Genomic DNA, 144179 nt, shown 5'->3' on the forward strand with positions numbered 1-144179 from the left:
ACCAGACCCTGGGTTCAAGCCCCAATACTACCACTAATAATGACAATAATAATAATAATCTACAAACAAAAGTTAATAACTCCTGCTACTGTCAGCCCTGCCAGCCTGCCTAGCAGGGCAATACCTCTCCAGCCATAGCAGATGCAAAGAACATCCTGTGAGCTAGGTGCTAGTGCTCACATCTGTAATCCTAGCTATTCAGGAGCCTAAGATCTGAGGACCACAGTTCAAAGTCAGCCCAAGTAGGAAAGTCTGTGAGTTTCTTATCTCCAATTAACCACCAGAATACCGGAAGTGGAGTTGTGGCTCAGGTGGTAGCATGTTATCCTTGAGGAAAGAGCTCAGGAACTGAGCCCAGTCCCTGAATTTAAGTCCCATGACTGACAAGAAGAAGAAAAAGAAGAAGGAAAATAAGTGGAGAAAGAGGAGAAGAAAGAGGAGGAGGAGGAGAAGGAGGAGGAGGAGGAGGAGGAAGAGGAGAAGAAAGAGGAGAAGGAGGAGGAGGTGGTGGTGGTGGTGATGATCATCCTGTGAAAACCTGAAGCAGCCATGGCTAGGTACTTCTGCAAGGCACAGAAGAAGTAGGAGGGAAAAAAAACCTTAGCATTGTGAAAATATGAATCATGGGACTTACAGAAAGGATGAATTTCCAAAGCAATAAAGCTTGGGGAGAAGGGGAAAGTCTAAGAGTACCTGATACTTCCATGGGCTTTCAGAAGGTAATGAGACCTGAGCTCTGGCACAGGAGTACATGTGGAGGACTCTGATGAACGGTAATAGTACCAAAAGTGCTATCCATATACCAAGGGCCTCAAACGTCCTCACTCATGCTCCCCTTGGCCTATGTCTTACAAAATCAGCCCAGCAGGGGCAGGCTGCCCATTTGTCAGATGAGCAACTAGAGGCAAAGAGTATCAGTAATGGCATAATTTGAGAATAGGCAAACCAGAGTTCACCCAGGTAGACCCCTCCACAGCCCTTGGTTTGGGACTCTGTGATTGCCAGCTGCCTGCTTTTCAATGATCTGCTCTGTCTGGCCTGAGCTATCTAGCTGCCTTAATCCAGGCTGGGGGTAGCCCAGTGCTGGCCAAGCACCTGCTTGATGAGCCAGGACTCTGGTCTCACACCTGCTTCTCATGATTGCCCAACCACAGGGGACTGCACACACGGGCCGCTCATCCACCAAAAGCGGCCACTGCTCACTTTCTGTTTACTCCCTGCCTCCCATTACCTGAGCCCTGCAACTAGCATACATAGATATGTCTTTTCATGCATAGATATGAACAAGCCTTTCTGCATTCTCAAACACTGAGCCTCTTGCACAAGCATCCCCAAACCTCCAGCCCCACAGCTGCCTCTCAGCCACCCTGACCAAATCCAGAAGCCTGGTTGGCACAGAGCAGCAGCCTCAGAATAGAAAGATGGTGATGTGGAAAAAGGGGCGGGGGGCAGGGGAACTGACTCTGATCTAAACAACCACAGACCTCTTTTCTTTCTTTTGTTGTTGGTTATGGGGCTTGAACTCAGGGCCTAGGCATTGTCTCTGAGCTCTGTTTGTTCATGGCAAGCTCTCTATCACTTTGAGCCCCAGCACCACTTCTAGTCTTCTAGTCGTTAATTGAAGATAAGGGTCTCAGGGACTTTCCTGCCCTGGCTGGCTTTGAACTGTGATCCTCATCCTCCTGAATAACTAAGATTACAGGCATGAGCCATGGGCACCTGGCTCATAAAGCATCTTTTAAGAACATCAGTACTGGGGCTGGGAAGGTGGCTCAGTGGTAGAGTGCTTGCCTTGCATGCATGAGGCCCTGGGTTCAATTCCTCAGCATCACATAAACAGAAAAAGCCAGAAGTGGTGCTATAGCTCAAGTGATAGAGCGCTTGCCTTGAGCAGAAGAGCTAAGGGACAGTGCCCAGGCCCAGAGTTCAAGCCCCATAACCAACAAAAAATAAAATAAAAGAGCATCAGAACTTTAAGATACTCAGCATATTTAACAAGCCCCAAGCCACATACAAATGCTCCATGCTTATCAAGAGCTTTGCACCCACCAAAACAATGCCTAAGAGAAACATTGCCCAAGAAGAAATGTACTCATTACCTGACTTATGTACCTGTAACACCTCTGTACATCATCTTTATAAAAGCCATAGAAAATTTAACATTAAAAATGCCTAGAATTTATAAGATTATTTCTTTATTGCTTTGTATGTCACTCCCCCACAGTATAACCCCTGCTTTCACTGTGTTTGATGTCGGTATAATTTGTGGAGGGGAAAAACAATTCGTTTAAATAGGGATACAGGTGGACCCATTGCAACAATGAGATGTACAAGTCGTTATGTCAAAAACAAACTTTACAACTTTCGTGTGGGGCGGGAAGGGCGTGGAGGACTGGGGGAGGCGGGAGGAGGATGGGAAGGGATGGCAAGGGGAAACAAAGGAGGAGGCTACAATGCTTGATAAGAAATGTACCCATGTAATTGTAACTCCTCTGTATAGTATTTTCACAATATAAATAAATAAATATGCCTAGAACCAAAGACTGTACCCACCCACCCCCAGCCTTGCCCTGGGATCTCCAGTAGGGCACTGTATGGGCACTTCAAACCCCAGAACTCCAATGGGACTGCTCCATGTGTTTGCAGGAGGACAGATACTGTCTCATGGCGTTGGGAGCCCTGCATTTGTGAACCCCCCCCCCGCCTCAGCTAGGGGCAGGGTGCAGTATAAGTGGTCTTGGCTGCGATCTTGTGCCACTGAGCCTACAGTCTTGTCCAGGGCTGGGACTGAAAGGGGCTATGTGATGGCAGGAGGACCACGGGCCTTGAATCTGGGAGATAAGATTAGCTCAGATTCATTTCTTGAGTCCATTCTGGAGAGGAGGGTTGGGGGTCTCTGAGCTGGGAGGGGCCACAGAGTTCCCTCAACATGAGTCCCGGTCTCTAGAGCTCCTGCCTAATTAAGTCCAGACCCCCTCCCCAATAGAGACTCAGAGAAGCAGGGTAGATGTCAAGGTCCCATTGTGTTTCTCTTTCCAGCAGGTAGGTGCTCACTCAGAGGAAGGGCTCAATGAGTAAAGTCTTCTATAAAGAGCTCCCTAGGGTGCTGAGAACAGCAATCTGCCTTGGCAGTAAGGTCTCATCTCCTCATGTTCCTGCCCCAAGACTCAGCTTCTCACCAGTGAAAAAATCTAGACAAGGGTTTCAAGTGCCATACCCCTCCCAGCCAGCTGGAGGCAGTCCTCACCCCTCATTGGCCAGCAGCCCCAGAAGCAGCCTTAGAGAAGGACAGCTTGAGGGAGCCAGCTGCTCTGCCAGGCATCTGCAGGTGTGGGAAGGGCCTGGGAGGCTAGATGGTAGCTCAGAGCTCTTGGGGAGGGGGAGAGACTAGGCTATAGCCTAGAAAACTAGGCCCACTCCTCTTCTTAACCCAGATGAGGCATTCACTTTATTTCAGCAGCTTGGGGAAACGGGAGAGGAGAGGGCAAGATGGGCCGGCAAAGAGTCAGGAACTTGCCCTGGCATCAAACCATTGAACAAATTTCTCCCCGGACAATTTAGCATTGTGGGGGGTGGGCACATGCACAGAGGCAAACTTGAAGCACCTTGTCTGTATCCTGGGGCAGTGTTTCTCACACGCAGCTCCAGGGCTGCAGAGCCCGTATGGGTTAGACAGGGGCTGAGGGGAGCAGCCAAATCAGACACAGCTCCAGGGATTTCAGACTTAGAACAACATCTGACTTCCAGAAGAGCCACACACCGTGATCTCCATCCCATGCATCCAGAATGCCAAGGTGCCCAGCCCACATCAGCTATGCTCAGCCAGCCCAGCTCCACAAATAGCTGCCAGACTGCTGCCCCTCACTCACAGGATGCTGGGTCACCTTGACAGGAACTAACCCATGAGCACTCCTGATGGATTGCTCATTTCCCTGCATTTCCAACATGGCTTAGCTTGCTGGAGAGGTGGAAAACGGCAAGTGTTCAGTGGGGTGGATGAGAGGGAACCACAGAGGGAGAGAGTGAGGGTAGGTGAGGGGCCACGGAGGGAGAGAAGGTGCCTGGGGGCGGGGCTACAGAGGCAGTCAGCCAGACTAGGGGAGGAGACCACAGAGGGACAGAGGCTGGGGGCGGGGCCAGAAGAACAGAGCTTGAAGATGAACCCAGAGAGAGGAACTTTGCCCAGGGTCTGAGAAGGCCTGTGTGCAAGAACTCAGAACACAAAATGAATTGTGCAAATTCCCAAAGGTAGGCCACTGGTCACTGGTTGGCATTATTATGTCTAACACAAAAGATTTGCAGGCACCTTTTTCTTTTTTTTTTCTTTTTTCTTTTTGTTTTTGGTGCTGGTCTGGGGCTTGAACTTAGGGCCTGGCCATTGTCTCTGAGCTTCTTTTGCTCAAGGTTGGTGTTCTACCATTTGAGCCACAGTTCCACTTCCAGCTTTTGGGGGTAGGTTAGATAAGGGTCTCATGGACTTTCTTTCACAGGCTGGCTTCAAATCTTGATCCTCAGATCTCAGCCTCCTGAGCAACCGGTGCACAGCTTATCATTTAAAAGATGAGATTCTTTTTGCTTTTTCCTTTTTTTGTGGGGGGGGGTCCAGTCGCGGGGCCTGAACTCTGGGCCTGGGCGCTGTCCCTCAGCTCTTCAGTTCAAGGCTAGCGCTCTACCACTTAAGCCACAGCGCCACTTCCGGCATTTTTCTTTTTGCTTCTGTGGTGCTGAGGAATCCAACCCAGGGCCTCATACATGCAAGGCAAGTGCTCTACCACTGAGCCACCTTCCCAGCCCTAAAAGATGAGATTCTTATGGACCGACTGATTGGGACCCCAAATTCTAAGTTGAAATTCTCACACCCAAGGGCATGGTGTTAGGTGGAATTTTGGAAAGATCTGGAGCCTGAAGGGTGAGCCCTCCCAATGGGATTTGCCCTTTTGGAGGCAACCTGCCACCAGAGCACTTGCTTGCTCCCCTGTGTGAGACACGGGAGGACTCCATAGGCTCAGCAGAAGCTGAGCTTCAGAGCTCAGCCAGGACTTTCTGGCTTCAGAGCTATGGGAAACAGATGTATGCTTATATTCATGGCCCAGTCTTTTGCATTTTGTTATTGGAGCCCCAAGACAGGAATATTTCAAATAAAAATGCAGATTTCCAGCTTCTAAAAATTCCGAAATCCCCATCTCTATTACTGCCAAGTCCAAACCTGCCTGAGGGACCTTGTACATTGCTCCATGCATTACTATTTCTGATAATAAAGAAATATGCCTTTCACCTACACTTCCCTCAAATACCATGAACAAATAGAGCTCAAGCGCCCCGGGCTTCCAAAACATCAAGCAAGAGTTCAAAGCCATCCCAAGCATGGGCTGATATTCCTTGTGACTCTTGTCTCAAATTAACCACCAAAAATCCAAAGGAGAACTGTGGCTCAAGAAGAAGAGGTCCACTTTGAGCAAAAAAAATTAAGGGGTCCTAAGTTCAAGCCCTCCCAAAAAAGCACAAAATGAAAAAAGAAAGAAAATGAAAATGAAAAAATATTTGTAGAGGGGAAGGAAGTGTATACATTCATTTTTTCTTTTGGTTTGCCTGGCTCTGCAAAGATTCCAGCATGTCGCCAGTCTCAGTAGTCCTGGCCACCTCAAACTTTTCTCCAACCCAACCTGATGACACTCAGGAAGGGTGTCTAATGGGGACACTAACAGGTGGCCCTGGGTCCTGCAGCAAAACAATAAAAGGAAAATCCATTTCCAATGAGGCGAGCAGCCCAGCCAAAGGGGTTTATAGGAGGAGCAGAGGTAAGAAGAGAAGAAGGAGAGTTGCACAGAATCCTGTACTGAGGGTTCCCCCACCAGACTTGGCTTCTATTCTGGCAAGATTATGATTTCCTACAGATATGAGAGGTTCAAGTCCCAATTTTGTCTCCCTCTCACTTCCTGTCCTTGACTTCTCCAGCCCTCGCTGCCCTGAACCTTCTCACCTCTCGCCTTCGGCCACTGCAAGGGCCCACAGGGCCTCATCTGGCTTACAAGAGATGACCCAAGGACCAGAGAGGGGAAGATGTGTGGATCCCCTCTTACTATTTATGAAGCTAGAGGGAGCCAAGCAGAACACACTTATTAAAGGAATGGCTACACTTAGGTCAGCTGCTGGCTCTCACTGGAGTAGACAGCATTGGACAGACAGATGGACAGACAGACAGATGCATGGATGGATGGATGGATATGAGACTGCTTCTTTGTCAAGACCAGATCTTTGGATGATGCTTAGATATGATTGGTAATCTCCTTTCTGGGGCCCTTTTCTCATTAGCTACCAAATCCAATTGTATACGTTGTTTATCTCTTATTTAAATATATCTCTTATTTGAAATGACCAAGAACAGAAATGTTTCAGATTTTCTCAGACTTTGGAGTATTTGCTTATATGTAATAAGATACAATGGGAATAAAAGTCAAGGCTAACTACAAAATTCATTTAGGTTCCATATACATATAGCCTGGAGCTGATTTTATACAATAGTTTTAGTGTATCTAATTTGGGGGAGACAGACAGTATTGGGGCTTGAACTCAGGGTCTTGCACTTGCTGGGCTCCATTCTAGCACTAGAGCCACAGCCCCAGACAGTGCATTGACAGTTTGACTGCATCCTATCACATGAGGTCAAATGTGGGAATATATATATATATATACACACACACACATATATACATATATATACATCGACATATATACGTATATATATATATATATATATATATATATGTACACACACACACATGTATATGCTAGTACTGGAACTCAAACTCAAAGCCTATACTCTCCCCCTTGGCTTTCTCACTCAAGGCTGATTGGTGCACTCCACTTCTGGCTTTTTTGCTGGTTAATTGAAGATAAGTCTCATGGTCTTTTCTGCCAAAGCTGGTTTCAAACCAAAATCCTTAGATCTCAGCCTCCCAAGTAGCTAGGATTACAAGTGTATGCCACCAGTATCTGGCAATTTCAGGGTTTTTTATTTGAAAACTACAAATTGAGCATTTCTTATGTCAAGATGCTGGTGTTCTACATGGTGTCAGCAGCAGCCAGCCCACCCAACACAGCCAGCTGAGCAAAGGGATATACAAGTTGCCTAGATCCAGGCCTGGGAGGTACACCTCTTACAGTGAGACATCCAGACCCAGCACTGGCCATTAGGGCCTTGATGGATTCCTGGGCTCTCTTGGTGGGCACCCAACACATTCTCCATCATCCAGGCAAACATGCGCTCTCTACACTTGGAATGCCCTCTCCACCTTCTTCAGCAGACTTCTCAGAGAGACACAAGGGCTCTTCTTCTGCCTCCATCCACATTTGCATTGCACATTGGGATACTCTGTGGTGTGTGTATGTTTCTAACCCACCCATATTGAAAGGACTGCTACAGGACAAGGAGGCCCCAGGTACTAGCCCATGACAGGCAAAAGACACCCAGGGCAGCCTCTCCCACTGCCTATGTTTTGGGAAAAGCCTACAGCCACACCTTGTTACCTCCCAGACCTCCTGCCACAGACAACAGGAAAGCACTGCCTCTCACTCTCTCTAACCTGGCTGGAGCCCAGCCCTGTTCCTCGCTGGCACAGCCCACTCACTGGACCCACAGGTACATAGCAAGGCATTGAGAGATACTAGATCAGCCCTTACATCCAAGGATAGTACCCTCAAAAATCTTAAGACAGGGCTGGGAAGGTGGCTCAGTGGTAGAGTGCTTGCCTTGCATCCATGAGGCCCTGGGTTCGATTCCTCAGTACCACATAAGCAGAAAAAGACAGACGTGGCACTGTGGCTCAAGTAGTAGAGCACTAGCCTTGAACTGAAGAGCTGAGGGACAGCGCCCAGGCCCAGAGTTCAGGCCCCACAACCGACAAAAATAAAAAATCTTAAGACAGCCTTAGAGTGACTTTCTCTGCTTCTGACAAAACATCCCTAGCCATTTTCATTCTTCCTGTAAGAAAGCCACTGGAAGAAAACAAATCTTAGAGGGATGACACTTAAGGAGGCACTCACTCGTCCACATTCTCAAGTCAGATGGAAATCAAACAGGATAACAAGTCCAGTTCCCTGGCAGGAACTGACAGGAGGAGACTGTTGAGCCAGCCCCAGGGAAAATGAGCAGAGGATAGCCCAAGAATGGACCATCAAGACATCGTTCAAGCCATCTCCACCCTCCCCACAAGCCACACCGCTCACCCAAGGGAAGCTTACCTTTCAGAGAGGCCACATGCGACAAGGCCTGGGCATATGTAGCTGTGTTCAGGAGTGTCCCTGGCAAACAGGAGGGAAAGAAAGGACCTGCAGGACCCACTGTTCGCCCCAGGCTGGCAAAGAAAAAAATTCTGTTGAGTTCTTTTTATGTCTATTGAGCTGCCCAAGACCCCCACACCCCCCTCCCACACACACACACCAGGCCAGAAGCCCAGCTGGCCCTCACCTCTGCTGGGCCTCCAGCACCTCCTTCTTGCCCCGGGCCTGATCCCCGGGAGGTGGAGAGTTGATGTTCCTCACTGGAGGTGGTGTCACCTCTGCCATAGGCTCCTTTGCTCCTGGCTCCTGATCAGAGGCGCCTCTCTCTGTTTTTCTCCACTTGGCTCTTCGATTCTGGAACCAAACCTGAGCACCAATGGGAAACATGCACCCAAAGGAGGCAGAAATTAAACAAGAGGAGGAAGCCAGGACACAGCATCCTGGATGTTCGGCTGGTGCTCATGGCCGACCTCAGACTGTGTTCTCTCAGAATCAGAGTTTCAAACTTTCGGACAGATCAGACTGATCTACATTTATGATAGGCCTCTCTCAATGAATGCTAAAGAACTGACAGTATGCATTGCTCACAGGAAGGGTAAAACTGCTGCCTGTGAAAGATCTCAGTACAAGAATTACACATGAATGTATTTATTTGGTGTGAAATGTTTTTACTACCGGAGATCATTGTCAACACAACTTAGAAAACACCTCCTTTGGACTGGGAATGTGGCTTAGTGGTAGAGTACTTGCCCTGCATATTGGACTCAATTCCTCAGTAACACATAAATAGAAAAAGCCAGAAGTGGCACTGTAGCTCAAGTGATAGAGTGCTAGCCTTGAACAAAAGAAGTTCAGGGACAGTGCCCAGGCCCTGAGTTCAAGCCCCAGGACTGAAGAAGGAGAAGAAGAAGAAGGAGAAGAAGAAGGAGGAGGAAAAGAAGAAGAAAAAGAAGAGGAGGAGGAGGAGGAGGAAACACCTCCCTCAGCTGGGTGCTGGTGGCTCACACCTGTAATCCTAGCTACTCAGGAGGCTGAGATCTGAGGACCACAATTCACAGTCAGCCAGAGCAGGAAAGTCTATGAGACTCTTATCTCCAATTAACCACCAGAAAAGCAGAAGTGGAGCTATGGCTCAAAGTGGGAGAGCACTAGCCTTGAGTAAAAAGGCTGAGGGACAGTGCCTAGGCCCCAAGTTCAAGCCCTACAAAAAAAAAAAAAAAGAAGGAAGAAAGGAAGGAAAGAAGGAAGGGAGGGAGGGAGGGAGGAGGGAGGGAGAGAGGGAGGGAAGGAAGGAGGGAAGGAAAGAAGGGAAGAAGGGAAGAAAGGAAGAAAAGAAAAAGAAAACAACCCTCAGGCTTCCCATCAGAGACACAGTCCTCTTTCAGCAGGCTCACATCCCTGGGCTAATCTTGACTCATTGAAGTACATATCACAAGTTCATGATTAGCAGCCCAGAGTAACCAGGAGAAACCCTGAATCTGGAATCAGCTGTGACTTGGAATTATGGCACCCAGTGAACCTGGTTTCAAGTCCACCCTAACTCTATGCGTGAGCAGTTCTACCATCCCAATTTACAGACAAGGAAATTAAACACAGCAACTCCCCAGGATCAGCCAGGTGGTCAGAGACAGTTTACAATCTCCATCCCAGTGACTTGGCTTAGAAATCCTACCACCCACCACATCCCAGACACAATGTCTGCCTAGCACAGAGCCATGGTCACCCAGAGAATGCTGGCTAGCCTCCTAGCACTGTCACCCTTAGCTCAGTGAGAGCTTGATGACTGACCTTGACCTGAGCACCGTCGTAAATGCTGGTACCCATGGTTTTCAAACTGCATTTGCAAAAGTACAGCCCCTGGAAGCTAGGCTACCAGTTCAAGGTGGTGTCACCAGAGCTCTGTGAGAGTTGCTACTCTACTCTGCCCAGCAAAACCTCTCCTGTCCTCTTTTCTCCTGTCCTGTCCTGTCCTCTCCTGTCCTCTCCCCTCCTTTCCTCCTGCATCTTCTCTCCTTGGAGATAATTCCTGGCCAAAAAAATAAGCAAGCCAGGCTTGGCCAGGGCTCCCCTAGGCTCCCCAGGGATGAAGCCCTGGGCCTCCACTGGCTGCAAACATACTGGCTAGGACCGAGCTTGGGTCCTTAGGCTGAGCCTCCTTGGCAGCCCACTCTATCTCTTAATTTTCATTCTCCTTTAACTGGGTTTCTTTCTTTCTTTCTTTTTTAATTGAGTTGGCTTTTAATTGCACATATCAGCAACCATTGAGTAATGATTTTATCTATATTCTAAATTTAGGGCAGTTAAATGCAAAGCAAAATGCAGACACTTTCTCGCGTCTTAATTGAATGAAGGTCACAGCTATAACAACATTTAATTGAGCTATTTTTCATTATCATATTTTAATGACTTTGCACTGACAGTTCTCCTGCTTCTGAGGAAAGAGCATGATGGAGTCGTTTATTTCCCTATTTAGTTATTGTTTGACAACATCAGCTTCGATTAAGACCCTGCTTTAGAGAACATTAATCATATTTGAATGAGCAAGGGGTATAAATGTAAACACATCTCCATTCCCCGACACCAAAGCCCACGTCCCCACACGGAAGCTCACTAAACAAACGCTCCAAGGCCATTGTCTGCCTGCATAATAGCTAACAACCGCCCGGACAACAGTTCTCAGCCTTAATTGCTACCACCCCTATCTTACCCTTGCACCTTTCAGAAAGAAGTTATGATCCTCTACTTCTGAATGCTTAATAATTGTGTCATTTATCTCAATTTGCAGTTCAGTCTTTAGGCAGCTATTGGCAAGCTGGCATTAAAAAAAAAGAATGAAAAAGAAAGAAAGAAACGATAGACAGTCTCTGGGCCAAAGAAGATTTTCATTTCCAAATAATAATCAGTTTAATTTGCCTGCATATGACCAATGATTCATGTTCAGATTTAATCATCAGGATCACATAATCTGATTATAGGGGAAATAATTTGTTTACAGCCCCCAATTTACTGCTCAGAATTCCATTATCTCTCTTCAGCCATTGGTTTTTAAGATATACTAACACGACCCAGGGGGACTGAAAGCAAACTATTATATTTCCTACAATTAGATCTTTGCATAGTCTTAACCCCAAGCTCCTACATTAAAAAAAAAAGAAGAAGAAGAACAGAAACAGCATGGAAGGAAACTCATAAATAAAATGAATATATAATTGTGCTAAAGAATAGCTCGCCTGGAGAGGCAAAACTGTGAATGTGTTTCTCTCCTGCTTGGGCACATCTGCTGGGCTCTGTGGGTTTGTGCACTTAAAATATAATCACCGTGTAGTTTAAAAAAAAATCCTGCTCAGAGACCAACCATCACATAGCTTGTTCCCATCTCTGTCCAACCCTTTTGCTGCTGCTGCTTAAAGATTTTTAAATTGCACCTGTTCTGTGGATCCACTTCACTGAAAGAGTCTGTGTACAGAAGAAAAGTTGGACATGAGGCAATTTCTGGAAAGCAAATCAGACTTCCCATCTGAAAACGTGGTTCTCTGCAATTGACCGGCCTCACCCCAGAGCGGTCAGAAGAGCTTTGAGAGCAGCATCTCAGCTTTTTTTTTTTTTCCAAAGCAAGGAAATGGATGTGCATTGATGTAATTTAGTACCTTAGAGACGCGGACAAATTAGTGTAGAACATTATCACTAGTTAATTATGAATGACCGATTAATCAACCTAATCTAATATTCCACATTATGTTGATGTTATTAAAGTGTATCATGAAAATGACAGATAGTCTTCATTTGCTTTCTTTGGCCAAATGTGCAATCTGCAGTCGTGATATCAAAAAAAAGTTTGCCAGTTTTAATATTAGAGAGCTAAATAATTCACAAGGTTTACCTGCACTCGAGCTTCTGTGAGGTTGATCTTCATGGCCAGCTCTTCCCGCGTGAAGACATCCGGGTAGTGCGTTTGTGCAAAGACTGCTTCAAGAGCTTCCAACTGGCAAAAGGAAAAAAATGTGTACTGGTAATAGGCTCTGGTTAGGCAAGGAGGAGCGGACGCATAGTCCAAACCTGCAGCATGTGACAAGGAAGGAGGCCTTATCACAGGCTGATGGAGTTAAGGAAGCAGGAGGAGGAAGTTAGCTCTAGGAAAAGATCCCCACAGGGTAGCAATTTCAATCCCGGAGAATTTAGGAGCTGAGATTTATTAACCACCTCAGTGCTTCCTCCCAAGAAAGAGAAACAAGAAGAGAGATGTGACTATTTCTATGTATGTACATGGAAATCTTGCTACAGGAGTTTAAAATGTTATAGGTGAGCTGGGCACCAGTGGCTCACACCTGTTATCCTAGCTACTCAAGATGCTGAGATCTGTGGATCGCAGTTCAAAACCAGCCCAGGCAGGGAAGTCTGTGAGACTCTTGTCTCCAATAAACCAACAAATGGCCAGAAGTAGAGCTTTAGCTAAAAATGGTAGAGTCCTAGCCTTGAGCAAAACAAAGAACAAAAATAAAAAACAAAACTGAGGGATAGCACCCAGATTCTGAGTTCAAGTCCCAGTACCAGCACATGCACGCATGCACGCACGCGTGTGCGCGCACACACACACACACACACATAAATGTTACAGGTAGCCTTAGGAACAGAGTGATCCACAGGGCTCCCACCAAGAGTCTGAAAGAAAGGAGAAAGCCCAGCTCCTGTGGTTCACACCTGTAATCCTAGCTACTTAGGAGGCTGAGATCTAAGGATCACAGTTCCAAGCCAGCCCAGGCAGGGAAGCCTGTGAAACTCTATCCAATTAACCACCTAAACTCTGAAGGTGGAGCTGTGGCTCAAGTGGCAGAGCACCAACCTTAAATGAAAAAGCTAAAGGACAGTGCTCAGGCCCTAAGTTCAAACCCCAGTACTAAGAGGTAGGCAAGGGCTATCAACCTGAAACCATTAGCCTAAGGCAACTGGGAGAGAAATTGTTGCTTCTCTAGTTCACAACCTGTGATTATAGGATTAAAATCTTCTTCCTTCCCCACCCCAGACCGATTCCTTGACAAATAAATTGTTCATGAAAAAGGAATGGTCCGCAATCACTTGACCTTATTTTGTTTTAATTTTTGTGTGTGCCGGGCCTGGGGCTTGAACTCAGGGCCTACACACTGTCCCTGAGCTTTTTCACTAAAGTCTAGGGCTCAACCACTTGAGCCACATCTCCACTTCAGGCTTTTTGGTTGTTAATTGGAGAAAAGAGTCTCATGGATTTTCCTGCCCAGGCTTGCTTTGACACAAGATCCTCAGATCTCAGCCTCCTGATTAGTTAGGATTACAGGCATGAGCCACTGGCCCCCAGCTTAAATTGACCTTTTCTGAAAAGATCAGGGAAGGTTACTCAGCTCTGCCTCAGGAGGAGGTGAGCAGCAGCTCAGCTCGTTCTGGGGAAAAGACTGATGCTCACCTGTTGAAGAGTGAACGTGGTCCGGTTCCGGCGCTGCTTTCTACGCAGGAAGCCATCGTCAAAATCCCCCGAAGAGTGGTTGCCAAAGGGTGCAGTACCTACTGGAAGCAAACTGAATCAGCCTGAGCGTAAGGGACCCTGATTCTCAGGCTCACCTCCTCCTTGAACACCCATTCATGTTCCCTGGAGACATGGAGCCTGTCTGTCCCAAGGCACTTCTTCCTGCCCACCTCCCCCTCATCTTGTGTCAGTACTGGATCTTGAACTCAGGGCCTTGGGCTCTCACTTGACTTTTTTACTCAAGACTGATACTCTATCACTTGAGTCACCACTCCACTTCTGGTGGTTAATTGAAGATAAGAGTCTTGGATTCATCTGTCCAGGCTGGCTTTGAACCACAATTCTCAGATTTCAGTCTCCTAAGAGGCTAAGATTACAGATGTGGGCCACCAGCACCTGCATCTGCATCCACTTCTTTCTCTATCTTTCTTTCTCTCTTTCTCCTTCTTTCTTTCTCTCTCTCTCTACAAAATACCTCAGGTGAATAGAGTGATAGTAAACAATCCCCAAGAGAGTTAGGCCACTCTCCGAAGAGTTCTGGACCGTGTGTCAGTAGCTGGAAGTCACCTGCTGCCTGACTCCTTGTTGCACTTCTGATCCTTTCCCCTTCATTTCTTCAGATACTTTGGCTTCCTCAATAGAGGGCTATGTATCTCCTAGCTGCTCATCCCTTAGTTTATTTCTACAGTTACCAAAGTTTAAAAAGATTGGGGGTAAAGGAGGCAGAAGAGAGGGAAAAGAAAAAGGGAGAAAGGGAGAAGAAAAAAATCAAGAGTTTTTCATCTCACCTTTTCTCCTGGATTTGCAGAACTCGTGGAAGTAAGAAGTTTTAAATGAAACTACATGCTGATGGCTCATGCCTGTAATCCTAGCTACTGAGAAGTCTGGGCTCTGAGGTATAAAAGCCAGCCTGAGCAGGAAGGTCTGCGAGACTCTTATCTCTAGCTAACCACCCAAAGGAAAAAAAATTAGCCAGACTTATAGCTGTGGCTCAAGTGGTAGAGCACTAAAGCAAAAACCCTAAAAGACAGCACTGGGGCCCTGACTTCAAGCTCCAGAACCAACACACACACACACACACACACACACACACACACGTGCACACATACACACAAACGTAAGTTTATAAATGAATATTAATTACCATAGATCACAGCTCATCAGCACCATAGTGAATCTATTACACAGATGTCAGTTAACAAAAGGCCTGTCCCAATAGCAACGGTCTTGAATGCCAAGCAGACTTGGACAAGGCTACTCTCAAAGGACACCCGAGGCTCTGAACAAGGCTTAGAAAGCACCCAGTGCTCCCACTTTCCTAGAAAAGAGAGACTTTGTCCTCCCCAGCAGCCTCCAAAGCTCATGATCAAGCCAGAACAGAGTCTGGCCCCAAATGTGCATTAGGATCATTTTCCAAATGTGCACTATTTACTTGATAGTCCACAATGGCTTCTTAGGAAAACAAATGAGCAAGTTGCCATTAACCAGTGAACACTTTACCTGCCATGGGCTCTGTTCTCGGCATCGCTGTGCATGCAGTCTCAGCTCTAAGCCACAATGCTGACAGTGTGGCTCAAAAGGATCTCGGTCCTCAGAAGCCAAACCCTTTGGGTTTCTTCAAATTATGTTCACTGGGGAAGCACTCCAGGGCCATCTTCCACTGCCACCAATTTCTGCCCCATTTTCTTGTCCAATTGCAGTCATCTCCAAAACCCTAGTCTCAAACATTTATCTCTAGCACAAAGGAAACGTGTGTGTGTGTGTGTGTGTGTGTGTGCATGCGTGTACATGTGCGTGCTTGGGGCTGCAACTCAGGATCTGGGCGCTCTCCCTGAGCTTTTTTGCTCAAGGTTAGCACTCTACCCCCCTTGAGCCACAGCTCCACTTCTAGCTTTTCAGTGGTTAATCAGAGATAAGTCTCACCAGCTTTCCTCTCCTGGCTGGCTTTGAATTAACCATGATCCTCAGCCTCCTGAGTAGCTAGAACTACAGGTGTGAGCCACCAGTGCCCAGCACAGTGGAAACTTTTAAAGGACAGTCTCTCCAAACAGTCTTATTTCTATTACTTTGCAAAAGGCAAAATTGCCTCCTTTGAAGACAAAGCATTTGACTAGTAAGGAAAGCACACAATCTCTAAGTCCTCCCAATCCTCTCACACCCTCACACTGCGCCATGTGAAGTTGTTTAATACAATACCTTTCAGTGGAATGCTCTGTGCCACACAGACTCAAAAAGAAAAAAAAAAAAGATTACTTTCCTCAAAATAAGAAATAAACTAACCAACTCATAGAACAGAAGCAGAGATAAAGACATTTCTCTCATGTAAACACAAATCGAATGGTTGATGATATGAAAATGTGCAGCCTCACAGCTACTTAAACACAACACAACAGAATAATAAAACATTGCTTTGCCATTTGGACCCAAAAATAAATAAATAAATGCCCAGTGCTAATAGGTTGCAATAAATTGTGCATGACCATTCATCATTTATATGAGCATCAATTGGTGCACTTATTAGAATGTCATTTTAAAATAATTATCAAAAATTTAAGTGCACATACACATCTTTTAATCTATGAATACTCTTATAAAGTGCACTAAGTTAGAAAGAGGGAGAAAAGAATATGCCTGAAAACATTGTAATTGAACAATAAAACATGAAAAAGCCAAAGTACCCATCAGCAGACTTTCTGCACAACATATAATGGACTACTACACAGCTGTCTAAAAGAAATAAGAAGCTCCGCGTTGACATGGGAAATTTTCAAACATACAGTATGAAGTAAAAACAAAATACAGAATGATATGACAGTATAATCTCGGTGCCCATAAGATATGACAGTTAGAGAAGAAAACACAGAGAGTAGACATTCTTTTTCTTGAAGAATTCGTAAGGAGCCTGCAGCAATAGTTACCCTTCGGGAAGATAGAGAGGTGGATTTCATTGGTCAGTGTAGAAGTTTCTGTTCTATTTGAACTCTGGAAGATCCATGTCATAGTTTCAATTTATTGTCAGCAAAATATTTATTTGTTTGTTTATTTATTTATTATTTATCTGAGAAGTGAAATTATGAGCCCTGCTTTGTTTTTTCTCCTGTATTCTTTTTGGATTAATAAGGAATTAAAATTAAAGAGCAAATTGTTTGTAATAAGAGGTTAGAGTCCAAAAATAGTCTGGTTCTACTCCAATCCTAAACTAAATTTAACAAACTCCTGAAAAACTCTCACAGACAGCAAGATGGAAGTTTCTTAAAGCTCTGTCTCCTTTGTCTCTGGTCCCATCACTGAGACTTCCTGGGGGGAGGGGGGGGAGAGGTGCTGAGGCTTTCGAGCAGTAAATGGCAGCCCCATGGAGCTGAGCAGAGGGCAGCAAGCAACACTCAGGAAGAGCAGGAACTGGACTGATCTATTTCTACAGCTCGAGCTTTCCACTCAGATCCTCAGGACACCCACTGTCCATTACTGACTCAATGCCCAAGCCTCTGCCTCGAAAGCAGGGCTGCCGGCTGACAGTCAGTCCTGACCCCTAGGGCCCAGAGGCATAGAGAAGGTACCCATCACACTGCTCCTTGGTAGCCTCCTTCAGAAAAATCCTGCTGGATTCTTGAAAGCTTTTTTGGAGGGAAAATAGAAGCAAACTTCCAGAAATTCTGAGGCCAGGGTACTACTTAAAGTAACCTGGAGAGAAGAAAAGTCCCCTCTGCTGTCTAACGGGCTTTTCTCCTGTGCCATATTCCCTGGATTTCTGGCTCCAACATTATTCTACAGCAAGAATAAATCAAAGGACTAGGTTGCTCCCAATGTTACCGAAGTCCTAATATCCTAGCCTTGATTTTCTGGGGAGAGTCTGGCTCAAGCCCAGTGGATTATGTAGAAGAGTAAAGATCCCAGGTGGCTAATAATCAGCCACTCCCTAGGACACTTCAGGCCCTGGGCTGGGGCTCCTGGAGGTACAGGCTTTTTTCTTATCTGGGAGAAAAGAGATCACACCAGGAACCCTGTAGGGAAATTTCTTGTGTGGTTTGGGCCTTCAAAGACAAGACTCTGGCCCTGGAGGGTGGGAGGAGGAAGAGAAGGACTAAGGGGTGATCAGAAACCTAATGGGTCAACCCTGGGCAAGTGGCTCACACCTGGAATCCTAGCTACTTAGGAGGCTGAGATATCTGAGGATCAAGGTTGGAAGCCAGCCTGTGTAGGAAAGTCGGTGAGACTCTTATCTCCAATGAACCAACAAAAAGCCAAAAGCAGAACTGTGACTCAGATGGTAGAGCACTAGTCTTGAGCAAGAAAACTCAGGGACAGCATCCAGGCTTTGAGTTCAAGCCCCAAGACTAGCACAAGAAGGAGGGAAGGAAGGAAGGAAGGAAGGAGAGGGAAGGGAGAAGGAAGAAGAGAGAAAGAAAGGCAGACAGACAGACAGAAAGAATGAATGAATGAAAGAAAGAGAGAGAAAGAAAGAGAAAAGAAAAGAAAAAAAGAGAACCCCGCGAGTGGGCAGAGGCCACGCGGGCCCTGGGGCAGGTGGTGAGCAGGACCCCAGGTCTCTGGGGAAGCTCGGCCAGCAGAGAGACTGGCCCTGAGTTGCCTAGCATTTTGAGTGAGACCGCACCCCCTGGGGTACCCTGGCCAGAGCCCCGATTTAGGGCAGCCCAGCCTTAGGTCCTTCCTGGCTCGTGATGGGGCCCAAGACTCAGCAGGCCAACTTGCTTTAGCTTTCCGAGATGTTCGCCAAACACCGTGAAAGATTGATGCGGGCCCCCTGGGCGGAGGCGCCCCGATTAGAGGCGTGACACCAGCATCTGTGCCTGGAGGCCCCGCGGCCCCGCCGGCCGCCTCGCCGCCCGGGGCCACCCGACCCAGGCGCGGAGTGCGGAGGCAGGTGGCAGCAGCGCGGAGGGATGGAGCAGGGTGTGGGAGGGAGACGAGGGCGCCCCGCTCCTCGCCAAGCGGCTGCTCCCTCCGGGGGCCTGGGACTCCCACTCTCCTCCAGTCCCGACGCCGCCCGGGCCCTTTCGGGCCGGCTCTGGCCTCGCCAAGAAGCCGAGGACCGGACGCTTACTCACCCTCCAGCTGTGGCGGGCAGTGGAAGTAGAACATCGCCGACGGTGGTCGGCGGTGCGGGCTGGACGGCCGGGCCCGAGGGTGGGTGACCACAGGACACACGGGCGCGCGCAGGGCCGGTCTGGCTGCAAAGCAAACACAGTGCTAGAATCCAAGTCTCCTTCCTGCGTCCCAGGCCCGTCCTGGGGCGCACGGGGAGCTCGGCTTCTGGAAAGCCTCCACTCCGCACCCCACCCTCGCCCCAATCCAGCAGCCCACGGTTAGTACCTCCACTCGCGAGCCGGGGCAGCCCTTCCGTAGGTCCGTCTCTCCCACAGCCGTGCCCTAACCCCAAACCCGCACGCTCTGCGCCCCAACTCTCAGGGGCTCCCCGCGCCGCCAGCCCTGCACCTGGCCCCCCGCAGTCAGGTCCGGGAGAGCGTGCGAGACCATCTGCGCTCGCCGCAGCTCTGGCCGGGAAGGCGGTGGAAGCCCCTAGGCCGGGGCGCGCGGAGCCCACCGGGGGAGTGGGTCGGGGACCCCCCCATACCACGTACCTCCTCCGCAGGCAGCGGGCGACGAGGCCGGAGCGCGGCGATCTCCAGTTCCCGCGGGCGGCGGGCGGGGCTCGGCGCTGCTGGCGCCCGCAGGACCGGAGAAGTGACTCGGGAAGTGGCCAGCTGTCTTGTTGTCTGTCTACAGCGCGCGCCGCCGCTCAGCACTCGCCTTTATAATCTCACGCATAATTGGCCTTAATCTGATTATTTCCAGCGCTGTCTACAGCGAGTAACTTGGATAGGTCTATTGGGCCTTACAAATGGCCCACGTGGTGTTAAAAAAAAAAAAACCGTCATTTCTCAGCAAACATCAGGAATGGGTTTTTTTTCCCTCTTTTCTTTTCAAAGAAAATAGAAACAATCGCCACCAAGATATCTCTCTCTCTCTTTCTCTCTCTCTCTCTCTCTCTCACACACACACACACACACACACAAAGAGGGTGATGATCTCAACCCTCAGCCCGCCCCCCCACCCCCACCCCGTGTCCCCTCCAAGAATCAAACCTTCTTTTTAGGGAGAGATTGAATTTGGGTTCGCCCTTGTCAGAGGCCTGGCGACTCCCGGGCTTGGGCTACGAATTGGACAAAGCCAGCGCTGCTAATTGTCGCCGCTGGATGGGTTGTTTTTGGGGGGACTCTTTGCACACGGCTTCCCTTTCCAAGCGATCGTACAAAAGGAAAGTTTGATTTTGTTCTCAGCAAGGGGTCCCTGAATTTATGTTCGCTTCTCCATGCAAATGATATGCGGTGGGACCCTTCGCAATTACTTTTAAAATGCATCCGAGGCAGACACTCAGCGGAGAGAGACCGCCCTTCTCTCTGCCTGGGTGAAAATTAAACTCTAAAGTACCGGCCTGAAATTTTCAAGTCAGGGGCGCGGGATTGGATCAAATCACATAAACTGCAAAAAAAGCAAGTCTAATGGCGCATAATTGGTTCTGTAATAGCATTACACCAGGATAATAGCCCGTTACGGCCCCCTGCACTATTAAGTGCTTCCCTGGCGGAAAGCCTTTATGATATTAAAGGGGGAATATAATGATATTTTGGTTATTAAATGCGTGTAATTAATTTATGCACCACTGAAAATAAAGTTGGTATTATGGCCCACTCAAGATGCATCAGAAGATGCAAGTCAGACAACTGTTGATAAGTTCTGATGTCTATGTTCCGTCTAGACTGCTGATTTTATTTTGGGACGATGGCTTCTTGGACAGACTGCGTAAATTGAATATTTTATAAACATTCTAATGCTGCGTTCGTTCGGGAGCCTTGGCGAGGCGGTGGGGTCGGGTCTCTGCCCGGCCCGGTTTCTAGCTTCGATCTTAAAGACACAACGCATTGGAAAACAAAAGGCCTGGAGGGCCCACGCGTGGACAACCGCCCCAGGCGAGCAACTGGAGGGCTGAGAGTTGGACGCTCCGTGGGGGGAGGGAGAAAAAAACTCCCCGAAGAAAACGAGGCACCGCTCCGGCCCAGGCAAGTTAAGGCTGGTTTCCGTGAAAGGCCCTTCCTGCGCTCAGCCGCCCAAGGGCGCGGGATCGGCCCAGGCCCCAAGCTCCGAAATGGCAGGATGATTCTGAGCCGAGACCCCAGTCATCGGCTCTCCGCCAGGGCCACTGATTGCGCGAGTCCCGCGGCCAGCGCGGGAGAGGAACGCCCGCAGATCCGGGAAGCGGGTTTGGTGGCTGGCCACGGCCAGCGGGGCAGCCCCGAGAGCGGGCCCTATTTCTAGTTGAGGGCTGCAACCTGGGGGGCGGACCCCGGCCAAGAGGCGGGCGGGCGGGCGGGCGCCGTCACTTCTTTCTCTGTCTTGCTCTCGGTTCCAGAGCCCGGAGGTCCCCTTGAGCTCCCGAGTCTACCCTAAGTCCCCTCGGATTCCGTCCTGCCCCAGGCTACAGCTCCCCGCCCGCCCGCCCGGCCCGTGCGCTCCCGAGCCTGGAGTCTGGACAGGGACGTGAGCAGGGTGCGGTGCGGTGCGTGCGGTGCGGTGCGTGCTGGCTCCCACCTCAAGCTCCAGGCACAAACTGGGCATCTCGGTGTGCGGGAACCCCAGGCGCCAGCCGCACGCGGCACTGGGCGCGGCGTTGGCCCCAGAAACCAATGGAGTCCAAGCCTGGGGCTCGAGTCCCCTCACTGCCATCGATCCATGCACAGAGCTTTTTTTCTAGCTCAGGGCCCCAAGATATCTACCCGGGACCCGCCGGGGCTGTCCCGCTCTGCGTCAGCCCTCGTTGTGCGTCCCCGGATCAGGACCCTGGACAGCGGCGCTGGCGTCTCCTCCTCTTCTCTCCTCTCCAATTCCCCCGCCCCCCTCCCCCCCCCCCGCCCAACTACACACACACCCCAGCTCCAGATTGGGGCGGGGAATGAAGCGGGCGCCAGGGCCGGTCTGAGGGTCCCCGCCCGGCCTGATCCCAGGCGTTCGCGGTGGGAGGAAGGGGACGACCCCACTCTTCTCCGGATCCAAATCACTGAAGTTGTTTCGAATGCGAGTTAGTTCAGGCCTGGCGGCCAGAGCCCCAGTCTCCCGCGCGCCGCGGGGCTCCGCGCCGCCCGGCCCCGGCCCTCCCCGCGTCCCCCGACGCCTGCCCGGCCTCCTCCCTGGCTGGCAAGCCCGCCCAGTGCCAGGAAAGCACCCACCTCTCGAAGGGCTCCCAACCAGCCCGGGGCCCCCCCCCCCCACCCCGCCTCGCCTCTCCCGACGTCTACCTCCCAGAGCCGCTCTTCTGCACTCCTTCCTGCTGGCCAAACAGCGAATACACCAACAACCAAACAAACAGCAAACCAAGAGCAAACTTTGATGACGCGAACCCCTTTGCTCCCGATCGTCGCTGATGCCCGGGGGTGGGGGGTGGGGGCTGGAGAAGGTGAGCTAATTGATATTTGCTAAATTCGCCCTCCGCCCCTCCCCCCCAAAGGGCGTTAGAAACGAAACGGTTCTTTTTCCTTAATTCGTGTGCAGTAAAAATATATTTTGCAATTAACCAAATTCGCCGATCTGTCCCGCTTGGACACTCTGATAATTTACAACCTAAAAGTGTACTTTCTTTATCTAAAGACCAAGGTGACTGCTTTTAATTTTCTCTAACCTTTTTACACTCGGTGTTCACCAGACTCATAACGTTAATTGGCTTCATACACGGATCATCAGTTTAATGAAGAAATAAATCCTGTGTTGCTTTATGTTTTAACAGTGATTGCTTTAATGAGGAATGTGACGTGTTCCAAAATCAAAGCTGCAGGAGACATTAGAAGGGGCTCGGGTGAAGACAGAAATGCTTATTTAAAGTTAAAATACACTGAGTCATATTTCATCAGATTCTCCTATGGGGAGGGGGGCTCCCAGCCCCCACTCAGGGGGCTTCGGGCCTCTGCACAGAGACAGTGGTCCTGCAGGCTTCCCCTTTCAGTTACCTAATTCCCAGCAGCTGCAGAGATGCTTTCCTGGTTACTAAATAGAGTGTGCCACCTTACCTCCTGTCCAGCAGGGCAGAGAGGAGCCGGAACAGAAAACTTTCAAGGTGATTGGTGTTTAAAAATAAATAAATAAATAATAACTGAATAGAGTAGCATGTACACTTCAAGACTTGTTTGCAAATGGACTGCAAACGCAGCTCCCTTTTCCCCCAGAAACATCCTTAGTGCTGAAAACTGAAACCCTAATTCTTCAAGGGCAGAAACTCATGCTTAGGCCAAGGGGCTACTCCAGGCCCTGGTCTCTTGCAAATATCTATAGAAGTGCTGAGCTCCCACCCAGGTCATGAGAGCCTTACATCTCTGTATCAATTAATTGCAGAGTAAATCTACTTTCTCTAATGGGTGTTTGATTTTTTTTTCTAATTTTAAGCTGTTCTATGAAGAGAGAAAAGTAAAAGAAACCTGTCCTCACAAAAACGCTGAGAACAGCAATAACACACCGGAAATGGGAACAGTCCATGCAAACCTTCCATTGTTCACAGTTGAATTATGAGTCATTTTAAATTGATTCCTAAAAAGAATCCTAGGTCTGTAGAAAATGTAGGGGTTTAAAACTCTAGACCAAAAGTTCTCACACCACACACAGTATTTTCTTCTTGTTGCTTGCTCTCATTAGGGAATATTGATATTTGCTAAAGGAAAGTATTTTGGAGATACCCAACAGACAGACAGATGATGGTGTATTTTTTAAATTATTTTAAGTAATTGTCCAAAGGGGTTTCAATTCAACACATCAGCTTACAAAAACAATGCATCTTGACCCCCATTTTGCTCTTCCTCTCATCTCTCTCAATTCCACACACCCCCTTAAGTTACCTGGTTGGACCCCAAATGAATATATGTAAGACTTAACAACTCATTTGTACTCAGCAGGGATTTTCCTGACTTCTCTTCAAAAACTTTGCTTAGCAATAGCAATTTCAGTGAACACAGCTCAAATTTATAACAGTGTGGGTAAAGCAGATAAAATTATTCCATTAACGGAGTGAGGGAGCAAAATAAACCACATTGAATTCCTAATTATGTGTTTTGGAAGGGTGCAAACGTTCTATGGGTTTTTTGTTTTGTTTTGTTTTGTTTTGCTGCTGTTTTGATGTTCATTTCTAAATGAGCAGGATTCTCAACTCCAGTTCTTGTGACCACACAACTCTCTTGGGACAGAGCATACACCATGTGCATGTGACATGCTCTCTACTTATTGGCAAATTAGCTAAACATGATGCAATTTTTTTTTGTCGGTTGTGGGCTTGAACTCTGGGCCTGAGTGCTGTCCCTCAGCTCTTTAGCTCAAGGCAAGCGCTCTACCACTTGAGCTACAGTGCCACTTCCAGCATGATGCAATGTTAAAAGACCAAAAATAAAAGTACGGCTTACTGAAATTCCGGGTGACTCAAAAACAAGTATATACAAAGAGATAGATATGCATTTGATTGTTGGTGGTGATGGTGGTGGTGGTGGTGGTGGTAGTGGTGGTGGTGGTGTGTGTGTGTGTCTGTCTGTCTGTCTGTCTGTCTTTCTGTGTGTATCTGTCTGTGTGTCTGTCTGTGTTTCTGTCTGTTTGTCTGTCTGTCTGTCTGTCTGTGTGTCTGTCTGTATGCTGGTCCTCGGGCTTAAACTCAGGGTCTAGGTACTATCCCTGAACTTTTATACTGAAAGCTGGTGCTCTACTACTTGAGCCACCATTCTACTTCTGTCTTGTTAGTGATTGATTGGAGATAAGAGTTTCTCAGGCTTTTCTGCCTGTGCTGGCTTCAAATGGAAATCCTCAGCTCTCAGCCTCCTGCATAGCTAGGGTGACAGGCATGAGCTACAGACGTCTGGTTTGAAATTTATTATGTTGGAATTTCCCTATAATTCACAAGTTTTACTGTTTCATAAAAGTAACCAGCCAACTTCACCTGCAAGCCAAGTTCCAGTAACTTCACTTTGTCATTGTCTGGTAGCCACAGGATAACATGGATTCCATGAGGTTCTCCAGGATCTTGCAGCTCAGCTTGGGCTTTTGGCCTTGTCCTTGCTCAAGCTTATGAGCATCACAAGGAAAGCAAGCAGCATGAAAGGGGATCCACCAGAGCAGGAGCATGGCACTTCCTGTCTCATGTGCTTCCTGAGTCATTTTGAGAGAGAGCCAAAGTCGATTCCTTTATCAAGTGCTAGTGGGAAGATCAAAAGATCTACAATATTCTAGTTGTGCACCAGTAGCTCACACCTGTAATCCTAGCTACTCAGGAAGCTGAGCTTTGGGGGTCCCATTTTGAAGTCAATCTGGGCAAGAAAAGACTATGAAGCTTCTTTCTCCAATTAACCAGCAAAAAGCCAGAAGTGGAGAACCATCTTTGGAGAAAAGGAGGAGGGGGAGGAAAAGGAGGAGGACGAGGAGGAATAAGAGGAGGAAGACGAGGAGGATAAAAGAGACTTTATCCAGACCCCCAGTTCAAGCCTCAGTAGTAGCATAAAAAAATCTACAATATTCTTAGAGCATTCAAACTATTCTGCATGGTACCATAATGTCAGGTATATATCACTTGATGTTTGTGCAAAGAGAGAACTTTAATGTCCACTCTGCAGTCTGAGCAGTAATGATAACACCATGGTAGATTCATCTATCTTAACAAAGATGGCCAGGTAGGGCTGCATATTGATCGTAGAAGGGACTGTGCGTGCATTGATGCTGGGGATGTATGGAAATTCTTTAGTTCCGCGTGATCTTTATTTTTGTATTAAAGTGCTCTAAAAACTAAAGGTTACTAGAAAACAAAGTAAAAACATTTCTAAAAACCAATGCTAAACAAATGTTCAGCCCTGAACGCCATAACATATGATTACATTATTGTTATTATTACTATGATTGTTTTGCTGTTATAGTGCTAGCCACTATTATACTTAGAAACCATCATCTGTGTCTGTTTCCTCTGGGCTTTCTTGGTGAAATGCTACCTGAGCTCCTTTGGTCTCCTGTTGTTGCCAAAGTGGCCACACCCATAGGATAGTTCTCCTCGGGTTCTTCCTACCACCCTTTTGCCTGTCTGGTTATGTTTTCTTTCTTCTCTTTTTCTACTTCTCACACTTAAATGCCTTATTCATTGAGCTTTACTTGACACAATTATTTGGCTTATAAAAAAATACAGAGCAAAGGCCTTTGAGCTGGCTTACAGGTATTGTATTTGCCCAGTAGAAATTTAAATCAATTCCTTTTAACCTGGGCATATGGCTATCACTTGGTCCCCTGGCCTCAGCATTCCCTGTGACTTTCCTCCAGCACAGCTCCTCGTGGGCGCACTGGGCTAAGAAGCAGCACTATGTGCCCTGTCACACATAGGCACACAATCTATGCCAGTTCATCGTAACTCTAGCCGTGTCAAATGTTAGGATGGGAAGGGAGTGTGTTGGGGGAGGGTCAACTGAGGAAGAAGAGTGACACCGATTTTAGTTTGTGACCCCAGAGGCTCTGATGAGGAAAGAAGACAGGGAATCAGGGAGAAAGGTTGCTGGGATCATTGGAGAAGCATCCAGAAGGTGCCAGAGGCCCTGGATGGAGATCCTTCTTCAGAACGTCTGGAAGGGCAGTGTTCAGATGAACCCCACCTCCGATGGAAAGCCCCCAACTTCCTGGACCCCTCTATAATAGCGCCAGATGGAGAAGAGTTCACAAACACCATCTCCCAGTCCCCAAAGTTTGCAGCAGAGCAAAAGAGTTTTTCCAGGACTCAACGCCCACCCTCACTTCCTGCCTTCCTGCTGTGGGCCCAGGGAGACCATCCCAAGCCTGACCACACTGGTCCTGGCTGTGTTCTGCAGGTGCACAGACAGGGGTCAGCTTCTGACATCCCACCCACCAGAGAAGCTCTGATCGCACCGCTGGAGCAGAACCTCTTCCTACGCATCGAGTCGCTGAAGTCTTACTGAGTATTATTAAGACATAATAATGACTTGCTAATAGGAAAACAAAATCAATCCAAGGAAATTTCAAATCCAATGCAGCCAAAAATAGATTTTAAGTCTCTACATCTGAATTATCACGCCAATAATCCACCCCCCACCCACCCCCCCAAAAACCAATAACCTTCAAGGTCAACACCTAGGTGTACAACATTTCCCCAGAACACCTGGAGAAGGGATCTGTAGACTGAACAGCACAATGGCTGGAAGATCTGGTGAGCGACAGAAGCGGAGATGGCACCCACCCTTCCAACGCAAACCCTCTCCTCCTCGCAGCTCCTCTCAGTAACCAGACATGTTTTCCCTGAAACAATCATAGTCGATTGCCCACGCTAAGTGCTCAATAAATGTGCAGGATTTAATTGCAATTACGATTGAATGAATGAAATAAGTTTGCTACATGAATGATTAGTAAACACAATAAAGCCTTCCCGTTGCTAATAGACTTGAGTTATGTAAACAGCCATAGTGGCAAGGCAGAGACTCTCAATCAGGAGGACTTGGGGTCAAATCGAGCTTCTTAAGACTCCTCCATTTCTGTATCCAGCACAGAGATGAATGGGGTATTCTCCCAACTGCATAAACTCCTTCCTCTCCGTCCCCACCCTACCCCACCCCACACCATACACACACATACACACACACACACACACACACACACACACACACACACACAGAGTAGGTGCTTTATAATTGTCATTTTTCTGTAATACTCTCACAACCCTGGAATTTCCAACCTTCCCTCTTCCCACCCAATCAGCCACTTCCACCCAACATACACACACACACACACACACACACACACACACACATACACACACACACACATTAGGAGTTTTAGGACTGTTATCTTTCTGTAATAGTCTTGAAACTCTGGAATTTCCAACCCTCCCTCTCCCCCCGATCAGTCACTCCCACCCATGGTGAGGGTCCCATTTCCAGGACGCGCTCCACTCCTTACCTGGCACCCCCACACTTCTCTGCTCTGCTGCTTCTGTGTGTTCTGTCTTGCTGACATGACTTACATCACCTGCCCCATGGTGACCAGCCCAGTGTAGTCCCAGGGGTGGACTCTGCCCCTCCCCCCTCCCAGCAGCCTCAGCCTCACCCACAGCAGCTTCCCAGATTGCAGTTGGAGCCTCAGAGAAGCATGGATGGAATGAGGTTGACTGGAGCCTAGGCCAGGGATGTCCCACTCTCAGCTCTATCCCAGGGGCCCACAGCCCTGACTGGCTCAACATGGCACCGCCTGAGCATGCTTCACCTCCTGTGCAGACATTCGTTTCACAGACACCTTGGTCTGTGAACAAACAAAACTCAAAGAATCTCAAGAAGCTGGAATGAGCCAGGTGGGCGCTGGTGGCTCACACCTGGAATCCTAGCACTCAGAAGGCTGAGGTATGAATATTGTGCTTCAAAACCAGCCTGGGCAGACAAATCTGAGAGACTCTACTCTCCAAGTAACCAGCAAAAAGGCCAAGTGGAGGTATGGCTCAAGTGGTAGAGCACCAGTCTTGAGTGGAAAAGGCCAAATGAGAGAGTGAGACCCTGAGTTCCAGTTCCAGTACCAGGATGCATATAAATGAAAGAAGTTGGCATATTGGAAGGATTTCCCATGGCCATTATATAGAGCTTGCCGGAGCCAGCCTCTCAGAGATGTCAGTGGGTCCCAGAGTGCACACCAGACCGGATGCCATTTATCTAACGCTGCCCTGCAGCTTGGCATCCAGGTGGTGCCCGCTGCCAGAGGGCGCTTCTAGTATCTTCTTTCTCTGCCTCCCTGAGTGGGAGATCAGGTCCATCCTGGGACCAACCATCATCTTCACCTCTACCCCTCCTTCTTTTAGTAGATGTTTGCTATGAACCACACTGGTCCCGCTGTAGACTGAGGCAAGAGGACAAAACAGTAAGATAATGTGGACATCCTTTACGGCTGAGAATTGGTTAATATTAGTGCCCACTTCGATTGTGCGGTCTGTGAAGGTGAACAGAAGGTCTGCTTGGGCTCATCCATGTACCTGAACACAGTAGGCGCGCAGCAAACATTTGTAGATGCATCAATGAAAATGATATGGTCAGCTAGATTGGTGGTTCATGCCTGTCATCTTAGCTACTCAGGAAGCTGAGATCTGAGGATCAAGGCTCAAAGCCATCCTGGGTGGGCAAAGTCCATGAGGCCCTTATCTCCAATCAAATACCAAAACCAAGCCAGAAGTGGAGCTGTGGCTCAGTGGGTAGAGTGCTAGCCTTGAGAAGAAAAAAAAAAAAGCTCAAGGGCAGCACTCAGGCCCCGAGTTAAAGCTCCAGAATTGGCACCAAAAATAAAATAAAATAAAATAAGGTCTGCAGCCAGAAGTCACAGAAGACAGAGACACCGCAGACAGGGAACAAAGTGTCTGCCTGCCATGCGACCCTGTGTCCTTCACTCTCCAGAACAAAAGTCAGCACTTACATCAGCCAGTGCATTCGAGGGGACAAGCCATTGCCTCTTCCTCCCCGTGTCTCCCCTGTGCCCTGCTGAGCACTTTGCAGGGTTTGCAGAACACGGGGCCACTAGGTCCTTTCTTATAAGAAAGGCATTTCCCCTTATCTGCACCCCACTGTGCCCTCAAACAATTCCAGTTGCTCTCCTGTCCGCATCTGTAGCCAAACTCTTAAGAGAGTCTGCTGCCTCTCTAACCCAGCTGTCACCCTTTGGAGCACCATTCTTCCATCTGCAAAGATGAGAAACTAGTCTCAGGTAGGGAGATGTCCTTTATGAAATGGGAAAACACTTCGAGACCACAATGGCCATAAACAAGTGTCCCCCACTCACAAAACCAGGCAGCTGAGGGTGGTGACCAGGACAGCACTTTACTTCCGCATTTCTGTCCTGTCCTTAGTCTAGAAATGCCCCTTCCTCTGTCCTTTCCCTTCCTTCCTCCCTCACCTCTTCTCTTCCCTCTCCCTCCTGTCTCCTTTTCCCTTTCTCCCTTCTCCTCTTCTCTGCTTCTCTCTCCCTTCCTTTTCCTTTCCCTCTTCTCTTCCCTGCCCTCTCTTCCCTTCTCCGCTCTGCTCCCCTCTCCCTTGTCTCTTCTCTCTGTCTTCTTCCTCTTTCTTCCTCCTCCCCTTCCTCTCTTCCTCTCTTTTTTCACCTCCTCCCCCTCCTCTCCTCTTTTTCTTCCCCTACCTTTCCATTTTTCTTCTAGGCTAGACTCTACCACTTGAGCCACACCTGTTTTTTGCTTTTTGCTGGTTAATTGGGAGTAAGAATTTTCGTGGACTTTGAACCACAATCCTTAGATCTTGGCCTCCTGAGTAGCAAAGCTTACAGGTGTGAGCCATCAGCACCTGGTTCACTCATGATTTTTAAAGGAAAAACTGGGGTGATAACACTGCCTGCTTTTGTAAAATTGTTAAACATAGCAATACATCATAAATCTCTTTCTGTGTTATTAAATGTCCATGCTGTGCACCAGCAGCTCATGCCTGTAACCCCAACTACCCAGGAGGCTGAGATCTAAGGATCATGATTGATTTGAAGTCACTCTGGGCAGGAAAGTCTTGAGATCCCTATCTTCAGCCAACCACCAAAAATCCAGAAGAGTTGTGCCTCAAATGGTAGAGCATTAGCCTTGAGCACAAAGGCTCAAGGACAGTTCCTAGGCCTGAATTCGAGCTCCAGGAATGGCACACAACACACAGCGCAAATATTCTTTCTATGAGTAGGCAGGATGTATTCCTGGTAGCTGTCTGTTTCAAAGACCTACAAAAATAGCTTAAGTAGCATAGTTATTTTCCTCCAAGCTGGGTATGCAGAGTTCTGCCACAAGAGGACCCTATGCCACACTTTAATTTGATTTCTCTACCATCTCTAAGGTGCAGCATCTCCCCCCAACATAGTCCAAGAGTCTCCTCCCTCCACTGACAGACTCCCCCACACCCCCCCTCCCCCATGGAAAGGGGTAGCATAAGGAACACCCATCCTGAAGAACCATGCCCCTCCAGGACCGGAAGCTGCCTGTTGTGGCCTCTGTTGCTGCCCGCAGCTCTGGCCACACCCAGCTGTTAGGGAGGCTTAGAAGCCAATTTTATCTTGGCATTTCCATGTAGGATATATATACAAAGGGACTCCTACTGTGGAAGAAAACAAAATAGATACTGAAGACAGCTGTCAGCTTCTGCCACAATTGTGTTTTATTTTGGAAACGTACAAGGGACATGGATATATCCATTATTACGTTCACAAATTTTCAGTCAAGGAATGATCTGATCAAAGAAGAAGCATGTCTGAGACTCCTCAGAATCACACCACTTCCCACTGATACTGAAAACCTGAAATATCTGGATGAGCTCCATTGTCTTTAGGGTCTCCAAGAGCTACCCCACATGCACATAGGGAGAAGCAACAGTCATTGGACGGCCTACGGGCCATATCAGTCCCCAGACCTAATCGGAGGCTTCATGCAGCCTGCAGCAGTCCATACATCTTTTTATCTCTCTGACTGGATGCCCATGCTGGCACGCACCTCTTGGGCCCAAATCCATGGTTCTTGTACAAGTCTTCCAGAGGCCATGGTGTGATGCCCAGGGGCCCACGTGCACAACTGCTCAAGGCCATGATGATGAGATGTCCAGGGGCCCACACATGGGGCTGCCCAGGCCCATGGTGGTGAGATATCCAGCCACTGGACATCCCAGATGTACCTGGGACTGCTCAGGGCCATGGAGAAAGGTGCATATCCTCTATGGTGGGGGGGGGCCTTTGCCCTGATTGCCCAGCCAGGCTCCTTTACTGCTCTCTTAATCCCTAAGACACCCAGCTGATAGCCACAGCAAGGTAAATATTTTTCTCTTTGGCTTTCCTTCAATATCTTTTCTCTCCTCATTCTCTCTGTGTGTGTATGTATGTATGTGTGAGCATGTGTGTGTGTGTGTGTGTGTGTGTGTGTGTGTGTGTGTGTGTGTGTGTGTGCCAATCCTTGGGCTTGAACTCAGGGCCTTGGAGCTCTCTCTGAGCTTCTTTTGCTCAAGGCTAGTGCTCTATCACTTGAGCCACAGCTTCACTTCTGGCTTTTTGGTGGTTAATTGAAGATAAGAATCTAGGATTACAGGCTTGACCCACTGGCACCTGGCCATATCCCCACTCTTTGAACAGGTGTGCGGCCATGGATTGCTAGCTGGAGGGCATAACCCTGTCCATCCGTCATAGCACAGCATGGGCCAGGAAGGGGCCCAGGGATGGCAGGCAGGTGTCAGATGCTGGTACGAGGAGTGGGCAGCCCAAATGGCAGCCCCAAGCACCCAGTGCTTGAATCGAGAAGCTGTTTGGGGACAGGAGTCAGAAGCAGGAAACTCAAGGTCAAAAGACTCTAGGCTGGGGGTTAGACAAATGTGGAAAGCCAGGTGCAGGTGGCTCATGCATGTAACCCTAGCTACACAGGAGGCCAAGATCTGAAGACCACAATGCAAAACCAGCCCCAGGCAGGAAAGCCCTTGAGACTCTTATTTTCAATTAACCTGCACCCCCCCCCCAAAAAAAAGGATAGGGAAGCAGGCTTGAGGTCAGAGAGAAAGCCAATGTCAAAAGACTCAAGAATCAATGTCAAAAGTCAAAGGTCAAAGTAATCAAGCTCCACACTGACCTCTCCCAGGCAGGGTGCCACACTAGGTCTCCCCAGCACACCCCCAGCCTAAAGGGGCTGTGGCCAGCAGATGAGGTTCTGCCTATAGCGAGATTCTGTAATGTCTTTCTGGATCACTAGATAAACTCCATAGCATGTAAAGTCAGAGCAGCAACTAATATGTCAGAGGGAGGACAGGGGACATAGAGGAAGGCAATAATCCAGACGATCCTGTCCCTGGGAAGTGGAGGTAGTGTGGGGAAAGAGAGGGGTCCCTACACCCCCAGGATTTCCCAGGCCCAACGCCTTTCAAATGGGACTGAGGAAAAAGTACCCAAGGAATCCCCAAACCTCCAATCAGCCCCTTCCACTCCAGCCACTGCCAAGGACTGCCACCAGGTGGCGCCAAACTGCAAAGGGAGTAAACAGCTCGTTTTCCTCAACTGTGGAGGAGAGATGGGAGGCCAGCCGATCTTTAGTCCCTACCCCACTCTCTTGCCCGGCTCCTGGCTCCCTTCTAGGCTCCCAAACAGAGCAAGAACTCAGCAGATGTGCATGGGTCTTCCAGTTGGAGAATATGTGCAGGGAGGATGAGTGGGTGAACTGATGAATGGACAGGTGAATAGGGCTCGCTATATCTCCCAAGAAAGCGTGGCACTCCTTCTTCTGGTTAGTGTAAATGAGGCTAACGATACACCCTTCAAGAGCAGGCTTCAAAGTCTTTATTGCACAAAGACAGGTGCCAGGGCTCTCCTGTGTGCCAGAGGGTGGAGAACAAAGAGGTCATCAAGGTGTCTTCACACTGCATCCGGGTCCCTGGCGCCATTAGAAAGTCCTTTCTGTGTTCAGTTCTAAACCCTACCTTGCCTACTTTGTTTTTGCTGGTTCCTCAGGACCTCACTCTCTTGCTTGGCTATTTGGCTCATGGCTACTGCTCTACCACGTGAGCTACATCCCCCTTCCAGCTTTGTTTCACTATGGTATTTTTATTATCTTGAAGTCATTATACAAAGTGCTCACCATAATAACATCAGTTGATGAGTACAATGCATCTTGCTCAAGGTCGCGCCTTTCATCCTTCTCTAGCTTTCTGCTAGTTTTTTTAGAGACAAGAGTCTCTCAGCTTCATCTGCTTGGGCTGGCTTCAAACCAAGATCCTCAGATCTCTGCCTCCAGAGTAGCGAGGGCTAGAAGCAGGAGCCACTAGCGTCCCACTCCTTGCTGCATGTTTTGCTGGCACATGCTGCGGGTCGCTCTTCCTGCGGGCATGTCAGCTCCACGTACCCCAATGGCTATGACAGGGCCTGGTGTACATGATAACCCCCACTCCTTCCAACTGGTTTTTCCAGTTGCCAGGCAGGTTCTGGGTCTCTCCGCTGCTGCCAGCTGCGTAAATAAGGTGAGAGGACCATGGAGACTGCAAGGCCACAGTGGCGCTCAGCTCGGCAAAGCCCCCACCCTCCACTCACCGTGGACACTGGGGCTGGGCCTGAGCGCATGAAAATTTGGAGGGGCTCGAACAAACAGGGGATTTATAGGGCCCTTGATTTTGGCCAGGGCTTGGGGTGGTTTTTGAATCTCTCTCCCTAGGCCTAAGGGGCCCAGACAAGTCCCCGGGCCTGCCCTGGGCACCTTGGCGGTGAGTGGCTGTGGGATCTCAGGCTGGCTAGGAATCTGTCCTCAGTGTGCACTGCTGCCCACATCAGAGAAGAATTCCTGGCCGCTGCGTGTTCCCTGCAGACTAAGGAGCCTTCCATGGAGTGGAATGGAAGGACACTGGTGGCTTGGAGCTGCGGCACCTGCAGGCCAGAGCCTCGGAGGGCCACTTGGCTTTTCAGACCCCAAGCCTCACAGAAGGTGGGTTTGTCAGCCAAGCTTATGAATCTGTGGAGGGTCAGAGCTAGGGCGAGGACCAGGCTTCCTGCCCCGTCCCCCTTCAACCCCCTCCTCGCCCAATCACCTAAGGAAACACTGAGGCAGGCTGAATCCACTGCAGGCCCCAAAGTTGTGCCCTTGATGGGAGACAGAATGTCCCAGATAGGACATGTGACTGCAGGGAAGGGACAGCCAAGCCAGGGGAGGGGTGGAGCCCACTCCTACTCTATCAGGACCCAAGAGAGCCTGCGCACAGGACCTGCTCACCCCTGCAGCACCATCCTGTCCCCCGATCCTGGCCCATGGAAAAATTCCCACCCAACCTTCTAGATCAGCCAATCATATTGCTGTGTACAGTGTTGGCTTAGCAAGCACAGGCCCTCAGATCACACCCAATACCATCACCACAACTTGTACCTACATAATATGTTCATATTCACATGACTGCATAATGATATAATTGTCACTATATCAACATGTCCATTTATGTAGTCATTAATATTTCAATGACCATATTAACAAATATAGTAATAAAATTAATATAATTATTATAATGAACATAATTCATATAAAATTAGCAATTTATATATAAATATGTATTCTATAAAATACAGAGATTTTTTTAATCTATATTCGATATATGAGTATATATAAACACATGTGATATAGTTAGTAGATTAACTATTCAATAACTAATATATTAATAACTAATATATTAATAAATATGCAATATGAATTATATACTTATAAGACTTAATACATTAATCACATAATTAATACATTAATCACATAATTAATCACATTAAAATATAGCTATATAATATATAGTATATAGTATATATTTACATATATATGTAAAAATTTATGTAGTACATTATATATACTATATATACTTACATATTATATATAACATATAGTATACATCATATATTATACGTTTTATTATATATAATATATATTGTATATAAGCTTATAGTATATATATTTATATAAATCTTTATATATACCATATATAATATAGCATATTTTCATATGCTATATATATGAATAATAAAAGTAATATTCTAATATCGATGCACACATACAGAACTAGTCTTCTGAGTATGATTTCCCACTGAAACAGGAGCCCAGTTGGTGAAGGTTCTATAAACATGGAGTGACTTTAGAAGAAAGGGCGGAGGGTGGAAGGGACACAGTCCCTAGAGAAATGGCTGACTTCAGCACGGGCAGGTAAGCACACCCAGAGCCAGGGCCAGCCATAGTGATGGGTCCAAAGCCTGCAAGAGCCAGCTCACCACAGCCCCAGCCAAAGTTGGGTAATATCTGAACCTCAAAATAAAGGATGATACTAATGGATGATAATCCACCAAATACAACAGCATTTTCCAAGCCCCCTCTGCTATAAATAAATAAACAATAGCGCTGGCTCTTGCTTTTCCCGTGAATGCCAATAATACACCGAGAAGGAAAGATGAAGCCAGAAGACCCTTTGGCAGCTATTGTGGCCATAATGGATTCAGGCAAAAAAGAAGAAAAAATAAAACTTATCAATGAAGGTTAAAAGAGCAAGCAGAAGTCAGAGCCAGAACGAGATGTGTGTGTCATCTCAAATGATTTCCCTAAAAGTCACTAAGTCAGAGGAACACAAGCAGCTGCTGGTGATGGAGTCTGAAGGATAGAGGAGTCTGAAGGACCTGGGGGTGAATGTGGGCTCAGCAGGGCCACAATGGATGGAGATCCCCTGAGGCACCTAGGAAGGACAAAACCAAGGTGGCCAACACACTCAAACCCAACTGCAAGGATATACTAGCCAGCCCCAAACAGAGGTGCTCTGAACACTGCAAACTGAAGGCCCGAAGGCAAAGATGGACCACTGGCCATGGGCCCAGAGCCCAGGCAGTGTGCCGTTCTGCACCAATGGCAAAGGATGGAACTGGTGCTGCTGACACTGGGGTGCAGCAGTGTCTCCAGTGAACTGTGTCAGTGTGAAGTGTTGGAACTTGGTAACAGCCATAGCTAAGAGGTCGTCCTTGTGTCTAAGAAAACCATGCTGAAATATGCACCAACAAAAGGGGGTGGTGTCTACAACGTATTTCCCAAGATTCAGGGGGAAAAGTGTGTGTGTGTGTATGTGTGTGTGTGTGCGTATGTGTGTGTGTGTGTGTGTGTAGACAGAGAGAAAAAGAGGAAAGGGGGAGGGTAAAAGAAAAAACAAGAAGGAAGAAGAAAAAGAGAAAGAGAAAGGGAGAATTGGAGGGCACAGGAGGAGGAAGGAAAGAGCAGAGAGGGCAGGGGGGGAGGAGGGCACAAAAGTACCTAATTAGTCCATTTTGATCAAGGACACCTCTCTGCAATTCTCATAATGTTGCTTAAGTTTAAGGTTCTTTGAAAATGAAGATGACTTTTTAAAAAAAGGGAGGGGGGGCCGCTGGGAATGTGGCTTAGTGGTAGAATGCTTGCCTAGCGTGCATAAAGCCCTGGTTCGATTCCTCAGTACCACATAAACAACAACAAAAAAAAGCTGGAAGTGGAGCTGTGGCTCAAGTGGGAGAGTGCTAGGCTTGAGCCAAAGCAGCTCAGGGACAGTGCTCAAGCCCTGAGTTCAAGCCCCAAGACTTGGGGGAGGGGGCAGTGGCCCTAGAACTGGAACACAGAGCCTGGGTGCTGTCCCTGAGCTTTTTCAATCAAGGTTATCACTCTACCATTTGAGCCACAGATCCACTTTCAGATTTTGGTGTTTAATTGGAGATAAGAGTCTCATGGACTTTCCTCCCGGGACTGGCTTCCATGTAGGATCCTCAGATCTCAGCCTCCTGAGTAGCTAGGATTACAGACATGAGCCACCAGAACCCAGCTTGAAGATAACATTTTTAAATGAGCAGCATTTATATGTACTGGCCCTGATACTTGTTTTGGGCACACCAAGAAGAGTGATAAAAGGTGAGGAGAGACAAGGCCTCTCTTACCTGTGGAGGTATCTGTCCAGCCTGATTGCTCTACCCTGAGGGGAGAGCCAGGTAGGCCAGGCTTTGGCCTGTGGGTAGGAGAAGGCACTGCCCAGGACCACTGTCTGACACTATGGTGTGAACCACACTGCTCTCCCCACCCCAACCCACTCTGGCTGGTGTTTGAGTGACATCAAACACCAGCCAATCATCGGTGGTCAGAGGTGGGTCACTATGCAAGAGAATACTCCTTCTGTATAGAAATTTCAGCATTTTTCCTGCCAGGAAAAGGCTGGAAACTGGTGTTGAGAGAATTTGATCTAGGTGTATATATTATATGATTGTGGCTCATCAGCAAACCATATTCAAACAGTAAAATCTGAGAAATATTCATAGGAAAAAGTCTGAGAGGCAATATGCATGGTAGGTAACGGCAGCCCTCCAGGCATCTTTACCCGTTCTTCAGACCTTCCACAATTTCCCTGGGTTTTATCCTCACTGCCTAGGGGATACAATCCATGCTGAGCCTCCTATGCTTACCCCCAACAGACTGCTGCCACATTCCACCAGGGGCTTTCTTGTTCGCGCTGTTCTCCTTTACAAAGCGCCTTCTCCTGGTAATGTGTGTGTCTCCCCAGACTAGCCCAGCCCGGGCAGAGTGCCCCTCACTGGGTCGACACTGGCCTACAGCAAGGGCCCACACAATGGAAGTGCCATGCAGTCACTATGTCCCTACAATCTTACAATCCTGTCACACCTGCCCCTTCTCTGTCTCAGTCTTTCTCTCATTTCTGTCGCTGTCTCTGTCTCTGTATCTCTTTCTCATTTCTCTGTCTCTGTCTCATGCTTGGCTTTTTCACTCAAGGCTGGTACCCCTTGAGCCACACCTCCATTTCTATCCTTTTTTGGGGGGGCTGGTAAATTGGAGTTGAGAGTCTCATGGATATGTATGCTTAAGCTAGCTTTGAACCTCAATCCTCAGATCTCAACCTCCTGAGTAGCTAGGCATACGCCGCTGGCAACGGCCCATACCATCTTTTGAAGGCCTGTTCAGAGCTGTTTCCTGCACACCCCGCCACAGAGGGGGGTAAGGGGGAGGAAGGGCTTCATTTGATTCACCCTGAGAGATGGATGAGTCATATGTATCATTGACACCAACAAACACAAATGAAAGAAGAGTGGGGACAAGAGGGGAGCAAGCAAAGGACTCAGGCTTGCTAAACCCAGACAACCTGCTTTTTTGCCACTCTTAGGCCCATTTTCAAAAACTCTTGCCACATCACCATGAGGAACTGGCCCCAGAGCTCAAACAGACACCGGTCCTGGCTCTTTTCCCTCAGGCCAAGACCCTTCCCTCAGCCCAGCCTGGAGGCCGGGGAAAGTGAGGCTCGTGCACTGCAGACGCCACAGGGGTAGAGAGCAGGTGGACCCTCACTGCCGGAGGCCAAGATACCCACATCAACCTTTTTGCTAATACTGGTTTTAATTACTTGGTCAAGGAGTAGCTCAATATCTGTATTGTATACTTACAAATTTGCCTTTTTATAATTAATAAGTCATTTGTGGCGGTTACATTGAGACTATATAAATATGCTCCAGACTTAACATCCATTAGTGGTTCTTCCATTTTTACTATGATAGATGCCAAATGGTTTTATTTTTCCCAAACTCCATCATTCTTTCGACATTTATTAGTTGGCATTCTATAGTAGCAAAGAATTTTTCCTTCTCCTTTGTCTATTTATTACCCATCTACCCACTGGAGAGCCACAAAGATTTTTGTTTTATTTAATAATTATAATCCAAGCCAGGTGCCAGTGGCTCACACCTGTAGTCCTAGTTACTCAGGAGGCTGAGATCTGAGGATCACAGTTCAAAGCCAGCCAAGGCAGGAGCATCTGTGAGTCTTATCTCCAACTAACCACCAGAAAACTGGAAGAAGTGGTGCTGTGGCTCAAAGGTAGAGCACTTGCCTTGAGCTGACCAGCTCAGTGCAGGCCCAGAGTTCAAGACCCACAACCGACCAAAAAAATTATAATCCATTACTGCCATTTTTATTTGGATGTCTAGAGTGTCCCAAATTTGGTCAATGAATGACATTTCAAGTTTATACTTGTATTTAGTATGATGTAGCTCTGATAATCTGTTGATGTTACTTTCTATCCCTCCCTCCTTCCTTCTTTCTTTCCCTCACTTCTTTCTTCCCTTCTTTCTACCTCGGGGTATAATTTTTGTGTGCATGCTGGTACTGGGACTTGAACTCAGTTACTCATACTTTTTCTTGACTTGTTTGCTGTACTACTTAAACCATAGCTTCACAGCTTTTTGCTGATTAATTGGAGATGAGTCTCTTGGACTTTTATGCTGGCTTTGAACTATGATCCTCAGATTTCAGCCTCCAGAGTAGCTTAGGAAAACAGCCACTAACCCCTGGTTGGATTTTAAAATATTTTGACTGATTTAATTATGATCCTCTAATTCACATACTCATGGTGTAATAACCATATCAGGGTTATTAATCTATCGTCTTAAATATTGATCATCTTTTGTTGGTGAGAACATTCAAAATTGCCTATTCTGCTGGGCAGTGGTGACTCACACACCTATAACCCTTGTATTCAGGAGGCTGAGATCTGAGGATCATGATTTAAAGCCAGCCTGGGCAGGAAAGTCTGTGAAACTCGTATCTCCAATTAACCAGCATAAACCCAGAAGTGAAGCTCTGGCTCAAGAGGCAGACACCAGCCTTTAGTGAAAAAACTAAGAGACAGTGTACAGGTCCTGAGTTTAAGTACTAGCACCAAAAAATGGCCTATTCTGTTTTGAAATATATGCAATCCACTGTTGTTAACTATATTCACCTAACTATGCAATAGAACAGAGCTATTTCATGTCCTACTGTGACATCATATTGATGACTTTAATATGTCAATGTATTGACATCGTGTACATTGATCGACTTCTCTTCATTTTCTTTCCTCCTACCCCCCACAACTTCTGTTAAGCATTCTACCCTCAAACCCTATGAGATGCGAACAACTTTCTTTCTGCTTCTAGATTATTTCACTTAATGTAATGATCCCCAGTTCCATCCATATTGTCACATAGGACAGAGTTTCTTTCTTTTTTATGGCTGAATAATATTCCATTGTACAGATCACATTTTCTTTACCCATTATCCACTCATACACAGTCTTGGATTCTGTGGATAATACTGCAGTAAACATGAATATGGCTTTAGCATAATAATTTTATTTCATTTGGATATAGACTTGGTAGTGAAATAGCTAGACTATACAATATGAAGGAAGAGCCATACTGTATTTTATAACTGTGTTAGTTTATATAACTAACTTTAATGTATAATTGTATGTGTTCCTTATTCTCTGTCTCACCAGCATTCATTGCTTTTTTAAAATGTTAAACATTCTGAAACATCTCACTGTGGCTTTTTTTCCATTTTATTTTACTTTTATTTTGTGCCCATCCTGGGTCTTGAACTCATAACCTAGGTGCTGTCCTTGAGCTTTTTTGCTCGTGGGGCACCCTACCACTTGAGCCATAGCACTACTTCCAGCTTTTTGGTGGTTAGTTGCAGATAAGCATCTCACGAACGCTCCTGCCAGGATGGCTTTGAACCACAATTCTCAGATCTCAGCCTTCGGAGTAGCTGATTATAGGCATGAGCAACCAGCACCTGGTTTAAAAAAATATATATCTTTTAAGTACTTGTACAAATGGGGTTCAAGTAACTTGTCAGTTTACTGTGGTTTTGATTTGTATTTCCTTGAAGATTGATGTTGAATAGTTCTTCATATATTTATTGGCCATTTATATGTATTCTTTTGAGAAATGTCTATTCAGGTCTTTGACCTACTTTTTGGATTAGAGTATTTGCTTTTTGCTGTTGAACTGTGTGAGTTCTGTCTCTATTCTGGAGAGCAATCCGCAAATGTTTTTTTCTGAGTCACACTGTTGTTTCCCTTGCTCTGCAACACTTCCCAGTTTGATGAAATCCTATTGAATAATTTCTCTATTTCATGCTTGCTCTGTGTGTGTGTGTGTGTGTGTGTGTGTGTGTGTGTGTGTGTGTGTGTGTGTGTGTGCTGGCCCTGAGTTCAAACCCCTGAGCTTGGTTTTGTGTGTGTGTGTGTGTGTGTGTGTTTTTCTCAAGACTAGTGCTCTACCACTTGAACCACAGCTTCACTGCTGGGTCTTTCTGGGTAGTTAGAGAAAAGTGTTTCATGGACTTTCTGCTCGGGCTGACCTTGAACTGCAATCCTTAGATTTCAGCCTCCCAAGTAGTTAGGACTACCGGTGTGACCCATCAGTGCTTGGCTATTTTGTGCTTCTATTGCCTGTATTTTTAGAGTTTTATCAAGAAAAAAAAATCCTTCTCCAGACCATTATCCTAAAACATTTTGTTCTGTTTTCTTCTAATACTTTTGTGGTTTCTAGTCTTGCATTTAGGTCTTGAGTCCACTGTCTATTGGTTTTGTGCATTGTATGATAGGGGCTTTGGTTTCATGCTTCTATATGCAGATATTAATTTTCCCAGACCCAAATACTAAAGAAAACCTTTGGTTGGGTGCCAATGGCTAATATTTGTAATCTCAGCTAGTCAGGAGGCTGCGCTCTGCGGGAGCGAGGGAGTCAGGGGACGCGTGGCTGGGAGAAATAAAAGAATCCCTTAGAACAACAAGGGGCCTGAACTCTGGGCCTGGGCGCTGTCCCTCAGCTCTTCAGCTCAAGGCTAGCGCTCTACCACTTGAGCCACAGCACCACTTCTGGTTTTCTGGTGGTTAATTGGAGATGAGTCTCACGGAGTTTCCTGCCCAGGCTGCCTTTGAACCGCAATCCTCAGATCCTGAGTAGCTAGGATTACAGGTGTGAGCTACCAGAATCTGGCTTGTCTTCTTAGTTTTTGAGGGGATGCCACTAAGGTTTGAAAACAGGGCTTTGCACTTGCTTAGGCTATGCCTCCAGCTCCCTCCCATTTTTTGTTCTCTCCCTCCCTCCCTCCCCTCCCTTCCTTCCTCCCTTCTTTCCTTTTTTCTTCCTTCCTTAGGGCAGGAGAAGGGAGGGAGGAAGGTGTCTTGTTCCTTTTCTGTACTTGTAGATCCAGCTGGTTCCAGCTGAAGGTGTCTTGTTCATTTTCTGCATTTGTAGATAATTTTTCAGTGTTTGCTAACTTCTCTGGACTTCAGTAATCATCATTGAACACCAAGACTGCAGTTTGGGCACCCTTAAGATGTCCAGAGCATTTCAGGGGGCCGGCGGGCCAGGGTCCAGCCCAGCCTCTGGTGGATAGATTCCCTGTACTGCTTAACAGTGAAGCCAAAGGGAGTCTGAGAGAGGAGAGCCTCCCCTCAGGGCCTCCATGTTTATTCTGCCCCTGTAGAGGGAGGCTGGAGGGCCCTGCCCCAGCCCTGGAAGGAAAAAAAGACAGGGGAGGGACTACCTCTTAGTCTGGAGGAAAACAAAAAACAAACATTTCAAGAGCACTCATCCCCAGGGCTTTGCTCTCGCACTAATTTGGGTCCAATGACCCTCTAATCTGGCTTTGTTATAGACAAGAGAGCAGTGGTCCTCCAGACAAGGGCCTCACACAGCCACCTGTCACCCACCTAAGAACAACTGAAAACACACATTCCTGCCCTAATCCAGGCCTTGGGACTCAGAACTTTGACATGGGGCTTGTCATTGAAAAGATGTTTGTTTTTTTAATTTATGATGCTAGGAAACTAGCTATCTCTATGTAATTCACGAAGGTACTTATGAGTGTGCATTGACCTTGCTTCTTAAATAAGGAAACCCAAACATGGGCACTAAGTTTATCATATTTAAATGTCTAAGCCAGGCACTAGTGATTCATATTTGTAATCCTAGCTACTTGAAAGCTGAGATCTGAAGATCTCTGCCTGATAGAGCAGAGACTCTTCTCAGTTAACTACTAAAAAGTCAGAGTAGAGCTGTGGTTCAAATATTAGAGCACTAGTCTTGAGCAAAAAAAAGCTCAGGGACTATGCCCAAGTGCTGAGTTCAAGCCCCAAGAGTAGTGCTAATTTTTTTTTTCTAAACTCGAGTGATGTCACAATTTCATGGATGTTCTAATCTTTCCTTATTTATTTGGTAATGGGGCTTGAACTGTGGGCCTGGGCACTGTCCCTGAGCTCTTCAGTTCAAGGCAAATGCTCACTTGAGCCACAGGGCCACTTCGGGTTTTCTGGTGGTTGATTAGAGATGAGTCTTACGGACTTTCCTGCCCAGGCTGGTTTTGAACCTCAATCCTCAGATCTCAGCCTCCTGAATAGCTAGGATTATAGGCATGAGTCACTAGCTCATCTTCCCATATTTCTTACATAAGTTTTTAAAAGGCCGTTAAGCAAAATTAAAAACCTGTAACATGCCTAGAGCTCAATAGGAAGTGTGTAAGACCTTTATGAACAATGTTATTAAAATTTTACCTGACTATAATGGACTTAAATAAAATGAGGCCTATCATCATACTAATGGGGACAATTTAATTATAAACAAGTCTATTATATTCAAATTAATGGATAAACTAATGCAACCCTGATCAAAAGAACCACACCATTTTAGTAGAACTTCATAAGCTGCTTCAATTTGTTTGGAACAAAAATATACAAGAATAAGACACAGAAGAGGGGAAGAGAAGGTCAGGGACTACACCACAAACAACAACACACAATGCAAAACCAAACGGCAAACATGCAGTGTCTGAAAAACAGACGCTCGGTCCTATGGCAATCATCCAGCACAGCATAGGGCGAGGTAAAACTTGGATTTCAAGTTGGCAGGGGAAAAAATGGTCTACTGACCAAGAGTGAGAGCATTTCTATCTGGGGGCAGCAAGCCCCAAAAGGAAATACCCCTAAAAAATTAGGCAAGTATGTATATAGAGAAATGTTTGGTTTTGTAAGTAAGAAAATTCAAGTTAAAACAAGACTATTTTTTTCACCAGGTTGGTCTGAAAGAACCAATGAAGTCCAACAGTACCTGCTGTTGGTCAGTGTGGACAAATGAGTCCCTTAATGGGTTGTGAATTGGAGGAAACAATTTTACTGCCCCCATGAAACCTAGCAATCGGGTGAAAGAAGGAATGCATAAAATGTTAAAGTCAGAAGATGGCATCGTCCTATTTATGTGAATTATATATAAAAAACAAACTCGCAGTTAGAATCATCTCCAAGAGCAAATGGTTTTAGCAAGTCATTAACTTAGTTCCCTTTTAGTAAGAATCAATGGCAGGTGGGTCAAGACTGGCAAGGCAGCCTTCCCCATCCTCAATTTGCGATTTCTAGAACAACCCAGGGCCCACTGAGGCTCCACTGGCATCTGAGACAGCAAGAACAAGGGGAGAAGCATGAAGGGGAGTGTATAGCCCAAGTTCTTGTTTAAAGCCCAGTCTGGAAGTTGTACTAACATCTCATTGACCAAAATTGTGTCATATGGACACCACTAACTGCCACAGAGGGTGGGAAGTAGTTAGCTGAGCAGCTATGAGTCCAAGTAAAATTCAGGGATTCTACCAAAAGAAAGGATAACAAAATGGATTATGACAGTTAGGCATCAGTGGCTCACACTAGTAATTCTAGTTACTCAGGAGGCTGAGATCTGAGGATTGACATTTGAGGCCAGCCCAGGCAGGACAATCCATGAGGTTCTAATCCCAATAATCTACCACAAAGCTGGATGTGGCACAGTGGCTCAACTGGTAGAGAACTAGCCTTGAGCAAAACAAACACATGGACTGAGCCCAGCCTGTGAGTTCAAGCACCAGGACCTGGGGGGAGGGGGGAGGAAGAGGAGAGAGAAAGAGAGATGGGGGGGCAAATGGATTATGGTAATAACCTGTGTTGTATGCTGTGTAAACACCAAGGAAACAGGCTAGAAGAACATGTGCCACACTGAACCCCAGCTCTGGAACAAGAGCAAGGGCTGGTGGGGGAAATAAAGAGTTAAGAGCATTACTAGAAAAAATTTTAAGTGATAGTATACTAACATAGTAATTAAAAAACTTGACAACATTTTAAAACTAATTTTAATGATATAACATTAAATTATTAAATACAGTGGATCTATTTACACTGAAACGAAGTATTGAATGTTAAATTAAATTAAATGTTGTCTCTGTGGACAAGGTACTATATATTATAAAACCCTTTTATTTAGAGATCTACATTCTCCGATCTCCACTCTGAGACACACCTGCCCAGGGTCATGGCAGGCCAGTGACATCATAACTTACACTGTAGGTACATGACCCAAGGGATGCACACTGGTGAACCGTATCAGCACATCACCCTGAGAACAAGGGGAATGTGATGTTCTTGCACAAAAACAAAAATCAAGAGCTCCCCAGAAACAAACCAGTCATGACTTTTAACTTCCTTCCAAGCAAAGCCCACACATTTAGGACTTACCTGTTGAAAATCTCTATGATCTTGAGATGATGATGATGATGGAAAAGTAAAAAAATAATATCACCTCCCCCCCATATATATATATATATATATATATACTAAAAACAGAGGGAGGGAAGGGAAACCTACAATCCAGAAAATCCTGATGGGAACCATGACTGGGGCAGGATTGCTCTATGGAAGAGAAGAACCCTTGGCTGAAACTATTTAACAAAATCTAAGATCTGAGAAAGCCAAGCCTGTGTCTTCTCTGGTTTGGGTCATAGGAAAGAGCGAATGGTTGATCTGGACACAGATGAAAGGGTTAAGCACAAGCCAGTTGTCACAACTGGGCATAAAAGGGCAGGCAAGCACACCACAGAGAAGTGAGAGGTAAAAATCACAAGCCAGAGCGCACACGTGCAGGAAAAAGACCACCTGTGAAGCCTACAAGAAGATTCTAAGGAAAGCAAGACCCAAGAGATGAGACAATACAACAACTGAGAGAGGGAAACAAGAAAAAGGAGTTTGAGAAAAGTTAACAGGCTCAAGGTCACATCATGACAACAGCACAAATACATGAACTGACTAGTCTGGGAAGCAGAGAAACTAACACAGCTGGGCAGGGGCTCACCCAGGAGGGCCGCATTCCTAAGACAGTCAGCAGTGCCCTTGGCAAAGCGCCTCAGCAACCAGACAGCGCTCACCAGGCGACAGAAACAGGACTTCATGCTTCACTTCCTGTACCGAGGGCACATCTAGCTGTTGTGCATACTGCTTTTGAATGTGTGTGCACACAGGTGCATCCAAATGGGTGTGTGTGTGTGAGATTTTATTGCTTTTTGTCGGTCATGGGGCTTGAACTCGGCCTGGGCCCTGTCCCTCAGCTCTTCAGGTCAAGGCTAGCACTCTATCATTGGCCCTAACACCACGTCCGGCTATTTTTGCTTATGTGGAGCTGAGGAATCAAACCCAGGGCCTCATGCATGCAAGGCAAGCACTCTACCACTGAGCCACCTTCCCAACACTTGCCTGGGTATTTTTATACTAACACATTTTATTCTAAAACCAATTGTTTCTTGGGAAAAATACACTTCACATTAATAAACAAGTATAGTTAAGTACACTGAGGATGTTATAACTTGTCGCCAATGTACATCTTACAACTTATCAAGCTATTTTGCACTGTCCTAGGAAAAAAGTTTGCCAGCTGGGGGTGTCGTGTGCTTGTATGAATGTACAAGGTCCTAGGTTCCAGACCCAGCACCACAAACAAAACAAAACAATAAATAATCTGCCAATTTAAGAGGACATTAAAAAGATTGTTTAAAGGCAATTCATATGATTTGAGAGAGAATAAATCTTTTTGTATGCATTGCAAATGAAAATAAACATTTAGAAGTTAGGCATCAAAACATTACATTGCTGCTATGAGATACCAATAAACTAATTTAGTGGACAGGCCAGACTAAATCTAAGACATGTTTCTAGCACCAGTACAAAGGACTGTGATTTCTGTCCCAGACTTTGAAGTGAGCAGTAACGTGGTCCCTACAGCATCTTTTGTATAAAGGAAGCAATGTGTTCCAAGAGGTAACTTAGGTCCCTGATTTCAGAACATAATTACTAGAGCCAAGAAAAAAAGTCAACCTAATCTTAACTATCTTCTTCTTTAGTTAGCATTATTAAAACTTTTCATTTTGGGGGGAAGAGTTTCTTCTTCCTTCAAGTGGTCATTTTGAGGTAGAAGCCATGTAAAGTAAACATCAAGTGCTGAGAACGCCTGTCGTCCAATGTGTGATCACTCATCGTGGGATTGATGGCCAGAAACGCCATCTGAGAAGCAAACTACAAGCCGAGGGAGCAGTGTGCTCAGCAGTACTCCGGCTTCAGTTTCCAAATCCCTTCTCCACCAGAAGTTCTATGAAAAGTGCACAGATTTCTCAATAGCTCTCGGAAGACACAAGACTGTGAGGTGGACAGCTTGGATTCGAACTCTTGCAGTATCTCTTGAGTGCTAGCCTGGCCGTCCACATGAGCCTGAAAAGCAATGAAGTTCCTCATCTCTACCAGTAGGTCGTCGTGTTCTGTGGCAGTAGGCAGTGGGGCAGAAGTCTCTGGAAGGAGTCCACTGTCACTCTCTAAGCGCTCTGGCAGAATCAGGTGGTTTCTTGCTCTCATCCTGGCCAAGAGTAAGGAAGAAGCCAGGGCCCTGGAGGAAGACTCTGCCTCTTCTGCTTTGCCACTGAAGTGCTCCAAGGCACCATCTTTTCCTTCCTTCTTCAATGTGCTGTCCTAGAAAAGAAGATCACTGCATTGATAGACTGATTCGGTACCCCAAAGGGAGCAGGAGGTAATATAACCCACGTGCCCAGCAGGCAGGTCATGCACTGCAGATAGCTGAGTCCAGCCAAGCTGAACACATCCTAAACAAAGAAACAGAAAGGATGGCCAAACAGGCGTTCCCTGAAGCCTCCTTTGAGTGTGAGAACAGAGGGAGGCCAAGGGAGGGGTGCTCTCTGAGGCAAGTGGAAAGGACTCAAACTCTGACTACCAAAAGCACAGAAGACGGGAAATCAGAAAGCTTTGCCACACCTAAGTTTGTTTGGGTCAATTTGAAATTGGAGTTCAGGCCTGAGCTTTTTTAAGTTTTATCATAAACTCCTCCTTAATCAGAAAGAGAGAGTGCTGGACGGTGGGAAGGGACAGGGGTCCCAAAGAAGGGCTGGGAGCATGCAGGGAGCTGCGGATCAGGGAGAGACACTGGGCACTCTTCCCTGGCAGCTTGTCCATTATGGACAACATTCATGATTGTTCTCTGGACCTTCCTTCTAGAGGGTGGCTGTCTCTGGAACTGCCAGGTAGACTACGTTCACACTCGCACTCCTGTCCTTGTGCCAAGTTTCTAAGAACAAACAGAAACTCCTACAGATTTTGTGCTTTAGGAAGTTAACTAGGCCTTTAGAGTCAAATGAAGACACATTTAAGTCAGAGTTGACAAGAGAAATATGAGTTACCACTATGCCAGCAATAACCATTTTCTTTATATGAAAGATCTAATGTAAGCCAGGTGGTAGTAGCTCATGACTATAACCCTACCTACTTAGGAGGCTGAGCTCTGGGGATCATGGTTTGACTCCAGCCCAAGCAGGAAAGTCTGTGAGACTCTGATCTCTAACAACCAAAAAGCTGAAAGTGGAGCTGTGGCTCAAGTGGAGGAATGCTAGCCTTGAGCAAAGAAACTCAGGGATAGCACAGTGGCCAGGCCCTGAATTAAAGCCCCAGGAACAGTATGTATCCCCCTCCCCCCAACACACACCACGCCACACAAAGATCTAATGAAGTTTCCTGGCTACTCCACCAGAAAAGCCTCACACATGCAAAACACAATACCTGGCATTTTTGTGTTGGAGATGCTGAAGAAGGAGACTGCACAGTTAACTTAGAGTTCCTTTTCTGACCAAATCTGCTCCTAAGAAAAAGGATCACAATAGATACAATGCTGTGAATCAGAGACCAAAGTCCTCTTTGAACAATTAAACAGTTCCAACTTTGTGGCAAAGCTTTCAGAGCCTCAGGGCCACGGGTTTCTTCTCTATTGCCTTTGCTTGGTCCTCTCTGCTCTCCAGGAAGTAAGGGCCACCACCTCTTGAAGGAAGGCAGCCCACCCACTGCAGTCGCTGAGTCTCTGCTGACTGCTTCAAATGGCTGCTCCTCTTATTAAGTTTGGTCTCTCTCACTGTTTTTAATCACCTCTGACAAAATGGGTACCATTTCCCCTTGCCCCCCCGAAATACTGGGCTCTGGAAAATCGGGATGACAGTGAGGGAGAGGATAAAATAAGAACACTATTTCCTCTCCTCACCCCAGTCTGGCCCATTTGATGGCTCTCTGAGGGCTTTTTATTATGACTGACTTTAGGCTAGCTTGGCAAGCTGGGAGGGTTCCCTTACTTTATTCCTGCAGGTGCACCAGAAGTCCCCCTGTGGCCGGTCCAGGTAGGAACACCAGATGCAGCCCCCAGACACCGCTGACGTGAGAGCTTCAGGGCTTTCAGGGCCTCCTGGGCCACTCGGCTGGCTTCCGCCTCCACCAGCACATAGTCTGGGCTGGTCCCATCGACAATGGCATCGTGCTTCACCACGCTGTGCACGCCCACTGCCAAGAACAAGGAAACAGTGACTGTGATGCCTGGTTGTACCCTGGACACTGTTTTCATCTGGCACAGGCCAGTGTCGTGGGAGACAAATCAGGAACATTTTTAGCTGCCATTTTCAGATGGTTGTTATGACCTAGGACCTTCACAAATGCTGTATCCATTCACTGCTGCCCAATGAGGGAAAGCTATTAATTATTCCTGCTTTAAAATAATTTCAGGAAAGTACTTGCATTCCAATTTCAATATTTAACCTCTTCCCTGCTACCAGGAACAAAGGCAAAGCTCTCCTAAGAAACTCAGTGAAAGGGACTATATAAACCAGAATTACAGAATTTTCAAAAATTAATCACAAAAATGCTATATATAAGAATCACTGGGCTGGGAATGTGGCTTAGTGGTAGTGTGCATGCCCAGCACGCATGAAGCCCTGGGTTCAATTCCTCAGTGCCACATAAATAGAAAAAGCCAGAAGTGGTAGAGTGCTAGCCTTGAACACAAAGAAGCTCTGGGACAGTGCCAGGCCTTGAGTTCAAACCCCAGGACTGGCAAAAAAAAAAAAAAAAAAAAAAGCATCACTGAGGTATACTTTACACAGGAATCAGTGGAAATTCTACATCTTTTTATATTATATTATAGAAAGAAACAAAATTCCAGAACACCAAAATACATCCAAAAATGTAAGGAATAAAGGAAAAAGGATGTAGAGATGTAGAGAATGATGAATGTAGAGAATTAATGATGTAGAGAATCATGAATCCAATTTAAAAAGACTCTTAGCTTGCTGAAAAAAGACATAATAAATAACTCACTAAGCATAAGAAAGGAAAAGAAAAATAAATTTACAGAATTATAAATGTGAAGAATGGAACAATTATCTTAGAACGGAGCAAACTTTAAAAAATCATTATGAGTACTTTGTACACGTGTGAAAATTTGAAAACTAGAAAAAATTGATAATTATCTAGGAAATGATAAAAATTTGTAATAAAATCAATGATAAGCATAATACTAAGAAAACTAGAGACTGATATCATTTATGAACATCAATGAGGATATAAGTATGATAATAGCAAATACAATCAAACAGCAATGTAAGAAATCATACATTATAGCTTAGGTAAGAGTAATTCTAGGAATTCAAGGCTGGTTCAATACAAGGAAATCCATTATTTAATAACCCTTACTATATTGATTTCAACATCATCTGCAGATATTTCATAGATGCTGGGAATGTCTCTGACAAAACTCAACATCCAGATCTGATGAAAACACTCAGAATCTTGGGAATTGATCAGTATGAAATAAAATATACAATAAAACATATCTTCGCCTTACATCAGGCTAGTGGGCAAACACTAGAGGCTATTTTCACTAAGAAAAAGAAAGTTAAGGTGTCTATTATCTCCAAAACTATTGTTTTTTTGCAGAGGTAAGGACTCAACTCAGGGCCTTGCACTTGCCAGGGGCTCTTCCACTGAGCTAAATCTTCAAGTGCTCTTCCACTGAGCTAAGTCTCCAACCCCTCTAATACTATTTTGAGAGTTGTTTTGTTCTGTTCTGGTGCAAGGGATGAAACCCAGGATCTCATGCATGCTAAGTATGGTCTCTTCCTACTTTTGAGGCTTTTAATGGTCAAACAGCTAGAAAATCCCAGAGAATCAATGATAAAACTTAAAATAATTCAGAAAAGAATAAAGCATAAAATTTACATACAGAAACCTATAACTGGGCACACAAATGGAAGGAAAAAAGGCAAGCAAATCAAATTACTATAGTCAATGTACATTATGTAAAAGTTGAACTATTTACCTTCAAAAGTAGAGAGGGATGGGGAAAGATGAGAGAGAAGGATAGAGGGTTGACACTGATCAAGATGTATTATAAACCTGCCTTCTGGAAAAGAACCCCTTTGTACAATAATCATCATCACCACCATCACCATCACCATCATCATCATGAAACCTATAACGTTATTCACTAGCCAACTAAAGGATACAGTGGAAGGGAAAACTTCAAATGCAGTAACAAAAATATGAAACAGGAATAAATCAAAGACATGTCAACATTCCTGGGAAGGTAAGATATGCTTCCATACAAGTGGAAGGCCTTCATTGCCTTTGACTGGAGGAATTCACTCACCAGTCTCCTTGAGCTAATTTCTACACTTACTGCAATCTCAGTTTTCTTTTCTTGTACAAAGCTACACATAGATACTAAAATCTATATGGGAAAATGAACCTTCATGAACTTCTGGGAAATCCCTGGAAAGGCAGGGGGGCTTTGGTAGGAACAGACTCATCAGAGTTCATCACAAAGTCTATAAATAAGACAGTTATATAGGAAAACGGACTGTTTGGTAGAGGAAGCTTCCCAAGTCACCAGAGAACAGATTTTCGGGAGTTACTTGATCCAAATGGATCAGAGATCTAAGTGTGGAAAATAATATCACTTAAGTGGTACATAAAATCATACATGAAACCATGGTAAATTATCAAAGTGTAGGAAAAGCTTTCTAACTATAACTCATGATGAGACTGATATACCTGGTACTATTATTTGTGTGTGTGTGTGTGTATGTGTGTGTGTGTGTGTATGTGTGTGAAAGTGTGTGTAACACAGTCTTAGGGCATGAACTCAGGGCCTGTGCACTGTTCCTGAGCTTTTTTGCTCAAAGCTATTGCTCTAGCATTTGAACTATAGCTCTACTTCTGGCTTTTTTGGTGGTTAACTGGAAGTAAGAGTCTCAAGGACTTTCCTGCCTGTGCTGGTTTGGAACTGTGATCCTCAGATCTCAACCCCATGAGTTGCAAGAATTCTAGGCATGAGTCACTGGTTCCATGGCTTTAATATTTTAAAATAATATTTCATGAAAAAAACAGTAAGAACAACAAGACAAACTTTGAGAAAATATTTGAAACATATATATAAAATAAGTACAAAAAATAGGGATAATAACTCTCTAAAAACAAAGGGAAGGCAGGTGTTGGTGCTTCCACCTGTAATCCTAGCTACTCAAGAGATTGAGAGGATTGTGGTTTGACACCAGCCTAGGCAGAAAAGTTCACCAGGCCCTATCATGAAAATAACAACAACAACAACAACAAAAAACAGTCTGGAGATGTGGTTTAAGTGGAGAGCCCCAGTGAACAAGCAAAGTCAAGTGAGTGTGAGGCTCTGAGTTCAAACCCCAGTACTGTCAGTAATTATTTGTATAAATAAGTAAATAGAAACAAATCTTCAAAACTTACCTGACTTTTTGAAAAGCTTTTGTAAAACATAATCATCGCTGTTTTGTTCTGTGGCCTGACTTTCCTGCTCAGAGTCTTGCTTGTGGTACCGCTTTTTCCTCACCAGATGTGGAATGCGAGTTCCCTCAAATTTGGCATCTCTACGGCACTTTGCCTTCATGGGTTTCCCTGGTGTCTCTTCACCTGCCATATCTTGATGTTTTGTTTTTGACTTGTGCTTATGAAAATGACTTTCCACTCGTCCGTTCTCCCAAAGAGGTTCTGTCTTCAGCGGACAACTCTCTCCTTCACAGGATGGCCCTTCCTTCTCGGAAGTACTTCCCCCACCAGAGGGCCCAGGTGTCCTGCCAACTCTGACAGAATCTGAGCAGTCACCGCTTGCACTGGCCACTGGCAGCCCCTTGGGTCCAGACTCCATGCCTGCCTCTCCACTGTCCCCAGCACTGCTACTGCCACCCAGGTGCAGGGCGCCTTTCAAAAGGCCGCTCTCATTACATGTGACTACTCCTGCGGCCTTCGGCTCCTCCTCAGTCAGTGTGGCCCCCTTGGCAGATATGTTAGAATCTGGAAACTTGGTGCATTTTGGAATGGTGTGGTCTGTTCGAAAGGCTGGTGTGGCCTTTCTTTTTAAACAGCGAGAGGGTGTCTTCACATCTGATCCAATTCCTATGAAGGGGAAAAAACTCAGCTCATGTTACTCTGCATGACTTTTCCTTTTTTTTTTTTTGGTGCCCATTCTGGGGTATGAACTCAGGGCCAGGATACTGTCCCAGAGCTTTTTTACTCAAGGATAGTGCTCTTATTACTTGAGCCATAGCTCTACTTGGGCTTTTTTGGTGGTTAGTTGGAGATAAGAGACTTTCCTGTCTAGGCTGGCTTTGAATTGAGATCCTCAGATCTGTCTTCCGAGTAGCTAGGATTTCAGGTGTGAGCCACTGGTGCCTGGCTCCCTGCACATTGTTATATAATCAATTACTCTAAATTAAACAACTTTATGTAATACCTGCAAAAATTGCACTTGTTTCGGTGCTCTGGCTTACATCGGGGCTAGTCAGAGTAAACAGCTCATAAAGATCATTGGATTTGAAAAACCGCCTTTGTTTTGGGTCTTTTAGCACTCGGTTTGTCAGAAATTGCTTGAAGATTTGTCTAAAAAGATAAAAGCAATACTGGTGTGAAACAAAGCCTGGCTGAACCTCAAAATTCCAGTGATGAAACACTATGAGAGTGACGGTCATGCAGCTCTTCAAGTGGCTCAACAATCCCCTGTACCTGGCCTTGAAATTTACTATGCAATGCATTATTGGTCATAAGGAATTTAAATTAGGAATCATACCTTGTTATTTTTACCCAACGAGCCTTTTTCATTTCCAAGATTCATCATATTTCACATATGTAAAGGACTCACTGCTGAGCAGCCAGGTTCATGCTGCACAGTTAGTGGAGGCTTCCTTGCTCTTGCCTGGGCTTTTCAATGCCCTCACTCTGAACGGTGCCTCCAGTTCCACCTACTGGACCATGCTCTGCAAAAGCCCCACACCATCATCCCTCTTACATGGGTATCTCCATGGAAAAATATATTTCTTCCAGCTAAAAGTTTCCTCTCATGGGAGTCAATTCATCCCCAACCCTCTCCAACGGGCCCGTAAAGGACAGATCACCCCAGCAGTGGCCCAGGGCTGATGGAGGAGTTGCACATAGGACAAGTACGACGTCAACAGTGAGAAAGAAAAGCTAGCAATGTCTAGACTTAGCTGCTGAAGTTACCATTGCCTGAAATACCTGCACCATGGCAGAGAAAGTCAGTGAAGGAACAAGTATCCTGCGCCACCTTTTCTCTAAGGGGCATCTATCTGAACCATGGGACACCCACACTGGGGGACAACTGCCTCATATGTGCAAATGTTAATATGCCAGCTTCAACTTCATCACTTTTCTCCTCCTTTCCTTCCTCCCCCCCCCTGTCTCCTTCTCTATTTATCTTTCTTTCTCTCTCTCAGGTACTGGGTTTGAACTCAGGGTTTCATGTTTGCTCAGCTGGCACACTACCACTTAAGTCACTCCTCCAGCCCACCTCTCTCCTGCTTAATTGGAGATGAAGTCTCTTGGACTTTTCTGCCCAATTGGCATCAAACTGCAATCCTCTTACTCTCAGCCTCCTAGTAGCTGGGATTACAGGTTTAAGATACCAGTGCCTGGTGACTTCACAGTTTTCTAAAAGGAAGTGGCAGATAGGAAGAGCTCTCTGAGGTCACAATATGAAGACCTTATTTACCAGGCTAAAAGGCATTTTTGAAAAACTCACTTTAGGCCACCAAAAGCTGATTTTGATAGCAAAGAAAAGAATACAAATTAAAAAAAAAACTATGTCCCTTAAATTACAGTAACTATTATGAAAACATTTTTATTTTTTTTTATTATTATTTTTTTTGGGTCCGGTCGTGGGGCCTGAACTCTGGGCCTGGGCGCTGTCCCTCAGCTCTTCAGCTCAAGGCTAGCGCTCTACCACTTGAGCCACAGCGCCACTTCCGGCTTTTTTCTGTTTGCTTATGTGGTGCTGAGGAATCGAACCCAGGGTCTTGAGCATGCAAGGCAAGCGCTCTACCACTGAGCCACCTTCCCAGCCCCTGAAAACATTTTTAAAACAACTCCCTGCACCACACTCTGGGTGTGTCATCAGGGCTGGCAGAGTGTGCACTGACCGGTGGTAGATCTTTTCCTCAATGGTTCCAGCCATCAGAAGCCTGTACACAGTCACCTGCTTCTTCTGGCCTATCCTCCACGCTCGCTCCCGGGCCTGCAGTGGAGACAGACTTCTCAACAAGGGCCTGCCCAGAGCAAGGACCCAACAAAAGAAATAGAGTCAGCACCGTCTTTAGCACGCAGAGTGAGAATTCTCACTAAGGACAATTACACTTAAAGTCTATTAAGGGAAATAAACCAGTTGTCAAAAACAGAATAAAATATCTTGTTTGAGGGGGGGGGGAGATCCTAACTTTGCAGGTGCTCCTTTTACCCCACATCTATGAGGAAGATGCTGGATAAATAGCTTGTGACTCTGAAGGTTGTTCTTCATGTGCAAGAACAGGAATGGACCAAAATGGAGACTGTACTTGGAAGCCAACTAGCACATCCAAGGATGAGCATGGTGCCAGGCATAAACTGTATTTCTACTAACGCATTTTTGCTGGGAGGAGATAGACAGACCTGTGTGTCCGTGCTAGGGTTCCAGTCAGGGTCGTAGATGATGACTCTGTTGGCCCCGGTCAGGTTGACTCCCAGGCCACCCACCCTCGTGGTCAGAAGAAACACAAAGATGGATGTATCCTACAGGCAAGATCAGCAACAAGGTGAACAAACCTGCAGCCCACGAAGGCTCCATATCTCTGCCTCTATAGGCCCTACCTATGGCATCTAGTTGCCAACATCCACAACCTAGAGACCTCTGGTGAATCAAGATCCCACCCCACAGCTTTTGTGTGTGGTGTGTGTGTGTATATGTATGTGAGAGCCTGGGCCTGGGTGCTGTCCCTGAGCTTTTTTGCTCAAGGCTAGTTCTTGACCACTTAAGTCAGATTCCACTTCTGGCTTTTTGGTGGTTCATTGGAGATAAGCACCTCAGACTTTTCTGCCTGAGCTGGCTTCAAACTGGATCTTCAGATCTCAGCCTCCCTACATAGCCAGGATTACAGGTGTGAGCCACTGGCATCCTGCTGCATCTGCTTTTAATATTCATTTTATTAACAACATTTAAAAAGTAGGTTTTTAATGAGGAAAACACACATATATACACATACTCCCTTCAACAAGACCCTCCCCAGTACAAAGGCTATACTCACACACCTAACAATCTTGAATTGCACAGAAGCTAAATGCAAAAGACCCTATTAACCCCTGCCCAGCCCTAAAGGTTGAGAACACACTCACCCCCCCACCCACTGTCAGCAGCATCATTCACCTCTGTCACACTCCCTTGTTACCTCATTATATTTTGCAATCAGAGGCTGCCGTGAAGCTATGGTGGTACTCCCATCCATTTTGAGATAGGAGTAATTCCGGGCTCTCAGGAACACTTCAAGGATGTGTAACATCTGTTGGAAGATGGGGAGACTAGTTCACAAATCAAATCTCCCCTGGTGAGTGCTTATCCACTTGTGTTAATCCCACACCTTCCCCCAAAAACCTATAATGAATGGACTTCCAGCTTTAGAGCAGACACAACTGCTGTAAGAGTACATTGGTAAGTTCTTTATAGTTTAATTCTTATAACTTTTCTAAGTAGCCCGAGATCAGACTCAAGTTCATCTAGACAACAGGTGTGATTAATTTCCAGCCAGGGTACCAGTGGCTCTTATCTTTAGCTATCTACTCGGGAGGCTGAGATCTGGAGCATCATGGTTCAAGACTAGAATGGGTAGAAAATTTCTCTAGACATTGTCTCCAAATCACTACCAAAAACCAGTCCTGGAGGTATCGTTCAAGTTGTAGAGTGCCAGTTGAGCAAGCACAAGGCCTTGAGTTCAAATCCCAGTGTTGTCTCTACCCAAAAAAAGCCTTTTGGATTACATCTCTAGAAAAGATCCAGTCTCTCAAAGAGACTATCTTTGGAGATATAATTTTGGATTTTGATATATGACATAATACCAGCATAACTTTTTCTCACTGGTGATCCTAAGTCCTAAGAACCAACTTGGTTTTGCATATGGTTTGCACTCACCTGCCTTGACTGAGAAAACAGCAGCACTCGCTGACCCTGCTTGTGCCATATTTTCAACAAAGACTCAACCACAATCATTTTCCCAGAACGTTTCCAGTATCCAAACTGATTTTCTTCCAGTTCCTCATCTGGATGACCTTTGAGATTCTTGGGACCTCCAGAAAAGAGATCAGGGTGGTTGCAGATTTTTCTTAGGGCTACAAGTCCAGAGAAAATCTGTGGTATAAAGGAATTTAAGTGTGCTCAGGTTACCTCATAGAAAACAGGAAGGGAGGAAGGCTATTCAGTATGTGACAGGATTCAAAAGTCATTCTGAGCCAGCCTCTTAGCTTCTTCTCTAATCCCAGAATTCCTAGGAGCTGTGTTTCAGCTGGTGATCTGGAATAGTCCACAAAGGCTCTTATGTTGAAGGCTTTGTCCTCAACTCAGCAACCTTCAGATGTGGCACTCTGAGGAAGTAACTGGATCATGAGGGCTCAGGTTTTATCAGTGGATGATCCTATCCATTAACAAGTTCATAATTCGATGGGCTACCAGAAGGCCACAGAAGCTTAGGAGGTGGAACCTACTTTAAGCATAGTCCTTGAATGGGTCCTTGTTCCTGGCCCCTCCGTCTTCCTCCTCTACTTCCCTACTCTCTCTCTCCATGAGGCCAGCAGTTATGCTCTACCATTTGCTTCCTTATCATGTCTGTCTTACCATAGCCCAGAAACAAGAGAGTCAAGTGACAGTGACTAAAACTTCTGAAGCCATGAGTCAAAATAAACTTTTCTTCCTTTAAGTTGATTTTGTCACAATGGAAATCTGAGTTAACATAAGCTGTAAAAAACTAAGTTCCACTCATGTTCAGAGTAACTTTTCTGGAAACAACAATTCTTCTAAAAAATATGATATTTTAAGTAGTTGTTCAAAGGGACATCAAGGCAACAATGTCACACTGAACAACAAGTCTATTAGACTGAACACGTCTACAAGGGTCCAGTTACTGACCATTCATTTTCCCTCACTAAAAAAAAAAATTGCTATGCAGTTCAGAGCATTTCAAACGTGTTATATAAATCTGAACTCTCCTCAAACCAACATATCAAAAAACCAAGCCAATCTAAATTTGGGGATATCAGTTACATGACTTATCAGTACATTTGCAAGTACCTCATTACAAGTTTTAAAGCCTAATTGTGCATCAAAGTTCACATTGTTACTGAAGCAGAAAACAAATCTAAACAACCAATGCACAAGTGAGAAAGATGTAAAGATGATCCACAGACATACAGCAGAAAAGCGAAGGAGGCTGTGGTACGTGCTCGCTGCTAAACCCACACAAGGCAACTGCTCCAGACATCAGCTAAATCAAGAATGGGGTTCTCCTCAGCTTCCAGAATGTGACTCAAATCAAACCCAATGACATGTAAGCTCAAATAGAAAGAGAGAATGCATTAACCCAATAATAAAAGGCTAATACGAATTTTAGGGAGAAAACAATAGTCACCCAGTAAATGATTACAAAGACTCTCTGAGTCAAGTGCCAGTGGCTCATGCCTGTAATCCTACCTACTCAGGAAACTGAGATCTGAGGATTGCCGTTCAAAGCCAGCCCAGGCAGAAAAGTCCATTGGACTCTTATTCCAATTAACCATGAGAAAACCAGAAGTGGAGCTGTGACTTTACTGGTAGAGTGCTAGACTTGAGCAAAAAGGAGCTCAGGGACAGCACCCAGGCTTGAAGTTCAAGTCCCGGGAACAGAAGAAAAAAAAATCTGAGAAAAGTCAGGAACACTAATAAAAGAAGAGCCACCTGTCAATCTGCAGTCCAGCCCAGTAGCAGTGAGCCTCATGAGACTCCTGAGTGCAGGAAGCTCGGGCTGAACTGAGATGCACCGCAAATGCACAATCAAATCCAAAATTAGAGCCAGGCCCCAAAATGGTCAAATACATCAATCATGCCTACATATCAATCAATCAATGATTATATAAGAAAATATTTTGGATATATTAGGCTAAATGTGAGAGCAAGGGACACATTGTCCAAAGAGAAATAAACTCTTTACCTGACTCATGTAACTTTAACTCCTCTGCATACCACCTTTATAATAACAATAAAAAATTTGTAAAGCCAAGATCAAAATTAATTTTACTTTTCAAGGTAACCAGGAAAACTCTAAGCTGCGAGAGTGGATTGTACACTCTATCTACTGAACAGTATGAGCCAGACCACCCATCTTACAGAAGTGAAGGAGGGGTTCGGGAGAGCTGAAGAAATTGGCATGATTTAGAATTGTCCTATGGATACGTGGGACATGAAACAAGAAATCAGATGGAAGCACCTGGACCTGAAAGCACAGGATCTGACATCAAGAACACAGTGTGTGTTTGTCTCAAAGTATGGGAGTGGGCTAGGAGCGGCTTGAGCCTACAGTGCACTCAACTCTTCCTCCAGCAAGACAGGACAAGGACTGTGGCTGCAGACCTCAGTATGGTCTGACACAATGGACTGGATTCCCAAGGCTGGTTTTGACTGCCCAGCTCTGCCCAGAATGCAGGCAAGGAGACTGGGTCTCCCTAGCCTTAGGAATCTTATCAAATCAGTAAGGCACAATTCACAAGGTAAAATACTAATGCACAAAAAAGGGACAAGTTTCACTGAAGGTTTAGAGGAAATGATGATCACAAGCCTATCACATACACTTATTTAACACAGACGCCAGAGGCTGATTACAGCCCACAACTAACAAAGCTGTTAGAGATCAGTGTGTGGAAATGTTCTTCCTCCATGCGCCTGCTCAACCCACTAGGCTGGTGTGTCCCTTTACCAGACCAGTGCTGGATTCAAGTGCACCATCCCACATGGAGACAAAAGAGGAGTGTTCTTAAATTTATTGTGTGTTCTCTAACTTTTGGAAGGAATTCGGGTTCAAGGTTCTCAACAAGTGTTTTCAAGAGGGTCACAGGAAACTGTTGACCCAGTGGCAGCATATGTTATTTAAACAAAATCCAGATGCCCAGCTCTGGCACACATTCCTCAACTCATCCATGATGCTGCCACCAGCTGTGTGGTCCCACAGCATGTTTTCATCAAGGCCTGAAGACACTCTACAGTGGAAGGGGCCAATCTCGACCACATGCAGATCAGTTATATGATGGGTTTTCTCTGAGAGGACACTGCTAACCTCCACATTCTAGACAGTAGTAGAAAGAACTTTTGAAGCATTGAAAGGAACAGAATGACATAAGTAAACTATTTTCCCACCTTGGGGAAAAGCAGAATTAGCATCAGAGACATCTGAACTAGAATTATATCCAGCTTCTAATATGACAATGGTCCATCAATATATATGGGGTACAGGGCTCATCTGAGAAGCAGATGAAACATTCTGAGAAAATGAAGAATTTTGATCAAAATTTTCGGTAAATCCCAGCAATGCACCCCACACCTACCTATGAGGTAAGTCCCTGGGTTCTAGCTCCATAGCTTCAGGTTGCTACCTGAAGCTTCTCTACTCCTAAGGTCTCTACATTGTAGCTAGGACTCCACTTCCACCCCACAGACCATACACAGTTAAACTGAGAAGACATGACAAGGTAGGCCTGGAACATCCAAGACATTAACCAGTCTCCTTCCATCTAGTGTCTCCCTTGAGCTATAGGTCATTTCCATACATTCTATTCATTTATAGTTGCAGTTCATCTTCTATTCTTTGGCTGACCTGCATGTCTCCATTGAGAATCCCATAAACTTCTTTGGAGTCAATGAAATTCTGGTAGACTTCATGTTGCTCATCAGTAAGACGGCAAAATAAGACCTATGGGGTGTGGAGGGAGAGACATAATAATCTTTTAACAAATATTAGAATCAAGTAATTAAAAAGCCAGACATATGTACCTTGTATTAAGACCACAAATGATAGGACCTCTTTTTTCCCCTGTTCTGTATCCATCTACCACGTAAGAATCCCCTTGGCTTCCTGCTCAGGACCAAGGTGCAAAGACCACCTTTCATCTTTTCTTCACTATACAGAACTCAGACTGCCCCTCCTGCTCCACTTGGTGCCTGCACTCTGCTGACACACCTGGCAGGACCTTTCTCACCTGGGACTCCCCCATCTCTGAGTTCATCTATTTACCAGACTGATAGCAACCCATCCCTTCCTATGCCATTGTGTTCACTGACTTTCTATCTCTCAAACTCCTCTTTCCCCAAGGCCACCCTTGCCAGTCATGCTTTGACTTCTTCCATAGCCAGCCATAGTCCCATAGGATGCTCTTTCAACTATTCCTGTGCCCTTTTTAACCAACTACACCTTTCCAATGAATAACAAACTCAGATCCACATTTCCAACTGCCTTCTCCATTGCAGCACGGTCAGTGTCCCGTGGCAGCCTGCCCCATCTATTTCAAAGACTCCCTGTGCATATCCTGCATAGCATCTTCTGAAAGTGAAAGGAATGCTTTGCTAACATTCTTTGCCCTTCCCAAGACACTTACCCACCAGACAGCTTTGTCTCAGCATCTACTCAACAATGATCAAGTAGGGCTGGATATACTAGTTAGCAGTTGCCTTACTGGGTGACAATTGTTCACACTAAAATCTTAGCTACTCAGGAGGTTGAGATCTAGAGGATTATGGTTCTGGGCCCAAATTAACAGAAAAGTCCTTGAGACTCTACCTCAAAATAATCTGCAAAAAAGCAGCATGGCATGGCTCAGGTAGTAGAGTGCTAGCTGAGCAAGTACGCAGAGCAAGCACAAGGCCCTAAATTCTGAAAAAAAAGAAAAAGAAAACCAAAATAGAAGCTTGAGAATCCATATGATTCTCTAGTCTCTACTACCTGAAATACCTGCATCTGAATTTGCTTTATTCTCCAAGGAAGAGAGTTCAGTCAAGGTCAAAGGTCAAAGGCAGCCTTCAACTTCTGCACAGGAGCTGAAGGAGCTCTCACCCTTCTCAGGACAGTCCCTCTTCTAGAGGGAGACAGAAGAGGGAACAATCTGTGCCATACTTGCTCACTTGCAGGCACTTCTGAAGCCAAAACCTGGGGCAGGTCTGGGGGGTACATCAGTGATGCCTCTGAAACTGCTCCCAATGTGCTACTATCAACTTTAGAGTTGTCAAACACACTCGATTCTTTCCAGGACGGCCCTGTTATCCTTTGTTCTGATGGCCACAGCCTCTGCTTCTCTTACCCCAGCTCTGCCTGTCTATAGAGCCTCTGCCAGTCTTCCCAGATGGCTCCTCTTTTCACTTATTGTTTGTCTCTTTTTGTGCTTCATGTAATCCTCAGGCAAACCCAACCTTCAGAATGTTCCCCAGCTTATAAGTCTTATCTACAAGTCTAAGCTAGAGCTCTCTTTGGGGAGTTAGACCCATCTGTGGCCTTGTGTGCGTGTGGATTTGGAATAGGTACTCCCCACACATCCTAAATGAAACCTGACTGCGGTGCTCCAAGCTGGCTGTCCTTTGGAAGCCTCAATGACAGCAGATCCATCCAGTATCTAAAGTAGAAGTGTGGTCATCTCTGAGCCCTGTGGCTCTGTCCTTCTAGCCCCAACCTCATTGTGGTGCAGGCTACAACTTTTCTCTGAGGACTTTGTATTATAGAGTATGGCTGACATATCATTCTGCACCTACTTTCCTTCTCTCCCCAGAACTTTCATATGCAGCCTGAGTAGTCTTTCCAAAATATGAAGCTGAGGGATTACAAGTCTTAATTTAGCAAACTTACATTTTGGTCCTTTAAATACAATCACAACAAAGAAAAGCTTTGCCTCTCAAATGCATGATTAGTTGAAGAAAATTTCATAGATGCTTAGCATCTACCAATCATTGTGGCAGCTGTCATAAAGATATACAAAGTCCAGATAAAATATCAAGCAAGAGTTAAGAGTTAAACCTCAGTACCAAGTATGAGTGTGCATGTGCAAGCACATACAAACAAAAGAATGAATGAATGTGAGCTCCATGTTAATATGAAACTTCACTTTATTCACTGCTATGTCTCAGTGCCTAGAGTCATGAGTGGCATGAGGTTGGCACCTAATGTGTAGCAGGAATGAATGGGGGGCTTATGGAAAATGAAGACATTTAGGAAGAATAGTTATAGGAATCCATGTGTTAACAGACCAGACCAAAGGCTTCAGATTCCAGGCAAGAGCAGATGCCACAACAAGTACACCTGCCACATAAAGTGTATAAACAGTGCCAGGACAACTACCATAGGTATGGTTAATCCAGGCAGAAAAATCACCCTGTGCTTGAGAAATGGCTATTTATCTCTTGGATTTACAGACCTGTTCATTTTTATCAGGCAAAGAAAGGCTCATCTTGACATCTGACTTCATTCTCCGCAGCAGGTATGGGTTTATAGTGTCCCGTAAGACACATGCACACTTATAGGCAGTCTTAACCTGTAAGAAAAGAAAAAGGAGGGAACTGGCTCAAGGAATGCAATTGTTTTTATCTCTCCAGTTAAAAAGCAAAAGAAGGACTAAGTGCTGTACAAACGGATTTGAAAATGATTTGGTAGTCAGGTGTTGGTGGCTTACATTTATAATCCTAGCTATTTGGGAAGCTGAGATTGTTGGAATCATAGTTCAAGGTCAGCCTAGGCAGCAAAAAGTTCTCAATACATCTTTCTAACAGAAAGCTGGATGCAGTAGTGTATGCCAGTGATTCTGGCTACCAATTTAACACAGATAGGCTCAATCAGGAAATGAGGCTTTATCTCAGAAATAAGAGGAAAAATCAGGGCTACAGGCATGGCACAGCAATAAGAGTGCCTGCTTAGCAAGCATGAGGTCCAGTTCAAGTGCCTAGTACCATCAGAACCAGAAAATGGCTTGGAATGACTCACATAAGTTCTGTACGCTTGGGGACAGCAGCTTTCATACTAACATCATCAGTGAAAAAATTTATCTCATTAACTAAAATGTGTAACAGAAGAAAACTCAGTAATTCTGTGCCCCATTCTTTTTATACTTGCTTTAATGATTACACAGTTAGACCCTAAAGTAGAGATTTATTTAGTTTTGACTACCCTTGAGGGGAAAAAAAATACTTTGAAACAAATCTCTCTTCATAATCTTACATTCTCCAAAAGCTACAAAGGACTACAAATCTGCAAGACTGAAGATCAAAAGCCAAGTGTGGGGGAAGCAGCAGCCAGGGGAGCCACCAGCTAATAAGCAGAGATTACTGCCCACTAGAGACTCAGAGAGTAAGTTCAAGAGAAGCCCTATGCTCCTAGAAATGAAAGGCCACTCAGCCTAAAGTGGAGCATATGGCTCCATAATGGACACCACACAGAAGAGGGGTATTAACTACAAGCAGAAAAACAAAGGAAAAAAACACTCCCCTCACAATTCACTTAAAGCAAACAAAGACTTCAATACATTATTGATAATGCCCTCAATAATCTAAAAGACCTTTAACAACTTAGCAAATTACTGTTTCATAGAACAAGAGAAAAAAATCCAAACAAAATTTAAATGTAAGAAAGTCAACTCTAAAGTGAATGATAAAGCTTAGCTATAAAACAAACAAAATTTCAATTAAAAAAATTGACATGTTTGCCAGGCAGAGAAAATCCCAGCTACTTGGGAGGCAGAGACAGGAGGATGATGATTTGAGGCCATCCCAGGCAAAAGTTGGTGAGATCCTATCTCAAAAAAAAACTTGGGTGTGGTGGAAAACACCTGTAATCCTAGCCAGACATGAGGTAGAGGTAGGAAAATCATAATTCAACACTAGCCCAACCAAAAAGCATCAGACAGGAAAAAAGATAAATAACAACAAACTAAATCAAAAGGCTGACGATAGGTCAAATCGTAGATTATTTGCCTAATAAACCTAAGGACCAGAGTTCAATCCCTAGTACCATCAGAAAAAAAAACACTAGCATGTAAAAAGGGCATTATAAAAGAACCTACAATCAAGAATTTCAGGCTAGCTTGGGTTATATCTTGAGATTCTGTCTATAAAAACAAAAACATCCTTCAAATCTAATACCTATCTATGAAGCTGTGTGTGCAAATGTATGATAAGCTAGCATAAACAGCTGGGATGACAGATAAAAACAACTTTCTAGCAGGGCACCGGTGGCTCATGCCTGTAATCCTAGCTACTCAGGAGGCTGAGATCTGAGGATCCCGGTTCAAAACCAGCCCAGGCAGGAAAGTCCATGAGACTATTATCTCCAATAAACCACTCAGAAAATCAGAAGTGGCGCTGTGGCTCAAGTGGTAGAGCGTGTGCCTTGAGCTGAAGAGAGGAGGGACAGCACCCAGGCCCAGAGTTCAAGATCCACTACCGACAAAAACAAACAAACAAAAAACAACTTTCTATTACATTATATGGCTCCTTAAATGTCTTATTTGGACATTGATAAAAATTACCTTTAAGATGGTGATGAAGTACATACAATTGGTGATGCACAGACAATTACATTTCACAATTAATCAATACTTTTGGTGTTTCCACCTCCCGCCCCCAACCCCAATTCTGCCCACACCTGTATGTTGCTGGCTAAGGACAATGGTAAACTAAACCAGAGCCAGGCCTCGGGAGTGGCCATCTCCCAGCTCCTGCTCCTTCCAGTGTGGACCCCAAGATGTCCTTATATTTGATTCCTGCCTGGCTCCCAGGTCTTGTCTCTGTTAGTTCAAGCATTAGGCAGGAAAGCAATTGTATTTCTCTTACTCACTCCCAATTCCCTGGTGCTGTGGAACCCAGATTCCTGGCTGCGAGCACCCATGTTTCTTCCTACTCCCAAAGTAGAGGTGGTCATACCCCAGCTCTGCCTGTCAGAGAAGAGTGACCACATCCAAGCCATCAAAACACAGGAAGAATCTCAATATTGAGGAGGATTAAGAAATCTTCCTGTACGGTTCTTTTCAAAAGTTCTGAAATCAGAACCCAGGAAGTGGCCATTCCTGTAGGCTGTGCTACCTTCATCCTCCTCAGCCCATCAACTCTGGCTTAGATATCAGATCATGAGGCCTTTCATGAACCCACAAGTTGCTGTGAATACCTCCCCTGGTTACAGTCCTTGCTACTCTATTCTGAAGCCATTTACCAGTTTCCCACTTTCTTACCCCCTCCCACTGGGCTAGAAATGCTTCAAGAAAAGCCTCTACCTGCCAGTTGCCTCTCATCATGTTTGCTATAGACTAACACAATAATGATCTGGGATTCAATAGCATAGGGCCGCTATAGCTTAAACATAAGGAAGCAAATAAGAGGAATGCCCTACTCTCAAGACTCTTCTGTCTAGACAAGGGAAAACCTAAGTATAGTGGTCTTCCCTTACCTAGTTTTGCTTTTTGTAGTTTTAGTTACTGAGGGTCAACTGCAGTCTAAAGGATTAAATGGAAAGTTATAGAAATAAGCATTCATGAGTTTCAAATTGTGTGTTGTTATAATGTGATTTTTAAAAAGTTGCACATGGACTGGGATGTAGCTCAGTGGCAAAATACTTGCCTAGCAAGTGCAATGTCCTGGGTTTGATCCCCAGTACCAAAAAAGAAAAGACAAAAAAAAAAAAGTTAAAAAAAAAAAGATTCACTGCTCAACTGGTACTAAATTACATGTTGTCCAAGTTTACTCATAAACTGACATGTTCAAGTCAAGCCCTTTTGTACTACTAAAAAATATTTTAAAAAAATTAAAACTCGAATTAAAAAAAATTATATGCTATCCAGAATAGATGTGTTCTTTTCCATGAGACCTTACTGTTCCTGTTAGCACATGATATCATTTTTTAAAAAATCTCTTGCCTGAGAGAAATATCCCAACTAAAACTGTTTCAGTTCTGTCATGCAAAGAGTTTCATTTTAGGGATTCCCACCAAATAAATATTTTGTGTAGTATTTTTATTTTTTCAGTCATGGAGCTTGAATCTGGGCCTGGGCGCTATCCCTCAGCTTTTCAGCTCAAGGCTAGCACTCTACCACTGGAGTCATTGCGCCACTTCCAGTTTTTTGAGTGGTTTATTGGAGATAAGAGTCTCATGGACTTTCTTGCCTGGGTTGGCTTTGAATCGTGAACCTCAGATCTCAGCCTACTGAGTAGCTAGGATTACAGGTGTGAGCCACCGGTGCCCAGCGCGTAGTATTTTAAAAAAGAGAAAACACTTAAAAAATACGGAAAAATATGATCTAACAAGCAGAAATAATTTCTTGACTTTTATGAAACTGTAATGTAACATTCTGGCCATTTTATTTATACTCTGAATGAGGATAATGTTCAGTGGGAACATTCTAAATACTGACATACCAAGGCGTTACTGGTAACAGTGTTACCAGTGACCAAATTACCTGGACAGGAGAAGCATTGGAATATCCTCCCATTGTGATGGGAACAGAGAACTGTTCCATGAACACAGGCAGTGTGCCCAACTTGCCAGGGAAGACAAAGTCAAAGAGCGACCATAGCTCTCGGAGGTTATTCTGCATTGGTGAGCCAGACAGAATGATCCGATGGGGTGTACGGAACTATTTTAGAAAATAAAACATCTTTTAATTCAATTCACCTTTTAACAGATGACCCTCAGACACTCCCCCATGGTACTATTATCTAACACATTTACTTGTTATTTCAGCTCTCATAGCATTTTGGCCCACTGTAAAACACATGCACTTTATGTAATTAGAATTCTTTAGATACATCTTGATGGAAACCTGGAGAACTTTTTTTTTTATTACTATTCTATTAGGGATTAGAGGTAGATTGATTACATTCTTGCAACTTACTCTTACAGGAGACATTAAGTAATTTGAACAGTCAAAATTTTTTAAATAGGATTAAAGGTAAGCATAAAGAAGTAAGACACAATAAGTGTGCTAAAAAAAGTAGATAACTGGTTCTAAATTAAACACTATTATATACCTGAAAATGCCCCAGTTACCAGAAGCCATACCTGTTTGCAAGCGAGGGTGACAGCAGCATTTGGGTTTCGAATTTTGTGTCCTTCATCTAAGATCACATAGTGCCAGTCATACCTGCTAATGGCATCTTGCATTAGTCGAATGTAGGAGTAAGAAGTGATCAAAATTCCATGGCAATGAGCAATATCTCGAACTAGCTTCTCCTAAAAGCACAAGAAAATAGGAAAGTCAATTTTAAATAAGTAAGCATGACTTAAAAGGACACTATTTTAATCATGAGAATCTAAAGCACTTAAGAAATGTATGGTTGCAGAGCTAGCTTCTGGGCTTGACAAACAGGCTTCAGACAGGCAAAGGTTCTGAAATAAGCTGCTGGAGCTGGCTACAATGTACCCAGTGCAGATGGGGATTTTGCAGGAGATTCAGGCACTCATCACAGACAGGATGCTAACAGCAAAATTTACACCAAGGACAGCATGACCGCCACTGACCCCTATTTTACACATGGAGATGATGGCCTGGACTTGGTAACAGATATACTAAGCTCTGGACTTGGTAACAGATATACCAAGCTATGGACTTGGTAACAGATATACCAAGCTATGTAGCTGGTGAGAGGTGAAGGGGGGATTCCCAAGTAGGATAAGCCCAGGGCATAGCTGAAACTCTGAAGCACAGGCTGCACTGCCTCTTACTATATTACAAAAGAAAACCTTGAAAAGGGACAAGTATGTGTGATGGACACACCATTTTCTTAACCACTAACACATGGTAATGAAGTTAAACACTAAACATTTTTAAGTAGAAGTAAAATTGTTAGGAAAGTGTCTGAAGTATATAAAGGAGATATATTTTCAAGTGTTACTATCTATAATGACTATCTGGCTTAATAGAATTTGGGAGTAAAATTAGAGGATATTAGGAAATTAAGTACTGTTGGATCTTGAATGGTGAGAGCAAATGTGTTACAATACATTTGTAAAACTAAAGCCTGGTTGAGTTACTGATTAATAGCTGCTACTTCTGTGGAGACAGCAGAAAAGAAAGGCAGCTATCACATTCTGATAGAGGAAAAGGTAAAGGAAAATGAAAGCTCCATAAAACATGATAAAGTGAAAATAAAGCAGCACACTTTAGACATAAGACACACATCAGACACATGACATTGCAAGAGAAAACGCTGCCTACCAGATAAAGAAGGTAAAAATCTAGATCTGAGTTTAAAAAGACCCAAACCACACTGGCACAGAGGTGAACCAGAGGACTTATCAAAGACACACATCCAGGAAATGCTTTATAACAAAGATCAGAATAAGCTGGCAATAAGTATCAGAAAAACAAAAATGGATAGGAAGATTGATACTTTGTATTTTGAAGGAAAGATATTAGTATGCCACAGCCTTTACAGCAAAGCTCTGAGAGCTGTCTGGACTAAGAATACCTGGAGACATGGCCAATGCCTCTCTCACAAAGCAAAAATAAAGTCAACCAAGTTAGGGTTGCATCATGGCTCAGTGGTAGGGAACCTGCCAATGAGCAAAGGTATAAGATACTGACTTTGAGTTCCAGTCTTATACGGGGGGTGGGGGTAGGGGTGGGAACAGACAACAAAATTTAAAAAATTAAACAAGTAGGATATAAGGGACTGAAGTATCAGTGTTAGCTCGTTTCCACAGCTACCTACAGAGCCTTAGGCTGTACAAAAGCAGACTCATTCTGACAAAGAACCACTCAGAAAAGCTCAGATAAAGATATAGTTAACAGGCTAAAAAAAGAAAATGACAGAGTTAATAAGACAAACACAAAAATTAATGAATCACAAAGAAGACAATTGGTAGGATTCATTCAGCAAATGAGTAAGCAAATAAATCACTTTTAAAAAGCAAATGATTATTCTTTAAAAAACTCTAAAAAAATCCTAAGACTAAGTTAGCTTTATATACCTCCTCACTGATGGAGAGAATACAAAAACACCAACTAACCCTATGTGACTGAAAATGTGAAATTTTTCACAGAATACCATATAATTAGACAAAGAAATTACCAGCCAGGCACAGGTGGTTCACACCTGTAATCCTAGCTACTCAGGAAGCTTCCATTTGGGGATTGTGGTTCAAAGCCAGACCAGGCATGAACTGATCTCCAGTTTGCCACCAAAAAAAACAAAAATGGAGCTGTAGCTCAAGCAGTAGGGCACTAGCCTTGAGTGAAAAAGTCTAAGTGACTGCACCCAGGCTCTTAATTCAAGTCTTAGAACTAGCATATGCACGTGTCCCAAGAAAAATGACACGTGAACAAGACAATCATGAAGAACTTAGATGCTACACTCTTAATGTTTCACAGCTACTAAACCCCAAGAATTTCATGACACCACAGAACTAGACCTAGTTAAACTCCCCAAACATGGAAGAAAGAATTCCAGATCACTGTTGTAAGGGGAGCAAAACTGGGTTTTCACAGCTCACAGAGGAGCATGTAACTTCTGAACTAGAACCATTATCTTAAGGAGTCATTACTCTATAGATAACACATAGCAATATGTTACTATACAGATAATACTTAGCAATATGTAAATCTAAGGCCTACCATAGGAATTTAAGAACAGTTAAATATGAGAAAGCCTACTAACATTATATAATCACAACCACCTGATGTAACTGTACGGAAATTAAAGTCTTCAAAAATGATTTGATTAATATCATCTTAAAGAACTAGGATTAAAGTAGTTTTTAAAGCCAGGCTTCTGGAAGGGTGAGGCAGGAAGATTTTTAGTTCATGGTCAGCAAGACAAAAGACTTTGTCTCAAAACTGAATATATGTATATACACACATGTACACATACACATTATATATATATATATATATATATATATATATATATATATATTCGACATAGTATAAGAATACAAAGAGGGATGAGATTTTTTTTTTCAATACTTGGGTTTGAACACAGGGCTCTGTGCTTTCTAGGCTGATGCTCTGCCCTTGAGCCACATATCCCTCTCCCCTTTTTGCTACTGTTATTTTTAGGATCCAGTCTCACTATTTGGCTGGGCCAGTCTGGATTGCCATCCTATTTACGCACCCAGCGTACCCAGGATGACAGGGATGCACCAACACACCACGTTTTTTTCTGTTGAGCGTCTCTCAAACTCCCCACTCCCCTGCTAGCAGAGAACTGTGATCCTCCTGATCTCAGCTTCCAATTTAATTGTGATGACAGGTATGTGTTGCCACACCCAACTATAAACTTTTTGCCCCATTGGCTTCCACATAGTCTTCCCAATATTCACCTCCTAAGTAGAAAGAATTATCAGCATGAGCTACCAGCGCCTAGCTGAAAAAATTTTGGAGAGGAAAGTAAAAGGGGAAATTGTCAGTTGTCCCACTACATTTTTACATAAAACTGCTTTATAGACTCACTACAATGCTTAGTACTTACTACTAACTACTCTTTTGCCACCTTCCCATTCACTATCAAATTGAAGGCTAACTAGCTTTCCCTACCTCTTAGCTCTAACTTTAGTACAATGTACCAGTCAATACCTTGGGGTCCTCAGCCTTTCAAACACACCAAGAGACTCACCCAGCCTGGGTTAGTCTCCCCACTCCTCCAACTATACTGCTATGTCCAGAGCTGCTGGAGGAGCAGAGTACTGCTGAAAGAGGCATCTTCCACACCCCAGCTTCTCTCAGGTGTGCCACAACTGTGAGACACACCACAGCTGATTCCACACTTTCCCCACACCTACAGTTCCTATCATGGGCTGGGAGCTAGCTCAAGCATGAAGTCCAGTGTTTGTTCCCCAGTACCAAAAAAAAAAAAACAACTTTCAATTTCCCACCTTGATTCTGGGCAATCAGTGCCCTATGCTGGCTTTCCCAGCAGGAGGGCAGGAGTTGCCAGAAGCCATGACAGAAGGTGGGGCACAAGGCAGCCGCAAACTGAGCCATGGGAATGCTCCATGGCCGAGGCCACTGCACACACAGCTGTGTAGGCTCAGAAAAACAACTACAGCTGTCTAGAGCTTAAAACACAGTGGAAGCAAAATTACCATTCACATTTCTAGAACATTCACTGTGCACAACAAACCCTGCAAGTGTTGGCCCACTGCTCATGAATCCCAGGACTCCCATCTGCTGGATGCAGATTCCACCATGACCATCCCATGAGCCTCTATGAGGCACAACCCTGACCAGTTCTGGACATCACTTGGTGGAGCCGGAAGCTTTACCACAGTTGAACAAATAAGATGCCAGAATATATGCCACTGAAGCAATGTGTAGCTTCTTTTAATTGTGAAAGAATTAAAGTTAATTTACAGTGTTAGACATAGATTCAAAACTCCTACTATATTCAGAAAGGTGTATTTCAATTAATAAGAAGTTGCTTTTATAGAAAGAATATACCAAAAAACAAACTTGTTTTAAAATGTCCCTATTGAAAATATAATCTCTATTTTGCCATAGGGTAAAGACACAGCTAAGACTTTTTATCTGATTGAATCTCGGATTCTATAACTGACTGGGCTAGAATTGCAATAATGGTGAAATGTTGAATATTATGGACGTCTCTATCCAAACACTTAAGACAAATCATCTCGGGCGGTTTCAAATTAAAAGCTTGTAAAATATGTAACCTCTCCTAGTTTTTGCAATTAATAGGGTACATCTGCAATTAGCCTGACTTACTGAATGCAATGCTGTTGTCATTAAAAGATGTCTGTGGAAGTGCTGCTGTTATTATGGAGGCTCAGGAGACCAATCCCTCCTAGAGGGCAAACAGTGGACTGGTAGAAAACAACAGCCATAAATCACACTGTCAGGCAGCGGGGAGAGCGGGGAAGCACAGGCACATGAAGGCCATTCACTGTAAACACAGCACGGCAGCTTCCCAGGCAGGACTTACTGCACCTGTAATTAATTAAAATTTCCTTCAAGCTAAATCTTTAATAAACAAGGATTTGTGCTGACAATGAAGAAAAAAAGGGGGGCTCCAGCAACATAATTTTACAATATAGCTCCGAGAATAAGCCGGGCATCTATCATTTCTTCTATCAAGTATACACTAACTTTAAAGCTAGCAGGAAATAAAACACTTCACATGTTACAACTGTGTACTTGGAATGGCTCTCCAATATTTAGACCCTCTTTCCATTTTTTACTTGACTCCATCCCTTTAAAAAACCAAGTCTTTTGGCCCTAGCAATTCAGAAAGTGGGCATTTTGAAGAATACACAATGGCAATTTCATGTGGTCATGAGCACTACTGATAACCAGAATACATACCGAATCAATCTACAATGTCTCATTCAGCATCTAGGCCTGTGATATGCTTTGCTCCTAACAAGACAAGAAATAGTGCTATAACCTTTAAATGCCCATATTACTGTTACAACAAAACTCTTCAGCACACACATTAATCCAATGAACATTCCCCACATTACTTTTAAATTCCCATTCTCAGGTCATCAAACCAGGCAAAGAGAAGTCCAGACTTGTCCAAGGTCCCCAAATTATAAAATGTCAAATCTGAGGCTCCAACTCTAAGTGGTGACTACAAAACCTGTGCTCTTAAAACTGTAGGCAAGGGCTGCTTTCCCCACTCCTATACCATTGAATGACAGGAACTGAATGAGACAAAATGCTTTGAGTTAGCTAAACTATTCTGCAGAATTGATTCTACACAGCAGAAAAAGATGGCAGAGATAAAGTCACAAACACTTCAGAACACAAGCAGTTTACCATTACACATTTCCTAACTAACTGGAAGAAAAGTCTTAATCGCTAAGAAACTTGACAACACACACTTAGATGCCACTACCCACTGTTATGAAGTGTCACACAACTGCCCTTTTCCATTGAGTTTTGTAGAGTATTTTTTTTGGGGGGTCCGGTTGTGGGGCCTGAACTCTGGGCCTGGGCGGTGTCCCTCAGCTCTTCAGCTCAAGGCTAGCGCTCTACCACTTGAGCCACAGCGCCACTTCCGGCTTTTTTCTTTTTGCTTATGTGGTGCTGAGGAATCGAACCCAGGGCCTCAGGCATGCAAGGCACGCGCTCTACCACTGAGCCATCTTCCCAGCCCCTCCATTGAGTTTTGATACATACTTTCTGTCCCTGAAGGTAAAAGTTGGCACTCAAGATTATAAACATCATATCCATGTTTTAAGAGTCCTAATAATATCAAGTACCTAAAATATCATGTTATCTAACAAATATTAATCAACTCATATAGAAGTTTTTCTACGCTAGAAAAAAAAATGACAAATTATATGAGAAAAAGAAAACTTTAGACCCCCCCTATTAAATGAGATTTCACCTAAAAAAAAATCACAGGAGTTTCAGAAGCCTAAAAACTTTTATAAGAGTTAATCACTTGGCTGAAACTATTCCATACATCTTTTTATTTTTTTTTTCAGTCACTAGGTATACATTTTACAACTCCCAACTATGCTGCCTATTAAAGAAACTATTAACAAAAATAACTGGGCAAATGGGGAGAGATGTGGGAAGGTAAAAGGCAATTTGAGGAAGATTTTATGTACACTATTAAGAAATTGTGTGATCATTTGAAATCTACAGAATACCAACAAACAATGGCAATAAAAAAAAAAAACAAGACAGAAAGGTTTTATACAGTCAAGTCAGGACACTTGGAAGGATTTAATCTGGGTAGAAAAACCACCTATTTCTCAATGTAAAATCACTTTCTAAAAAAAAAAATCACAGCACTTAACTCTAGCTCATTAATTATCTCAACTCAGTTTGCTTTCCATTTATCCTTTATAATCCTATGCAAGTTCCATTGTTTTTTAACCTTAAAACCTAGTATAAGCAAGACACCTCCGCTTATTTGGGTTACCAAATCATAGATATTCCTGATCCACTTGTACCATAAATTTTTGCTCACACAAGACAATGAGTACATGGAATGTGGAAGAAAGGAAGCAGTGTGGGCCATGGTACAGACATTGGAAATGAGAACCTTCTGAGTATCTCTCTAAGTGAGGTGAGACTTCTGAGGCCCTTTCAGATAGCACTGCTTTTCTGGGGTGCAGGGACACTCAGGAGTGTAAAAGACTAAGAAGTGACAAGCTGCCAATTCTTGTCAGTAACACAACCTGAAAACCTATAGTAAAACCATGACTTTTATTTATTCAGCAAATGCCTACCCCCTTGGGATGCAAAATGAACTTATGCTTATAGTCACAATCAGGATGGCAAGACAGAAGAGAAGGGGAAAAACCCAATATCATACATGCAGTCAGACAGCTATACACCTATAGAGGTGGCAATGTGGCTGCTAATGAAGTTACAAATAAAGGAGGAAATACAACTTTCAACACATGATGACTCAGGATTTGGAGAGTAAAACGCAATGTAGTGAAAAGCAGCAATGCCTGTGAATTTCTCAAAGTATCAGGTTTCTTCTTTCCTTCATCAGAAACCTGTTTTAAAAGAGTTTGGATTTTTTTTTTAAGGATTTGGGAACATTAGTATATACAAAATCTTAAGGTTGGGACATGAGTCTAAACAAAAAATGTATGTTTCATATATATCTTATACACAGCCTAAAGGTTACTTGTTTTCACTAGCACATATCAGCTGTATAGGGGGGAGGGGGTGCCTTGTGACATTTCTATTCAGGTATACACTGTACCACGGCCAATCTCACCATCAATCTCCTGTACTTATCCCTCATGCTTGAAACAATTTCAGCAGGTTTCACTGTTGTATTTACATCCATTTACATAAACCACTTTCCACCACATTCATCCTCCTTTTACCCCCACCTCCACTGTTAGCCTAAACCTGTCTACCTTCCCCAAACACAGCCTATTTCTCTTTCCTCATTCCCCAACTTCTTATTAACAGCCTTCACTGAGACTCTCTGTATCTTCACATACAGTTGCATTCACTCTCTTTCTTTTTCCCTCTCCCCTTTCTCTCCTGAAGGTAGTTTTATACAGTTTTTTGGTGTGCCTGCATTTTGATGGTGACCTGTTAAAGGAGGTAAGGTATAAAATGTTCTAGCCTTATTGGTGCTCAAAAATTTTCAGATACTAAGCCAGGCACAGTAGCTCGTACCTGTAATCCTAGCTATTCAGGAGGATTATGACAAGGCCAGCCCAGACAAAAATGTGCACAACCCATAAAAGCCTGGGAATAGTGGTACACACCTTTCATCAAAGCTCTTGTAGGAAGCATAAATAGGAGGATCTTCCATCAGGCTGGCCTGGACATAAATAAGACCCTATTTGAAAAATAATGAAAGCAAAAAGGACTGGTGGCATGGCTCCAAGTGCACAGTACCTGTTTGGCAAGCACATGGGTCCTGAGTTCAAACCCCAGAATATCATATATTCTCTCTTTCTCTCTCTCTCCCTCTCTCTCGTAGGTCTATAATAGGTCTATAATCCTAGGTACTCAAGAGACTGAAAACTAAGGATCACAGTTCAAAGCCAGCCTGGGCAGGAAAGTTGGTGAGACTGTTATTTCCAACAACTACTTAAAAAAAAAAAAGCCAACTGGTAGAGCACTAGTCTTGAGCAAAGGAAGCTCAAGGACACGTAGCTCACTCTAGAGTTCAAGCCCTGGGATTGGGAAAAAAGAAAACTGAGTATTTCAGAAGTGGGATTAGAGATGTTCATCTTGCTATTACTTTGTATCAACATTCCTAAAACTGTAAACTATCAACTTTCCTAAAACTTTCAGTTAACTGTTATGCAAGCCACATGACTTATGATCCCCTCCACACAATCAGATTACTCCTCATGTCCAGCTGTGCTATGCCAGACAACAAACATGCCTTAATTTATTTGAAAATACAGAAATTATGTCAGTAATTCTAAGTGTGTAATTTTAAATGACTAAAGGGAACAGGAACACAGACAGGAGAAATACATGGCTCAAAGGAAAAACTATATTTAAAATGGAGGGCTTTCATCCAAAATGAATGAGGAATATTCAAGTACTATAACATTACCTTTTTGTGAGTGTAGGAGCCGGTTTCATGCAGAATTGCCACTCTGAATGGAGGCCACCACGTGTGGAATTCTTTCACCCATTGATGCATCACTGTTGTTGGACAGACAATTACGGTGGGGCCCAACCCCTCGAACCTGCACCCAAAGGTTCAAGACATAACCATGAAAGACAGCAAAGAATAACCAACTGCCTAAAACAAAAATTTTCAGTAGCTCAAAAAAGAAAATCCAAGCTACAGAAGTTTACTGGTATTTTCTTTAAAGAATAAAAACATCAAAGGGCTGGGCATGGTGGCATATATCTGTAATCTCAGGTAATAGGGAAGTAAAGCTAGGAAGATGATGGTTTGAAGACAATGCAGGCAAAAAGCTAGCAAGACCCTATTGCAAAAACAAGCTGAGTGTGGTTGTTTATACCTAGAACTCCACCTACTCACAAAAGGAGGATCATAGTCTGAGACTGGCTTAAGCAAAAGTATGAGACTTCATCTGCAAAACAAAGTAGAAGCAAAAAGACTAGGGACATTGTTCAAGTGGCAAGCTCAGGCCTTGAGTTCAATCCTTCCTACAGCCAAAAATTAAAAGGATACTGAGGTAATCCATAGTAAGTAAAATCTACATGATTCCAGTCATCAAATTGTGAAAGCAGGAGTTAAGAGAAAACACCAATGCATAAAAGTTACCACCTATAATAAAGGAAAATCAAACAAATCTAACAAAAACACTTTATTTGTTGTTTGTTTTTTGTCAGTCATGGGGCTTGAGAACTCTGGGCCTGGGCGTTGTCCCTCAGCTCTTCAGCTCAAGGCGAGCGCTCTATCGCTTGAGCCACAGCGCTACTTCTGGCCTTTTCTTCTTATGTGGTGCTGAGGAATTGAACCCAAGGCCTCGTGCATGCGAGGCAAGCACACTACCACTGAGCTACCTTACCAGGCCCTCTTGTACTATTTAAAATTAGTCATGTTCCTACACAATCTACCCTAACCTAAAGGAATACAGCAGCATCTCGGTATCTCTGAAGCTTCACAGTCTACCTGAGTTTTCAGCCCACAGAGCTTCAGTGTATTTCACCACATTGGGAAGTAAGCAGGGCAGAGATAGTTTAGGGTGTCAGAAGGCTGGGGTGCCCATGGTGACATTCACACCAGTAGCATTCTCCCTGGGATGCTACACTGCTGGAATGGACCACACTGGCTTCACCTTGCTGGCAGTCACACTGACCCGGCCATCCCAACATGCCAGGATGAGCACTGGACTACTGCTTATGGAAATGGTGGATACGACCTGAATGTTCAGTTCAGGGACAAGGGAAGGGCTGAGCAAATTATGTCACTAGCCCAGCACAGGCTCATGGTCAGGAGTACTGCCTGGGTCACAGCCCCAGCTCTTCATGCACTAACTGCATGATGTCAACACACTACTAAACCTCTCCAAGCCTCAGTCTCTCAGGTTCAAATGGGAGTAATGACAGTGCTGAGCATAGGTACCAAGTAGATCAAGAAGTGAACATCTGCAAGTACTCAGAATGTTGTCCTATAGTAAATACTGTCAGAGTTTACTGAATAGTCTTGAGGAATACTTAATAGTCCAAGATAATGCTACCAATAATAAAATAAAATTATTTATGGAATCATTCCCATCCTTGACACTTAGGTAGCCAAGAGCCGGATGGAGGTCACTGTGGTGTGACCCTCTCTCTACTTCCTCACAGAAGCCATGTGCAGCAGGCTTGGCTCTCCCCTCCCACCTTCTTATGGGGCCCTGACCACTGGTGTAGCCTTGATGAAGGACTCCCATTCCTCTAAAGACTCAGTGCAGAGTATGCCATTATAACCTTCCCTAACCCACCAACATTAACCTGGTAGGACCGACTAATCTAGGAAGAACTTACACTGGAAAAAACAAGCCTCCCTCCTTCCTCATTTTCTCCCTTGGTCCCTCTAGGGCTAGGGGCCAGGTGCTGGCCAGGCTGGGCTCAGGCCTATCATGTAAGCTACAAGGAAGACAGAGATAAGAGACTGTGGTCTAACACCATCTCCAAGTAAAAACTTAAGATCCTAGCCAAAAAATAGCTATAGCAAAAAAAAGGGGTAGAGGTATGGCTTAAGTGATGGAGCACCTGCCTAGAAAAACAAGGCCCTGAGTTCACTCCAGGAAAAAAAAAAAGGGTAAAATGTAAGTTAAACAAACTGCAGCCATAAGAGTGACACCACACTCAATATACAAGCATTCAATGCTGCAGAAGGTGACTGTCAGAGGTCCATGGCCACCTGGCCTGCCTTGCCTCCCTTACTGGGAGCACAGTCACCAACACTGAAACAAAAAGCACACATCACTCCACAGTTCACACTTCCCACAATTTCACTAATCCCCACTGTTTCAACTCTCCATACCACCAGGGATGCTAACCTGGCTCCAGCCAGATGTCTTTTCTAAGCTCCAAACTGCTCTACTGGATAACTGCACATGGAGACATCCCCACAGCAATCCCTCCCACCCACCCTCTCGAATCAACACACAGAACTGTCACCTCTTTTCCAGAGGCCCAAATTCAACATCCAAGCTGCTACCCTTGATTAGCCCCCATCTTGACCATGAGCCACCTGCATCAAGTTTTGTGTCACTTCTACCTCCTAAATCATTCTCCCTTTCCAGCTCTAGTCACAAGCACCACTCATCTAGGTTATGGCAGCATCTCGCGTAATTCTGAAAGTAAAATATGAATGTCTCATCCCCTCACATCAAGGCCTCCAATAGCTGTCCACTGTTCTTGGGACAGCCTTGGTCTGGCCTATAAAACCACGAGGATATGGCCTCTGCTCACCCAACTCATCTCTTCTATCTATCTACTGCCACCAGCCTACCCCTGCCCCAGAAGCCAGTCAGTACTCCACCAGCCTGAGCTGCACAGGGGTGCACATTCTGGCTTCTCAAGCTTTGCTTGCTCCTTCTTTCCTTTTTCTCTCTCCCAGCTACCTTCTACTCATCCTTCACCCCAGCTTCTTTGCTAGAGCCTTCCCTGTTCCTTTGTTTCCAGACAAGCTGCCAACTGTTCCTAAGGTAGGACTCCACACATACTGTCCCTGTGCAATGTGCCTTCTTCCTAGGCAATGGAAGAAAAAAGCAGGGACCTTCTCTTCTTGGAATGATCTCACAACACAACCCACAGCAGGTAAGGAATGAACATGAAAACATTTTTTGGTACTCGTCCTGGGGCTTGAATCCAGAGCCTGGGCACTGTAACTGTTGTTTGAAGCTAGTACTCTACCATTCGAGCCTCAACTCTACTTCAGGTTTGGGGTAGCTAATTGGAGATAAGAGTCTTACAGACTTTTCCTGCCTGGGCTTTGAACCCTGATCCTCAGGTCTTAACCACCTGAGTAGCTAAGATTACAGACATAAGCAACTAGTGACTATCAAAAACATCTTTTTAAGTTGATGAAAAATACATCCACACATGAAAGAGAGTATTTTTGAGTTGGGGGATCATATCTAATCTTCACTTTTTTTTTTTTGCTAAATGATTCCTAAACTTTTTTTTCTTTTTGCTAAATGATTCCTAAGCTTAAAACAATGTTTATAAATGACTCAAAGTAAACCTCATAGTGCTTGAAATGCTAAAACTCAAAATGTACAAAAATAAAAATAGTTGTTCTGCCTAAAAGTGAGTTTTGGTCAAGCCCTACCTAAAAGGATGTTTAAGCCATGAAATGTCTCTGTCACTCATGAGTCCTCCTGACTTCTGTTACACAGTCAATGCCTTTGGCTGGGAAACAAGGGCTGGACCAGCAGTTAGAGGCCACAACAGACTCAACACTTCCTACAAAATTTCCAAGCCATGTTGTTACCAAAGGCAGGGCCCAGACAGGTGTCCCTGAAGCTCTCTGGGGAGAGCAGACTCTGCCCTGGCCCCTGGCCCCTTCCATGATGGCAATCCTTTTTAAAAGGATTAAATGCACCAGCTTCTTTATATCTTCCAAGGGGAATAAAAGAGAGTTATCATCAATATGCACTTAGCAGGGATTAGGGACCAACCAATCAAAAGCTGTGTAAAATATTTAAAACAAGCCCACATCACATAAGCATTAATCCATACATATGCCTTTATAGGCTGTACTGCAGTTTTTCTTTTATAATATACAAACCACAACATTTGGTAGCACACTGTCATTTAATGCTACTATTTTCTTCTGGATGAACATCTATCTGGCAGTACTATGCCCTTTAATTTCTGCCATTCTCCCTCTAGTAGAAGAGTGACAAAGTATTCATGCTCAGAGCCGGTTCCTTCCTGTTCCACAGAAGGGGCAATCAAACCCATTAACATTCTTGTCAACTGAATTACCCGTTTCCAACCCCAGTACCAGTGAGCTGAGTAAAAGAAATGGCTAAATGTACCAGAGTGATTAAGATCAACCACCACACAGACTACAGCTCCTTTCATCTTTGCTCAAAATTGATTACATAATGAATTTAGCACATGTCAACAGCTTCGCAGTCAAATAGTTCAACCTACAATGTGGAAACCTGCTAGCTATAACCTAGAACTTAGTAGAAATTACAATGTATGTTTACCCTTGGAATTTTATTAACTTTTTAGGATACTTACTCTTCAGTATAAAATAAATAATAACTAAGACACTAGAGTAGTCACTGAAATTTGAAAGGTAAATAATTTACTTCCTTTCCATTATAAAATTCAGGATACCCATCATAAAAGAACACTAAAAAAATCAACACCAGTGGCTTATGACTATAATACGAGCTGCTCAGGAAGCTGAGATCTGAGGACCCCAGTTAAAAGGCAGCTCAGGCAGACAAATCCAAGAATCTTAGCTCCAATTAATCAGCAAAAAACAAGAAGTGGATACATGCCTCAAGTGGCAGAGAGCCAGCCATGAGTGAAAAAACTAAGCAAGAGTACAAGGCCCAGTTCATATCCCAGAACCCATAGCCCCTGCCACACAAAAAATAAAAAATAAATAAAAAGAATGACAAAGGAAAAAGACATTGTGTTCATATCCATTATGAACCAGGAATATAACAGTAGATGTACATTTTTATTAACCATGTGTTTTTCAATCTTCTAAACCAACAGACATATAACAAGCACTAATCTAAATAACAAAAACCAAACTTATTTGCAATGAAGTTATCAAACACTTGCAGAGTTCCTTCCAGAGCTCAAGATTTTAACATTGTAACACCCAAGATTATCTCAGATTAGGACACCAACTGTAGCCTACAAGGATTCAGAGGAAATACACACAGCCAGTGATGCAATAGCAGCTCAAGGACTATTTTCTTTAGGACAGAACATAGAGAACTCCAAGTCCACCCAGTAGAGGATGACATGTTACAAAACTTAGGGAAATGGTACCCTATTTACGTGGGCATGTTAAATGAAAGGGAAGCAAGCTCCTCAGTTCACCACAATTCATAAAGAGTCCTGTTGTTTGGCTCATATATGGCTACATTTTGGGAAACCCTTTCTCCCAACTCTATTTTAATAAAGATGACCTTGGTGGAAACTGGGAAAACGTAAAGAAAGAGGTGACATTGTCAAAAAAAAAAAAGCACCCATTACTTGACTTATGAAATGGTAAGCCCTCATTACAACACCTTAATAATAAAAATGAAATATTAAAAATAAAAAATAAAGACAATCTGAGCACAAGTCCAATATGGCACACTACAGCATTATGGAAAAGAGGATATAAGCATTGATAGTTAATTGATTACAGCTGATGCTCATTATTAGCCCAACGTTTCTCCCAGCAGGATCATTACCACTCCAGAGAGAACATATTTTAATTTTTAGATCAAAACTACCCTGCAGGGATGACTTTAGGTTTCCTAGGCCTAAAGTATTAATCTCTACACAAATTTTCATGATAACAGGTACTGTTTGAAGAGAAACAGTACTGGAAACCATTTGAAAATTCCAGTTATGAAAGCAGCCTAACCCGTGGCCAAACCAACCAAAGAGATGTTACACGAGTAACAATCGTAGGTAATAAAGCTTAAAGGACATGCCTATAATCCTAGTCAGTCAGGAACTGAGATCTGAGGATCATGATGAGAAGCCAGCCTAGTGGACAAATCCTCGTTTCTTTTCTCCAATTAACCAGCAAAATAAGCCAGAATTGGAGACATGGCTCCAGTCGAAAAAAGCAAGAAGAGAAGTGAAGAGGAAAGGAAGAGACCTTACATGCTTATTTCTCAACTCTCAATTTTCCTTTAGGCTGGATTATGTTCACATTCCCTGGTAAAATGTAATATTTGAGTGGAGGCCTTTTTTTTTCCTCAGTCCTGGGGCTTGAACTCAGGGCCTGGGCACTGTCCTTGAGCTGCTTTTGCTGAAGACTAACACTCTACCACTTGAGCCACAGTGCCACTTCCTAAAATGTAATATTTGAAAAAAATCTTCTGCTCCAGTACAACTTCAATATTCAATTTCAATATTTTTATCCAGATTTCCATGAAGCCAATTTACAGCTTAAATAAGGAAATGCACAGTTTTTTATTTCAAGATCTAGAATTTTGTGCTATTACAACGAACAGATTATATACTGATTTGTTAAATGCACATTATTTTGTAATATCAAAGCCATGATAAATTAAATTTCTAAGAAAAATAAAGACTAAAATGCAAACATACTTTTCATTTAGGCCAAAGCCTAAATGATTTTATATATATATATATATATATATATATATATATATATATATCATGTATATATATACTCTGTGTGTGTGTGTGTGTCTGTGTAGTGTAAAGATCAGGAAGGGAACCAAAGTAGAGTGAGCAGATAAGTAACTTCATTCAAAAAAAGAACTATCTATAAATGCTATCTGCACACTGACTGTAAGGGAAATTAGGGAGAATGGCTTCTTCAAAGCTCAACTTTCCCCATGAATAGACTTTGTACTTACTGTAATGCTCACCTGGTCGCCTGCCAGAACAAATATTTTAATGTAAAATTTAATAAATGGAATGAAAGGTATTATGTCTACTTTAAAATTCCATATTGTGTAAACTATTGATATTAACATAATTGAGTTTGTAAACAATCCATTTGCAGGAGCTAACCTTAGACATTATATTGACCCAAAATATCTAGTGGGGCTCATCTGCAAAATGAAGCATCAATGCCTGGAATTCATTAAAAGTGTTACATGTTTAATTTCTCCTGCCCTACAGCTCCACTGTCTCGTAAAATTTTTCCTTTGATGTCCTCCACTAAAAGAATTAAAGGAATATTGTAATTGAAATGTCATCAATAATTCACAAGACCCTCCTCCACAGCAATACATCTGATGAAATATTAATTGAGCTCCACAGACTGACAGTCTGCAGAGGAGCACTTGCCTGTAATTTGAACCACGAGTCCTGATCTTGCTGTAGCTCAGACCTGCCAAGAAGGCAATTATCTGGATGGTCTTGCCCAATCCCATTTCATCTCCCAGAATTCCTCCTGCCTGCTGGCAGTGCAATTCCCACAGCCACCTAACACCTGTCTGCTGGTACCTACAACAACAAACACCAACAAGAAAAAAGAAAATGGCAAGCAGTGGGTAATACACATCATAACAGAAAGTACTCATGAATTAATCATTTGGCTAGGTTCTAGTACCAATCAGAGAAACATGTGGATGTGTGTTTTACATGAGTATTATATTTATAAGGTCATACATTTTTGATCACCTAGGCATAAAATCACAAATTTTTCTTTACAGAATGTTAACACATTTCTAATTAAGCTGATAGATGGGGTAATTAGGGACTATTTCATTTCTTTTCCAACATTACAAAGAGCTGGGTAAACAAGCATAAACTTATTACCTCTTATTTACTCTATTTCTAGGGAAGGAATCCCAAGTATTTCCAGAATATAAATGTACTGAACATATATTTTTCTACAAGGAAAGGTAATTTTTTTCAATAGTAATATCAACAGAACAGAGAATACCACAATTTATAGTTTATGTTGTTGTAAAGTCACTTGATAATCATTACATTTTTATAGGAAAAATTAAATTAAATTTTAAGTCCATAAACAAGTCTGAATAATAGAGCTGTCCTCAAAATTAGTCCATAACAGATGATTCTGTTGTATTACTAGCAGATGCAAAAAAGAATAGTTTAAAGACTCAATAATACAAAAGGTCTTTTAATATTTTAAAGCAGAAATTGATTCAGGGATTTTATCATAGGTACAAAAGGATCAGAGCTGTTAAAATTTTAAATAAGGAATACAGGTCAAAAGGAAACAATATATCACTTTCTCCTCTCAAAACAAATAGGAGTTGGTGTTTTCCTTTCTCTACCAATAGCAAATTCAATCTATAAACATAAAGTGGAGTTTTTCTTAAGAAAAAGGAATAATGTAAAAGCATTTTCTGGGAGTAAAAGAATTAATATCATGGAATTGTAGAAAATGCTACCTAATTGGAAAAAACCACCTAACTTAAAAAGATAAAAGCCAATGTTCTATTTTCACCCAAAGCCAAAAAGCAAAGCTACTGAGGCTACTGAGCTACTCACTATATATACAGCTATATATACAGTATATACACAGGTATGTATACAGATATATATATATACATTATATATACAGGTATACAGCTGCTCTCATATGGCCTTAACATTTACTATTGGGTAAATGGTATGCTTACTTTAAAAAATCTCATTTTGAGTACTGGTGGCTCCCCTGCAACCTCAAGCTACTGATGAGACTGGAAATCTGAGGATCCCAGTTTGAAGCCAACCTGGGCAGATAAATTAGAGAGATTCTTATGTCCAATTAACCAGCAAAAACCCACAAGTAGATAGGGCTCAGTTCCCATCCTTGAGCAGAAAAAGAACGGAAGACTCTTGAGTTCAAGACTCAGTACCAACTTGCACACACAAAGTCTCACTTTGCACTTTTGTTCATGGTGAGTTGATTTTATTTACTTTCTTCTCAATAAATATGTCGTAATTAACTTTCCCTCAAAATTTTGTAAATCAATTTTAGAAGTTAAGACTCTAGCTGTTGTCATTAGTATCTATAAAATAAAGAAAATTGACGTTTATTGCTTATGAAGTTTGCCAATTATAGTAGATACATTGGATATGCACTTTGGAGAAAAGGATTAAAAATCAAAACCCAATGAAGTGAGGATATAAGATCATTTAGTTTGGGAAAAAGGACAAATTCCATTAATGTGTGATATGTCATCAGAAAATAATGGCTGCCAAGTGAGGAGCCCATTGCTGGAGAGGCAATCACCCAACCTGCACAACTGTCAACACATTTTATAGGTAGGAACTAAATGCTGAGAATGGCTAAGAAACTGATCACATCGACTTTTTTTCTTTTTCTTTTTCTTTTTTTTAAAGAAACCCAGACTGAAATCCAGAATTGTAGGATTCCAAGGTGATTTTCCTTGGGAAATAATCTAGACCAATAGTTCTCAACTTGGGGGATACTTGAGGAACAAATTTGGTGCTATCTGAAGACATTTTTGTTACAATTGGGAAAGTACAACTGGAAAGTGCTAGTGGACAGGGGCTGAGGCGCTGTTCAGTATTCTGTAATACACAGGACAGTCCCCACAAATGGCTCCAAATGTCAAGCAGGCTAAGGCAGAGAAAACCCTGAACTGGAACAAAGGTGGCTCATGAACTGGGCTTACCTCAGTTTTTGAGAGAGACAAATTACAAAAGCCCTTTAAAAAACATTGTGTGCCCTCCGTTTCCCAATTCTAACTGACCTCCTCTTACTAAAATGCAAAGAACTGTGGGAGCAGCAACCCTGGGCATGGACCAGAACCTTCCAGTGTTCAACCCAGTTCAACTTATTCCCACATCTCACAGCCTCCATCCAACAGAGGCCAATACCTTTCCGTCTGAGGCCCAAAGTCAATTAAAATGGGAAAAATCTGGAAAGCACCGATTGGATAATTATGAAAGTAACAGCAGCCAGTATGCAATTCTAGAAGGATCCTGGGATGGGGCTGGAATACTGGATTCTGTGTGAACCCAGAGAGGCAGTAACAGTGTGCCTGCTGGATGTTTCCACATCTCCAAACCTAGGTATGTTTAAAGGAAGGTGTGCACGGAGAAAGAACTAGTCAGCAGCCCTGTCCGCTGCATCATCAACAGGTAGGGATTATATAAAGATGGTGCTATGCTACTCTCTACCCATCCACTGCCCAGGAAGTTACTCAAGACTGCAGCTAAAGAAAACTCAAGCACACATGCAGAAGCAGCCACCACCTGCTAAGTAGGGCTGTGTGCTGAGTGAGGAGGGGTCTGGGCTTGGGTTCCAGTGACGCCACTAACTAATTTTGGGTGCACTGTTTCTCATTCCTAATAAGCACCTTCCAAAAGCATTTAAATTTGCTCTTTAGAAACATTAAGGATTCTTATAAATGACTGTACAGCTAGTCTTCTCTGCCATGGGACGAGAGCATCAGAAAATACCACAGAGAATTGGTCTAAGTGTCTTAGCACTGTCACAGTAACCCACGACTGCATTTTCTTTTTTTTTTCGGTTGGTCGTGGGGCTTGAACTCTGGGCTTGGGCGCTGTCCCTGCACTCTTCATCTCAAGGTGAGCATTCTACCGCTTGAACCAGTGCCACTTCCAGTTTTCTAGTGGTTTATTGGAGATAAGAGTCTCATGGACTTTCCTGCCCAGGCTGGCTTTGAATCGCAATCCTCAGATCTCAGCCTCCTGAGTAGCTAGGATTACAGGCATGAGCCACTGGCACCCAGCTCAAGACTGCATTTTCTAGTCTGGCTGAGCAAAAGTAAGGTCAAAAGATTCAAGTTTTGTCACATGACTGCTAAAGTAAACAGATAAATAACTGTCAGGCAAATTTTCAAAACAGAAATTTAGAGGTTAAACATGATGCTGCAGAAAATAGCACTTAATGGAAACTACTTTCTTCTTCCTAGTGTACAGCTATAGGCTTGTTAATTCAACTCCCCAGAGTACAGTAAATACAGTAAAAAATATATGTCTACAGATTAAGGTTAAATTGGCCTGGCTAAAACTTAATCATAAAATAAAAATAGAAGACTTTACCCCTCCTCTTAATTTCTTTTCCTACAATAGGAGAAACAGAATGGAAGTTTTATAATACTTATAAAATATTTAAAATCTTGTTTGTATGGATATAGATAAAACAAAATACTTTCCAGGAAAGTATAATTAAGGCTAATTAAAAACACTAGCATGTATTTATATGAACTATAATAAGGTCATAACTATATAACTAACTATAACATAATGGCCAATATACTGACTCCTACAGCACATTCTTAGTAAGTGATGTTTGGTTCTATTAACTGAAATTTCCTTCCTAGAAGATCTGACATTTACACAAAAATAAACATTCAACATGACTCTTGAGGATATTTCCAAATCACTTACTACACATGCAGAAGTATCCTGTCTTTATTAAATCAATTTAATCTATAATTTGGGTATTCTGTTTTGCTAGTACAACACTGATACTATTTTGATTGTTCTTTAATAAGCAATCATTTTAGAGGAAATGAAAAGAGTTGCCAATAGATGTTGTCATTACTTACCTTTTCATAGTTAATTTTCATTTGGGAGAAGCAATAAACAAAACAGTCACCTCTCCAGGCTATGAAATGACTTCTCTGCAGAAATTACTAGAGATCTTTGGATTTTGCTTTCTATACAGTTCTTCCTCTGTTCACTTACAGCTATTCTACCAAGTCAATTTACACAGTGAGGACTCAGTGTTGTTATATGCTTAGCAGGATAAAGTAACCATTCTACCTCTCCAACCCCTCCCAATACAGAGAGAAATTAAAACTTTAATATAGAGCTGGGGTTGTGGCTCAGTGGTAAAGCACTAGACTAGACTAGTATGAACAAGGAAGCCCTGGGTTCTGTCCCCAGCACCACAAATGTATATGTTCACGTACATATACATATATGTACATACACACACACTCTTAAGTTCCCTGAGAGGAAATATAAGAGCATGCTATTTTTAAAATGTCTTCCGCAAGTTTAGGGCATGTTGAAGGCTGAATCTATAAAGGACATTAAGTTTAATTATCTCACAGAAAGAAGTTTGTATCCTGCTCTGGACTACAAATTGATGATACAAAAGAGAAAGAAGCTATTTAATGGTTTAACTTCCTATAGGCATTTAAGAAGCCTTCCTAAAGCATCTTGTTAAGTAATTCCCAGGAGTGAGGAGACTGAAAATGTTCCTGGGTCTTTACATTCATCATGGGAGACCCGCCCAGCCATATAGACCAAGCATGCATTTATCAGGCAGCATCCGGTGCTTTACAGGTGGAACTTAAGTCAACTTCCAACAACGACTTAATCCTTGAGGTGCTGCCTATGGGCTCTCCTTTGATATGAGATGGACATCTACATAAAATATTTAGATACACATTTGGTCAGCTCAAAAGTATTATACCCTTAGGTACGATATAAGACACTTAGAAAATAATCTCAATAGTTTTTTATATCCACATAGAAGGGAAAAAAAACTTCCTCAAGGTTTGATTTTAATAAACAACTCTCGTTATTGATTTTAATATACAACTCAACTTATTAAATTAATCTGACTTAAGAACTTAAAAGTTTGGTCCTTTAAAATTACCATGAACAAAAAAAATATTTTGATGGTGAGGCTTGTAAATGTATTGCTTTTAGTCTGCTGAGACAGGTCCATATAGATTCATCAGCTTACAAACATACCCAATGCACACTTCAGTCAATTTATTATCATCTAATTTTAACGAACAGCATGTGGCTAAAATTTCATTTGACAGTGTCTGTCTTTGCAATAAATTGCTCCAAGCACCTGAAGGGCCCACAGGTAACTATTGTGTAATTCCTAAAACATTAATTTGAACACATGACTTGGTGACAAATACAAAAGATAGAATACACAGCACATACTTAAAGAGCTTTTTGAACAGAAAACCCGGCACTTTAAAGCCTTCATCAAATTCAGCATCGCTTTCCTCAGAATCATCATCCAGCTTTAGGCATTTCACTTTGTCTTGCAGTCTCAGTTTATTCCACCTCCTACAATGAAAATAAAAATCATGTCCCTGTTACTCTAGTTATAAGATATATAAATATTATTTTGGTTATAAGATATATAAAATAGCATAGTTCTAGATCATACACTGGAGGAAACAGAAAAATAAGGATGGTCTCTCAAGTTTCTGCTGCCAGCATTACTCCAAACACAGACATTCAAAGAAAACCAATTCCTTTCCTGTCTTCTCAAGTCAATTCTTATGTGAGTTATTATAGCTGCTCTAGAAATATTCCAGTTAAGGTCTCATTTCATTATCAAAACTACTTGCTCCTCTTCTGACATACCCTAAGGAAAAATTTCTCACTAGTTCCTAAGATATATGAACTTGGTTCCAGAAAAAGACTGAGAAAAATTTTAGTTAGCTTCATATCTCCACAATGGTGATACAGTATAATTTTAAGAAGTATTTATCACTATTTCCATTCCATGGTAGTCATTAACACAAAACAACACAGTATCTTGGGCAAAGGATAATTTCTTGGTCAAAAGGACCGTCTCTGATTCCCTTTTCTAATTATTTCACTGAGACAGAGCATTAACAATATCAACATAATAATAATTATGCCACTCAGAAAAAAAGTAGGCTCATTAGGTAAAGTCTAAGTTGTAGAATTAGAATATTATCCCTTTACATATAAAATAAGATGAACATTTGTATCTCAGGAGCATGATGTCATGATGTTTGACAAAAAAGGCATCAGTCACGTCTGCCCTGAGTCTCAGAGCAGCTCGGATAGGAGAAGGTGCAGCCGTTAGCCAGGATGCACTCACATGAACCCCGGCATCCTGAGACTCCACTCACTTTCAAAAGAAAAGGATGATGTTGTTCAGCATGAGTACAATTCACAGTCCAAATGTCACAAAGATAGTATAAATAGAATATTGCTACTGATAAATGCCTTCAAGCTAAAAATCTCACAGGAAGGGAAGGAAAGCAGCAGCATCCATAGCAAGGCATTTATCTGCCGATGACTAATGCAGGGAAGGGAAGGGAAAGGCAGGAAAGAAAATGAGAGGTGAAGACCATACACTGAGCCTGCTGGAGGGATGGTCCCTTCCCTAGTATCTGTCACAGAAGCAGCAAGGAGCCTAAATGCCACCACCCAGGGCACTGCTGGCAAGACCATAAAGCACAACTCTTGACTGGCTGAAAATCTCAATTCTTCAAAGTAACAATGGAAGGGCCAGCTGAAATGTACTTGTCATCCAGAAGAAAGCGTAAGCTGGTGATCTAAGACTGCACTGCAGGGTAGTGAGAGGACACAGAAATGAGATCAATGAAGCTCTCTTGGTAATTTCTAGAAGAGCAAATGGAAGAGGCAGTACATGGCCATGTCTTGGGAAATAGTTATCACATAAGAGTGGGGTTTAGTAAGTGATAATCTTTCATATAAAAATTTAATATCCTTTTTTAAAAAAATGCTTAACTTCTAAAGGGAATCTCTTCTTCTCTTTTATTAGTATTTTCCTTCCTTAAAAATTATCTGCACACAACTGACAAAATGAAGTATCTCTAGGTGGCTTTCACAGTCTTTTACTCTTCTAGGTTTCATGTTAGTTACAAATTTAGTTCATCCCAATGGTGTAGAGGGGTGATTCTCAACAGGCACAGGGCAATCTGACACAGGGACACACTTGGCTGCTACAGATGTGGAGGGAGTGGCATCCTGCAGGAGCTTAGGGATGCCTCTAAGCATCCTACAACACATGGCATAGCTGCTCCTCCCACTGAAAAAGTTACCTGGTCTCACATGTCAGTAATGTTGACTTGAAGAAACCCTCAGGTTTCTTTCCTTATTGTCAGAGCTCCAAAAAAAGTATGTATTTTCCTGATACACATAGCTGAATTCTTGCTAACTGCTCTTTAAAACTTAGCCATCAATCAGTTTCAGGTAACTAGATATTCCTTGGTTTCCACGCCCTTACTAAGAAGTCAGCACCAAGGGTCTGCTTAACAAAGAACACTTAACTTGTATTAAGTAGATTTGCAGGTGAGTGAAACTCCAAGAATCACAAAAGCTACCAGGGCCACTTAAAAAGAATTTATTTTGCAATTTCTAAAAGATGATTTTACAGGAGAATTAAAAACATCAGAAGATATTCACTTTAGCAGTTAAGCACAGCAAGATCATAATTTGCCACACAAGAACATCACACATTAAACTCCACTGGGAGAGGGCAACTATTTCATCAAGACTCAGCCAGTAGATGTTTGTGGCTGTTAAGCTTCCCAGCACATCATTCTATCCTGACAAGGTCTCCCAATCTCCTCCTACCTCCCTCTCTCTTCTAAAATACACAGGCATCATGTCACCACAGGACATAGTACCTAGGAAACCACATAAGCCACCACAGAAATAATTGCCTCCTAGGGTTTCCGACTCATAAAGACAAACCGGCTGAACATTTATTCTGTTTGGCCAAAGGATGAGTAGAGGTGGTGGCGGGGGAGGGCTCATTATGGTCGACAGGCACCTGAACCATTGTGAAGACAAACTGCCCCAGTAGAATCATATACACGTATTAAAGACAAAAACCTACAACCACACGCACACGTGGCTCCGGCTGAGAAACTGTTATACACCACCATGCTTCCTCGTGAGACGCAGAGCTGACCACCTGAGGGGAACCCACTGAAGCAGCGGGTTCAGGAAGAATCTAGCCAAGAAGGACCATAGAGCCCACAAGAGAGGAGAAATTATCCAAATACAGAAAGAAACAAGAACTGAACATTGCCACAAATAACAAGGCAAAAAGAGAAGCAGTGGCTCTCCTTATGTGCTGACCAGTCTCACAAGCACCATCCTCACCTCAGTGGTCAGCTTGCCCTGCAGCCTGGCTGAGCAGTATGGCCATTAGGAGATATAATGAGGGAAGCCATGCTATGAATACTCTGGGTTGGATGCAGGCAGAAGCTCAGGCTGACACACAAAAGTTTGGGTGTAGCCTGGCTAGAATCAAATCCAGTTACATTTATTATTAGTACCAACTCTGTATTTAGTCAGCTTTCTAGGACTGTGACAAAACATGGTTTCAGAACTTAGCTCCATCATTGCTGGGCCATGGTGAAACAGAACATGATGACAGGGAGCATGTAGTAGCCAAGAAGCAGAGAGAAGAAGAGAAGGGGCTCACGGCAAAACATAATCTCAAGCCCCGTACTGGTGGCTCACACCTACTCAGGAGTCTGAGATCTAAGGATCAAGGTTTGAAGCCAGCACAGACAGGGAAGTCCAAGAGACGCTTATCTCCAATTAACTCATCAAAAAGCCAGAAGTGGAATAATGGCTCAAGTGGCGGACTGCTGCCCTTGAACAAAAAACCTCAGAAACAGTACTTGGGCCCTGGGTTCAAGCCCTAGGAGATAGAGAGAGAGAGACACACACACACACACACACACACACACACTACTTGGGCCCTGGGTTCAAGCCCTAGGAGACACACACACACACACACACACACACACACTACTTGGGCCCTGGGTTCAAGCCCTAGGAGACACACACACACACACACACACACACACACACACACACACACAGACATATTTTATCCAATAGATACTCAAGTTTTGAAAATCATGCAGTCAATATAGAACAATTGCCTTTGACCAGACACCTACTGGAATGACTTAATTCAAAAAAATCTACCAAGGAGCAGAGCTGGGGCTGTAGCTCAGTCTCACAGTACTTATTTGCTCAGGTCTCAGGTTCCATTCCAATGCATCAAAAAAGTAAAAATGTTGCCATAGATTTATAAACAATAAACTTCTGTGGATACAGAGAACTTTTATGTTACAATAACAATCAGTATATAACAGAATGAGTTGAAATCGACTAGAGGTAGGGATAAGATCTTAACCCAAGTAAGCTAGAATCTAAAAAAAAAAATATATATATATATATATATATATATATATATATATAAAACAGGCCCAAATTTCAAAATTCTGTCCCTTCAGTATCAGTTAACCAAGAGAAGTGGAAGGGAGCAGTAAACTGTTCAATATTTACCTTTTTAGAAAAGAAATGACTTCCTCATGTTCTCTATCCTCTCGTTTTAAAAAATCCACACATGTAATCGTCACAGCTGCAGCCACATAAAATGAAGTGAGCCTGGTGTTCGCTGGCAGGGGTTCTAACTCCTCACATGGCTGCCATGCTCAGCCTGCTGTCAGCTCCACTGGCAGCCACTTAGAAGAGAAGCCAGCAATGAGTTTAAACTTCCAATCCCAATCAGATGTGGGCACAGAAACACCCCCTGGATCCCCACATTTGTGCAGGAGGAGACCCTGGCCCAGGCTGGGAGTCTGGGACTCATTCTGTAACAATGATCTGTCAAAAGCAACGCAGACCTACCATAACTAGTTGAATGACACCAGCACAGTATAAGCTACAGGGGTGCCTTGTCAATGGAACCCTAAGCATACACCTGAGAGCAAGTTGCCACCATTCAAAGTTTATTTTACAAGTTCGAGTATTTCAATATGCTCAGATTGTATAAGCAGAAACCCCAGGGAGGTGCCACTATTCCAAATCTTGTTTGTGCCACCTCAGTTCTGTCTACTGTCTGTCTCTTCCCTCCTCCCAACATGCACATCCACACACCTAGTGAGGCCTTCAGACCCCTTTCAAGCAATGTCTCCCCTCAGAGGAAGACCCCTGACCCAGGAGTCAGGCACCCTATGCTCCAAGTATCTCCACCTGAGCACACTGGGTCTACTATACCCATTAGCATATTATGAATCCAGGTCTGTCTCCCTCATTAGAATGGGAGGGCAGAGATTAGCATGACAGACATGTAATAAATGCAGAATGAGTGAGTGAAGTTCAGAAGTAAGCTAGAGACAAAGCATAGTTTAAAGCTAAAAGTCAGTCATGTAGAAACAGTCATAGAACTTTCTGTGCTGCCTCACTAGAAGCCTACTACCCTGCTTTCTACTCTTTATCTGTTGGACTCCAAGGCTTAATGCATTGCTCTATCCATTAGATAAACACAGCAAAGGTCCATTACAAAGAATGACCCATATCAGAAAAATCTTATTTTACAATCTTTTAACCAAAACACTGAAAAAGTTTATCTGAACATAAAAAAAAAAATAGACTGTTGTAAGTTATTTTCCGGTCTGAGCTCCATTTCTCAGGTTCCCCAGTGGGTCCAATTTGGGACACGGGACTAGGTTCTGCAAGCCACCTAATGGAAAGTTGCAAGCCTATTTGCAAGCTTCTCCAGGACCACAGGAAACGCTGAGCCAAAAGATGTGATAGCATATGCAACAATTCTGATAAGCAAAAAAGGAGTCTAGTCCTAACCTACATTTATATTACATTACTAGGAAGGAAATCATGCCTTTGATGTTCCCATCTTCATGTTTTCCTTTACTCTAGACTTGTAATAGCTCCAGCTGCAACCCAATAAAACAAAGGGAGTACATTATTCCAGGGGAATGAGGAGATTGATTCCTACCTCCTGTGGCCCATCTGACTCCACAGTGACACTAGCACAGAGCTCAATAAGAAACACAGATTGGAGACACCACTGAGAAGGGAAAAGCAGATGCTGGCCTGCAACTTTAGAGAGCATCACTGCCACTACTGCACTTCTGAACCTAACCATAAGATGAGCCAAAAAATGGGTTATTACAAGTACTAAATGAAATAGTACATGTACAATACATTTAGGAAAGTACATAAATATCAGATGCTAGCTTGTAATTATTAGCATTTTACAGAATTTTTATTAAAACAGAATTTTTTAGTTAATTCCAGGTTTAATGTGAAGAAATAATAACAAATGTCAAAACATCTACTTCAACTTTGAACAGGCCTCCAAGCATGTAAGACTGACAGGACTAATGCCATCTTCTGCATCTAGGATGGCCAAGAGTCTGGAAATCAAGGTATCTGAGCAGACAGGAGGAATATGACACAACTACTGAGAGCAGAGCTGCAATCAGTGCCCTTGAAACCCAGAACAGACTGTAGAGTTCCAACTGACCCTGCACAGAGGCTCACTGCCCCCTAGTGTGGAGAGAAGGAACTTTTCCCCAAACAACTCAATAACCATACTCACTTATACATCTATAAATAAATAATTTAGCACTAATTATGACCTACTTACAGTCAACAAAACACGTATAAAAGGCACAGAAAAAAAAACAGTAACATCAACATGAAGTTGTCTGGGTGTGCACACCAGTCCCAAGGCTTGAACTCAGCATCTGGGTGCTGTCCTTGAGCTTTTTTGCTCATGGCTGATGCTCTACCATTTTTTACTTTTCAGTGTTTGATTAGAGCTAAGAGTCTTATATGGACTTTCTTACCCAGGCTGCCTCAAACTGTAATCCTCAACTCTCAGCGATTATAAGCATGAGCCACTGGTACCCAGCAAAACGTTTTGATCAGCAAATGGATCCATGCATACCAGTATGAACTCTAACTGGCTCTCACCTAGAAAAGATGTCACCTTTTCATATACATCACTGTTTCTAAGCTCTTCTTCACAGTTTCCACAGATCCTTATTTGAAGTATCATCCTTGCGTGATGGAATCTTTTTTCTTCCTTTTCCAGTTAATGGTGGAACACAGGAACAGCTAATAGTTATCAAATGCCTGATTATCACTTCCAGGCATCTTGACCCCTGGAGCCAAGTTCAGTCCCCATTTCACAGACAGGAAGACACACAGGATCTCCTGGCCTCCAGGTGAGGCCCTGGCAAGCTCATTCTATCACCTATGAGTTCCAGCCCTGATGCAATTACACTATCTCTTTAAGTGAAGGTGGCTAGCTCTGGACATGTTTTATTTGGAGATTACGCACACATATAAGCTCATGTATGTATCTAGAGTCAGAAAACCAATGGTAATGACTAATAGTTACTGGGGTCACTGTGTATTGGGCTCAGACTTAAGTATTTCACATTCATTGCTCCATTTAAACTTTACAACCCAATGAGGTTAGGGCTATTATTACTCTTTTCTTCATGCCCCCCCAAAAGGCAGATAGGCAAGGAGAAATAAAGGAGCCTGTCCAAGATCACCAATGAACTAATGAGGAAGATGCCAGCCAGACAATGAGGCTGGCCAATCTTTCCCCTCTGTTGTATGTTTGCTCTTCAAAAGTGTTTTCCAAACTCCCTAGAAAACTCAAGCCAGTAGTAACAACAATAATAATTAGCAATAATCAACTCTGTATCTTCCACATCATGAAAACAACTACACAAGGACAAGCCAAAGCCTAAACCTTCAAATTTTGTTTTTAAAAGCCAGTGCTGGAGTTTAAAGTGGAGAGACTTCTTTCGTTTTACAACATGGTGCAACAACACGGTTCATTTCTCTCTTCACCACCCCATGGGGCAAGTCACAGCTACTCTTCTCCAGACACCTGTACTTTCTCTGGTTTGGCAGTTCTGCCTGCAGACTATCAGACCTAAACTATCACAAGACACATTTACAACAGACAAATCAATATACAACCACTACTTATACTAAGCCACTAACAAGACAAAATACACCTACTAATGGAAACTGCCAATCATGCAGTGTGGGAGGATGCAGATGTCAAATAAATAGCTCCCTACCCCCAAACCATAAGGAAGTCCCACTCTGAAGTGCTTGAAATTCAAAGCTGAACTTACTGCTCTGTCTTAGTACTGTTTTTATGCTGCCAGGGTTGCTGAGCTTGGTACAGTTTTAAATCTTCATTGATTGGAAAGGAAGAAGTACACATCAGAGTTAAATCAGTCTTAAAGTGAAATTTCTACCTCAGGATCATTTTCCACTTACTGAGATCTCCATGAAAGAAACTATATCAGCAACACAATGAGTACAATTTGATTTTTAAAAATATATTCAGGCACCAAGCTGGGTATTTAATATAGTTTGCATTTTTGTGGTGCAATAGGTTTTCTATTTCAGACAGCTAAGAATTCCTTACAGATTAGTCTAATTTGCTAAATTGAGACACTCAGTGTTTTACTTTTCTGATCTGCCTTTTTATGGTCTATCTGGGTAGACTTAATTGGCACATCTGAGCGATGAAATACCCTCAGTTAGGAGTCCAGATCTCACAGAGTAAATTAAGACTGATGCAGACAATTATGCCCGGAGCTAAGAATGAAAGGTGTGTGTAGAGCAGGAAGCAGAATTAGTCTTCATTTGTGTCTCAGCTTTGTCATTTCAAAGAAGCCAACACGCTCTCTAAGAAAATATCCTTAGGGGAGTAACTTTTCTCTTTAAAATATAGATTCCTAGACAAAAATAAAATAAAATAAAAGAGTGACTTATTTTGGAGAAAGAAATGAACTTCAGAAATAAATGATAAGGACAATCTTAAAATCATTGTAGTTAGGCTTCTGGATCAAATCTAGAATTCAGACCTTTCATAGTTACTGCATTCCAGTTATAAATAAACAGGAAAAGGTATATCAAATTGAAGGGGTTTTCCTTAAGTACTGCTGACTGTGTCATTTAGTTCAAGCAAAATCTAACTAGAGAACAGATGGGAACAATCCCAGGGTCAGTGGGCTAAAAGGGAGAGAAAGGCTCATGAACACAGCACAATGGAGACACAGAAGCTGAGACAGCGCAGTGCTTGGGGCACCGTAGGGCCCGTGAAGGTGTAGAACTGGCTCTAAGCAAAGAGAGAGGCCCATCCCTAAGGGCAGCACTGGCCTGAATCCACTGTAGCAGATCAAGCCACTGGACCACTCCCAACTGCCAAAATCACTTTCTCTTTTTCAAGGCTCTTCCACTCACTATACCTCCGCAAAAAGTTCATCTCAAGGAGTATTTCTATTTCCTAGGAGGCTATGAAGACTAAACCAATCACACATGTGCCTCAAAGTATCGCCAAGTTGGTAACAAATTCAAATTTCAATGCTATTAGCAATGGTGGCTCTTATGTCCCCTTACTCCAGCATTTACACACTGTTGCTCAGGTCACAGAGGCCAACAACCCTCCAAATCTATACAAGTCCAACACTCACCCTATTTGCTTGAACCCTCCCAAGCAGTCTGACCTGTCAGCATGCTAGAACCTGTTCCACCTCAGAACTACACATGTATGCAACCAAAGTCTAACAAGGAAAGAAAAACAAGGATCAAAACTGAATTAAAAGCAAGTTGCAATAAGAGGCATCATACATTATCTAGTTTACTCCAGGCCACAAGGCAAATTCTACCCCCACCTCCACCATGCTTGGCAGGTCTTTTAGACTCCCTATCTTCATCCCATCACCAAATCCCAAATCCTGGCTCATCTATTTGCTTTGGTAAAGGCAACAATATGTTGGTTGTTAGCACCACCTTGTGGTCATATCTACATATTGCACTTCCTACTAGCATTGACCTTCAAACTTCAGCTCTACTACTTAGTACTGAGACTATATAGACACTGATAAACTGGGAAGAGCTATGGGTTTATAACAATCCACTGACCTGCTATAACTATAGCAATGTAAATATATGTGTGCACAGAATCAAAGACTGGAATAACATAGAAAAAACACTCAAAATATAGGTAATATTTTTTCATTCTAATATTGTTATCCTTTTGCAATTAAAAAAGGTGTAAAAAGGCACAAAAAGGGTAGAAAAGCTCCATAGCAGGCAGACCTCCCAATATAAATGGATTCCAGGGTACCAGACTCTCTGGGAAGACAGGCACCTGTGAAGACGACTTCTCAGATCTCCTGTGTTTTACTGCCTGTGGTGCAGGTAGAGGGGATTATCCCACATGCAATACTACCCTAAGGCAGAGTACAGAAAAAAGTAGTACAACTCAAACCCAACATCCTTACCAACAATTCTCTCCAATAACCTCAAAGGCCTCATAAATCAGAGCACAATTCTTTTAAACTAGAAATTAGGCTGGATGCTGGTGGCTCAAGCCTGTAATTTTAGCCATTCAGGAGGCTGAGATCTGATCATGGTTCAAAACCAGAATAAGCAGACAAATCCAACAGACTCTGGAAGTGGGATGTGGATCAAGTGGTATAGTGCTGGCTTTGAGTAAAAAAGCTAAGCAAGAACTTGAGTTCTAGAATTAGCACAAGAAAAAGAGAGAGAGAAAAGAAAAGAAAGGCAGAGAGGAGAAGGGAAGGGAGGAGAAGGGAGGGGAAGAAAGGGGAGGGGAAGGGAGGGGGGAAGAGAGGAGGGAAGGGGAGAGGAAGGGAGGGGAGAAGTAGTCAGGCAGACTGAGCTGAAGACTTGGGCCAAATCAGAGAAAGCAGGGTCCCAACTGCCATGGCCCCAGGCAACAGAAGGGATAGGAAACTTCACTGAGTTCCCAGTTAAACAGAGATACCTAGTTAGGATGAGCCTAGGGCTACTAATAAAGGCTAACTCTCCAGCTGAGGGAATAAAGAGGATGAGATGTCTTGGAGTCATCTGTTCTTACTACTGAGAATTTTTTAAAAACACTATAATTAACAGGCTATAACCAGCATGTATTTGTTAAGTTCTGTAAGGTTCCCAGTCTAGGTATATAGGACTAAGTTCTAAATGTTAAAAGTATAGAAAAATCCATTTTGTATATTTTACCTACAGAGCTTTCTTATGATCACTTGTCATCAAGCTGCTGCTAAGACAGCCAATCCTGACGTTCTTCCCTCCATGGGATAGTACTATGATTTCCATCTATCCTAAACATCCGAAAATACAGAGTGACTGGCAGTTCATGAATGTTCTTAATATGATTCACAATCCTAGGCATTTTAATTTCTTTTAATATCCCTCAATCCAAAGAGCACCAAAGGAGATGTAATACAAACAGTTCAATGTAGATATATACAGTTTAACATTCTTAATAACTAGCTATAAAATTTTAAGAGCTATCGTATTTTGGTGGCAATTAGACTTATTGATATTTTAGAAATTCATTTGAGAGTCTACTGTAACTTTAGCAAAAAAAAACTTGGCTTATATGGTTCTGGAAATAATAAATTGTTTTACAATCTTAACATTATTAAGAAAAACTTATTGCTGTAAAATTAAACTATACCCATATTTAAAATCCAATCAAACAAATTGCTCTTGAACAAAATACTGACATTATTTAAAATATATTTAATATTGACCAAGTTTAATGAGAAGAATATATATTGCTCCATTTATAATCAATATGTTGAGATGAACACTTTTATTAATTTTCTACAGTAGTTAAAAAAAAGACAGACACGGCTCACTGTTCAGAAGAATTGAGCGGCAGTCCTTAACTGACAGTAGGTGCATACATTAGTTAAACTTGCAGTAGGACGTAAGCCTACTCCACTAGATTATTTCCTAAATTGCTACTGAAGTGAGTGAACGTCTCTCAAGAACTGGATTTAAGTAATCGAGCCGTGAAAAAAAAAAAAGATTCTGTGTGTGCTGGTACTGAAGCTTGTACTTAGGGCCTTGCACTTTCATTTAGTTTTCTTGCTCTACCACTTGAGTCATACCTCCAGGCTAACATTTTGCTAGGTAAGAATGTCACAGACTTTTCTGCCCAGTCGTGGGCTTTGAATCTCAGCCTTTTGAGTAGCTAGGATTATAGGTGTGAACTACCAGTGCCCAATCTCAAATTATTTTTAAATAACTATTCTGCCTCTGAAAAGATTATGCAATATACATTCAGACATGGCTCATGAGCAGTTCTAAACAACAGAAGAAAAACCGCAGATCAAGTAGAAGTAGTTTCAAGAAATTTCTTATGGTCACAAATGTTCATAATATATGATATAAAATTATATTACAAAGTCCAATTATGATTGTAAAAAGACAATATATTGGTCTTAGAAAGGATGGAGACTATAACTGGTGGAAATAAAATACATAGAGTGACACTTCAAAAACAAACAAAAAAAAACACACAGATCAACATTCACAAAGGCCAGTGGAATGCTACGAAAAATTTTTAAAACTAGGTATGCCCATACTGAAGATGTAAAAGGAAACCTCTTGAGGACCAGGAAAAAGCCACCCCAATATTCATACTTTAAAAATGCTTTGGTTCCTTTTCCCCCTTGACTTCCTGGGCATTCTTACAGAGCAAATATATGTAATGTGTGCTCACTGGGTCATGGTGGAGCCTTGTTGTATGTGGATTGCTTTCTGGCACGCAGAAACATGGCCATGGAGATTCTGATTCCATGTCATACACAGTCACACCCTTTTCATCTCCCAGCATATAATGACAATGTCATGGAGGCAATAAGCTGTGCATACTGAGACACAATGGTGGTTTACAATTCCACAGATGACAATTTTCTCAAGACAAGGAAGGAGGGCATTATGAAAGCAAGCTTCATATATTACTCATTACTAAGGTGAATTTGATCAAAACACATTATTTACATGTATGTAATGAAACAATGAAACCCATTTATAGAGTTAACATGCACTAATAAAAAGTAAGCTTATTCTTTCATATGCCAACACTAAAGTTTCAAGTGTTTTTTTTGTTGTTGTTGTTTTTCATTCCTCTAAATTACTACCCTTCTTCAAAAGGGGGAAAAATAACCCTCCACTCAGTTTGTCCTTTTCCTGACACATACATCCCCCAGGCCACACAGCTCACACTTGGTTCCTGCCCTGGGCTTGCTTCAGCCTTTCTCTAAAGCTCTTCATACTAGACTAACGTCTAGAACTCCTGAGGACTGAGACTCCTGGTTCTAGTTGGCTAGAATGCTTACATATGAATAAAGCTGCAGCCCACAGCAAACAAGCAGTACAATCTGCTGACCACCTCTGCAAACTGACCTTAACCGCTGCTTGTAATAATCTTCATCTCCATCATCTCGGCACCTTGCTTCTTTGCGACCTCCTCCTCTTCCTCCTTCCTCCCCTGTGGCTTCAGCTTCTTCCCCCGAACTTGGGAAAAAGTCATCATCAACTTCCTGTGCAAGGACTTTTTTCTGGCGTTTTCGGCCCCTATGTAGAGGTTTCAGTTCATAATCTGTGCCATCTTCAGAAAGCTCAGCCCCTGTCCTGTCTTCTTCTTCCTCCTCTTCTTCCTCCTCCATCTCCTCTGTGGGGAAGGAGCCAAACTCCTCACCCTCAGAGTCTACCTCTGTCTCTGGCCCTCCCTGGGGCTCCAGGGATTTCTTCCCCTTTGGCAACTGCACTTTGCCCTGGAACTGCAGTGCCCTTCTCTGCAGCTTCCTCATGTGCTTCTTCAAGCGTTGGTCTGCTCTTGAGACAACTTTGCTTCCCTGGCTTGGTCTGTTTTCATTTGGTCCTGTGTTAGACTCACAGAGGACCGGGGCTTTTCTGGCTACTTTCTTATTAGTAGCTTGCTTCTTCCTTTCAAAAGACAGTTTTGCTTGATCTGCCAGATATTTTTCGAAGCCCGATGCCTCATTGAGCATTATTTTTCTAGGTTTTTTCTCCTGTTTCTGAGGGACCTGGGTTCCAAATGGTGTCATCTGACCAGTGCGGATGAGCTCGTCCCATGCAGTTTCCTGAGCAGGCATGAGCATACTGCCCAAACAGGATGGTCCCGGCTCTAAAAAGGAATTGACAGTACAGATTATTGTAAAACTTTCCAGAGCACATTAGAAATATTCACTTGTTACAAAAATAGCAATAACTCACATTATAAAAAATCAGAGCACTAAAGCATAAAGTAAAATTGATGATAACATTCATAAGGCCAGATTTGTCACATTTTCTCAGTAACTTTCCTTCTAAATATGGCACTACATAAAAATAATACATATATACCACAAAATACTATTTTGCCATAAAAGAGAAATTCTTTCACCTGTGGTTGTACTGATAGAACTGGAAATCATTATGCTAAATGAAATACACCAGACATAGAAAGATCTCATTCCCATGAAATCTAGAAAGGTTGCTATTCATAGAAAGTGAGCTTGGAATGGTGGCTGGCCAAAGGCCGGGAAAAGCAGGGTGAAAGTGGGAAGGGGAAGACTGATCCATGGTATGCTACAGTTGGATGGGAACACCAAGTTCTGTTGCACTGTAGGGAAACTAGAGATAACAATAATGTATTGTGTGTTTCGAATAGCTAGAAGAGAAAACTTGAATGTTTTCTCCATACAGCAATAAGGAGAGGAAAAACATAACACACCAGCTCTGTACACCCTAGTACGGTAGCTAGCAGCCCCGTGTGGCTTTCTAAAATTTAAGTTACCTAGGTGCCAGTTGCTCGTACCTGTAATCCTAGCTACTCAGGAGGCTGAGACCTAAGGATGGAGGTTCAAAGCCAGCCTGGGCAGGAAAGTCCCTCAGACTCTTATCTTAAACAACAACAGCAAGAGCAAAACAAAAACAAAAATCTGTCAGTTAAGTTGATGTTAGGGAAATTAACCCTAAGATTTGTATTCAAATTTTTTTTTACTTTCATGCGATTGTTTCTAACACATTTATAAGATTATTTCTTTGTTGCTTTGTATGTCCCTCCCCCTCGGTATAACCCCTGCTTTCACTGTATTCGATGTTGTTATAATTTGTGGAGGGGAAGGGAAAAAACAAATCGTTTAAATAGGGATACAGGTGGACCCGTTGCAACAATGAGAAGTACAAGTCATTATGTCAAAAACAACTATACAACTTCGGTGGGAGGGGGTGGTATGGGTCGGAAGGGGAAACAAAGGAGGAGGCTACAATGCTTGATAAGAAATGTATTCATTATCTTGCCCATATAATTGTAACCCCTCTGTACAGTACTTTCACAATAAAAATAAATAAATAAAAATTTAAAAAAAATCTAAGTTAAATACTGAAATGTAGTTACTCTTGCCATCCAGTAAATTCTCAATAGCTCCAGGTCCCTAATGGCCACATATAGACAACAAAGAAATTATGTCTCTCATTGTAAAAAAGGTTCACTGGTCAGTGACTAGAAGAGATGAAAAATTTAAAGGGTTGCTATGAGTATAAAGCCATCCAAAAACAATTCCTCCTTCATTAAAATTAATCCTCAGCAAAATAATTACCACATAATCAGAAAAACCAAAAGATATAAGGCTTAACAGGAAAAATTCATGTGATTCCTTGTGTATATATATATATATATAAACACCTTCTATTTTATTGTTTTCTTGAAGTAAAATATACAGTGCCTAAAATGGACATTCTAACTCCACTTTTAAGGTTACAGTCTAGTGCATCAAGTACCTTTGTGGCATTGTGCAGCCATCACTACCCCCTAGTTCCAGGGTTTTCTCATTTCCCCAGACCTCCCCTCTGCACCTATTAAATAGCTCCTCCCCAACTAACCCCAGGCAGCCATCGCTGTGCTCTCTCTGCATGTGAGCACCCTCGGTAGCTCCTGGGAATGGAATCGCTTAACCTAATGCCCTCAGCCTCTACTCACATTGTAGCATGTGTCAGAATTTCCTTCCTTTTCAAAGCTGATTAAATCCATGAAACAACTCTGCCCTGATGGGTTTAGTCCTCTACCAGTTACTCCTGGGCTGCTTCTACCTCTTAACTTATACATCATACTGTTCTCAACATGGGCACACAAATATCTCTTCTAGTCCCAGCTTTCTGTTCTTTTAGTTCTATACTCAGAAGTAGAATTCCTAGTTCCATGTTTAATTTTTGGGTAAAGTCCCATAAGAAATCTATTATTCTTGTAGGCCAATGACACTGCAACCAGTTTTTTTAATTGAAGTTGTATTGAAAATACATCAGAGTACACAAATGGTAAAGCTCAATGAATATTCAGGAAGAAAAGTTTTACTCATTTAACAGCATCCAGATGAAATAACATAATTTTCTAGCATCCCCAGAGCACCCTTCATGCCACCTCCTGGCCTCCAGCTGACCCAGAGATCAGGATCTGACAGGCCTACTTCAATAGATGAGTTGTGCCTGGCTCTGAACTTTGTGTAAATGGGATGTTTTTACTCATGTGTCTGCCTGCTTTGTTCAGCATTATGCTTGTAGGTCCATATTGATTTGCTGAGTGAAGCTGAAGTTTGTTAACTCTCCCTGTTGCTAGCAATCTATATGACAATACTACAATTTTCCATTTCACTGTTAATGGACATCTGGATGGCTTCCAGGATTTGACCACCAGAAATAATGATGTTACAAATATTCCAGTACACATCCTTTGGTAATAAATGTATATAGTTCTTTAGGTATGTTAAACTTGTTAAACAGATACGTGAAGCAGTATTATCGATGTAAACTATAAGCATTACCAACGGTATTTGGTAGATCCAACTGCTCCACATTCTTGCCATTCCATTAAGCTATTCTGATAGGTGTGAGGTACAACACACTTACTTTCTTAATGACTAGTAAACCAGTGTGTCTTTCATAGATCTATTAATCTTTGAACAGCATCTTTAATATAGAAAATGTGAATTCTTCTCCCTATTGTTCTCAGTCCATATGTCCTTAAAAAAGTTAGTTCTTCATTTCTATTTAGAATAGATTCAACAATAAATAGCCTAAGACATTAGAGAAGTAGTTTTTTTTAGATGAAAACTATAAAACCTTAAAGAAGGAAACTGAAGAAGACACCAGGAAATAGAAAGAACTCCTATGCTCATATTGGCAGAATGAATATTTTGAAGATGGCTATATACTGAAAGCAATCTACAAAGTCAATGCAATCTCACTTCTTATTAGTAAGTGTGAAAATAAACTGAACAGACAATTCTGAACAGAAAAAAAGCTAAGAGGCAATAACATATGAAGAAATGCTAAACATCCATACCATAAAGTAAATGCAAATCAAAACATTAACATTCAGACCTCTAATCTGCTTGGAATATATTCTTGTACATAGAGTTTATAGTTTATTTTCATTTGGATTAAGGCAGTATCCATGATGGAAAAGGCTACTTTTCTGTCACAGTTGAACACTTGATTCTGTCCCATGGATGTGTCTGCATCCTTGTGCCAATACCACACTGCCTAAACAGCTTTATAACAGATCTTATGTTGTTTTTTAGGATTTCCTTAGCTATTCTTGGCTTAATGCATCTTTATGCAAATTGTAGATTGAGCTTACTGATACCTCTACCCTCAACTTACATTTTTAACTCATAGCTTTTGCATTAAATACCAACAATAAGACTTTATAATGAAGAAGTGATAAAAAACTGAATTACCTTAAAAAAAAACCCCTAAATTTATACTGGCATTACACTAAAACTACAGCAATGTTTGCAATGCACAGCCACACTGTACTTCCCCATCTACTGGGTCTTCTCTAACTCTCCAGTGACATGTGGTAGTTTTTAAAGTAGTAAATACACTGCAGAAAACTGTGTGGGTTTTTGCTAACACTTATTTCTAAGTATTTGATTTTAATTATAAGTGGCATCTTTATTAAAATTTTTGGTATATGAAAATGATTTTTTAATGCCTAATAATGTCTTCTTTATACCTAAAGATAGCATAAAGAAACCCACTGAAATAGGGGTAGAGGGGAAGAAAAAACAGAACAATAGATATAGGTTAATCTGACTAAATTATATACACATGTGAATTACCATGGTAAAACCCTTTGCACAATATATGCTAAAAAATGAATGGAAAAAATCATAATAAAACAAGCTATGTTAGAAGGTAGGTACCAGTGAGAGCAAATAGGGCAAATGCAGAGAGTGTAGGAAGGTGAATATGGTTGAAGTACTTTATATGTATGTAAAGTGAATAATGAAACTTGTTGAAATTGTTTTAAGTAGGAAGAAGGGAGATAAGAGGGGCAGAGAGGGAGAGTTTCTCAGGGTACATTGTTTGAATGTGCAGAAATATCACAATGAAATCCTTTCTTGTACATTAGTAAAAATTTTCTGTAAAAGAAGATGAATATTTATATCCTGTGTATCATTTAGCAGTATTGCTAAATTCATAATAATCTCAATAGATTATTCATCAATTCCATTGAGGGTTTTTTATTTGCCAGTTCTGGCACTTGAAGTCTAGGCTTGGGCACTGTCTCTGAGCTCCTTTTTGCTCAAGGCTAGCACTCTACACTAGAGCCACAGTGCACTTCTGGCTTTTTTTGTGATTAAATGGAGGTAAGAGTCTCACACTTTTCTGCCCCACCTGTCTTCAAACTGTGATCCTCAGATCTCAGCTCCTGAGTAGCTAAGATTACAGGCATGAGCCACCTACACCTGGCTCCTTTGAGTTTTCTATACCCATAACCATACTATCTTATGAATGATGGTTTCACTTCTTTTGTTCCATTCTCATGTTTTGCATTCTCTTTCTTCCTACATTGTCCAGTACTATGCTGAATAAGAAGGTAAGTGAGCACCCTCATTGTCTTCTAGATCACAGTGTCCTCATCCTACCTACTGTCAGTGAACCTTCACAGCTGCCCATACAGAGCAGGGAAAAGGAAGCCTTGGGAAGCAAGAGGACTGCTGGGAGGGGTCACCGCATTCATGCCTACTACATTCAAGACAAAAAAAAACACAAAAATCACATCTAAGATTTTGTATATTACCTACTGTTATGTTCTTCCTAACAATTCTTGTCTTAGAGATTAAATGTCTGAAGCCAGTTCAAAGTATTGACTTCGAAATTCCAAATATTAGGGAGCTTAACCTATATTTTAAGCAGTGAGAGCGGGACAGCAACCAACAATTTCTAACCCTAAGAGTAATGTGAATAAAATCACGGCCATGGTAAAACCTGCATGTCTTTTCTTCTTAAACAACAGAATGGAAGGTTGGAAAGCCTGCCAAATGTGCTCCTTGAAGATATGTGAAAGCAATACTACAGATGCTGATTGATGATGCTGGGCTTCCAAAATGAAATTCAATCAAGATGCAGATCTCTTTATCAAATTAACTGTATAAGAATGTTTAACATTTCCAATTTATTAAATGTGCATCAGTAGCCTCCAGTGAACCAAGTTAAAAATGTGCTTTCGTTCTCTAAAAGCCCCACATGACTTAAGAGGTTTGATTCTGCAGGAGGAACAAATTTTCCATTATGACACAGAGGCAAAGAAATATGTAATTCTCAAAGCTCATGATAAAACTAGAGAGACACCTTCCCTTGGATATAGGCACAGGAAATTAACTCAAGCACACAGAGCTGCTCCCATTTCCTTACCTGCATCCTCCTCCAGGCTAGCATGCTCCAACTCCACTTGTACCTCTGCTCCTCTCAGGATGGCCTGGAGACGTTTCTGCTTTGCAGTTATCTTCTTCAGCTGCTGTTCCTTGAAGGGTAAATCCCAAGTATAGAACATAACCATGAAGTGACTGATTGTGAGATATAAAATTTTGAAACTTTAATCAAGAATAAAAATTAAACAGAACTCACATCTATTACTATCATTATAGAGAACCTTATTTGAGCAACTACCAGGTCAGCTTTGATGTCTTCCTGCCAGGCAGCCAGCTCTGCCCACAAACTCTCCCCCCTGCACACATAGCACACACAGCTTTCCAGTCATGTATACTGACTATTGAGGTAGAACTATCCACTGGAGTCCCCTTACTAGACTTCATCATTAGACACATCACTAGCCTTCTCCTTTCTGATCTTACCAGCCAACAGGCAATGGAGGGCAATGGGACACAGAGCTAAGAATTTTTTTTTTTAAGTCAAATAGTTAAAAAACGAAAGTCACTCCCATTTGATAAATGTCTATGGTTTCCTTTCCTAATCCTACTCTACCCCTTTGCAATCACAAAAGTTTCAAAGACAAATACATTTTGCTATACCTCTTTATCCTACCTGTCCCAGACTACTCTTTGCCTTATTTCCCTTGATATTATCAGAACTTAAATATGTAATCTTCCCACAGCCTCTCAATTAACAAAACCAGTAATACTTGGCTCATCATCACAGGAAAAATAAAGTATCAACACCACAGCAATACAACATTGAGGCATGTGTGAGACTCTGGGTTTGGTCCCCAGCATCACCAAAAAAATAAAAAGATTCAACTCCAAATATGAGTATAGAGCAAGAAGAATAGTTCCTGAACAAATATTAACAAAATACTACATGAACTTAAAATTTGTCTTTTGCTCAAGACTTTTGCTTAGCAAAATCCTCTTTAAAACACTTTTACACTGAATAGTTTATCTTTAAACACCAAGGAGTTGCTAAATAAAGATAGGAAAATATAATTGAGACTAGGACCTAAAGTGGTCTAACGTTTGGTAATCTCCACTGTTGAAATCTCGGCCTATTAGCAGCCCAAGATGGTCAATGGTATCTCTACATCAATTTACATGCTCCCATAGAGGCCGATGTTCCCTTCAATTTGGGAAGTCCCCATCTGCAATGAGCTGCTGCTAGCTCTAATCTTTTGGGAAGATAATGGACTAGTGTATAAAAAGCAAAAGGAGAAGCATATGAACTAGTTTGTACCCATTCTCACCTCTCTAACTCAAATCAAAACTATAAGGACCCCTGAACCAATTGTAAGCACAGTATGTTGCTAGTCATTTTGAATGGCAGAACTGCCATGATCAACACCAGTCATTACCACCTACTGCAGCATATTAATCCAAAACCATGTTTCAAACCTCCTAAAACTATACACAAACCCTAAAACAAAGTTTCAAACCTCACAAAAATAATATCCCAAGTAACAGATTCTCCTTACTCCCAACCTTAAAATTCTTTAACACTAAGTGCAGCTCCAGTGTGGCTGGGTACTGACTATAATACCCAAGGCAGGGATGATGGGCCAGCCTCCCCAAAGTGGAAACAGGACGTGCGAGAAGAGATAATTGTAGCAACAGGACACAAAGGGGCAATGATCAGTGAAAACAAGCCAAAAAGCAAGGTCTCCATGAAACAAGGAGACTGAGTGAGAGACCAACATGCCCAGGAGAAAGTGATAAAGAGGAAAACGGTGGCAAGAGAGGGGTCTGGAAAAGCACAAGGGTGAGGAGGCCACACTGGAAAAACCACACTATAACTGCTCTCAAATTCAGACATTATGGATGCATTGTGCACAGATCTGTGTGCTCATGGCTCTATGTGTGGGGCTTTATAAAATACTGCATAATAGAAAATGCAAAGGAGAATCAGTTGACAATATAAACGTTTAATACACAAGCAATTCAAAATTCCTCTGCTGTAATTATAAACACTTGTTTCATAGATTAAACTTTGCAAAACACTTGCTCTATTATCAAGTGGGCTAAAATGAAACCTTAAATGTAATCCTTAATATGTGATTTTGAATCACCTTATTATACTTCTGCCGTTTTACAGAATCTAGTTTCCTGCTGATGTCTCTGCTGGTGAGAGCCTGAGGGCTAAGCTGTTCAATAATTTTATCGATCTGCCTTAAGGACTTCATACATGACCTGCAAAAGAAGACAAATTTTCAGCTTTCCACACTACGGTAACATTTCTTTTAGCATAATACAAAGAGGGGAAAAAAGGCTAAAAAACATGTCTGTTACTTCTTAGGAACTAAAACTTAAGGAAAACTAAACCAAAATGCACATTTTTTTTTTTTTGGTCGGTTGTGGAGCTTGAACTCTGGGCTTGGGTGTTGTCCCTGCGCTCTTCAGCTCAAGGCGAGTGCTCTACCGTTTGACCCACAGCACCACTTCCAGTTTTCTAGTGGTTTATTGGAGATAAAGAGTCTGACTTTCCTTGCCCGGGCTGGCTTTGAACTGTGATCCTCAGATCTCAGCCTCCTCAGTAGCTAGGATTACAGGCTTGAGCCACCGGTGCCCGGCTAAAATGCACATTTTTTATTAGCCAAAAATTGGTTAGAAGTTTAAGATAACTACTACTTCTGCTTTTCTCTTCTCTGACTTAGCTCAGACTCACTTGTAAACTGACTCATTCCTTCTACCAGAATATATTGCATGTGCGTGTCAATCCTTGGGCTTGAACTTAGGGCCTGGGCACTATCTCTAGGTTTTTTGCTCAAGACTGGTGCCCTACTTGAACTACAAATTCCACTTCTGGTTTTTTGGTTACTTGGAGACAAGTATTTCATTGAGTCTCATGAGATCCTCTGACCTCAGCCATATGAGTAGCAAGGATTACAGGTGTGAGCCATCAGCACCTGGCCTACCAGCATTTCTTAAGTGTCTTCTTCACTCAAGACATTCAGCTAGGAAATGGTGTAAAAAGTTGTACTTTTACATATGAAGAAATGCATGCATACACACATTTTTTAAAGCCCATTTGGAAGCCTCCTAAATTTAGAAAAGTCTAAAGTACTTAAACATTTATTTTCTTATTAAAGTATACACCTGTGACATGTTTTTATTTCCCACAACTAGATTTATCTACCGTAGCATTACACTTCATGGTATGAGGACAAAAAGATGATTTGCTCCTAAAATAGGTATCACAGAATTATAGTTTCCAGTTTTAAAAACAGAAATTCAATCTTCTGCCTATGTGTCTAACTTGCTACTTGAATTCTTTCTGGATTTCAGGATGAACAATGCAAGTTTTTTTAGCCATCTAAGACATCACATGTCACCAGCCATGTCACAGCATTCTCCTCTGTCTTGTCACCTCTGTAGGAAGAGGAAGCAGGCACATATCCAAAATCAAATGTAAAAGGTTTGTGTCACAAGGATCTGAGGCTACCCTCAACACTGAAGGCCAAGAATATCTGATTTGCTTTTTTTTTTGGGGGGGGGGGGTTAGTCATGGGGTTTGAACTCTGGGCCTGAGCACTGTCCCTCAGCTCTTCAGCTCAAGGTTAGTACTCTACCACTTGACCCACAGCACCACTTCCAGTTTTCTGGTGGTTTGTTGGAGATAGGAGTCTCATAGACTTTACTGCCCAGGCTGGTTTTGAACCGTGATCCTCAGCTCTCAGCCTCCTGAGTAGCTAGGATTACAAGCATGAGCCACCAGCGCCCGGCTGAGTATCTGATTTTCAAGAGGTGAAAACCACCAAAACCAGAGTAAAAAGAGCCAGGTGCTGGTGGCTTACGCCTATAATCCTAGCTACCCAGGAAGCTAAGATTTAAGGACCATGGTTCTAAGCCAGCAGGGGCAGGAAAGTCCATGAGATTTCTTATCTCCAATTAACAACCAAATACACCACCAGAAGTGGAGCTGTAGCCCAAGTGGGAAAGTAGTAGCTTTGAGCACAAAAGCTCAGGCACAGCACCCAGGCCCTGAGTTCAAACCCCAAGACAGGCATGCACACATGAATGCACATATGCACCAAGGAACTGTTAGCAGAAAGCATGTTCTTTAAGCAAAAACAGTTACCTATACATGGTTCCCAACAGGGTAGCTACCAGCACCATACCTCTCTCCTCTAGCCACCCAAGACACCACGCCTTTTCTCTACCCAGTCCAGTCTTCAGGTTCTCTTCTGCCTAACCCTGCCCAAAAGATCACCCAATGGCAATATTGAGGAGGCTCAACTCTCCTTCACCAGGCCAGGTCCTCCTCTCCATGAAATACGTTTGACATAGTCCATGTCTCTCTTCTCTATTACAGTTCCTTTCAGAATCAGAGGCAGCACCAAAGAATGGAATGGTAGGGAGTTTTTTCTCATTAGACTTAGAAATGCAGATCTGAAAAACTGCTAAGGGACTAAACACTCCATTTAGAGACAGCAAGCTGGAAATAAACTAGAGCACAGAGAACAATGTGATGAGGAGGCAGGAAGTATCACTAGTATCTCAGGGTGGAGACACTCAAAGTGCATGTGCTGATGAGTGACAGGACATTTATAAAGGATATCCCTTCTCTCCAGTACACAAGGTAGGAGATAGGCCTTTGCCAGCTGAACTGAGCCTCTGCTTAGCATGTACAATACAGTGCTACACCTGAGGAGAAGGACAAGGCTGTCTTTACTAGTCCTGAATAAAAGCTTTCAATGTTGTTGTTGTTTGCTGGTTTTGGTGCCAGTTCTAGGGCCTGAGCTTCTTTTGTTCAAGGCTAGTGCTCTATCACTTGAGCCACAGCTCCACTTTTAGCTTTTTTTGGCAGTTTAGTGGAGATAAGAGCCTCATAGAATTTCCTGATTAGGCTGGCTTTGAACCATGATACTCAGATCTCAGCCTCCTGAGTAGCTAGGATTATAGGAGTGAGCCACCAGTGCCAGGCTCAGGATAAGAGGTTTTATAAATCCCCTACACTTCTGGAATGTTACAGTTCTCTATTACATTAATTTCCTCGCCATGATTAAATACAAACTCTGAATAAGTGGACTATACTCACATGAAGTCATCTAGGACCGACCGGTACTCCTTTTCAGCATCAGCAAGCTGGGTGGCACGACTGGCCTCATGCATTGCACTGTCCACCTGCTGAAGCACACCCTGCTCTAACACAGACTGGTCATAGACATCCACTGCCAGGCCCTGCAGCTCCAGGGCCTGCGCACTAGGCTCCACTGCTGGAATCTGATGCCTGTCGATATGCAACAGGCCAGGCCCTCTCCTCCCAGCCACTGATGCACAGGCCTCAGCTGGGGTGGACACACCATAGTCAGAGGAAGGAGAGGGAAGGCACTTCTCTGCCTCCCCATTCCCACCATTTTCTGGCTCAGTTGATGTTTCTTTACTAGCATTGACATGGTAACTTTGAAAGCCATCTTGCTCCTGAGCTTGACTTGAGTGAGGGATTTCCTCATAAGGCATCTTCTACAGGCTATCTGAAAATTAAAGGAAAAAAATTATAAGCTTCTTGGTTACATATAATTATTATATCTTAAATACTTTATAAGTAATTCACGATTTCTCAAAGCATCATCAAGTAATAACTACTAATTACATAAATGCAAGTTTCTAAGTGTTCATTTCTAGCTGTTGTTTTTATTCATTACATCTCCTGATAATAAGAAAGGTTAGCCAAAAGAAGAAACCAGTATGCCATGTACAAAGAATATCTGGGTAGCCAGCTGAGAAAGCCAGCAATCCAATCCTTAGGGACACCTACAACAACTGAGGAGGACTGGCTGCTGTCTTCCTTCCCATTAGCATAATCACTGTGCCATGGCATCATTAGTGGATTGGTCAACTGCAATATAGAGGATCAATGAAGAAAAAACTTTATATGAACTCTGAACATCTACCTAGTAAACAAGAACTCTGAACAAGTAATTAATCCAAGAGATTAATTACAATGTTCTCAAAAATAAGCTCATTTCAATGAACAATGCAACTTCTTACCCATCAGGATGGCAGGCAGGACAATATCCACTATACACAAGAAGGAGAGCCCTTCCAATGCTGCTGGTAAGAATATAAATTATATAGCTCGTTGGGGGACAATTTAGCCATAGATGTCAAAATATTCAATGCATAGACCTTTGCACAACAACTCTGGTTGTACATACTTATTTCAGAGAGATATGGCACACTGTAGTCTCAGTTAGCTGCCCTCAAAACTGTAAAGCTGATGAATGCCACTTGCTGCCAAAGCCAAACACTGTGAGACAGAGAGGATTGGACAGCCATGCTAACCCAAAAAAAGGATAAAATTCAAAGAATGGTTTCTACTGAGGCTGGGCTGCTTTCACAGAAACAATCATAAGGACAAAAAATATACTACAGATTGTCTCTGATCATACATAACAGAAGAATGCACATTATAGCATGTTTTAATAGTCAATGTAGTCACTAAATTTTTTATAGTAGTAGAACCAGCTATGTTGAGTGAAAATAGTCAAGGGCAAAGTATGAGTGCATTCATACATATGTGTCTATGTATCTGCGTACATGGAATGCACAAAAACATACTAAACCTGCCACAGTTGGAGAGAGAAGGCAGGGACTGAAATGAAGGAAAGTTCTACATTTTATCCATACTCAGGAACAGCCTGAAAGATACCATACTCTAGTATCTGTGTAACAACAAATACATTAAAAAGCAACACAGTAACCAAGAAACAGACTTACTTTTTATTTATCTGCAAATAAAAGTTTCTTTTTTAAAAAAGTAATTTCTTTTAGCACTGAAACATTATTTCTATGAAATGAGCACCAGCTCCTCCCCCTTCCCCCATCCACCCATATCCAACTTAACTCACTCCATACTAAGTAAACAATCCCAGCAACCAAACATGGGATTCAAAGATGCCAAGAATTTTGTATTATGTGCCTGGAATGGCTCACTGAAGCCACTTTCTCCTGAAGAAGCACATGAGTAAAAACATGGTACAATGAGCTAAGATCTGAATCCCAGATCCCCAGGGTACTGGGGAGGAGATATCTGCTGAAGGGAAGCATGGTTCAGAGAACAAGTCAAAATAAACAGTAAACAGTCACCAAGATGAGACTTTCGGAGAGGAAGCAGACAGGCAACAGGGAGAAGGTTGAAGAGCTTACAAGTCCAGATACTGGAGCATCACAACACAAATCTGAGCTAGCAAGAGAGGTATGGGCACAATGTGGATAACACTAGAATGAGCAGCATTAAGGGTCCTAAGGATCTGACAGGCCGCGAGAGGTCATCATTTCAAAAGCTTAGAAGAGGCCAAGGCTGAAAATATTAAAAGTGAATAGCAGAAAGAGAAGGTTTCTCTCCTTGGGGGGGGAGGGGAGAGGGTGTTCTGATTATCTTCAGAATTAAGGCCACAGTTGGGCTCTACTTCCCTTTCCCGGGAGTAGGGAGGGAGGGAGGGAATACAGACTCTCTATAAGGTCAAAAAAGGCCTCTCTGATAAAGTGACATCTATCTGAGCCACTATCTGGAGGATGAACAGGATTATTATTTTTTTTTTTTATGTGAGGGCTGGGGCTTGAATTCAGGGCTTCTTGCTCAGCTCTCTTGCTTATGGCTGACACTCTACTTGAGCCATGTCTCTAGTCTGGCATTTTTACTGGCTAATTAGAAATATTCTCTTGGGACTTTTCTGTCTGAATTGGCTTCTAACTTCACTCTTGAAGATCTCTGCTTGCTAAACAGCTAGGATTACAGGTTTGAGTCACCTGCCAGCGAGAAATAGGATTTAATCAGACCTAAAGGAAAGCTAATACCTTGCGATAAAATATATGCAAAGGCTGGAAAGAACTGGTGAATCTGAAGTGGAAGGCAGCTGAAACACGGTTAAAGGCAACAAGATAAGGGCTCGAGATTCACTTACAAAGTATCTTCTGGGGAAACAGTGTCTTCCTTGCCACCCCCCGTCCCCTTGGGCGCTGGGGTTTGTGTCTGGAGACAAACTGGAGTGTGGACCGGACACCTGCGCCCATGCACGGATCGAAGGGCACACGTTCACCCAGGTGTGGGAGAACATGAACCTGGGACTTTACTCTCAAATGTCCAGTACAGTCATACGATTCGGATCATGTCGGGCTACCGTGTGGGAGAAAGTACTGAGGAGACCCTGGCAGGCCCAGGGCTAGGCACAGCGAGCCCGAGGCGAGGCGGGGCGCTCGGCCGGAAACCCCGGCCGGAGACTCGCCAGGCCCGAGGCTCTCGACGAGCAGCTCCCCGACCCTCCCTCAAGAGCCTCGCTACGTGAACCTAGACCCCGCAGCGCCCGGCCCTCAAGCTGAGCGGGGGCCGTCCGCCTCGCAGCGGGCCAGCGCGCCGCCGCGTCACTTCCGGCCGCAGGTGCGCGGTCCGAGAGCGCCGAGCCGCGACCCACCGGCCGCCGCCACAGCGACAAGGGCTCCGTCCCGGAGGCCTAGGTGCCAGTGCACCGAGCGGCCGCCCGGGGAGCCCCGACACCTCCCGCCTGACATCCAGCCCGGCCGCCGAGCACTCACCCTGAGCTGTGTGGCCACCCAGACGCACGCGGAGACACCACAGACGCCGCCGTCGCCGCCACTGTAAAACGCGACACCACCGGGCGCCGCGCAGGCGCCCTGGGGGCCGCCGTAAACTCCGCCCTTGCATACTCAGCGAGGTCGACTGCGCATGCGCTGGTCTGCCTGGCTGCAAGTATAGAATAGGTACTAAAGACTGCTTTTTTAAAAGCAAAACAAAACAAAAAAAAGCACTGACTTGAGCCCAAAAGTTAGGAAAAGTAAGAGAAAAATGCTGACATCCTTGTCTCTATTTTATATGTCTTTATGTTGAATCATTCTCTTCTCTCTTGCAATCACTTTATAATCACATTTGTTCCAAAAAGTACACAACTGATGGATAACACCTTTATTATAAGGGACCAAACAATCCCCCCCAAAGAAAAGAACAGCAGAACCCCAAAGGTCAGACTACACTCCTGTACCCCCCAAAAGTGGGAACAATTATCTGTAATGATGAGGCTATATCCTAGAGTAGGAATAATCATTCCTGGGAACCAGATTGCTCCCGCTAAGTGATGAGAATAACTTCTGGAGAAGTCTCATACCCTGGAAGAACAAACCTGAGATAATGATCACCTGAAACTGTTTATGCATACTTCTCTCCCTCTGTCCCAACTCTTCCTCTATTTTTGTGTCAGCACTAGAGCTTGAACTCACTCAAGCACTTGCTTGGCTTTTTCCACTCAAGGGTGGTTCTCTATCACTTGAGCCAAAGCTCCACTTCCAGCTTTTTGCTGGCTAATTAGAGTCTCACAAACTTTTCTGCCCAAGCTGGCTTCAAACCTAGATCCTCAGTTCTCAGCCTCCTAAGTAGATAGGCATGAGCTCCTAATGCCCATCTTCTTCCTCTGTTTAAACCTAAAACTCATGTAAGTACCTGGAAGATAGGTTGAAATACTTACTTTCTCTTTTCCCATAGCATGTCTACAATAAATCTCTGCCTTGTTATGACTTGTATTCCTTTCTCCCAGTTCATAAGTTGAAGTCCTCACCAGAAGTACTTCTGAATGTATTTGGAGACAGGATCATTTAGGAGGTAATTAAGTTAAATGAGATAGAGTAGGCCATAATCCAATGTTCCCACAGTCTTTATAAGAAAAAAATAATTTAGACACAGACATGTGCATAGAGTATATGAAGATGAGACAAGGAAGTTGAGAGAACAAGGAAAGGAGAATGTAGAAGCAAGGGAAATGGAAGTGTTCTACTTCATTATATTCATTCCTGCACATAGAGCTCTGACCTCCAAGAGACATTAATACTGAAGATCCTAGCGAGGCACCAGTGGCTCATGTCTGTAATCCTAGCTACTCGGGATGCTGATATCTGAGGATCAGGTTTGAAGCCAGCCCAAGCAAAAAGAAACAAAAATCTTATCTGCAATTAACTATCAAAAAAGCCAAATGAGAACATGAGGGCCTGAGTTCAAGTCTTGGTATCAACACCTTCCCTCCTCCAAAAAAAAAAAAAAGGGGGAGACAGGAACATAAAACAGGTTCTGTTTGAGATATGTACTGGCAGGAGGAGGGGGGAGAATATAGAACAAGGAAACATGCTGAAATTATTTAAGAAGTGAAAGGAAGCCAGGCACCAGTGGTTCACACCTATACTCCTAGCTACTCAGGAAGCTGAAGTTCAAAGTCAGACCAGGCAAGAAAGTCTGTGAGGTTTTTTTGTTTTGTTTTGTTTTTTGCTTTTTTGGGTCCGGTCGTGGGCCCTGAACTCTGGGCCTGGGTGCTGTCCCTCAGTTCTTCAGCTCAAGACTAGCGCCCTACCACTTGAGCCACAGTGCCATTTCTGGCTTTTTTCTGCTTATGTGGTGCTGAGGAATCGAACCCAGGGCCTCATGTATGCAAGGCAACACTCTACCACTAAGCCAACTTCTCAGCCCCTCTCTTTCCCTTCTTAAAAGACATCAATCTAATTCAGCACCAGTGACTCACGCCTATAATCCTAGATACTTAGGAGGCTGAGATATGAGGATCCTGATTTGAAGCCAACCCAAGCAGAAAAGCTCATGAGACTTTTATCTCTAATTAACTGACAAAACAACAACCATCAGTAGTAAAGCTTTGGCTCAAGTGGAAGAATGCTTGAGCCAAAAATCTCAGGAATGATGCCCAGGCCCTTAGTTCAAGCCAGGACTAGCACCAAAAAAAAAAGAAAGAAAGAAAGAAAGAAAAAGAAAAAAAAGAAAAGACCAAAGAGATCCTCCTGAATGGAGAGGAAGGAAGGATGGGAGGTAAAAGCAGTTATAATATTCAATGCATATCAAAATTGAGGGGATGGGTAGAGATGGGAGGGATGAGGGGATGACATTGAACAAGGTGCATTGTACTCAAAAACTAACATGTTGAATGGTGATCCCATTATATAACTAGTTATAAATAATAAAAAATATATTTTTTAAAAAGACAGCCCTATTGGATGAGGGTCCTACCTTTAAGATCTCATTAACCAGAATGACTTCCTAAATGCTCCATCTCCACATACCAGTTAGGGATTAGGGTTTAAGATCACAGAATTCATAGTTGTGCTGGTAGCTTTAGTGTTTGTTTGTAAACATTTGGGTAAATGCCCAAAAGTGGGATTGCTGGGTCATAGGGGAGCTCTATGTGGAGTCTTTTGAGGAACCTCCATACTACTTTCCAAGTGGCTGAACAAGTTTACACTCCTACCAACAATGAAGTAAGGTTCCCTTCTGTCCACATCCCCTCCAGCATCTGTTGTTATTAGAGTTCTTGATTTTTTCCATTCTAACTGGGGTGAGATGGTATCTCAATGTTGTTTTGATTTGCATTTCTTTTATGGCTAGGGATGTTGAGCATTTCTTCATGTGTCTATTGGCCATCCCTCTTTCTTCTTCAGAGAAGTTTTTCTTTAAGTCTTTAGCCCACTTATTTATTGGGCAGTTGTTTCTTTGAGGATTTGTTGTTGGGGGATTTAATTTTTTGAGTTCCAAGTATATTTTAGATATGAGACCCCTGTCTGTTGTATGGCTAGTGAAGATCTTCTCCCAATCCGTGGGCTTTCTATTGATCTTGCTAGCTATGTCCTTTGCCATGCAGAAGCTCTGCAACTTCATGCAATCCCATTTGTCCAACCTTTCTTTGATTTGTTGTGTTTCCGGGTCTCTATTAAGAAAATTTCGGCCTGTGCCAAGGAGACCTAGGGTTTCTCCTATTCCAAATTGCAGCATTAGAATGACATTGCCCCATTTGTTAGGAAATGGAAAGACTTGGAAAAAATTATATTAAGTGAAGTAAGCCAAGCCCAAAGAAACATAGGTCCCTTGGTTTCCCTCATTTGCAAGTTAGTATATGTATGAGTCAAGCAAAAAAGGTCAGATAAGGTGATGTTAGGAAAATGAACCCTAAGATATGTATTTAAATGTTTTTTTCTTTCATGCATTTGTTTCTAACGCATTTATATGATTATTTCTTTGTTGCCTTGTATGTCCCTCCCCCACAGTATAACCCCTGCTTTCACTGTATTTGATGTCGGTATAATTTGTGGAGGGGAAGGGGAAAAACAAGTCGTTTAAATAAGGATACAGGTGGACCCATTGCAACAATGAGAAATACAAGTTGTCATGTCGAAAACGAACTTTACAACTTTGGTGGGAGGGTGGGGGGAGATTTGTGGGGGAGGCTTGGAAAGGATAGGAAGGGTAAACAAAGGAGGAGGCTACAATGCTTGATAAGAAATGTACTCATTATCTTGCCCATGTAATTGTAACCCCTCTGTACAGTTTTTTCACAATAAAAAAATAAAAATAAAAGATCACAGGATTCACTCCATACTCCACATATTTTTTAATGTCCTTATACTTGCAACTTGAAATTTCCCCATGGATTATATCCACACCACAGAAATAGTCTTGATTTCTCGAGGCTTTGTGGGATGCATTGGGACCATTGCTAATGTGTCCAGCATACATCCACTAATTACTCTCAGGTTTCTGTAGCTTTACTTGTCCGTTCCTTTGGCTGGAACTCTACCAGCTACAAACTCATCCCAAAGTTTCACTTTTTAGTTTGAAGCATTCCCTGATGTTCTAAATAGAATAGTGCCTCAATCATCAGCTCCATATCTACAAACAATATTATCATCACATCCTTTATTGCATTTATTGTTTATATTTTACTGATCACTTGCTAGATCTTACTCTGTTCTGGACATTGTCTCGAATGCTTTACAAATATTTAAATGAATACTAATGTTCACTCCTTTTGTATGTAGACAAAATTAACCTTGTGCTTTTATTTTACAAGTAGTGTCTAGTATAAGAGGCTCCTTGTGCTCCTGCATAGCAGAAGCGCTAAGCTGATTTTCATTTTTCAAAACCATGCTCATGTTTCTAACATTAGCATGAGGGCTTTTCCCCCACAACCTAATCACCTCCTGAAGGACCCAACCCTCACTACTGTCACATTTAGGTTAACTTTCCAGCACACGTGCAAGCCACGATGTGGTACCTGAGCAGGAGCTACTGTGTGTGTGTGTGTGTGTGTGTGTGTGTGTGTGTATGTGTGTGTGTGTGTATGTGTGTATGTGTGTGTGTATGTGTGTATGTGTGTGTGTGTGTGTGTGTGTGTGTGTGTGTGTATACAGGTTATGGGGCTTTAACTCAGCACATGGGAACTGTCAGTGTCTTTTCTTCAAGGCTAGCATTCTACCACTTAAGCCACAGCTCCAATTCCAGCTTTTTGGTGGTTAATTAGAGATAAGTGTCTCAAATACTTTTCTGTTCAGGCTGGCTTTGAATCACGATCCTCAGATCTCAGCCTCCTGCATAGCTAGGATTACAGGTATGAACTATAGGTATCCATCTTGAGGAACCATTTTGGAATGACAGAAGAGAGCTATAGAAGGGTCAAGCAGAAGGCGAACTTGGACAGGAAACTGTTATAGAGCAAAGCAAGATATATTTAAAGGCTAACCATTGGCCTTCTGTAACTGAAGCCCAGATACAGAAGGGCATTCTATAGTTCATCCCTTCTCCTGCATCTAGAGTTCTACAAGCTAGGCATGGAATTTAGATATTATTCTTTAAAACTCCATTGGGAGTTTTAAATAAGAAGTGATATGGTTGAATTTTCATTTTGTAAGCACTTTGTAAGCATTTAAAATATTTTTCTGGACATAAGGATACACACCCACCTATAGTTGATTTTTGTGTGTGCATGTGTGTATATGCCCATCCTGGCTTTGAACCAGGATCCTTGGATCTCAGCCTCCAGAGTAGTAGGATTACAGGCATGAGCCAGGAGCACTGGGGAAAAAAATGACATTCACACGTTGCTGGATTTAAACTCCAGTTTGGTCTATTCATTTTTCTCACCCTACTATTGGGACCAACAATGTGCCTGGCCCTGGAAGAGTGGAGAAGTTAATGTCTGAGTCATTGGTCCTGTTCTTACCTCAGGCTGTTAGTCTGCCATACTCCCAAAATCCTGAATGGTTCCAATCAAATTCCATCCCTTTTAGAAAGCTTTCCCAACACCAAGCTTCAGGCTGTCTGAAGACTTTTTTTTTCTGTTCATCACTGTCAATGGCTACATCAAGACCTAAACTTACAAATGACTGAGAAGCAGGATCTACTGCCCCCATAACCTCAAGCCTGAGGGGTGTGGTGTTGAGGCCCATCACCTCTCCCTGGGGGAACATAGGGCCCTGCAGACAGTCTCACAAGGAACTAGCCTTGGAAAACTCAGAACCATTGCCTGCTTTAAGGTTAAACAATGTGGGGATGTTGCCTGCTTTAAGGTTAAACAATGTGGGGATTTTTTTTTACTTGTTTGTGTGTATGTGTGTGTGTTTCTGTCATGGGTCCTGAACTCAGGACCTGGATGCTGCCTCTGAGCTGGTTTTCCTCAAGGCTTATGCTCTACCACTTGAGCTTCATGCCCCACTTTTGTTGTTATTGTTGTTTTTAGTTTATTGGAGAGAAGAGTCTCAAGGACTTTCCTGAGGAGGCTGACATTGAACCATAATCCTCAGATCTCAGCTTCCTTATAGCGAGGATTATATGTGTGAGCCACCAGTGCCCAGCTAACAATGTGGAAAAGTTTTAGCAGCCTATCTCCTCCAGTCCGGCACGAGCTTCACCCCTCTCATTTCTGGAAGGTTTGTGGTTAGACACCCACATTTTCTCAAGGTATATTTTTTAAGGCTTCCCCCACCTGGGCTGTGATGTAGCTCAGTACTAGCAAGTGCAACATCCTGGGTTTGATCCCCAGTACCAAAAAGGGAAAGACAAAAAAAGACTTCCTGTTCTGTGCTAGCAAATTGTCAATCAGTTTGTGGCAGGACAAATAAAATCAAAGAGTTTAATTAAAACGAATGAATGAATGAGCAGAGACCATGCTGGCCCCTGTGCTCAGTAAATGATGAAGGCGTCATACATGGAGTGATGTGTTTTAGCAGAAGCAATGGGCAGCAGAAACAAGGACCAGGGTGGCAGCTCTTCCTGACACAAGTGGAATCCCCATTTTGATGCTTTTTTAGTTATTCTAGTTACCAGCTGGCCTAAATTCACTTGGTGCTGCTAGAACAGAATTACACAGATCTGGTCATTTATAATGAACAAATTTATTTCTTACAGTTCTTGAGGCTGAGAAGTCCAAAATCAAGAGACTGGCCTCTGACAATTGCATCCTTCTTCATCATCCCATGGTAAAAGGGGGAAGGGGCAAAAGAGCATGGGACAGGGGAGGGAGGCAGGAGAGAGAGAAGAAGAGAAAGCCAAATTCACTTCTATAATAAACCAGTTCCCAGGATAACAACAACCCCAACTCCCCCCCCCCCACCACATGCACACACACACACACACACACACATACAGTAACAGAGTCAGGACAGATTCTTCATGACCTAACCTCCAAGGGTCACATATTGAAGGTCCCATCTCTCAACATGATTGCATCTGGGGTTACATTTCTAATGAGTTAACTTAGGGGAAAACATTCAAACCATATCATGGCCCTTGCCAAACAGGACAGTGGGTCACCCACAGGATGCTGTTCTCTTGCTCAGGAAGGGAAGCAATAGACAGCGAGGCCCCACCACAGACATTTAGTGAACGAGGATCATGAATTGCATTGTTTCCAATGTGTACAGATGCAAAGGGAATTGTCCCTTATCCCCCTTGAGTTTCTAATGCTTTCCAGACATTTCTGTAGATCAGAGGCCTGCTTCTCATGATTTCCACTTAGATTTAAATACCATGTAAATATAAAGTCCTTTTTACATAGGTTTTGTTTTAAGGCTTTTTTTGGTGGTTGGTTCTTGGTGGTGGTAGTGGTATTGAGTTTGAACTCAGAGGCCATGACCTTGACAGGCAGACACTCTACAACTTAAGACACAATTTCAGCCATTTGTCTTTGGTTTGGTTTTAGTTGTTTTTTTTCAAATAGGGATTGTGTTTTTGTCCAGACTCAGCTTCAAACTGCAATCTTCCTACCTATCATGTAGCTGGGATTACAGGGGTAAACTGCCATGCTCAGCTTGTTCTTTGACACTAAATTTTTAACCAGGCTGGCCTCAAAAGGCAATCCTCTTACCTCTAGGCATGATCATAGGCACAAGCCACTGTGCTCAACACTGCACAATTTTTTTTTGGGGGGGGAATCCGGTCGTGGGGCCTGAACTCTGGGTCTGGATGCTGTCCCTCAGCTCTTCAGCTCAAGGCTAGCGCTCTACCACTTGAGCCACAGCGCCACTTCCGGCTTTTTTCTTTTTGCTTATGTGGTGCTGAGGAATCGAAACCAGGGCCTCAGGCATGCAAGGCAAGCGCTCTACCACTGAGCCACCTTCCCAGCCCTACACTGCACAATTTTAATACATAAAGCATTTTCTAGAAAGGCAGCTTCTGCCTGAAATAAGGTTGAGCTGGGAACTAAGGAGCATTTTTTGGATGGTGTCTTGCTATGTAGCTCAGGCTGGTCTTGAACTTGTGATCCTTCTGCCTCAGTCTCCTGAGCACTGAGATTATAGACACATACTTCCATGCCTGGCTCTTTTGTGATAGAGCTTATCAAACCTCACCATCCTAGAGTAACTCCATTTTACTTTGGTGACTCCATTTTAGAAGCAAAAGATACCCCCACCTGTGAGACTAGGTCCTTATAGTTTGGCATTTATGTACCCACTGTTCTGTTTATGTTCTTACATAATGTACACGCTGCCCTCACTCAATGATGTGTTTGGCTCCTGTACCTTCCCACTTGGCCTGAGCCTGCAGGGAAGAACCATTAGGAACTTTCCACTCTTGAGCAAACAAGGACATAAATTTTCTGCTTAAAAGGAGCCCTGAGAACAGGCTCAGTACTGCACTTGGATGTCCCAAAGGCCCAGTGTAGTCAGCTGGCTAATAAAGACTTTTTATTAACTGTACTCTGTGCTGGTGTGTTCACCTCACAAAACTTTGGCATCATTTAAAAACCCATATCCCCATAACAACACCTCTTCTACCACAGCTATTTTTTTATAGCACACCTGCTTCAGTCTGCCTAGAGGCTTGTCATTTACCTTGATTCTTCTACAGGTACCAATATTTTACTGTTCATGAGTGCTGGCCTTTCCAAGAACTGCATGTTGAAATGCATATTCTTTTGTCATAAGTTACTTCCCTTTCATCTTAAAGAGCTAGAGCATGAAGCTGACAATAAAAATTGGTATGTGTATAAATTAAGAAATATTCAAGCTGGGCGCTGGTGGCTCACGCCTGTAATCCTAGCTACTCAGGAGGCTGAGATCTGAGGATCGCGGTTCAAAGCCAGCCCGGGCAAGAGAGACTGTGAGACTCCTATCTCCAATAAACCACCAGAAAACCGGAAGTGGTACTGTAGCTCAAGTGGTAGAGCGCTCGCGTTGAGCTGAAGAGCTGAGGAACAGCGCCCAGGCCCAGAGTTCAAGCCCCACGACCGACAAAAAAAAAAAAAAAAAGAAATATTCAGCAAAAAATGCTAGTGGGGATTTTGGGGAAGAGGAAACTTATTGCATTGTTGGTGGGAATGTAAACTACTACAACCACTCTGGAAGGCATTCTGGAAGTTCTTCAAAATACTAAACATAGATCTTCCCTCCGACCCAGCCATACCATTCATAGGGATCTACCTAGATCATTACAAGTCAGCTGTGGTAAAGATACTTGCACATCCATATTCTTTGCTACACTATTCACAACGGCCAAGTTATGGAAACAGCCCAGATGCCCTACAACAGATGAGTGGATCAATGAAATGTGATACCTGTAAGGTCCACCTTTTCCCCTCCAGATCTTTTTTGGTTTTTTTGGGGGGGGGGTCCGGTCGTGGGGCCTGAACTCTGAGCCTGGACACTGTCCCTCAGCTCTTCAGCTCAAGGCTAGCGCTCTACCACTTGAGCCACAGCGCCAATTCCGGCTTTTTTCTTTTTTCTTATGTGGTGCTGAGGAATCGAACCCAGGGCCTCGAGCATGCAAGGCAAGTGCTCTACCACTGAGCCACCTTCCCAGACCAAAACTTTCACTTTATCATCTCAATTAGTCACGTTCTCTCTCTCTCTCTCTCTCTCTCTCTCTCTCTCTCTCTCTTTGGGTCTGGTCGTGAACTCTGGGCTTGGGTGCTGTCCTTCAGCTCTTCAGCTGAAGGCTAGTGCACTACCACTTGAGCCACAGCGCCACTTCCGGCTTTTTTCTTCTTTCTTATGTGGTGCTGAGGAATCGAACCCAGGGCCTCATGCATGCAAGGCAAGCGCTCTACCACTGAGCCACCTTCTCAGCCCCTTCCCTCCAGATCTTGTCAACCCTTATCTGGGATACTTCCACATCCTCTATGGCTAGACACCAAAGTCCTGTCCTCATTAAACTTAAAGACCCTACCTATTTCCCCAGTACATCCCAATACCCCATTTCCCTTCAACATAGGCACGATTTAAAACCCATCATTCTTTGCCTTCTTAAACAAGGACTTCCAAGACCTACTAACTCCCCCTTTAACACCCTTATTCTGCCAGTAATTAAATCTGATGGAACCTATTGCCTAGTCCAGGACCTGCATGTTATTAATGCTGCAGTCCTTCCTATTCATCCAGTTGTGCCTAACCCATATAATCTCCTTTTACAGATACCTCCTGGCACCACCCACTTCTCAGTGCTGGATCTCAAAGATGCAGTTAGGTATAACTTCTTTGAACATTTAAAATACTGTTTTTTTATTGGAGCCTGGGAAGTTGGCTCAGTGGTAGAGTGCCTTGCTTGCGTGAAGCCCTGAGTTCGATTCCTCAGCATTACATAAGCAGAAAAATCTGGAAGTGGTGCTATGGCTCAAGTGGTAGAGCACTAGCCTTGAGCTGAAGAACTGAGAGAGAGCACCGAGGCCCAGAGTTCAGGCCCTACAAGAGACCAAAAAAAAAATAAAGAATGAATTCCAGGAAATGAAAACTTGTTGTTGTTGTTGTTATTGGTGGTGGTAGTGTTATTGTTTGTTTTTACTTTGGGTTGTGTTCCTTTTAGTGGAGGCAAAAGGGACTGCAGAAAGGGAGGGAGGAAATATGAGCAAATGCAATCATGCTATTCAGTATACACTGTATGGGAAGTAACATATGTTACTTGTGGGTAGGGATGGGAAGGGGAAACTGGAGGAAAGTGAAGAAATGGGGACATTGTCCAAAAAAAGAAATGTACTCATTGCTTGACTTGTGAAAGGGTGACCCCACTGTACAACACCTTAATAACAATAAAATTATATATATATATATATGTATTTAAACCCAGCATTTTATTCCTGCTCTGTCCAATGATAATGTCTCTGGAACTCCTAGCAAGACAGAAGGAGATAATAGTCAACCTGGCCATGCATACAATCTAGGATGTAATGATGCATGTTTCCCTTACTCCCTGCTCCCTGAAGCTAAAGACTGTCTCCATCAAGACTGCGGAAGGTGAACTTCAGTGTTTCTTCCCATGGCCTCCCATGTAATACATTTCCTTTGCCTGCCCTTCAAAAAAAAGAGAAAAAAAGAATATTTATTAGAGAGGCTGAGAACTGGTGGCTGACATCTGTAATCCTTGCTACTTGGGGGACTGAGATTGGGAGGACCACAGTTCCAGACATGGCCTGACAGAAAAGTCCCCAAAGACTTCTATCTCCTCAGGGAAGCCAGACGCGGGGGAATACCTGATGCCAGCAAAGTGGATCATGACTGAGACACATGTCTTGGGAGGAAGCGAGACCCTGCCTCAATGATAGCCAGTGAATCTGGCTATGGGTGGCTCATGGCTGTAATCCTACCTACTCAGGAAGCTGATATTTGAGGACTGTAGTTCAAAGCCAGCCCAAGCAGACAAATACACGAGACTTCTCTCTCTAATGGACTGCAAAAAACCCAAACTGAGACATGGTTGAAGTGGTAGATGGTAGCAGTTAGTAAAAACATCAGGCAAGTATGTGAGTTCAAGGTCTACTACTGGCATGCACGCGTGTGTGAGCTCACACACACACACACACATACACACACATCTGCTGTGTAACTGTATACTCTGACCTACTGATCTTTCTGAAACTTACACCAAAGTTTATACACTCACACCTTGGTCTTTTCTTTCTGCCACAACTTCTCCAAGCAGTCCCATAATTTGAACTTTTTCCCCCTATCTGGATAGACAGAGTTTTCCAAATGATCAACTCTTTGCTTAATGATCTTCCCTCAATTTATTTCTCTCCTGTTTTATGTTACTATAAACAGCATCAAGCTACACCTTCAATGATTTCCTTGGAATCTCCATGGCTAGATATCCAAACTTAGAACTTACAAATTCTGCTTTTCCCAGACAATTTCTGCTAAATGTTCTGTCATAACATTGTTCATTCCTCTCCAATTCCCATTAAAATATTCCTCACTTCCTTCTGAGTCTTCATTTCCAGCAACCTTAATGTCCAGGATTCTAAGTCTGCTCAAAGTGACTCTAATTTTCTTTACCAAGATCTTGGGAATTCTTCCCACAATCCCTTCAGACTGCCCCCAGTGTGGTTCCAGATCATGCCTGCAGAAGTGACACTCTGGGACATCTGTCCCAGTCCTTATTACTGTGCCACAAACAACTACAGATTTAGCTGTGTATTACAATCACCATCTTCAGTCCTGTGAACGGGAATCCTACAGACAACATGACTGGACGGTGCTCAGAGTCTCCCCAAGTCTACGACAACTTGCTAGTGGAGGCTGCATTCACAGGTGAAGCCCAGGACCCTTTTCCAAGGTCACCTGCAGCTCTTGTCAGCTATAAGGCAGCAGCACCCATTTCTAAGTTCCTAGCAGACACTTTCAATCCTTGCTATTCACTTCCCTTTGCCTTTGAAGCCAGCCACTGAGAATCCCTCTCAATTTTAAATCTTTCAGAAATCAAGAAAAATCAGATCCCTTTTAAGGATATACCCAAAATTTTAAGGTCTCATTCATCCCAAATGACTCCCTCTGTTAAGATTAATTTATCTGGGACCTTAAAAATATCTACAAATCTCCATATTTGCCATATAGTTTACAGTCAGGGGACTGATTTGGTATTCAGAGATTCTGCCCATACTCAATAGGAGGAGATCATCCAGGGAAAAGGATTACTGAGAATCATCTTCAAATTCAGCCTCCTACAAGTCTCTGCCTCATAGATTTGTACACAGACTAAAATACTGAATATACAGATGTTCCATGACTTTCCAGATTAAACCCTCTGAAGTCCATTGTATGTTGAAAATATCAAGAGTTGGATATGCACCAGAAACACTGAATCTATCAAGCCTCGTAGCTTAACAAGATAATATACTATGATTTCCTGATCATGTGGCTTGCTAGGAGCCAAAGTTCCAAGAAAGAACAGAATTATCCTTCTGCATATCACTAGCCTAAGAAAAGATAAAAATTCAATATCAGATGCAAGATTTCTACAAAGTACATATTGTTTCTATACCATTGTAAGCTGAAAGATTATGAAATCAAGGACCATCCATTTTACAAAATTCTTAGGATAATGACTGGCACAGAGTTGGGTTGTCAAGTGTTTGCTGTAATTGTTGCCATTAAACACAGATTCCCAGACCTCTTTCAGGCCACCGAACCCAGAATCCTCAGGGTTGCCTGGGAGTGGACCACTGTTCCCAGTTCTCTGAATATCTGGTTTCCAGTGATAGGTAGCCAGGATTCAGACCCATATTTATGCTCCTCCCCTCCCTGGGGACACTTCTTCTTGGTTGCTCTTCCTCCCAGTGGATCTCCATATTGGGCTGCAGTTCTCTTCATTTCCTTTCACTTACTACTAGTATTGTGGCCTGTCCTACGTCAGAATAACTTGTCAAAGCATGGTCATGCATTCTTCCAAAGCTTCACCTTACTTTACATTTCTCACTGGAGAAACATGATGTTTTCCTTGGAGTGGCTGTTCCAGCCTAGAGGTCAATGTGGGAATGACAGCAATAAGGAATGGAAGTCAGGATACAAAAATCAGCCTCATCCCAGGGGGAAAACTCAAAGAACCAAACAATATTGAAGGGAAAGGTGAAAACCCTTCTCAATGAAAACTCTGGGATTCTAGTTTCTTCCACTTAAAAATGTAAAATCCTTACTAGGGTAAATCCTGGGGAATCCACTAGTGTGGCAAAGTGCTACATTTTTGACTAACAGAGGAATGGAAGCTTTGGGTTCAGCAGCAAAAATGTTGGGCTCAGCAAGTTTCCAGTGTGGAAGCAATATGAAAGTGGGGGTGTGGAGGAGATCAATTCCCTGCCCCAAAGCTTTTAAACAAACTCAAACCTGGGCTTTTTACACAAATGATGAGAAATTAAAGCAAAAATTTCATCAAAGCAAAGGTGTGCTTTCAACATATTAGCCCCTGGGTGCCATTTAAAGGAAATTAATGTGGAGGGTCAAAGAAATGGAGTCGGCAATATGCAATACCCTAGGGAACCTGCCTGGGAATTTGTTCCTAATATAGCAGAAATGAACACTCCCAGCTAAATCTTCAGGGAGACATGTGCATAAGGAAGATTAATCAGTCATGCTGGTATCAACCTAATGAGTCATCTTTGACATCATCAAACTAGAAAAATACAAGGCTGTGGCTATCAAGTCTGTGTGTTTTCAGAAGCAGCAAAATGGGGGCCTCCCCAAGTGCACAGTGGTTGGAAGTTCTGAGCACGCTGAGCTCAGCAGAGAAGAGGTAACAGACAAATGAATGTGTCCTGGGAATTAGTGCCCTAGCATAGGAGGAGACTTAGACTGAGAGAAACAAAATAAAACAGGATTAGGATGAGCTGAGACCTGGTGGCTCAATCTTGTAATCCTAGCTAAGCTCAGAAGGCTGAAATATGAGGATCAAGATTTGAAACCTTCCAGGGCAGGAAGTCCATGACACTTGTATCTCCAATTAGCTATCAAAAAAGCTGAAAGTGGAGCTGTGTCTCAAGTGGTAGAGTGCTAACATTGAGCCAAAAAGCTCAGGGACAGCACTCATGCTTTGAGTTCAAGCTCCAGGACTGACACACAAAAATAGAAGAGGACCTATGAACCACTGTCCTTAGGATCCTTCCTGTTTTGCTCTGGTAAAGCTACCGTGGAAACTGTTTCCATCCAGACAAACCATCCCTTACAACTTCCTTGGAGGCCGTAATACCTTCCAGGAGGCTGGGGAAGGAGGACCACTGAGGGCTCTCCATGTATGCCATTAGCCTCAGCTGTAGCTCTAGTTTATTCAGACAATACTTGAGACTGAGCATTGCTATTGGATTTCTTTATAGCACTGGACAACTTTTTGTAATTCTTCATGGCTTGTATTATTCTCACTTTTCAGATGAGTAGGCTGAGTTATCAAGTCAGACAGCAAAGACCAAAGCTGAGGAGCTAAGCCACCACTACCACTATCTCCACCCCAATCTTACATTTCTGCTTTCAGCAGGACACTAAAGGAGTAAGACCTTCGGAATATTCTGGCTATCCCTTGCAAAAGTATTGGAGGGGAATTTTGTTCTATGCTCCATTTGTCTCCATATTCTGCAGACCAGCCCTTCCCTAGAAGTAGCACTGATTCATTGCCTCAATTATGTGCCTGCTTACTCATCTGCCAATAGGAAAATGTCTGCCTCCAAAGCAAAAACTGTACATCTTAGCTGGATGAGCATTTAAACATAGAGCATGCTCAAATAGTATATATATACATAGATAGATAGATAGCTATATAGAGATAGAGATATATCATATATATATATATATATATATATATATATATATAAAATCCCTAAGTTCTTAAACCTAGGTCAAGTGCAAGTAGTAGAACAACTTGAACACACTTAGACATCACTCCTATGTTGTTTTTATGAGAGCAATTCCATGGGGGAGTCAAATCAGTAATTCTAAGGCTATAGCCCACAGGAATATATCTGCCTCTAGAACAAAAATAGTACATCTTAGCTGGATGAATATCAAACACATCAGTATTTTGCTTTTTTTCAGTATTTTGCTGCTTTCATAAGAAAAGTTTTGTATTGCTTCCTTTACAGCCAATAGTCTGCAATAACCCACAGTGAAACATTCAACTCCAAAGCCAAAAGGTAGATCTTAGCTGGATTAACTTTGAAACAGGGACTTCAATCCAGTGGTAGAGCAACACTAGTATTTGAATCTATGCAGGCTTCATAAAGGTAATCTGGATAAATTTCTAATCAGTCATCTCTTCTCGTATACCCATGGGAAAAACCCACCTCTCAAACCAAATGATGTGACTTTACTCAGAGGCCTATAAAACACAGACTCAATTCATTCTTTTCATAAGAGCAGTTTAGGACAACTTTGGATTCAATCTGTCATTGCTACTTGTTTAGGTGTCAAGGAAGTATCAGCTTCTAAATCCTAAATGGTTAATTTTAACTGGATAAACTCTTACTCATAGATTAGTTGAAGGAGTTAACCAATCTGAAAGCATTAGAATCTCACTAAGTTACTGTTTCCAATTAGAACCATTTGGGATGGCTATGAACTCAATTAGCTAAATACTTCCAGTTCAGGCCCCAGGAAAATATCAGATTCTAAATCCACTTGATTAATGCCAGCTTGATAAACTCTTATAGATTTAGTTCAAAGAATTGAGCAATGAAAGCATGAAAATCTCACTGGGGGGACAAATCTCACAGAAATGGTGGGACAAAGGATGAACAAATTCAGCAGTGATATTCTTTAGATACTATGTTGAAAATGAACTGTACAACTTATGGGGAAGGGGGATCAGGAAGGAAAAAATGGAGTAAACGAGGGAAGAGGTGACGCTTCAAAAAGAAATGTACTCAGGGGGCTGGGAAGGTGGCTCAGTGGTAGACCGCTTGCCTTGCATGCTTGAGGCCCTGGGTTCGATTCCTCAGCACCACATAAGCAAAAAGAAAAAAGCTGGAAGTGGCGCTGTGGCTCAAGTGGTAGAATGCTAGCCTTGAGCTGAAGAGCTGAGGGACAGAGCCCAGGCCCAGAGTTCAGGCCCCACGACCAGACCCCCCAAAAAAAAAAAAAGAAATGTACTCAGTACTGACTTGTGTAATTGTAACCCCTCTGTATACCATCTTTACAATAAGTAAACTTTAAGAAAATAAAAAAGAAAATCTTGCTGTGTTATTCTTAAATAGCATCATTTTTAGATCACTTTGGTCTCAGCCATTCCAACCATTTAGTCTGCAGGGAGATATCAGTTTTAAATCCCAAATGGTTAACATTAGCTGGATGAACTATTACACATAGTGGTTGAGTACAGTGGTTGAGTTACATATGAGTGGTTGAGAAATCTGAAAGCGCCAGAATCTCACTGGGGTATATTGTTTTCATAAGAGCCATTTGAACTAAATCAGGACATATTTCCAGTATAGTTCCCAGAAAAATATCAGCTTCTAAATCTGGAAAAGATCATTTTAGTTAGATGAACCCTTATGTATAGATTTATTTTGAGGAGTTGAGCAATCTGAAAGCACCAGAATCTTGCTAGGTTACTGTTTTCATATAAGCTATTCAGGACCACTCTGAATTCAATAACCCAACACTGCCTATTTAGTCACCAGGGAAATATTAGTAGAATGAACTTCTACATATAGACTCATTTCAAGAAGTTTAGCAATATAAAAATACAAGAATCTTGCTTCATTACTTTTTCCCCCCAGAATCATTGGGGCCTCTCTAAACTCACTCAGCAGGAACTGCTGATCTATTCCCCAGGAAATATCAGCTTTTAAATCCTAAAAGATTAATATTAGCTGACTGAACACTTACACATAGATATTAGTTTGAGTCGTTGACCAATCTGAAAGTACTACAATCTCACTGGATTACTGATTTCATAAGCTATTTGAAATAACTTTGAACTCGATCAGCCAAATTACGTTATGGCCTCCAGGAAAATATTAGCTTATAAATCACAGTTAATGAAGGATGGATGGGGACTTACATACAGACTTAGCTCAAGAAGTTAAGCAATCTGAATCTCTCTGGGTTACTTTTGTCATCGGGGTCATGTGAGAGAATTTTGTACCCAAGTAGCTTAGACTTTGGGTTAGGGCACAGGGAAATTTCAGCTTCTATATACCAAATAATTAATTTTAGCTTAGTTTGATGATTAGACCATTTTGAAAGCAACAGAATCTCACTTGATTACTGATCTCCTAAGAACCATCTAAAATTGTTTTGAACACTGTCAGCCAATATTGCCTCTGGGGAAATATCAGCTTCTAAATCCCAAATGGTTAATGTCAACTTGATGAACATTTATGTCTAGAATCAGTTTGAGGAGGTGAGCAACCTGAAAGAATCAGAATCTTGCTTGATTACTATTTTCTTAAGAGCTGTTTCAACCACTCTGAACTAAATCAGCCTCTACTGTTGCTTTGGGCCCCACAGATATATTAATTTCTAAATCCCAAACAGGTTATGTCAGCAGAGTGAACTCTTACCTCTACACTTAGTTCAAGGAAGTGGGCAATGAAAGTGACAAAAGTTCATAGGGTTATTTGTTAGAGAACATCATCTCAGGAACAATTTGAACTCAATTTGATACTACTCAGAGGACAGAGTCTCATGGACTTTTCTTCCTCTGGTTGGCTTTAAACTGCAATCCCCAGATCTCAGCCTCCTGATTAGCTAGGATGTTAGGCATGAGCCCCTGGTGCCTGGCTTTACCCACTTTTAACACAAAAGTACTGATATGCTTAAGTACTAAGAAATATAAAGCACTGAAACATTTATATGTGGATAATAGAAAGTATTAACCAAGCAGGGTGTTGGTGGCTCTTGCCTATAATCCTAGATGCTCAAGAGGCTGAGATCTGAGGATTACAGTGTAGGCATACAAATCCTCAAGATCCATATTTCCAATGACCAAGTATAAAGCCAGAAGTGGAGATGTGGGTCAAGAAGTAGAGCATCAGCCTTAATTGGGAAAAAAAATCCTAGCTAGAGGGAGGAGTCCTGAGTTAAAGCCCTACTATCAGCTCATACAACAAAATAAGCTGCAAAGTACTTTGCCCTGGAGTGAAGAATGAGGCCTTGAAGCCACCTCAGTAATCAGCAAGACCTGACCAATCTTGGACTCAAAGGTATAGACGTAGAAACTTGCTGCTAAGATTGCCTGGGGAAGCTACCCTGCTTACCCAGGGAGCTTACAGAAATGGTTGTTCTAAGAGTCCTTTCCCACCTTGAGTCCTCAAGGCTTTCAGAGTTTGTTCCAGCCATGCTTCAGACAGGAAGAGACTCCAGTGTAAAGGCCTTTAGTGAGAACAACTTCAGCACAGAAAGCTGGCACTCTTTTTTCCTTTCAGATGTCACTTGTTTGGGGTCATGAACCAGTGGACTGGACAATCATTGTTCCAAACATATAAGCCACAAACAAGAAGTTATATGTCAATATGCCCATTTGGGTCCTTTAAAATACAAATAACAAATTCAGTATTGCTGTTAGAGAGGCAATGTATTTTGAAAAATGTACTTGTGAACAAAAAATCACACAGCATAAAACAATGTATATTACTAATAATGAAAAACTATTCCCTAGCCAGGAGCCCATGGCTCACACTTGTAATCCTAGCTACTCAGGAGACTGAGATCAGAGGATCATGGTTCAAAGTCTGGGCAAGAAAGTCCATAAGACTCTTTTCTCCAATAAACCACTAGAGAACCAGGGGTGGCACTGTGGCTACAGTGGCAGCATATTTGCCTTCAGCTGAAGAGCTGAGGGACAGTGTTCAGGCCCAGAGTTCAAGCCCATGACCAGCAAAATAAATAAATAAATAAATACTATTCCCTAAAATAGTTAATATATGCAACAACATAAAATATTCCATCTCTCCCAGATGACATTGTAAAATATCTCTTTTGTCATAGCCCTTACCACTGGCCCTTCTCTTCAAAATGTTGTCACACAAATTTTCCTTTATCACAATGGAAAGTTCTCACACAACAGAAATAATCAATCTGGATTTCAAACAAATCCTTGGTTATCAACTAACATTTATGGTCACATATTGCTTTCATGAATAAATTACAATAAAACATTTTGATTCAATTTTAGTGTGACTTAAACTAGAAGAGCTACTGAGGATTACTACATGGGTTTACTTTAAAAACTAAAAATATAAACCGGGGCTTGGTGGCTCACACTTGTAATCCTAGCTACTCTGGAGCTGAGCTCTGAAGATTATGGTTTAAAGGCAGCCTATGCAGGAAGGTCCATGAGACACTTATTTCCAATTAAGCACATAAAAGCCAGAAGTGGTAGAGTGCAAGCCATGAGCAAAACCACTCAAGGACAGCACATAGGGCTGAGTTCAAGCCCCAGTACAGGCACACACACACACACACTCACACAAAGTCAGGCACCATGTGTTCATGCCTATCAATAAAGAGACTCAGGAGGTTGAGACCTGAGGATTACAATTCAAAGCCAGCTTGTGTAGGAAGTCTGTCTGTGAGACTCTTAGAGTCAATTAACTACCAAAAAGCCAGGAAATGGAGCTGTGGCTCAAGAGGTAGAGTTCTAACCTAGAGCAAAAAAGCAAAGAGACAGTGCTCTGGCCCTGAGTTCAGGCTTCAGTACTGCTTCCCCAAAGGGAAAAATAAAACTACAAACATAATTCTATCTACACTGACACCCACCCAAAAGAAATCCAGCATAATCCTAAACATCCAAATGCATCACAAAAGTCACAATAGCTGAGGTTGGTAATTTGTCTAGGCAACTGATCAAGAACGAGTGGATACAGCAATGTGTCATATTAACAAAACTATGAATCTGCAAACTTTTCTGTCTTAATAATGAAAACATACTAAAATTGGAGAAACAATTCAAAGTCTACTTTAAATAATAATCATTCCAAAGAGGAGTCCAATAAACAAATGTTTGAAGTAAGGAATTCAATTCTGGATCTGGATGAGAAAGTCAGCAGTATGGTTGAAAAGTTCCATAGAGAAACTGATATTTTAGAAATAAGGGAGAGAGGAGTCTGGAGGAAGATGGCAGAGGAGAAGCTGGGGGCTAAACAAGCTCTCGTGTAGAAACCAGTTTTAGTGTTCCAGTGAAAAGTCCAAGGCTAGAGAGTCACATCAAGTGTGCCATCATAGAACAGAGTTTTGACCAGAGAGGAATAATTCAGGCAGCTTGGTTAAGGAGACAGATTTGAGCACTCACCAGTGTCTGTGGAGGCGGCGGTCTCTGCTACAGCCACCATATCAACAGAGAGAATCCCAAAGGTGGTGTGGGAGTGGATTCTACTCACCACCAGCAAGAACTGACAAGAAGAGGAAATCTTCATACTGCTGACCACAGACACTCACAGATTGTGAAGGGCCCAGAAACCAAGGGAAAGGTATGAGTACCCCACATGACATCCTCACTCCTTCTCACAGAGCAGTGTTGGGAAGGTAGCCCCTCCTCCACCACCAGAGAAGAACTCCACTTTTGATACTGACAAAGACTGGGCTAGAGCAGCTAGCACATAACTCAGGCCTTGGAAGAAGACAATAAGAGCCATTCAACAAATCAAAGGAACCTGACTTGCTTGGCTCAGCTCCTTTTCCCTTGGGGAAAGTTGCCTGTCCCAGGCAGAGAAAGCTCCACCCATGGAGGAGTGACTTTCTGCACTGGGTAAACAGAGCCAGAGGCTTCCCCACCCCACTGCAGCACTGACAGCAGACCCAGCTGCTGGAGGGTGAAAGAAAAACAATTGGAAACTCAGTAAACATACATCCTGAGAATGGCTCCAGGCTGGGCTGTGTGTCTCAGGAGCTAGCCCCTCAGGGAAAAGCTACTGATTGCTGACAGGCCTCAACCCTACCCACAACCTAGCCCCATCACAGCAGCCATCTCCCTTTTTTGTGATACTTAAAGCAGATTGCCCTCCCACTGAAGCACCACCAGCAAGAAGAGGAAATCTTCATCCTGCTGGGAAGAGCCTGGGAGGAGGAGCATAAAGTCCCTGGTAAGGCAGAGCTTTGTTCTGCCTACTCAAACAAACTGATTGAAGAAACCAATTAAGCCACAGGAAAACCAGACACCAGCAAATCAGAGACTTCAACAAGAGACTAGTTACAGGACATAGGGGTCACAAATTCATGCCCCCCCTAAAAAAATCGAAGAACTCTTTTCTACTTATTTCTTAAAAAAAATTTTTTTTTTTTACAAAAATTGTATTCTAGGCAGCTGCTGGTGGCTTATGCCTGTAATACCAGCTACTCAGGAGGCTGAGATCTGAGAGGATCATGGTTCAAAGCCAGCCCAGGCAGGAAAGTCCATTAGACTCTTATCTCCAATTAATCACTCAGAAAACTGGAAGTGGCACTGTGGCTCAAGAGGTAGAGCACTAGCCTTGAGGTGAAGAGCTGAAGGACAGCTCCCAGGCCCAGAGTTCAAGCCCCACAACCAACCCCCCCAAATCATTTTTTTCATCATTTTTATTGGGGGGGGGCTTAAAAAATTCTTTTTACTCTTGTCCCTTTTGGTCTTTTTTGCTTTTGTTTTTGTTTTTGCTTTACTTAATTGCTGTTCTGTTCATCCCCAGGTAATCTTTGATTATTAGACCTTATACTTCATTGTGTGCATACTTAGTTCAGATATCAATTACTCAATTCACAAACTCTCAGCCTTAACTCTTTTAATTGTAGTATTATTTCTTAATACATATATAATTTTAAGTGTTTCATTTTAATTTTTTTATTTTTCATTTCCCTTTTTCTTTATCTCTCTTCTCCTTTCCTTCTATCCTTTTCCACTCTTTGAATTTATGTCTTGGTTATATCCCCCTCTCTCCTTTTCCCTCCCCACATTCCTCTAATCTTATTTTCTCCCCACAATTCTCCCTAAACCTATTCATTTCTGGTCTGTTGACCCCTTCTTTGATTTTCTTAGTCCATTGATCCCTAGTTGTTTGTTGTTGAACTAGATTGTATCTGTTGAACTAGATTGTACCTGTACTCATTTTGACTGTGTCAACCAATCTGTGCAACTACAGGGCTCTGGCTGATGCTTGCCTTAAAATAGTGTTGTAGCATGGAATTGGTTTTGCTTTCATACACAAATGGGCAGAACAAGCTGGAGAAACACAAGAAAAAAGGAAAGTCCAGGTATCTCAACTCCCACCTATGATAATCAGGCAACAGAGCAGTTAATGAATAATCCAGAGGAGAGTTCCCAAATGCTCAAAAAACACAATTGGTAAACATGGTGAATGAAAAGACTGCAAAGGATGCTGTGCAAGAATGATAGGGAAGTGCATGAGTGTGATGAAGCTAAACAAAGATTAATACAAAAATTTCATGAGCATATGATGCTAATCAAATATTAATAGATGAATTGCATGCCAGGATGAGAATAAACAAAGATTAATAGAGGCATTCATGGAATCCACAAACAGAAAGCTGGAAGAACCCATGGAGGCCACAAAGGGAATGTTGAATGAAGCTCAACAGAAGGAAAGGGAGTCCAATGAAACTATACCAATCAACTAAGGGAATTGAGAATGAACACTGAAAACCAAATTAAGGAGTTAAACAAGTCCATATAAGATCTAAAACAAAGCTCCAACAAAGAATTTGAAGCCTTCAAATCTGACCAATTTGAAGGAAGAAAATAAAAAACAAATTAGAAAGTCTTGACAGTAGGTTGGACCATGCAGAAGATCAAATCTCTGGGATTGAAGACAGCCTAGACATTATAGAGAAAGAACAGACAAGTATTCAAGACAAATCCAAGAAATACGATAGATCTATTCAACATTTAGATGACACCATCAGAAGGCCTAATTTAAGGCTAATGGGTGTAGAGGAGGGCCTACAGACAGAAGTTAAAGCTCTAGGAACTTTCCAAACATGCAAAAAGATAGGCCCATTCAGATACAAGAGCCTTTAGAACCCCAAATAGACCAGACCAGAAAGGACATCCCACCATTACATTGTAATCTGCACAGGATAGAGACCGAAGAAAGGATCATTAAAGCTGTGGGAGAAAAGATCAATCAACTATAGAAGGAAACTAATCAGAATAACTTCAGACTTCTCAGAAGAGACAATGAAAGCAAGAAGAGCCCAGAATGATGTATGCCACACCCTAAAGACAAACAAGTATCAACCAACAACACTGTACCCAGCTAAACTCTCCTTCATAATACAAGGTCAAATAAAAACCTTTCACAGCAAAGAAAAATTGAAACAATATATCTCCACCAAACCATCCCTACCAAAGATACTTAATGATGTCCTACACATAGAAAACCAATAGCATGAGAAAGGCCAAGAAACAGCCCCCAAACAGAGAATCCAAAAATCATAGGAAGAACCCAGGTGGCACAGCCCCCAAGAAGTTGCATAACATGTCAGGAACTACCAAACACCTTTCAGTCCTCTCAATATTAACTCTCCAATTAGGTGACATAGGTTGTCTAGTTAGATGAAAAAACAAGATCCTTCTATCTGCTGCCTTCAAGAGACACATCTTGCCTGCAAAAACATATTCTGAAAGTGAAAGGCTGGGATAAAATCTACCAAGCAAATGGCTCCCATAAACAAGTGGGAGTTACAATCCTAATATCAGATAAAATAGACTTCATGTTAAAATTAGTGAGAAGAAATAAAGAAAGTCATTACATACTAATTAATGGATCTCTCCTTTAGAAGTTTGTTACAATTCTAAATATCTATTCACCAAATAATGGAGCACCCAAATTTATCCACGAAACACGACTTTCCCTAAAATCTCACATACATCCAAGAAATTAATTGTTGGGGACTTCACACCACTATCCCCACTGGATAGATCAACCCAGAAAAAACTCAATAGAGAAACCTCAGATCTAAACAACTGTATAGATCGACTAGACTTAATAGACATGTACAGAATATTTCACCCAGCAGCATCAGAATACACAATCTTCTCAGCAGCACACAGAACATTCTCCAAAATAGACCACATTTTAGGTCACAAAGCAAATTTGTCCAAATTCAGAAACATGGAAATTGTGTTTTTCATTCTCTCAGACCGCAAGGGAATAAAATTAGAATTAAACACCAGAAGCCACCATATTAAATCCTGTAACACACAGAGGCTGAACAACCCACTGTTGAACCACCAGTGGGACATGGAAGAGATTAGAAAGATATTCAAGTATTCATGATACTTAACAACAATGAACACACAAATTACCACCTCCTCTGGGACACAGCAAAGGCAGTACTCAGAGGCAAGTTTATAGCTCTGAGTTCCTACATCAACAAATTGGAGACATCTGAAACCAGTAATTTAATGAGGCACCTGAAGCTCCTTGAAAAAGAGCAGCAAGCTAAACCCCAATCCAATGGACAGAAACAAATAATTAAAATTAAATCCAAATTAAATGAATTAAGAGTCCAAAAAACATAGAAAGAATCAACAAAACAAAGAGTTGGTTCTTTGAAATAATTATCAAAATTGATAGATCCTTAGCAAATCTTATTGTTAAAAGAGAACACACCCAAATAAACTCAGTGGTGAGAATGGAAACATTACCACAGAAACAACCAAGATTCACAACTTTATAAGGGAATAACCAAACATTTGTGCTAATAAGTTTGAGAAGGAAGAAATGGTCAAATTTCTAGCAAATATTGACATGCCCAAACTTAACCAAGATGATTTAAACTAACTTAACAGAACCATATCGAGCACTGTAATAGAAAAAGCAATGAGACCTCCCACCCAAGAAAAGTCCAGGACCCGATGGATTTACAGCTGAATTCTACAAGGCCTTCAAAGCAGAACTCACACCAATACTCCTCCAACTCTTCAATGAAATTGAAAGTGAAAGTTCACTACCAAACTCTTTCTATGAAGCCATCATAAACCTCATCCCCAAATCAGGCAGGAACTCATCAAAGGAAGAGAACTATGGACCCATTTCTTTGATGAACATCAATGCAAAACTTCTCAACAAAATTTTGGCCAATTGACTGCAACAATTCATCCAAATAAATCATACACTATGATCAAACAGGATTTATTTCAGGGATGCAAAACTGGTTCAATATATGCAAATCAATTAATATAATTCATCACATCAACAGAAGCAAGGATAAGAACCACATCATTATCTCAATAGATGCAGAAAAAGCATTTGACAAGATCCAACACCCCTTTATGACAAAAGCTCTGGAAAAACTAGGAATCCATGGAACATTCCTCAATACAATAAAGCTGTGTAGCTCTCTCCACTTCTTTTCAATTTAGTATTAGAATGCCTACCTAGAGCAATAAGACAAGATGCAAACATAAAGGGGATCCAAATA

General features: G+C 42.9%; 2 protein-coding genes across 2 annotated transcripts in view; both read right to left on the reverse strand.

Moving 5' to 3' along the window:
- The window catches only part of Drgx (dorsal root ganglia homeobox), a 32273-nt gene extending 13399 nt beyond the window's left edge, over nucleotides 1-18874 (reverse strand). The window contains exons 1-5 of the mRNA XM_013033728.1: nucleotides 18841-18874; nucleotides 13715-13812; nucleotides 12161-12262; nucleotides 8468-8646; nucleotides 8242-8354 (exon numbers count right to left, since the gene is read on the reverse strand). Of these exons, the coding sequence (XP_012889182.1) occupies nucleotides 8242-8354; nucleotides 8468-8646; nucleotides 12161-12262; nucleotides 13715-13812; nucleotides 18841-18874 (526 nt within the window). The remainder of the gene's footprint in view (nucleotides 1-8241; nucleotides 8355-8467; nucleotides 8647-12160; nucleotides 12263-13714; nucleotides 13813-18840) is intronic.
- Nucleotides 18875-46608: 27734 nt separating this feature from the next.
- Nucleotides 46609-118406, reverse strand: Ercc6 (excision repair cross-complementation group 6). The gene is made up of 21 exons (XM_013033773.1): nucleotides 118335-118406; nucleotides 114838-115273; nucleotides 111869-111989; nucleotides 109768-109876; nucleotides 103468-104212; nucleotides 90580-90708; nucleotides 85003-85161; nucleotides 77630-77765; nucleotides 68676-68846; nucleotides 68074-68250; nucleotides 64051-64167; nucleotides 61470-61565; nucleotides 57767-57982; nucleotides 57030-57140; nucleotides 56257-56376; nucleotides 55752-55846; nucleotides 54053-54198; nucleotides 53050-53715; nucleotides 49596-49800; nucleotides 49036-49114; nucleotides 46609-47937 (listed from the first exon to the last, which is right to left on the reverse strand). Exons 2-21 carry the CDS (start codon nucleotides 115257-115259, stop codon nucleotides 47515-47517), a joined length of 4443 nt encoding a protein of 1480 aa, XP_012889227.1. The 5' UTR covers nucleotides 115260-115273; nucleotides 118335-118406; the 3' UTR covers nucleotides 46609-47514.
- Between the last annotated feature and the right edge of the window lie 25773 nt (nucleotides 118407-144179).

The sequence above is a fragment of the Dipodomys ordii genome, unplaced genomic scaffold (assembly GCF_000151885.1).
Source record: "Dipodomys ordii isolate 6190 unplaced genomic scaffold, Dord_2.0 Scaffold176, whole genome shotgun sequence".
In the NCBI taxonomy this organism is placed as follows: domain Eukaryota; kingdom Metazoa; phylum Chordata; class Mammalia; order Rodentia; family Heteromyidae; genus Dipodomys; species Dipodomys ordii.

Excerpts from the sequence above, each read along its gene's own strand:
- Ercc6 (XM_013033773.1), bottom strand. The coding sequence starts at position 115,259 with ATGCCTTATGAGGAAATCCCTCACTCAAGTCAAGCTCAGGAGCAAGAT. Across the intron at positions 68,251-68,675 it reads TCACCCTCGCTTGCAAACAG|TTCCGTACACCCCATCGGAT; the intron begins GTATGGCTTCTG and ends TTTCTAAAATAG. Across the intron at positions 64,168-68,073 it reads CCAATGCTTCTCCTGTCCAG|GTTAAGACTGCCTATAAGTG; the intron begins GTAATTTGGTCA and ends CTTTTCTTACAG.